Source organism: Dermacentor albipictus, chromosome 9, assembly GCF_038994185.2.
Source record: "Dermacentor albipictus isolate Rhodes 1998 colony chromosome 9, USDA_Dalb.pri_finalv2, whole genome shotgun sequence".
Lineage (NCBI taxonomy): Eukaryota > Metazoa > Arthropoda > Arachnida > Ixodida > Ixodidae > Dermacentor > Dermacentor albipictus.
This window is the reverse complement of record NC_091829.1, coordinates 88,265,134-88,409,312: the sequence shown is the minus strand read 5'-3', so window position 1 is coordinate 88,409,312 and position 144,179 is coordinate 88,265,134. Positions and strand designations below refer to the sequence as shown.

At 47.6% G+C, this 144,179-nt stretch overlaps 1 protein-coding gene and 2 long non-coding RNA genes across 5 annotated transcripts; 1 reads left to right on the top strand and 2 right to left on the bottom strand.

Annotated features, from left to right (window-relative positions):
• Window positions 1–58,102: 58,102 nt before the first annotated feature.
• LOC135908923 (vasculin-like) lies at window positions 58,103–125,639 on the bottom strand. Of its 3 annotated transcripts, none has more exons than XM_065440775.2 (13): window positions 125,500–125,639; window positions 119,761–120,443; window positions 112,778–112,885; window positions 96,624–96,747; window positions 88,878–89,068; window positions 85,565–85,690; window positions 79,623–79,689; window positions 77,994–78,122; window positions 72,322–72,467; window positions 70,839–71,018; window positions 69,696–69,820; window positions 64,668–64,770; window positions 58,103–59,757 (listed from the first exon to the last, which is right to left on the bottom strand). In XM_065440775.2, exons 3-13 carry the CDS (start codon window positions 112,850–112,852, stop codon window positions 59,560–59,562), a joined length of 1,464 nt encoding a protein of 487 aa, XP_065296847.1. In that variant the 5' UTR covers window positions 112,853–112,885; window positions 119,761–120,443; window positions 125,500–125,639; the 3' UTR covers window positions 58,103–59,559. The 3 variants fall into 3 exon arrangements, with proteins under 3 accessions (XP_065296847.1, XP_065296848.1, XP_065296846.1); XM_065440776.2 differs by having other exon boundaries at window positions 125,475–125,577; XM_065440774.1 differs by lacking the exon at window positions 125,500–125,639 and adding an exon at window positions 125,022–125,261.
• Window positions 125,640–125,774: 135 nt separating this feature from the next.
• Window positions 125,775–131,620, top strand: LOC135908925 (uncharacterized). The gene is made up of 2 exons (XR_010566495.2): window positions 125,775–125,903; window positions 131,444–131,620. It is a non-coding gene; the product is annotated as an uncharacterized lncRNA (long non-coding RNA).
• Window positions 129,330–130,994, bottom strand: LOC139049869 (uncharacterized). The gene is made up of 3 exons (XR_011508646.1): window positions 130,793–130,994; window positions 129,844–129,955; window positions 129,330–129,661 (listed from the first exon to the last, which is right to left on the bottom strand). It is a non-coding gene; the product is annotated as an uncharacterized lncRNA (long non-coding RNA).
• Window positions 131,621–144,179: the final 12,559 nt, after the last annotated feature.

Genomic DNA, 144,179 nt, shown 5'->3' with positions numbered 1-144,179 from the left:
CAGTATTGATCGGGGTTACTCATAGCGTGACAAAGTGGACCAACGGTTTTTTGTGAGTGATGCCAGCCCACGTGAGTGTGATGACACCAGCAAGGCGTCGACCATGTTGACTGCGATCGTATGACAGGAATGTCAAAATTTTTACTGTCGTCGTTGAAGCAAACATGTACATTTAATTGTTGGGTTTAACATGACTATTTAAAGAGCGTAAGCGAGGCAGGCACGCTTTACGACCTTATTTGCGAGCAAGTGTTGTACAAGCTTACATACCATGAATCTTCCATGTGGTTTGTTCTAAAGCGATGATGGCAGTTGTACTGCGGGGAAGGAGTGTTAAAACGTGATGAACCTTGGTATATCGTGATGGTTGTAAAACGGGGCTCGGTTTGCACGTAGTGTAATCTCCTACGATCGAGGAAAGTACTACGAAAGGTGGGTTGATCCCGTACACATCGCAGCCTAACCGAGCGCCTCAATTGGTGTGCTGTCATGAGTAATGAAGACGATCAACTAGGGCGGAAAGTGTGCGCGATATGTTTAGAACGAAGGAAGATTTGTGTGCGATCGTAACCTGATGGTTGGAACATCGGGCTGCAGGGCTCGATGACAAATGTTCAGTTCCACCATTGATAGCACAGTTTCATTTTGCAGCGAAGGTGTTAGCCTCTAGTTGGTCGCACAAAAATGTGGCCCGATTCCGAAGACAGTGCAAACAAGCGGCACCCGCACAGTATGCTGCTTCTCTAAGAGACAAAACATGATGTCATCAGGGGACATCATCACTCAACGAAGGCTTCATTACGTGACGTCACATTTTACCCAATGACGTCATCAGGTGACGCCATCAGGCGATATCGTCACGTGACGATCCTGTTATCACGCAGCTTAACGTTTGAGTTGATGTCATCACGCGACGATTAGTGTGCTGACGGCATCACACGACTTTTGAGGTGATGTAGTAATCACGTTTCCTCACGTCATCACTTGGTCACGTGGGTTTTGGTACTGCGCATGCTAACTTCGGGTTTATCGCTCCATTAGCCACATAATGATTTCGTATTTACCAAGAATACCCCTTTTAGCAGTTGTAGTGGTGCTTTTGCGCAGCTTCGCTGAACATCCACTTTCACAGAGACGGGAAGGCGAGTCATTTTTATTATGTCCGAAGCTGGTTTCATTCTGGAAGCATACTTTCATAGCCCGTCGTTTGATTTAATTCAGGCCGCGGCAGGCTTTCCAACATAGACGCATCCGCTGCCTCGAAAAGGTGATGTGAAGCAGTTGATTCCAGCTGTCCACATGCTTATGCGTGCGGCCCGGGCTGCAATTGTGTAGGTGGCCATTTTCACGTTTTTACAGAGGCTTTTAGGGATGGTAGAAAGAATTGTTAAGCCATCTTCATTTCTATAACGAATATTCTCTCCTTTCGCGGCGATCCCGTGGGCACTGCCATGTCTCGTAATTGTTTGCTTCAGCTGCCTCCGTTGCCTCTGTGTTTACAAGGGGCGCACTCTACGGCACGCCAGTGTGTCTCAGGAAACCTCTCTTATCGCGGATATCATGGACGGTGAGTGGCTGGAAGTGCGCCAAGCTTCGGCCACAGCTTCAAAGTACATATAAGTGCTTTCTGAGCTCATTACGCTTTGTTTAGAGTGCGTGGGCAGCGTATACGGTGCTTGTAATCAAAGCGGGGCTAAATATGTATTCCAAGCTATCCTTTCTTTCCGCTTATGAATTGAATCAGCGTCTGTGTGTTCAGCTCTTCGTTCTTTTAGCGAATACATTTAAACAGCGGCTTGTCACGCTTCCGACTCCGTAATGTTCTCAGTGCGGCCGCTGTTTTATTGTTTATTTTCTTGTGATCACTCGGGGAGGTGCTCAACTGCGATATATTTCTTCTTGATGGTAACAGAGCTCGTAACCTAGATATTCTGTACGTTGTAATTGCTTGTAGCAAATACGTATTATGGCTATTCGCTCGCTTACTGTTTGAATCGGTACGAAGCGTTAAGCTTCGAACATTAGTGGGCTACTGGTGTAGTTCGCGTGCTTCGGAGATTTGAATCGTATGCGCTCGCTCACTTATTCTTGATACCTTGGCGATATAGTGGGCTTAAGTTTGCGCGTGATTTGGGGCGGATGTGTGTAGATGCCGTACGAGAAAATTAGCGTATGTCAAGAAGTGGTGCTACTCCCTTTGTCAGAACATAACAAGCGGTACTCCCTCGTCCCGGCGTTCTGCGGTTGAAATCCTTTGCTTGAAGGTTAACGCTACAACGCTGGTGAATGAGTTCTTTTTTATCTTCGAGGAGAGCCGTGCATCGCGATGAGTCAGTAACGTAGGTAGTCCTTGTATAGCAGCGCTTCGTGAAATCGTGCACAGGTATTCATTCCATTCTTAATATGTAGGTCCCATTTTTTTGCAGCCAACTACTGCACACGTCTTTGCTACTGCGCCTAACATTTTGCAACATGAATAGAGACCATGTCATCAAACAGATTGCGAAAGCCAGCTGTATAGGAGGCGCTGGTTTAGCCCAATAGCTAAGGCACTCAGCTTTTGATCGTGGGGTCGTAGGATTGAATCTCATTACATTCAATAATTTTTCTTTCGAATTTATTCTGCTTTCAATGCAACATTTCTTTATAGCCATTACCCAGGCGAAGTTCGAACACATTCGAGAGATGGCGCTTCACATTCGAGAGAAGGCTTCCCAGCGTAAGAGTGACTGTGACGTGGCGTCGCGGCGAAGCCCTCCCCTCTCACGCAATACCTGGCGGGTCAGCGCTGCAGCAAGTCTTCTCTCTCGCCCGCTCTGCTCCGCCGCTGGCTGCACATGATGTGGCGTAGCAGCCAATAGGAATGTCGGTGCCGTTTCGCAGCTACACTAGCCGGCCTTTGCACTGAATGGGCAATTTCATGCACTCGCATCAATGATGACAGTGGCACTGTCAATTGTGCCTCGCCCGCCGGCTCCAGCAGATTGTTGGCGTGGCCGTGAAGTGCTGGCTTCTGCGCGACGCAGTCGAACCCGTTTTGACCGTAGCGGCGCTGCAATCGCTGTATGCGGCGCGAGTGGCGCGCGCAAAACAGTGGCGTAACTCTGAATCTCCAAATGGAGTCTATGCAGTAACTCTAAGCAGATTGTGCGTTCACTAAAATTCGCATATTCAAGTCTTGACGGCGCCACGGGTTTTTCGCGACACGAACCGGAAGGACGAACGGAACACAGACGAAAATGACCCCGGACACCTAGCCAAATAATGCTAGGCAATAAAAAGACGAAACCCGTCCCAACTGGATGCCTTATTACCTTATTGCCTTATGGAAAGTTATGGAACCTTTACTCCCTCTTATTTAATGTCTTATTGTGAACAGCATTAATATGTGCTCACAGGGCCGTGTACTCAAGTAATCCCATTCTGGCCTTCGTTTTCAGCGGGAACAGTGGTACAGCGTTTTTCAAAGACGTTTTTCAAACTATGAAGGTAGTTTCGAACATTTTTGTCAGATATGAAAACGTGATAGCAGACTCTACATTAAACAGCAAATCCGATTAGAACTTTAGGCGAAATTAAGCAAAGTTAATTTTTTAGTACAGTTTTCGCAGGCGTTTCTGCTAATTTTTACCTTTGGCACTGCACATCGAAGATGCTCATGAAAAACTTCAGTGTGTTTTCGGAATTGTAGGAGGCGGCGCTGCTGATTTTTTCTAGGGGATTTCGTGAAAACCTCGCAATACTATAGTAATTTTGACGTGTCAACGAATTTCGGGTTTTTAATAAATCGCGTGTTCCTAAACATTAAAAAATAGGAAGCGGACAAGAATGTTATAGTTGCAACGCACTACATGGAATAAGTCCGATACGGGTAATTCAAATAATTACAACTGAATACGAGATGAATATTTTTCATCGATTGGATAACCACATGTCGTAATGCAGTGCAAAGTTGATCTCCATGCATCGTACCATTTTCAAGCTAAAATGAAATGCAATCTCAGTTACATTACGACTAACAGCACAACTGAGAGTTGACGAAGTCGCTATTCGAAGGCTTACCTGGCGACTTAACCCCACTTTTCCATATTGGGCACGCGTGCTTCTGGCCCATCTACGATTAAGGTAGCTTAAATTAGACCTGGACGTAACGAATTACATGTAACAAATTACTTGCAATCAATTACGTTCTTTTGGTGAATGTGCAATTTAACAGGTATCTTTTGCAAGGTAATCTTCACAGGAAATCTGTTACCTATATTTCAGTCATTAATTACAAGTATGAAGTTTCATTTTGTGAGAAAGCAAGCCTAACAGGTGACGAAGCTGTCAGCACTTACATATGGCGAGAACTTCAGTGTCCCAATGGATAAAAACACGCCCATTCCGAGAAACAACATCCGGCAGCTTTCCTTTCATTTGATTTTAATTTCCAGATGTATCCATGCAGGTAGATCTGGATCACCTAAGCGTGACAGGGTTGCAGATGTGCTAACCCCTCTTCTGAGTCCGACCTCTGCTTTTCTAATATAGTAAATTAGTCTAATATAGTAAAAGGCTTTCATTGGTGGTAATTACAAGTCGCCCAGTGCACTCTGTGTTTACTCTGATATAGAGAGAGATCGTTAGCCTTTAAACTCATGCGTTTCTGTATGTCTGATACGTAACGTGACACATATACGTCTATTTTTGTGATTCTTTCACACATACAATTTTTTACTGCTGAATATTATGCAGTTTTAAAATAAGTTGCATTTCATATGTGCCCGTCTTATCACGTAACGTGAAGGTTTGCTGGCATCTCTTACTATTCCTTTAAGTCTAAATGGCGAAACCTGTAAAGGGCACCGGAAGGAGTTCCATCAGATGCTGGCCCACTAAGTCGAACGCTGCTTCTACATAGCGATTACTACTTGACACCTCCATCCCACGAAATCAGCTATGGGCGATTTTGCACTTTCTCGCTGGCATTATCGGGAGTGCCTTGTTTTAGCTCAAGCAACAATAAGACTGTGTTTGTTACATTGCCCTTATCTGAGCATCGTGGGCATTCAGTAACCACAATATGGCAACAAAGGTGTTCGTGCTTGGGAACAAAGCCGTTCGCTCCATCGCGCCTGCAGATCTTTTCAAGACAAATGAAAAAGAAACATTATCGAGGAAAATTTGAAATAAATTTCTATTTAAAGTTAACGTCCTGTCAAGAGTACCAGAAGCCGCATTGAAAAACCAGGCCAGGTCGTTTTATTACTGTTTCTGCAGTGAGAGATGAGAAAAGACAGCAGAAAGTAACAGCTCAATGATTTCTGAGGGGCAGTTATTCGTAACCACAATAAATAACATTTTTTTTAGGAAGCCACTCTGATCGCTTACCTAATGCCTGTAACGTGTGATAGTCTTGCTTGTGTTCTTCGCACACTTCAAATGCGCACAATTAATTTGTTCTAAAGAGTATACATTGATTAGGAATTTTGCATGTGATCGCTCATTTAGCGAACGCATGGTTTCTGCGCATGGCACCGCAGTGTATAGTGCCCCGTATTGCCGCTTGTCACTTTCTGGGTGTGTGCTCTAGTAAATAAAAAATGGTTGATTTTAATCCATATGGTCAAAACTCAACTACAGAAAATCCACCTTTTTTTTTCATCCTCGTAGCTTATGCTTCAGATCAGGTCTGCCTGACCTGAAGTAGTAGTAGTAGTGAAGTAGTAGTAGTAAGTAGTAGTAGTGAAGCAGTAGTGTAGTAGCAGTCATAGGCGCACAAACTCAGGGACTATGTTAGACCTAACCTCATCAGATTTATCGCCTCGAACTGTGTTTGCGGCTCGTGGAGACTGAAGTTTGTGCATCCAATAATTGATCACCATATTTCAACCCTCACGCGCCCGTTCGCAGGTAACGTAACCTTCCGCAATCACAGCATCTCACGCATACCGGTGCATCCCGGTTCTCCACTTCTCGAAACTGTCATCTGCCATTAATTCCCAGCATGCTCTGCTTACACCGGTATTTACCTCTAAACACAGTATGACAAATAACTGGCCTGATTAAGTTGAAGTGTACTTTCAGCCCTGCTGTTTTGATCCTTTGACCGACATGCATGGGAAAAGGAACGTGTCCGTCGAATTTCACTGACATCCGTCGAACTTGAAAAATCGGCGTAGTTGTCATTTAAATGTGGGCAGTTATCGCCAAAATAATCAATGAACTCCAGTAGTAAGCGGTAAAGGTATCTGCAGGACATAGTAACTATGGAAGCCTGGTGACGTCTTTTTCTTTTTAACCGTTATTACTTTCCATCAGCAATACCGATATTCTCCCAATATGCAAAACGCACACAGTTCACGGTGGGAGAGGAAAACATGCTGAGGCACAGCATATCATTTTTTTCTATAAAACGTACGTATGAAGGTGCGTGCGCCTTGTATATCCAATATGAAGAAATGTCTGGTAAGTACTGACTTATGTATTACCTGTGCACGCAAAGGTTTTCATACAATGAGGGCCCTTTGTCACGGCAATGACATCAAATCAGCAACTAGCTTTACTTACGCGGTTCCATGCAACAAACTTTCCTAAGAATTCACCTCCGTTGCACTTAAAAGTGCCTCGTAACCTAAATAAAGTGAAAAGGAACACCTATGTAGTTTGTGACAGATTTTGAGTTCGAATACACCAAAAGTAGTGCTAATCTCAAAGTTCCTCTGATGGAACTTGCACTGACGCTGACCACATATTTCTGTAAGCGAGGGACGAGCCCACGAGCGAATATGTATTATCTCATTACTGCATATTTGGTATTTCTCTAGCTAATAAAAAATTACTGGTAGGATGTTACGGCCACAAAAGATGTTTTCTCACAGGTCTTGTTTCAGAAACATTTTGTCCTTTCTGCTTTAATTATGCGGAATATGGAGGGACGATAACTTTGATTTAAAGCCCCCAAATAACGCCAGTGTTTTATCCATACTTTATTCACTTACGGCAGAAACAATAAATTGATCAATTTTGAGATTTTCAGCAAACGTGTTCATTTTCGAGCGTGAACGAATAGACCTGATTACTTTGACTTGGGATGTTATTTACTATATATTGCGAAATATCCTCACTAGATAACTCAAAAATGCATTATACTAATTCGATTTCAGCGGATGTGCAAACATACATATGTGTGTGCAAGCTTCGCTTTCTTCCACTAAGTGCTTGCAAAGATGATGCGCTGTGCACCCAAATGCTTTTTCCCTACAGGAAAAAAACTACATGTCACGCCCGGTGCGGTGCTAAGGCACAGCCATAGCACAGATAGTTGACGTCCTGTTCATTTAGGGATAACCTTGTGGCACTTATCTGTAATTGAATGGTTTGCTTTTGTTATTAGTGCGAGTGAAAGGGTATAAGCGTTATAAGCCGCAGCATCTACCTTCCCCTCCTGTTGCCTGACTTTCTGTACAAGTTTTTTATTTGAATCGAATGTGGCATTAAACACCTTATGGGCTCATTTATACCCATTGTCAAAGGTAATTCAAGAATCTATTATTGTAATTCGATTTCAGCGTGTGTATCCATGTTTGCGCAAGCTTTCCTCCAAAAGAAACACACTAAATGTCACGCCGGGTGTGGTGTTGAAGCACAGCCATAGCACAGATAGCACATCCGGTTCCTTTATGGATAACTTTCCGACACCTATATGTAATAGAATGGTTTGCTTTTGGAAGTAGTGCACGTGAAAGCGAGCAAGTGGTATAAGCCGCGGTATTGACCATGCCCTACTGTTCATTAAACTTCTATACATGTTTCTGCGTGGAACTAATGTGCTATTGAACACTCTGGCAAATAACGCATTGCCAATGGAACCATCAATGTAGCGTAAACGGCACTCTTGCTATGTCACAAATCCTTCGTGAATGGCCGGGGACATTTAGATAACTTTATTTTCATTTTTCAGAGATTGCTAGGCATATGCAATGGGCGATGAGAGAATACTTCCGTGAAACGTCAACCGCTCATGTCTTTATTCTCCAAAAAAACAGAATGGTGGTACTGTATTACTGAATGGTGCAATGCTAATTTTCTCATTCTAAACCCTACTAAAACGCAATTCATATTGACAAGTGTACTTATTTGTCTCTATCGGGTGAAACATGTCACCCGATAAACTTTATTGGGTGAGATGTTTCGCCTGATAAAGACAAATAATTAAGTACACGTGTCAATATTATTTAAGTCATTACAGAGACATTTACCTTGCTGTCCGACCATAACTCTCCATGGGCATGATATTCCTGCCTCCACTTGTGTTTGTTTCCTCGGGATCAAATTGGGTCCCCCACCTTATATTTACTAACCACATTCCACACATCAAACAAAAAACACCATTTGGCATTACAGCACTACTCAAATCACGTGCATTTTTTTTCCAAAGGAGCATTATGATCGTTATACTTCAATTTCAATTTATTCATATCATTTATGATATCCGTTCTCGGGGTAATACTTATCATTGTTATATTTCCTCTATTCAGCACATTCAAAATTTCGCTATCCGCATTATACGGAAAACAATTTTTTTCTCCAACCCCCTCTTCACAACTACGCACCAACCGCGCTATTCAAGTTACTGATTTGTTTCACTATCATTTAGCGATATTATTTTTCAAATTACTAAGTGAACAAGTTTCTTACAAGTTCGTTAGTTCTGATCTCCTTTTTAATTCTATTACCACAAAGTATGCAGCACAAGGAAATTTCCTGTTCCCTTTATGTCATACTAATTACGGAAAGATGGCTTCCTCTTCTTGCACGCTTAAACTTTGGAACAGTCTCGCATGTTTCACTAAGTTGTGATCTACCTTGCACTCTTTCAAACAAGAACTTAAGAATTATATACTGTCAGATAGTCTCCTATAAGGTTATTTTGCTAATTCGAAGCTGTGCAACTACCGTTGATTGTGCATCTTTCCTCTTCCTTTTGTGTTTTATGTATGTCATCACTCAGTTTCTTGGTTATATGTTGCTTATTTCCTATTTCGTTTCTCTGCTCCGTATCCCGCTTTATTTTTTATATAACTTCTAATCCAACGGTCTTGGTGCAGTCTCTGACTTTGTGACCTTTGTCTGTCCGCCATTTCTTAAAACAAATTGTTATGAACGAATAATAAACCAAAACTGAAACTGAAAATTTCAATGTGGCCATCGAGGAACGCCACGTTTCGCTTTTTTCTCTGCAATATTTATATGTTCTTACCCACTACGTAGCATGGGAGAGCAATGAGATATGACGCGGTAATGTTTTTTTTTTTTTTACCGCAATATACATGCAAGGAAAAGCTAGGCTCAGTAGTGACAACGCAAAAGTGCCGCCATGTTTTTGTGGCATTAGTTATAAATCTAGAAATGATCAAAATATTTTTTCATATGACCAAGCCTCCCCCCCCCCCGAAAAAAGGCGTAAGCGAAGCTTGTCCTGTGTGCACGTGACCTTCGCCACTGTCATGCAACCCACAAGTAATGGCGGCAGATTGTTTCGGCCTCCCACTCCCGCAGCTCGAGATCTTCGTCTCGTTGCTGTCGGATTTCCTATAGGCTCGGGTGGCCCTAACGACTGGGTCGGCGCGTCGGATCGGCGCCTCGATAAGCGATCAAAAGTGGCACGGCGAGTGGGTACAGCGTTTCTCCCACTTCGCTTCCACCACTCGTTAGGTCGTGTGCCCTGACGTTGCTGTCTAGTCTAAAAAGCTTCAGTGCAAGGTGCCTAAAGATGCGTTCCAGCAGCGGTAACACAGTTGAACGCTTCGACGGGGTCCTCTCTATTTTTTGTGCCCTGGTGTGTAGTATACGAGACAGTGAACGCTTTTATTATCCCGCAGGTGGTGGCAGGCATGTTTCATGCGATCCGCTAAGGTAGTCGTATAGGATCGGAAGTTCAGCTGCTTGAGGTCCTCTTGACGTTCAGTGTAGATGTGAACCGGGTCTTCTGTGTGCCCCTCCCAGAGTTGAGTGGCTTCTTGGAAGGTTTGTAGTTCAAGCTCGCTGGCTGTAGACTGAGCATAGCTGCTGTGGCTCACGTCTCGTGCCTACCCATTTACCGTGTAATAAGCGATATCCGAACCTTCACCATATTGTTACGCGAAGGATGAGTCAGTAAAACAAGCTACTTTTTACAGGTTATATTTACAACAGCGGTTGCAGCGCTGACTGGTTATATTGACAGCGCGAGCCCAGTTCGTTCTTCCTCCTCTTTTCACGAGTGGTGGCGCCCACGCGCCTCGTTCAAGCAATCAAATACCAGAGACGCGTACAGCAATATCGGAAAGCAACATCAGTGTATATTTATCGAATCTTTTCGGTTTCTTAGGGTATTGATTTGGTATCCTTCCTCGAAACACATTGACAACAGTCCTCGTACACTATAACTATGCCAGGCGGGAGAGATCACCTTGTGACCTCTTTCCGAGTACGCTCACGTAATTAGTACTTGGATATTGGTTGGGTAGCCTCCCAGTCGCTTCTTTAACGAGCCATAGTCCTCGAAACTGCTGCTTATTCTCCGTTCTCACTCTAGTGCGACGGAGAACCGACTCTACTAAGAAACACTGCTTGAGTCCACCAAAGCTTCCACTGAAGATTAGGCCCGTGGTGCTATCGCCCGTGCTGACCATGCTCATCACCTTGCTCGCCCTCCTCATCAAATGCCTCAAGACGAACAACGCACGGCTATGTCCTCCGTCAGCGCCACTAAATCGGGTTGTTGACCTTCGCGAAATGTCAATATCCTCGCTCACTTCACAGGGATATGGCGTTTTATGTGATTTGGATATTTTGTAACAGCTTCACACAACAAACAACACTGAGCGCTTCCAGAGTGCCGTACAGAGTCGTAAACGTTACGAAGATGTTGGTTTCAACGACAGAAAAGGTGCGAATTGTCATAGAGGGTGTAAAGGTAGCTGTGCGGGTGCAGTTAGAGCCAATGTAGCAAAAACATTTCGCTGAACGCCTGTAAAGGGTGCACCGCCACAAATATAGACAGATTGAGACAAAGCCACCCTTCTGTACACTCCTGCGAAATGAAATGAGTTCTCTTAGACTAAGCGTTGCTCGCACTAGGCAATGCTCTCTGGAACGTGGCTTCGCTGGTGCCCCGAAGAAGCGAGAATTAGGGGTGTGGGCGTATTTAGCACCAATGTAGTAAAAAAATTAGAGATGTTGCGCCATACGCTTCACTATCTATGGGATCGGCCCGCCTGTCCTTCATTCAAAAAGTAATAATAAGTAATAACGAACAAGTTAACCAAGTGTCGATGCTTTAGAATGCCAGGTCGTCGTAACTGCTCCTGAAATACGATTCGTTCCAAGTGAATACACCTTGCGAATTCACCGTCTACAATTAGCTGCTCGCAATGCGTCGGAAAGTAACTAATTAAAACGTTATTCACGTGGTTCCTCATAGTTATTTAAATACGCAATCTGGTTTGTGGTGCAAGTAATGTGCGCCTTCTCGATATTTCCAGCTCAAGAACAGCAATCGCTCAATCTGCAAGAGGGAATTTTTATAAATGCCATATTACCAAAAAAAAACATGCCGTCCATTCGGAGACACCGAATGCTGAACTTCGCAAAATTTGAGAACACTTACTGCGCCTCAGTGGTCCGAACATAACAAGTTACCTGAAAATTCATGACGTCACACTGACGTAACGGCGCTGTGGTTACAACCCGAAACTCTAAGAATGGGAGTTTAGCCTTCAATATATATTTAAGTGAACAACCTCTTACATCAAAATTGTCGATCACATAACTTAATTTATGTAGTGTTTCGGTTTAGTGTCTTTTTAACTTTATTTCCAGGTGTTGTATTACACATGCTGTACCAGGCCTTCGGGCGACGAAGTTACATGCGGTTCTTACCTGTTTATTTTACTGCTATTGATAGTGTAAGCCTCAGCTCTCACACTGGTTTGTTTCGTTTATTAGCAATATTTAGACATATTAGCACTTTTAAGAGAATATTCCAAATATTTCAGGCAAAGATTCTTGGTTGCCTTTGAAAAATGTGAAAGTTTGCATTTTTTAACTCACATTTGGCTTGGAGCACAACTGCCCACAGTCCTACGTGCGACCAGCATAGTGTTCCATTCACTTAGCCGGCCTGCTCGCCCACAAAAGCTCACGGGACACAGGAAATGCGAAAAACCTAATTCCCCGTGAGGTCCCGAGAAGGTAGCCTCTCATTTAAAAAATTCGAGGCCACGTTAATTTTGTTGGCAACTGTACGTGCTCGGTGCTTCATTTCAGTTCATTTGCTTGTCATAGTATTCTCCTCGTTTCAGTCGTCAAGTTCTCATTGACGAAAATGTTTTCCTTTATCAAGATTCTATGTTTGCAAAACAATGTGTGGAATTGTGTTCTGGAAGGAAATTTGATCATTATGGGTGGTATCTTTCTTTCCCTAGCCGGAAGCTTATGAGCTACATCAAGACAATAAGCAGTCAGCAATGTGATATCGAGTTTTTCTGCTAGTGATCTCAAAACTATGGTAATGTCTTTATTGACACTAGCTTTCCACCATGAATATTGATATTATTCCTTTTCGAAGTCAAATACAACATGGTCCGCTTGATTAGGCCACCGAGATGTGCGGTAACTCGTTTTTATTATCTTTTATGTAAATAGCATATTACCATACAAGTGGCATTTGCGTTGCAACGTTGAACGTGCGTGGACTTGACGCGCCTATAAGACAACGTCACCGCAAGTGTCTTCTTGTTGAAAGTAATATTGACGCATTGGCTGTTCAATGACCCAGAGCAAACGAAACATCACTTGGGCTAACTTGCCAATAAATGCTTAGCACATACCAAAAATGCTAGGTTTTCAATGCGTAAGGATGTAACTGTCTAATTTTCTGATTATCAAACTGCGCAGAGGAAGGACGAACGCATGACTCGTGTACCAGCTCTCATAGCGTAAGGCTGCACCACGTCGCAGCAGGGAAGTGGGACGCTGACCGGCCAGCTAGCACGAAGCGTGAAAGCTACACTTGACGCAACTGAACAAGCTACATGTTATGGGTATAGACACTCATGGTTGCCAGCCGCTTTCTCTGGATGCCTGTGCACACTAAAGCAGTGATAGCACACTTAAAACAAAGGTAAGTAGCATGCAGGGGTGATATTTCCGGATATTACCAAAGTCGAACTAGCCGGACTTAGTTATAGGACCCAGGGAATCACCACCTTGTATTTCGCTTGGCGAGATGCCTACACTGCACTGCAGTGCGATCAAATCCTGCTAGAAATGCTAACCTGAACTTAATTTCAGCTAACCGAACTAAAAACACGGGCCGTGACTTCAGTATTTTAGCCGTTTCGCTATCTTAGCTCGAAGCCTCCCCAGATTCGAACAAATCTCTTTATTTCCCAAAGGAAGGCTAAAGCTCTCTAGATCTAGAAAAATTTCCCTAGAGTTTGTAGCTCTGCATGTCCAATTTTTCCAACCGCTGCCACCACCTATAGTAAATGATGATGAGTAGCTGAAGCTCGGCAGGGCAAGGCTAGATGGATTAACCGTGTACTAGAATACTTTCCATAGTATTCAATACACTGTATAGGAGTCTACCTTCTCTCAATCCAGCGTTATGACCACAATTAATGTAATGAACCAACTAGCCTAAAAGTCTGTATTGCTGTCTACCTTCTGGCCGGGCCCAGTTTACCTGTGGCCGCCGCGCTATGTGCAAAAACACTCGCAGCCAGATAGGCCGCACTCCGGCCGTGGTTAAGCTACGCCCATTTGGCTCTGGCGGCATCGCATCCTGCATGGCTTGCCGCTGCATCGACACCGTGGCCTCCGCGTTGCGTTGTCGTCCCTGTAAGAGTGCTGTAACAGTCCTGTAAGAGTTCCTGTGAGAGTTCTTGTAAGAGTCTACCTAGTGGATTGTCCATTTAAACCACCACTAATTGGCTGGGGCCGCTCGTCTCCTCCTCGCTGGCCCGACTCCATCCAATCAGCGCATCAGCAGTGTCCGAAATGGACAGCCCTCTGGGTGGACTCTTACAGAATACCCCTCCTGGTAAGCACGAGGTCGGGGCATCAAATCCTTGCCGTGCCCGTGATCCATGCATGTCGGTAAAGTTAATGAACTCCACCTGGTCAAAATGATTCCGAAGTCTCCCACTACCGGGTACCTCAAAATCAGATCGTGGTTTTGGAAGGTGAAACACGAGAACCCAATTTTACTATAACTTCCCTCACATCCGCATCACTACTGGTCCCCGCCAGGTGCACACGTCGTCTGCTTAGGCTTTACTTGATGGCTGCTAAAAAGAAAACTACACAATTACGTAACCTGCGGCTGTTCAAAGATGACATTAATAGCATTTGGTCAGCACTGATAGGCAATTTAGGCCAACAGAAATTTCGTTGCAGTTTCCTTTTAACCATTTGCTCTATTTAGTAATAGCTGTAATTTTTTTCTATGAACGGCCAATACGTCAATATTGTTTCAAACAAGAACACGGTTAACCTAGCAAAAGTCATGTTTGATCGTGTGCCAAGGTGATGTAGCCATGTAAGATCTTTTGGGCTCCGTAAAGTTACTCTCGTAGCTTTTAGCACAAAATGACCATCCAGTTTCTGTTTCCTTTACTGGAAAATAAAGATTGATTTGATTTGATTTGAATTCATTATACGCGCGCCTAGTCCACGCACTTTCAATGTCACGCACTAATACCCCTTGAATGGTTACGTGCTGCTTAAAGAAAAGACAAGCGAAACCAGCGACCCCATATCGTCCCATTCACATCTCTTTCTTTGTTGACTCGGTGGCTAAGTCTGATGGATCTTGCTTTACTGGACTTCGACAATCAATAATATCAATAATCGTGGTGGGCAAGCAAGTGCCAGTAAAGAGATTGTTATCATTTTGAGATCACTCAAAGGAAAACTCAATACCACATCGCTGACGGCTGACTGCTTTGATGCAGCTCATAGGCTTCCAGCTAGGGAAGGAGAGAGACACCGCCCATAATCATCAAATTTAGTTCCTGAACGCCATTCGCCACATGGTTTTAACAGGAAGCTTTAGCTCCGGTGCTCCTATCTAAATACATGCAAAAGGAGAATTCGTTTTTCTCGGCAACTACTGCACCAAATTTGACGAGGTTTGTTGCATTTAAAAGAAAACCTTAAAATCTAGTGACTGTTGGTATCGAATTTTCGATTTACGGCTTCAATTTTTTATTAAAGATTGGCCAAGATAGCAAGTTTTCAGAAAACGAAACTATCAAGTTTACAACTCCGTAACTCAACAAGGAAAAATGATATCGCAATTCTGTGAATTGTGCCTAATACCACATCTAAAGCGGACTAATTTGGCATCTTACACATGAATCTAAAAAGATTTTATTAATATGTAACTCCAACTTTTGCAGAACCCTTGTAAACAACGTAACAAATTCACGTAAGATGTAAAATGACATATGAAATTTGTCCGCTTTGAATGACCTAATGGATCCGTGATATGTGTTCTTGATGCTGAGCTATTAGTTTGTAAACTTCGTGCGTCTATTTTTTTCAAACTTCTGAATTTTTGAAAATCTTTTTAACAGAATTCAAGCCCAAAGTCAACATTCCGCTTCCAACAGTCGCTAGAATTTTACTTTATCTCTCAAATGCAACAAATTTTATTAAAATCAGTCCAGGGTTTATCTCAGAAAAACGCTTTTGCGTTTTTACATGTATTTGAATAAGCCGCGTCGGAGCTGGGCCCGAGCTAAAGCTTCCTCTTAAAGCGTAGAGTTTTGATAAAGAAAACCATTTTGGTCGTTGAGAATTTTACGACTGAAACGAGGAGACCACTGAGGCACGCAAGGAACTTGCTGAGGCTAAAGCATTCAAGTTTTTATGGAACAATACTGTAATGGTCTTCGTGAGGAACCCAGAAGAATGTGGCGTGAAGAATACTGTTAGCAATGCTGATCTGTTAAGCCTGACTTAGGCTTGCCCACTGTGATAAATGCGTTCGTGGAATGAGTAGAAAGAAGGTTACACTTAACTCACACCTGTGCCATTGCATGTATAGACCTGGCGCACCATAATGTCGGTGGTACTAGAAAGCACTGAGTACATTATTGACGTATTGAAATACGTAGGCATCCTTCTAATCAAAGGGATAAGTATAGCATAGTCCAATTACGTATCGTATGTCCTCAAAGGTTTTCTGTCACATTCAATCTACTGTGACGTTGGTAAGGGCTTTGACATTTGGTTTTGTTACGAACGAGTAGATATTCTAATTATAACTAGTGAAATCACTTCATCGGAAATCATTGCCTTCATATTATTCAAGCTAAAAAGCTACTTTGCTGCAATTTGCAGTGTACAGGGCTCCTATTTCATATTTAAATTATTTTGATTGTCTCTATTCAACACCAGAGATGCTCGTGATAAAATAATTATTGCGGCAGAGATAAACATTCACATTAGTAGAAAACCTGGATGTAGAAGCGTTGATGATAGCCTTCAGAAGACATTTGCACCCGTAAATTCATTAGACATTGCTAACTTCTTTATGCATGGCTTTGAACAAAAACCAACAAAAATAAAACACGACTCTTCTGGGGCGGTGACTTCACCTTACCTAGCTGAAACGATTCAAAACACCTCTATTCTACCATCGCGGTTGTTGCAAGTGCGCTGTGGATATGGATTATCGCAAATCCACTCAACATACCCGCGAGTGATTACATAATATGAGCGCGAGAGAAAAGTCACATGTTGTTTGACCTGCAAAATGTCCTTTTTTTTTTGTTGAATAGATGTTCCCAAACATCGATAATGGCGTAGGGTTGAAATATCCTAGTAAGTAGGTCAATCTGCTAAACCAAAGTTAGGAATGTAAGAAAAATAAGGATAAACCAGTTGCATAATGAAAGTGTTCATCGAAATAGTACAGAAATTTCTTTGCACTGGCATGATGGTCTTATGCGGGAAATTTCGTATCATAAGACTTTCCCATTAAGGCATTAGCCGTAATGTACAGTAGGTCTACATGAAGAATGTAACTATTACGTATGCAGTAAACGTGTTCAGAATAATTGTGTGCTTGGCCCTTTCTTTTTTAAAGTTTGATTAGAACTTGGTTAGAAACTGGTTAGAAAGTATCGGTTTGCGAAGTATGTAATCGAAATTATTTTTTAATTAATTTTCATGCCGTTTTCAGTGGTCTTCATAGAGAATACATACATGTTTCTTCATCATTTAGATACTGTGTATTTTAAAGGTCGTTTCACGAAGCACTTTTATTTTCCATTTACGTCAATGGCATTGCCAACATGCAATTGACTGCTGTAATATTTGAATACGCCCTTTACGCTGCACTACCTAAGTCACATGAATCGTATTCATGAGCCGGAAAACCACATAAAAAATCAAAACGAGTGCTCGCTAGGTAAAATGTTAACCAGACATATTCAAGCCAAGCAAAAAACTGACGTGATATCTTTTAGAAATCCTCATATTGTTGTTAACCTAGAAATGACCTTTAAATTATATGGTTGTCAGTTCTTAGGGTGGCTTTGCATATCTCTACCGTTATTGCCTTCTGTTAGGTAACTCGGACATTATTTTGACAACCGTATAATGCGGAATGTCCACACTGACGTAGCTTTTATACCGCATCAGGACCGACTCCGCGTGCAGCCCAGCTTGGTTCTTCAAGACTGGGCTTCGCGCTTCCCCACTCTGTGTTTTCTGTGGTGACATTGGCGACGTGAACACTTCCTTTGGCTGTGCCCGCAGTTTGACACAAAAAGAAAAGCGATGGTCGACAACCTACATAAGAGCGGTCTTACGCACAGGTGCCGCACCAGACGTATTGTCCGCGCCAACCAATAAATGGTGAAAACACAAAGAGCTGCGCTCAGATTTCACACTAGGGAGAATCGTAATCGTCGGTAATCTTTCTTTCTTCCCCAGAGGTAAAAAGGAATCACCGCACTCTATAGTCACGCTCATGTTCGCTTAACAATGCATCATCGGCCGAACACAATTGCCCGTCAAGAAAATTTATAACAACTTGTTCACCTTCATTTGCGGTAATACAGGGTACATTTATACTTAAAAAAACCAATGAAATGGTATTTCAGTTCAGCTTCATTAGCATAGTAATTAGTAATTTCGTCACTGGCTTGCTCGAGTGTCTGTCAGTGAAAACGCTGAAGGTTATCAAAAGCGCCACTGTAGGCCACGCGGAAAGTTTCCCACCTTCGATTTATAAGTTAGACTATACATATCTTGTTTTTTATGCGAAGCATATTACTAGAGCTCAACCCAGCTCCTCAGGCGCGGCGGTGTCGCCTTCAATGACCTTTGACCCCATGCCATACCACGTGACACCGTGACGTCACGACAGAGGAGAAACGGGGCTCCAACTCGCGGCGTCGCCTTCAAGGCTGACCACGTGACACCGTGACGTCACGACAGAAAAGAAACGGGGCTCCAACTCGCGCCGTCGCCTTCAAGGCTGACCACGTGACATCGTGACGTCACGACAGAAGAGAAACGGGGCTCCAACTCGCGCCGTCGCTCGCGGCGTCGCGGCGGTATATAAAGCAGCTGCGCTTGTTTCAGGTGGCTTTGGCTCAACTCTTGCAAGATTGGCTGGGTGGGAATCGAACCAGGGTCTCCGTAGTGTGAGACGGAGACGCTACCACTGAGCCACGAGTACGATGCTTCAAAGCGGTACAAAAGCGCCTCTAGTGAATGCGGTGTTGCCTTAGAAACGAGCTGTTTCTAAGGCTCAGGCGTGCGTCGCTTGCTCAGGCGCACATTTCGTTGCCGCGCCGAACGCTGCGTTGCTCGACGCTCACCGCGTCCAATGCGGGGCGCGTAGTCGCTGTGCCGTAGCCCATTGTCTTACACCCCTTGGCGGGTCGACGGGAACGCTGTCGCGTTCCACTCTTGAAGGCGAACGCTTAAAGCGTCCTCCAATTTTTCTTAGGAAAATGAGGGTGCAAGAAAACGTGATTGACTCCACAATAAATTATGGGGATTTACGTGCCATAACCACGATCTAATTATGAGGCGTGCCGCAGCGGGGGGACTACGGAAACTTGCGCCACATGGTGTTCTTTAACGTCCACGAAAGTCTAAGTGCACCGGTGTTTTCGCAATTCGTTCCATCGAAATGCTGTCGCCGTGACCAAAATTCAGTCCCTCGACCTCGTGCTCACAGCCTAACACCACAGTTGCTAAGCTACTACGATTCTAATAAAAAACGAGGTAACCTTTTAAATTCCGCAACTTCTTTGCAAAAAGGCCACGTTCGGTACATCCACCGGCATTTCATAAAAAATGGCTGTGGCTTAGCTCAGGTTAAGCCCAGGATGCGAAGCATACTAGCCTTTATTTTAGTTGTTGAACCACTGTTTAGCCTGGTGAACTGCTGTTGCTTGGCTATATTTGGTTCGGCTAGACGAAGAAACAACTCATGCGTTACTCTGCTTCGCCTTTGACGCCCCGCATTGGACGCGGTGAGCGTCGAGCAACGCAGCGTTCGGCGCGGAAACGAAATGTGCGCCTGAGCAAGCGACGCACGCCTGAGCCTTAGAAACAGCTCGTTTCTAAGGCAACACCGCATTCACTAGAGGCGCTTTTGTACCGCTTTGAAGCATCGTACTCGTGGCTCAGTGGTAGCGTCTCCGTCTCACACTCCGGAGACCCTGGTTCGATTCCCACCCAGCCCATCTCGCAAGAGTTGAGCCAAAGCCACTTCTCCTCTGTCGTGACGTCACGGTGTCACGTGGTATTCAAGGCGACACCGCCGCGCCTGAGGAGCTGGCTTGAGCTCTCGTAATATGCTTCGCATAAAAAAAAAATTGTGCATTTCGACAAGAAAAGATATGAGTGTATCCAGGGTATGGTTTCGGAAATATTTCGTCCTTTCTGCATGAACCATTAGAAATATGGACAGACGATTTTCTTAATTTAAAGGCGCCAGACAACGCCTGTATTGTTTCCTTACTCTGTTCATTTGCGGAAGAAACAGTACATTGATGTATATGTAGTATTTAGCAACGTGTTCCTTTTGCGAGCGTGAGAGATTAGACCTCATTGTATCCCTTAGGATACTAATTGGGAAATATTTTCGCTAGATAACCCAAGAATCTATTAGTTTATGTAAATTTCCCTGGGTGTACACACATTCATATGTTTGCGCCAAGTTTGCTTTTGTTCACGAAGTGTCGGAAAAAACAATGCGCGGGCGCCTTAGCGCTTTTCCTTCATAAGAAACAAACTACAAGTCAGGCTGGGTTCGGTGTAAACAGAAAGCGATAGCACAAATAGTTGAAATCCTGTTCATTTATGAATAGCTTTGCGGCACCCATCAATCATGGAATGATTTGGTTTCGTAAGTGAAACTGACAGAGTATAACCGGCAGCATCTGACTTCCCGCACCGTTCTTTAGTTTCTTTATGTTTTCAGATGACACGAATGTTCTAATCGAAGGGCTATCTGTCACGTTGAACTGTCCATGGAGCCACCATCCCAATGGAAACTGCAGTCTTGCCATGTTAAAAAACCTGCGTAGATGCATTGGGATCTCTACATCAGTTTCACTACTTCTCCCAAAGGGTGCTAGGCGTATGCAAACAGCGATCAAATGATACTTACGTAAAATATCCGCAGCTCATGTCTTTATTCTGTCGTGCTCCATTCTGCCATTGAAAAGTGCTACTCTTCTTGTTTACGTATGCAAAATATATTTCCTTATCCACTACAATATTTGAGAGTACAGTAACGGAGGACGTCGTAATGAATTTTACCACTGAACCCATTAGAAGAAAATGTGGCTTCAAAAAGTCGCAATCGCAAAGGCGGCACCATCTTCTACGGCTCTTGTTTCATAAGGCTAAAATATTTAAAATATTATTAAAAACGATCACATACATGAGGTACGTACTTGCGGAAAACGATTAAAAATTTCGGCGACTTTTCGGAAAGTTCTAATGGTCATTTATCAATTTCTCATGCAGTATTTAAGATTGATTGATTGAGTGACTGATTCAAACATTTTTACAAAGGATAACCTGTAGTAGGAACACCTAAAATACAGTCTGTATAATTTATATATTCACAATAATAAAAACAGAAAAAAACTGTAAGCAACACGCACTTTAAACAAAAGAAGAATATCAGAACTAAGAATTATACTGCAATTCTTCATACAACTTGTATAGTAGACGTTTCTTGTGAAGGTGTAGAAACATCTGTACCGATGATGATGATTTAATTTTGTACTGTATAGAACATCAAAAGTGGTGCCCAGAGAAGACGGCGCTAAATTTTTGCAGTTTGTACGAACGTGGGCAAGCAGTAAAAATATTATTTGCAGAAAACCAGTAATGTCAGTATTGCTGAGGAATACAAGAGCGTGTTTCATTCATTGCATATACTGGGTGATGAAGTGCTCGAACTCATTTTACGGTATATATCAGCCACTTTGCCTGCATCTTCAGAAATTTCTATGTCACTCCAAGTGTACATGTCGCGAAAACGAGGCTCATCTTATTTTTGCTTCAATGGGAAAATTTACGCTGCGTAGCTGTTGTTACGCTTGCACAGAAAAGTGGGCCCACGTATTATCGATATTCTAATTCTTTGTGTACGGTTTGTACAATTGAATTTTTTTTTGGGGGGGGGGGGGGGAACTGAACATGGCCCTCAGGAAAGATTGCTTGAAAATAACGACTTATTGTGTTAATTGCGCAAAGTAATGTAAACTTGTCGATATGACTACAGCCTGAATAGCAAATTATGTATTACAGACCACAGGACTGTTTTGATTGTGTTTTGACAAGGGGGGAGCGATAATTTAATACGCTCTCCTGGAATATATACAATGCCACCGAAACATATTTAGCTGTAAAGAGGGTGAGTGTGCGTACCTAAATAGGGGCATTTGCAAAAATAAAGTCACAGTTTCGTCCAAAAGTCGAAGCACTTCATTGTGACAGCAAGGTATTAAACAATTACAGAAAGTATAGCTCGCGGTTATATTGGCTGCTTAAGTCGCACTAAACATTCGTTTACTAATTAAATGAGCAAATACAGTGTTACGCCCGCAAATGCAAGCGTGAATAAAGCTGGCATGATGGAAAACGTGGATATTAGGAAATGAACGTCGCGGTTGCCTCTTGTTTCAACGCGTGTCCGAAACGTAGAGTTGCGCAATTTGCCAGACTAGGTAACGATAACGCAGCGCACGCAATGGAGCAAGCCATCTCTGCTCGCCTACTACATGCACCCGCCACAGATTCCCTCCAAGATACAGAGCGCGGCCAGAGTGTGCGCTCAATCTCGCGAAGCATTTATTTATTAAATGTTGAACCCATTCGAACAAAACATGAAGAAAGTAGCAGAATCCTTGGACCAGCCAGCAGTGAATCGAGTGTTGCATATTACTTTAAATTCAAATTAAATGAATGTCCCTCGGTTAGACATCAGAAATCTAAGCCAGTACATGTGTCCACGGTGGTATTTCGAACGTCACAAGATGGCCTACCATGTCATATAAAAAGAAGTTTGGCTACAACATATATAAGACAATCACATCTCATTTATTGGTTCAAGAAATTGACTTCTATAATCTGGCAGAATTTACGGTTATCGCATACGTATATGGCGTCATTGAAAGCGTTTTCAAAATCTTAATTACTTCAATTTTTTACATTTTTGTGCGACCTGACACCTCCTGTCAATCAACCACTCAATACTGGTTCCTTGTAGATTTTCCGTAGTTGCTGAGAGTATAATTTCAGCAAATAGCAGGCAAACAAAAATGAAATGGCATCGGGAGAATGGCGCAGTTGCAATACATCAGCTCAGAGTGGAAGGAATCATACGATCAACTTTTATTTGACGTGTATATATGCGCGCCAACTTCCCTAAGCGGTCCCGCCACTGCACACGCATCCATATCAGTGTGCACATCACCTGCACCCTTACCGTCCTCTATTTTCACAAAATATAAACGAGGCGATTCATTCACATGACCGAGGACATCGCCTGATCGCCTCATTTAACCCATAATTGCATAGGAAATTCGAGGGTTTCGTAATCATTTGAAACCATCATAATTAAGCCAGAAACCATAGCCTTTTCTACTCATAAACAATGCTCCTATCTCTGCCTAATCTTAGATCGCTGTCATACATAGTTTTTTCAGCGATGCAGGGAAAGTTTGAAGAGAACAGCAGTAAAACAATTTAAAGTACTTTGCAAGCACTGTAAGTGCAGTAGTTTTTATACACGCAGGAAAATTGGGTTGCACAATAGAGACTCTATAGCATTTATTTTCATTATATTCGATCTCTGTGACTCTCCTTGTTTTCTCAGGAGACAGGGGCTAAATTCTCCGTAGTCCGCAAAACGAACCTGTAATTATCCGGAACGCTTCAAACACTTTAAACGCTTTTATTACGTCAAAACCTGAGGTTTTTCCCGCATATTATGGGTCATCATCACCATCAGCCTATTTTTATGTCCACGGTAGGTCGAAGGCCTCTCCCTGAAATCTCCAATTACACTCTCGTACCCCAACCGATACCAACTTGCGCCTGCGAATTACCAAATTTCATCACCCCACCTAGTCTTCTGTCGTCCTCGATTGCCCTTCCCTTCTCTTGGCACCCATTCCGTAACCCTAATGGTCCATTGGTTATTTCACCTACGCATGACAAGGCCTGCTCAGCTCCATTTTTCCTCTTAATGTGAATTAGAATATCGCCTATCCCCGTTTTGCCTCTGATCCACACCGATTTCTTCTTGCCAATTAACGTTATGCCTAACATTCTTCATCGCATCGCTCTTTGCAAGGTCCTTCACTTGTTTTGGAGCTTCTTTGTCAACCTCCAAATTTCTGCCCATATGTTAGCACCGGTAGACTGTTTTCATTTTAGACGTTTCCTCTTAATGATAGTGGTAAGCTTCCGCTCAGGATCTGGCAATGTCTGCCGTATACGCTCCAGCCCATTTTAACTTTTCTCTGTATTTTCTTCTCATGATCATGGTCCCTTGTGAGTAATTGAGCCAGGTAAGCGTACTCCCTCACAGACTCTAGAGGCTGACTGGCAATCCTGAACTCTTGCTTGCTAGCCAGCCTATTATCATTATCATTATCTTTGGATCAAGGATCAAGGATTATCTAAGGATGATTATCTTTGTCTTCTGCACATTAACCTTAAGCCCCGATCTCACACCCTCTCCGTTAAGGCCATCCATCCTTCGTTGTAATTCGTCCCCAGTGTTGCTGAACCGGAAAATGTTCTCTCCAAACGCAAGGTAGCTGAGATATATTCGCCGAAGAACCTCACTCCTAAGCCTTCATCGTTTAATACCTAGAATATTTCTTCCAAGCATGCAGTGAATATTATAGGAGAGACTGTGTTTTCCTGCCCCACTCTTTATTTATAGGGAGCTTTCTACATTTGTTGTGCAGAATCAAGTAAGCAATGGAATCTTTGTAGATATTGTCCGATATACTTACGTAAGCCTCCTGTACTTCTTTATTACGTAATACCTCTTGACTGCTGGTATCTCTACTGAATCAAATGCCTTTTCATGATCTATAAAACCATATTGAGAGGTTGATCGTATTCTGCAGGTTTCTCAATTACCTGACTGATGACATAGATGGGATCCATTGCAGAGTAAGCCTTCCGGAAGCCAGCCTGTTCTCTTCGTTAAGTGAAGTCAAGCTTTGTCTTTTGTCTTGCAACTTCCAAACTGTCATTTAAAGGCAATAAGACTCAACTTCCCACACGGTTGCACGCGTTGAAACACGCGGCGCGAAAGAACGCTCTGACCATCCGACAAAACCAAATATACAGGAAGCACAACTGTTAACACGAAATAATGAAAACTAGCCAATTTTTATTTAAAACCTAGAGATTAACAAATAAAAAACAGAAGTAAGCTTAAAGCATGCACAAAAAAAACTTACATTTTAATCGCCGGCCCGGGGCCCTAGACGAACACGTTCATCCGCCATGTGGTGCTCTTCATCGTGGTCTCATCATGGTGACGCACTGTTTCATGCATTTAGGAGCCACCAACGAAGTTTCAGCCAATGTCGATTGCACTGATCCGATTGCGTTATGCCTACCACAGTACCCGAATTTGTGCCCCAGCTACCACTGACAGACCTGATCTGAAGCTTAAGCCATGAGAATGAAAAAGCAAGGATATTATGTACTTGAGTTTGGGCCATGCGGATTTGAAATGAACCATTACGCATTCCTACAGCGTACACCCAAACACTGAGAAACAGAGGCACACTTCACTATATACTTCGGTGCTTTGTCGCTCTGGAAAGCTGTCGGTAGTACTCACCGGCATTTATCTTCTTAAATCTAACTACGTACATTGGTGCCTCTACTTGTATTGTTAAGACGGCTCATTATTTATTTCTGAGATACGCTGTTTGGCTGTGATATGAAACAGGCAACACGCTGTGGCCCCTTTAATAAATCAGCATGCAAGCGCCTCATTTAGTTGGCAACGGCTTCAGTATAGGTATGGGCGCGAGTTCCCTAGGGGAATGAGAATAAATGAGCCGTCACATTCCAAAAGCTTTAATCTATGCTAACTCTATAGGACAAGTGAATTGTGCGGATTGAAACTGCGTGAAGAAGATGAATAGGCAGCAGTACTTGTCTCCTGCTCTCTTTTTTCGAAGGTATCCGGTCGTCAGACTTGAACACGTTACAGAAATAAAGCAAACAATCAGAATGTATTCTTCAAAAAAAGATGTTTGATTAAAGTTACGAATAACTGACCCACAAAAATATTTGTGCAATTTCTTGCCACCATTTTTTTCTCCTGCCTCATTGACCATATACGTCAATAGAAGAAGCTGGCTTGATTTTTTCGATGCGGCTTCTGGAACCCTTGAAAGGTGGGTTTTTTTTATCAATATAAGTAGCTTTCAAATTTTCTTAGAAATATTTGCTCGCCTAAGTCTTTTCGTGAAGACATCTGCAGCGAGACGGATTACTCACACAATGTGCGCGATGGAGCAAAGGGCTGTGTTGTAAAGCACGAACACCGTGCTTTCAAGGTTACGGTTACTCAATGTGTACAATGCTCAGATATGGGTCATGTATGGAACGCAGTGTTTCGTTGTTTCTGGGGCTAAGACAAGGCGCTGCCGATGATGTCAGTGAGAAAGTGCAAAATCACTCGTAGCTGATTTCGTGGGACCGATATCTGAAGTGGTAGTCGCTATGTAGAACCACTGTTTGAGTTTCTTGGCCAACATCTCATGGACTAAATAGGCGAATCTACGGGGACGGGGGTGGCAATGTCGGCCATTTCCCCCTCCCCCAGATTTGAAAGCCGGGATTAAGTCGCCCGTGGTCCCGACCATGTTCACTCGAGTTTACAGAAAGCTAGTTGAAGCCCTGAATACGGGGTCGTTGCTCTCCACCAGTGGTAGGCGGGGTCTAGGCCGCATTCTTTCTTCAAGGTACTCATCACCGCTACGCACATAGCACAGTTCAACTCGCTGCCAGCTGGTAAATTTCCCGACCGCTATAAGCCTGCATCTCTTTTTCAAGGTTTCAATAAGGCACGGATTTGGGCTACTTGATCGGTCATAGTTTTAGCCTCAATAGTGCAATTGAGGTTCCAAATACTTTGAAGACTGCTTTCATTTATTTGTCCGTGAAATTTGTTCTCTTAATGAAGCCAGAGGAAGCATTAAGCGTTAGTCGCTTGCTGCCAACGATCTTAATAACGCCAGCGCTGTTAACAGGGAGTTCTTGTGGTCATCGATTGAGATCTGTTTATATTTGCATGTGCGTGCGTGACACCATGCTTGTCACAGGCGTATCTACTGGTGTGTGGGCGGGGGAGACATGCCCCTTTCCTGCCCCCTCTGCACGCGCGCACACACACACGCACTTGTGAAAGTGGGCACTGTCGGTTGTACACCGACAAATTCAACAAAACAACAGCGGATGCCAAGATTTCTCTCAGAATCGCAACCACATAGGTACTATTTATTTATTACGTATCACCTGCTAGGGCAGCTAGGATTGTTTTTCGGGTGTCGTCGCCGCGTGCTGTAGAAGCTGATGCTCGGCTGACCGTACAAAGCAGTTATACGTTAACGTGCTCCGCGGCATGAGACGCCTGATGGAAGTGCTCGACAAACGAGCAAGGCTAAGAAAGCTTTCGCTGCGCAGCCTAAGACAGGTTTAATCTTCCAGCACTATCATCTACTCGTGCTTTTTGCCACCGTCTAACCTAACCATTTTTGAAAACACAAAATCAGATTTCCGTGTTTATTTTACCAGTATCTATTCAGTGATGCCGTATTAGCGGTTTCGTCACTAAATTTAGTTACCTTCTAGCCTTTTTAAGGCACAGTTTTTTGTTTAGCAATCAGCGATATCTTTATTGACCTAAATGAGCAATTGACGATATTCTAACGGCTTGTGGTTTAGAAAGGTTGCTTGCAAAATCGCCTTCTAGAACGCAATATGATATTCAAAAGCTACACATAGGAAGTGGAACAAACTCGCTGTATGATGGCATAAAATCCGTGAGCACGATGAACAGATATTTGCCTTCTCATTGGTAGCCTTAATATGTTAATTGTATTTCGAAGCAGAGTGGTCATCATAGCCTTCACATGGTGCTCACACTGTAGAAATTCCTCTATGATTTACAAAACATATTTGAATGCGTTTGAAGGATGCGGATTCAGCGGTGTCAATAAATCAATTCGATTGGTAGAAGTCCGCAGTCGTGTCAGGGGTGTAATTTACCAAAACCATCTGGACTAAATTTTGTGTTCAAGTTTAGAACGCAACACGCGAGTAACACATATCGACTGCGTAAAAGCAAGGCGTAAGCATCGAAACGGCTGAGCTCAGCCTCGCCCGATTGAAGACATCGCTTTCGTTTCTGACGCCTTTCGAAACAGTCAGTAATGGTGGATCATGAACAGCAGGTTGCCATTATCCCTCAAGAGAAAAGTATATAATAGCTGTGTCTTACCAGTACTCACCTACGGGGCAGAAACCTGGAGGCTTACGAAAAGAGTTCTACTCAAATTGAGGACGACGCAACGAGCTATGGAAAGAAGAATGATAGGTGTAACGTTAAGGGATAAGAAAAGAGCAGATCGGGTGAGGGAACAAACGCGAGTTAATGACATCTTAGTTGAAATCAAGAAAAAGAAATGGGCATGGGCAGGACATGTAATGAGGAGGGAAGATAACCGATGGTCATTAAGGGTTACGGACTGGATCCTAAGGGAAGGGAAGCGTAGCAGGGGGCGGCTAAAAGTTAGTTGGGCGGATGAGATTAAGAAGTTTGCAGGGACGGCATGGCCACAATTAGTACATGACAGGGGTTGTTGGAGGAGTATGGGAGAGGCCTTTTCCCAGCAGTGGGCGTAACCAGGCTGATGATGATGACAATTAGATCAAAGGTGAAATTCTTGTATTTGGACCTGCACAAAGCTCCGCTAATTTTCATCACCATCTTAACAGCATACAACCAAGCGCATTCCACAGAATTTGAGGGTTAATACGTAGACAAAAAGCATTCTAGTGCTAGGAAAATACGTTAGTTGTGTCCTTTCCGATCGTGTTGTATTTCTATATATCGAATCTGACGGTAACGAAAACATTAGACGGTCATAATAGGTTATCTACATATTAGAGGTAGGCCATCGGATATAGATTTCTGGAATACGAATAGCAACTATGAAATATCATATCGAATAGAAAAAAAACGCAGAGATATATATTTACAGCGGAAATGTTTATTTCGATATAATTAGGAACACGATTGTACTTAATAGAGTGTTAACTATCACGGACAACTGGGATCGTTTTAAATGCAAGTCACTACAACCGTCATGAAAAGAACTCCACGAATATAGCCGCTCGCCAACTTCTGAGCCTGGGGGCACTGAAGCTTTCCAAGTATGACAGGATGTTGTATTACCAACTTTCCCAAAACGCAACATAATATTTGTTCCCATATTTGCATGTGTAAGAAGTTTCTGGAATGTTATCGATAGTTCTACCCGGAGGCTGTTGTCACGCGGGTATCAGTTATTACAATGGAACTTTCGATGAGTCATGCAGAAAAGCCGATGCGCTTGACCCGCAGATCATATTTTCGATGAACTCCGACTCGGCTTGCCTCTATCCTTTCGCTTGAGCATTACTTGTTTTGCAACGCTTCCCTCCGTTTGTGAGGTGCCGCACGAGACAGATTGTCCGCGCGAGCCAACAAATCGTGAAAGCACGTATAGAGCTGCGCCGAAGTTTCACACTAGGGTGTATAGTAAACCTCGGTAATTTTTTTCTGCCCCAGAAGTAAAAAGGAATCGCCACATTCCATAGACACGCTGACGTTCGCTTCGCACTGTATAATCGCCCGAACAGAATTAGAAGTCAATCGTAATTATCGTGTTCACCTTCATTTGGTGCCATACAGAGTACATTTAAAATGAAAAAAAAGAAATCTAATGAAATGGTATTTCACTTCAGCTTCATTAGCATAGTATTAGTCATATCGCAATTGGCTTACTCTGAAGTTACTCAAGTATCTGTCAACGAAACTCGCTCAAGATTATCAAAAATGCTGCTGTAGGCCACACGGTAAGTTTCATTCTTTCAAATTACAACTTTGCCTTATAGTGTATACATATCTGTTTTTTATAAAAAGCCCGGAGTGTAATGAACGTGGCGTTTTGCAGAGCGGTTTCAGAATTGAAGAAGTTGTTTATCAGGTTTTTTATTAGAGCCGTGGTTGCTACGCTGTGAGCAGGAGACTGCGGAATCGAATCCCGGTCACGGCGGCTGCATTTCCATTGACCAATTGCGGAGACACCTGTGAACATTGATTCAGGTGGACGTTAAAGAACCCCATCTGGTCCAAATTTCAGGAGTCCCCGACTGCTGTATGTCTCATAATCAGATGGTACTTTCGGCCACCTAAAACCCCGTAATTTAATACGGAGTCAAAGATGTTTTGGTGTACGCTCATTTTAATAATAAAATTTGAAAAAAAAATGGCGACAAATTGGGCAATATTGAAACAGACCGCTCCCCTCATCTACGCCACCGAGAAATACCTCGTGACGAGGTGTGTGACGAAGTTTGAAGGATAGCGTGTTGGCGTCAGGTGCTTGCTAGAGGAAACTCGCCGCGTCCGTGTCTGGCGCGCCTCGCAGAGACGTTCAGTTTTGAACTTCGTCGCACGCTTCGTAACATAGCGTTTCTATCTGGATTGGTGTTAAGAGGATCTTTCAATCAATCAAAGCAAATTTATTTCGCAACTTTACAAGGCGAAAAAGTTGGCCTAAGAAAAAGCTGCTACACTGCAGCTTCACTATGCTTCAGCCACCCATCAGCAATGGAGACGAAACACATTTAGAATTACTAAACCTTCATAGAAAGCACTGTACCAGACATACAATAAATCCAACATTACATTACAATGAAACACGCCTGCCCGAGGACATGTTGGAAGTAGGAATGAAATAGAAAGGCGAAGTACTCATAATATACATGCATAATAAAATGGCTAGAAACAACCAAAAAACATTTTTTTTCTATTGCGTGAATAAACTTCTTATGTCTTTCTTCACTAACGTTGTGATGTCAACATTTAGTGCCTCATCGGGATTTGATGTTGTCGGCAATGTATGCCGAATTCTCTGTCGGCCGTACTGTGTGTGCGAAAAACGAACGCGCCATGGAAGTTGATGCCGAAAAGGATATATTGTCGGGGTGTGCTCAAGTTGTGCAATATTGAGAAAAGCATCTAATATGCCCTGAACTGCTGTCTTATAGGAACACAGTAGAGTGTAAATGTACAAATCTCGAACAGTAAGTATTTTATGCTTTTTTTTTCAAGAAGAGGCGCGGTGTGCTCTAAATAATATCCCTGTCACACGGGAAGATTTAATGCCATTCGAATCGAATGGCATTTGCATATAGTCCCACTAATCAGGATTTACACGGCAAAATTTAATGTCATTCGAATGGAATGACATTTGCCGCTGAATAAGTTAGGGGAACTCATTCGTATTCGATTTCGAACCGAATGTATACTCTTGACACCAGAGAGACAACAGCGACACGTAACGCGAAAAATATAATGCGTGCATCAGCAAAGTCAAAAGATATTTTTTTAGACTTATAACAAGGAATAATTACTTTTGCCGCGATGATATTTGCACCACGGGCTGTGCTCAAGCGCTATTACTCTTTGCATCAGGAGTCTGTCACGGTGGTTGCCCATATTGGATGTGTTTGTTTAGCAACGGCGGCGGCGGCGTTGCGTACTCTCGTGGCGGTTCATCGGTGTTTGACGCACGTTGCCATGGCTATAGCTGGCTATGGCGCATTGCTAGTCTTGAGCTCCGTCACAAGTTCTTTCTCAGTACCCTTCGTCATGCGCCATACATCGTTCCTGCGGCACGCATCTCTCACCGCACCAGTCATTCGCAGCAAGTCGCACGCCCGCGTGCCCCAACCACTCATTTTTCCGCCTCGTTCATTCCTCGAGCAGCTAAAGACTGGAACGGCCTTCCTGCTGACATTAGACAGTTTTAGTATAGCGTACGCTATACCAATGCGTACGCTAAAGAATAGCGGGTCGTCACTGCGCATGCGCTGAACGCTAAACGAAATAGCCGGTATAGCGGGCGTACGCAACGCAAACGAGTTAGCGTTAGCGTTTTTGCGGGGTTTGCGGAGTTTGCGGGAAATATGGCGGCGGTCCCGGCTGCCCGCTTCGAATCGAATTTGGCGTTGCTTTTGTAAAATGCACTTCGTTCGTAGCAAATGACTGTGTAAACGGCTTTCGCTAAGTGTCAGGCCCCTTCGACGACAGAGTATTATGGATAACCTCGTGGTGTTTTCCAGATCGCTTCTCGTTTCGAACGAGTCGAAGCCTAACGAAAGAAACGTTCGAGATGTCAGCGCCACTTATCGCTACAGGCGCGAAATAGGCGCAACGACGGCATATGGCCTCTGAGATCCGAAGATATCACCGGCGAACTAAAACTGTAGAAAACGTGCGCTGCTTAGCGTACGCTATATCATAGCGTATAGCGTACGCTATAGTTACGTACTATCGGCGTCAAATGAAAGTTGAACAGCGGAGTGCGTGGCCCAAGCACAAGTTAAGATATAGTGCGCGCCGTCCAGTCATCACCATTGACAAGCGCGCACATCCGGCACAACGCGCTGGGCATGCCGGCCGCCGTCGCGGCTGCCAGCGATACCACGCAGCGCAAATTTGCCTATCGAAAGAACGAATGTGGCGCGCAAGCTGCAAACCGCGCGGGCGAATCTACCTTGCGATGACGGTGCAAACTGCACAACGCGCACCGCTATTCGCGCCGACAGCGCTTGTTGTTTCGGCGATCTGTGCGATAAGACTCGCCGTACACTGCAATATTCTAGCTTCATTTTTATTTTTCATTTTCTACCTTTCAAATATAAGTACCAGAACAGAAGCGACATTATCTCACGAGAGGGGGATCGCGCAGTGCGGCCAAACCGTATGTGCGCGCCTGTCAATGGTGATGACTGGACGGCGCGCACTATATCTTCACTTATGCTTGGTCCACGCGCTCCGCTGTTCAACTTTCATTTGACGCCGATAGTACGCTAAACTAAAACTGTCTATTGTTAGCATCAGATGCCTGTCTCAATTTCTACAGCGTGGGATTGATCACTTTGAATATAACTAATGAAGTGTACCAAATGTGGCACTTATGTTAAACCCACCCCTTATGTATACCCCCTCCGGGGGTCTTTAAGGACAATAAACTGAACTGAACTGAACTGAAGCGGCTGTGGACCCGAAAGAAAATTTCGTTCCAGATCGTCATCGCTATCATTTGCGAATGCCATTATATTTTACTGTGTAGCACCGCAAGAGACCGAATAGTATTCGATGCATCGAATGCCATTCAATTCGAAGGACATTAAATGTTCCGCTGTGACAGGGGTATAACAAGCACTTGATACTGCGCGGACTGCCTTTTTTGTACTAGAACGAGTTTGTGCAAGTTCTCAGCTGTAGTGTTACCCTACACTAGCACACAATAACACAAATAAGAACTAAACAGGGCATCATAAAGCAATCTTCTAATTGCCACCGGGATATGTTGTTGGAACCTATTCATTATGCCCACTGTTTTGCTTAATTTAAGCAATAATGATTGAATGTGCTGGTTCCAGGGAACAGGTTCATTAAATATAATGCCAATTGTTTTTACACATTTTTCAATCGAAACATTGAACGGACGAAACATAAGGGAATCGTGTACCTTAACCAATGTTCTTAACGCACTTTGTTTTCGATTCGTTCAGTGTCAAACAATTTTTCTTGCACCATTCGTTTGCTTTAGAACAAAACGCATCTGCATCGACAGTAACGTGCACTAGATATTTTCCTGCAAGAAACACGGAGCAATCATCTGCGTAGATAAAAAATTTGCAAGTTTTATTTATTTGTTCTATATTGTTGATATAAAATAGGAAAAGGATAGGCCACAAAGTACTTCCCTATGGCACCCCTGCTACCATCTTTATCATGCGCGAATTTTATCTGCGTATTTCAGTATATTGTGATCGACCTGCGAGGTATGAACGAAATAATTCCAGCAATACTCCTCTAAATTAATAGCTTTCCATTTTATCTAATAAAATGGTGTGATTTACGCGGGCAAAAGCTTTACTGAAATCCAAGTATCGTCCGAGTCTCATCAATTTATTAACGCGACAGCGTTAAGGAGCTCGTGTCACAGAAAAGCCGGTGTCGTCGGCGTCGGCGGCGTTGGCCGTGAGCGATAAATCCCAGAAGGCACTTTAAAAATGAAAAACGTCTTGCAAGATGGGCTGGCGGGAACGAACCAGGGTCTCCGGAGTGTGAGACGGAGACGCTGCCACTCAGGCACGAGTTCGTTCCTTCAAAACGGGACAAAATCGCCTTTATTGAATGCAGTGTTGCCTTAGAAACGTGCCATAGAAAGTTATACTGTGGTGTATATCGGTAATTATGACTATGTAACTTACAGAAGTCCCAGTTTGACGAGTAGCGAAGTACGTTTCCGCTAAATTTCTTCTGCGCTCTGCGCACACGCAGAGCCATCTTGCGGCAAACACAGAAGATCCCCTCCTCGCAATGTACGGCGCTGCCCCGACAAGTGGCGCGCCACTCACACCATGACCGCGTCCGCCTTCATGGCGCGTCGGGGCCCGGCTATCTCTGCCGATCGCGACGTTTGGCTGGCGTAGCGCGTTTGAGTAGGCGGTGCGAACGGGATGCGATAACGCTATCGCGTTCCACTCTTGAAGGCGAAGCTTAAGCGTCCTCCAATTTTTTTCCATGTACTGTAAAATAATTTCTTTTTGCAGCAAAAGAGCACTCAATGTGGAACAATGTTTCCTAAACCCAAATTGATGAATTGTCATAAGGTTATGTTTGCTACAGAAACTGTCGATTCCTGCATTATTCCCCTTTTCGTGCCCTTTCGAGAAAACAGGTAACATCGAGACACTGGACGATAGATAGAAAAATAGTTTTTATCCACACCTTTATGGATTACGGTTACCTTAGCTACCAGCATGTTATTTGCAAAAATGCCAGCAGAAATAGCAATATTAAAGATATGCGAAATGACAGGTGCGATCTCATTTACCTCATACTCTGTGGGCTTAATTTGTAAGTTATTGGCATGTCGACTATGGCTATTCTTAAGGCCTTCGAAAACCCTTATAACTTCTGCGATCGAATTAGGCTGAAAGAAGAGAGACCGCGCAGTTCTAGGGATACACGCAGCAGATATAGAAGTGTTCGCTGTGTTACTTATATGTGCAAAAAATTGATTAAAGCGTTTCGCAAGTTCCTTCCTTTCAAATATGGTATTATCAGCGACAAGGTGATCAATACGGTTAGACATAGGCTTTCGGTGTAAGATTGAATTTAATTTCTTCCAATGAACATCACTGTTATGCAGACAATCATTATCAAAAATCCGTCTGTAGTATTCTTCCTTCGAATTCCTAATTGCCTTGCTAAAATGATCTCTAAATGACTTAAGTTCTATGAACTTACCGTGGTAACGAGATTGAAGACACGTGTGAATCATTTTATCTTTGATTTTAATCATTTTCAGCAGGTGTCGAGTAACCCAAGGTTTCACCTGATTTTTTACTCTTACAAAAAACTTTCATCGGAAAAGAGCATAATAGGCCACTGTTTGAAAATATCTAGGAATTTATTATAAGACGCATTTGCATCTGTAATTGCCAGTACCTTGCTCCAGTCAACATGCCCGACGTTCTATAGGACATTTTCTAACGTGAATGTTGAAATATCGCGATACTCTATTTCTGCAGCTTCTCGTTTCTCATTTGGCTGCAGTCTTTTCATCATTAATACAATGGTCAAATGATGACTGAAATCATAGATATTTCGGCACGACAGTTGGTGATAAATATGTCGAGTAGAGATGAGCATGAAGTAGTAATTCGTGTAGGAGATTCTATTTCCTTCCGAAAACCATTGCATTGTAAAATAAGTAATATATCTATAGCAGGTCCGGAGTCACATAAGATAGCAATATTGAAATCACCACCTAGTGTTAGCGTGTATCCATTTTCATTTGCATCTGGAAACAAATTGCTAAAGAAAATAAGAAATGCTGGAATACTGTCATTTGGTGGTCTATACACAATGCCAAACGCATTTTTATCGTTCTTATAGCACAAAATTTTATAGCCTAATGTAGTAGTAAAATCATTCAATAATTGGAAAACTGGAAGATTCATCTGCAAGGACACACCACCACCACGTCTCTCCCGCCGATTCAAATAGAAATGGCTATAATCCGGGAGCACGAAATGCTCAGAATCCTCGCTGTACCATGTCTCGGTAAACATCAGCGCATGAAAATGAGTACCACCGGAATCGAAGAGAAGCAGTAGGTCATCCCGTTTTGGCAAGACAGACCTTGCACTTAAATGGAAAATGTTCATCCTTTCAGGATTGGGGGCTCAATCCCGTCGCTCGTGATCCGTTGTCAAGATTGGAGTCGGGCATGAATTAGAAGGTAGCTGGCCCATGCCGTCGTCCAACTTATCCAAGCTGAGGACGTTGATGAAGGGAAGGACTGCTTCTCATCGAGAACGAGGAATATGGGTTTATTTACAATATTTATATCAGTCTAACATGACTGTTTGGGAAAGTACATCAGTCTAACATGACTGCTTCAGAGAGAGTGTCAGTCCAACATGACTGCTCAAGAGAAGTGTGTCGAGCATCCGCACAACAGCAGTTTTTAAACACTCGGTCCGCTGGCGATACAAGGCAGCGAACGTTCGTTTCGTCATCGCAAAACTAGCCGCCTCCCGCAGGACGGCCTACGCACACAAAGGCACACACATTCCAATGTCCGGAGTCGACGTCAGAGGGGCCCCGTAGAACTCGGAGCCGTTCCGGGTAGCGCATTGGGGAGTTTGGGAACAATAGTTGGCCCGACGAACTCATTCCGTCACAAAGTCGATTTAGTCACGCTGTGGTTAGCGGCGAAGCTCCCGGTATGTTGGCCGTCATAGTCGTAAGCGGGTGGCAATCTTGCACTGCAGCTGGGCATTCTTAACAGCGCCGGGAGGTTGCCGTCATTGTCGTAAGTGGCTGGCAATCCTGCACGACAGCTGGCCATTCTTAACAGCGCCTCCATGGCCCGAAAAATCTAGACTGTCTAGCGCTGATAACCGCTAGGCAGGAAGAGAACGGCTGCTGGTCAGGGGGGGATTGATGTCTTGGCTCGCAGCGACCACTTGTGCCTTGATGTCACCGCCCCAAAACATCCAACAAGGACAGGCAACTGCAAAATGAACCCCACAACACGGCTCTGCACCGAGATGACGTACATTGGCTCTCACCTTAGACCCACTAGGCTTTAAAAAAAAAGCATAAGTGCAGAAACAAAAAAAATGCTGCATTTCGTTATGCCACTTTCTGAAGCAATTTCGTGCTGACAAATTCAACAATCACGGAGGGAATCCTGCTAAATGAGAGGAGATCTTCTTGGCTCAAAAAAATTAAAACTAATAACCCTAAAATTTAGGCGGGACCCTCAAACGCAGAATTCAAATTAGCCTGCTCAAACCATCCGCATTGCTATGCAACTTTCCCTTCTTATATCTAACGGAGAAGTTGTACTCTTGGAGAGTGAGGCTCCATCGGAGCAAGCGGCCATTTTTGTGTGACATTTGATTGAGCCACGTCAGAGGACAGTGGTCGGTCTCTAAGATGAACTTCGCTCCGTACAAGTAACACGACAACTTCTGGGCAGCCCAAACTAAACAAGCGCATTCCTTCTCTGAAGCGCTGTAGGCTTTCTATCTTACATTTAGTTTACGGCTGGCATAGAGGATAGGATGCTCCTCGTTATCGTCGCCGACCTGAGTAAGTACCACGCCCATACCTCTGTCGCTTGCGTCGCATTGAACTATGAATTCCTTTGTGTAGTCTGGCGCGCGAAGCACAGGGCGATAAACCAATAGCGTTTTCAAACTTTGGAAAGCGTTCTCTTTGTCGTTATCCCAGTGTACGTTACTCGGTGCTCCCTTTCGGAGGGCGTCTGTTAATGGACTTGCCCATTGCGAGTAATTCGGAATGTACCGTTGATAGTACCCCACAAGTCCCAAAAATGAACGAAGGTCTGTTTTCGTGCACGGCTGGGAAAATTCTCCAACCGTAGCTATTTTCAGCTCGGCCGGCCGTCTCATGCCCTGACCGACAACATGACCCAGATAAGTAACCTGCGAACAACCAAACCTACACTTTTCCGCTTTCATCGTTAAGCCGGTTTCCCTCAACCGTGAGAGCACCTGTTTGAGGTGCGATACGTGTTGTTCCCAGCTGTCCGAAAACATTGCTACATCATCAAGATAAGGCAAGGCAAACTCCTGCAAGTCTTTTAGGACAATATCCATTAATTTAGAGAAGCTAAACGGCGCGTTCTTCAGCCCGAAGCTGAGTGCGAGAGGGCGAAAAGTGCCTACAGGTGAGATGAATGCGGCATAGCGGCTGGCACTTTCTGAAAGGGGAACTTGCCAGTACGCCCGCACGAGATCTATAGTTGAAATGTATTTAGCAGCGCTAACTCTTTCAATTCGTTCCTCAATGTTGGGTATCGGGTACAGCTGATCCCTAGTGATGGCATTTAACTTCCTGTAGTCAACACACGGACGAGGGTCCTTGTTAGGGGTTTCTACGGGTATTAGTGGTGACGTGTAGTCACTCTCAGCGGGCTCAATAACTCCCAACTCTAGCATGCGCTGTATCTCTGCCTCCATAATCTCTCTCTGTCTTGGAGACACCCTGTAAGGCTTTGATCTTACTGGTTCGGTTAATGTCAGCTCAATTTCAGTCATTATTAGTTCGGTTCTACCCGGCCGATCGCTGAATCTGTCGAGATATTCCCCTAACACCTCTTTTAGCTCATCTAGCTGCTCGGGTCTTAGAGAGTGCGAGCTTACCGAGTCTTCTACTACTTCTTCTAGGCTGATTTCAGAGTTGGAGGTCGCCCTATACTCCTTAAACTTGGTACTAGTGCCATCCTGCTCTTTGATGGTATAGTTAACGACTCCGCTCCGCTCTATATACGGCTTCATCAAATTGCAGTGATATATCCTCACCTCCTTCCTGCGACCTGGAATTTTCAGAGCATAGTTAGTATCTGAAAGTTTGTGCAACACTTTAACGGGCCCGTCCCAGTGGACTTCAAGCTTGTTCTTTCTTGAAGGTTTGAGGATCATTACCTGGTCTCCGGCGTTAAACGTACGAAGCCTCGCATTCTTGTCGTAATAGAATTTGGCGTTCTTTTGAGCTACTGCCATGTTCTTTCCGACTAGTTCTTGGGTTGCGCTTAGCCGTTCCAGCAATTTTAGCACGTATTCAACCACTGTTGGACTCTCCCCTCTTTCCTCCCACATCTCTCTTAACATTCTTAGTGGAGAACGGAGTGTCCTCCCATACACTAGTTCTGCTGGCGAGAACCCTGTCGCTTCACGTGGAACCGTTCGCAAAGCGAACAAAGTTGCCAGCAGACAGTTCTCCCAGTCCTCCTTGTGCTCGTAACAGAGCGCACGCAAAACTCGCTTAAGCACCGAATGCCACCTCTCTACACTGTTTGACTGAGGGTGATAGACCGAACTGTGTATTAACCTTACTACGCACTTCTGCAAGAATGTGGAAGTCAGTGCGCTCGTGAATACTGACCCTTGATCTGCCTGAATTTCGGCTGGAAACCCAACTCGCGCAAACACTGTCAAAAGCGCGTCTACTACTTCGGTGGAACAGAGCTCTTTCAAAGGGATTGCTTCTGGAAACTTGGTAGCCGGACACAGCATGGTAAACAAGTACCTGTAGCCCGATTTTGTTTTTGAAAGAGGCCCTACCGTGTCTATTACAAGTCGTCTGAAAGGCTCTGTTATTAAGGGCACTACCTTCAGTAGAGCTTTCCATGTCTCTCCTGGTTTACCAGAACGCTGGCAGGCGTCGCATGATCTTACAAAGTTTTCTGCGTCTTTGAAACAGCCAGGCCAGTAGTATTCCATAAGCAATCTTTCCTTTGATTTGTTTATGCCTAGGTGGCCGGACCACCCATTTCCATGACAGAGACTCAAAAGCTCCTCCCTGTACTTAGTAGGTACGACTAACTGATCTAAAATCCTACCCTTTCGATCTCTGTAGTTCCGATACAACAATCCTCCTCGCTCATGTATCGTCACGTTGCGCCTAGCAATGCCTTCTTTAGCTGTGTCATGCAATTTAGCTAAGCTCTCATCATTATTTTGCTCGGCTGCCAGTGACTCTCTATCCACACGTAAGAGCTGATCAAAGTTCTTTGAGGCCGGTGATAATAACGACCCTGTCTCGCTTGTGAGTGCGTCAGCTTGCTCTTCCTGCAGGCTAGAACTTTGACACTCTAGTGCTACGCTCTCATTGAGCTGGTCAGCTGGCAGGCTCTCCTCAACTGTTCTTTTGTCCCTCGGGCCTAGCTCGGATTCAAGTATTACAGTTATTCCCTTTCCTGCTTCCGCTGGAGGAGCTTGTGCATTTTCAGCCGAAAGCGCCGCGATCTTACGAGCTTGGCCTCGGGTCAATGCTTGTACTATGCCCTCTCCCAGTTTGAGCCCTTTGTCACGCAGTAATTAACTGATTCGAACGATTCGAAAAGATGTAAGGATACTGCAGTGACAAAAATTTGGAAACTGTAAGGTCGCTCTGATTGTTCGTGTGCTTAAGTGTCACGAATCGGCCACGTGCTGTGTGTATAGAGAGGGGGTGCCCTTCCCCCCCCCCCCTCATGTCAGCGGGGCAACCATTTCTGTGTTATGTGGGGTCACGGACCGCGCTGTGTTGGGTGACGCATCGCGGCAGGCGCCAGGAGGGCGAGTGCCGATTCCGGGAAGTCGGTATTGTGCGCACGGTGTTGGCAGTCCGCCGACGGTCACACGAATCCGCACAGACCAGCCTTGAAAGGGACCGTTGTACGCGGTATGGCGGGTCTGGCGCCCGAGTACCTGACTAAGTGGAGGCGCCGCCGCGGTTAAGAAGGGCTTAGCAACCTTGACCCCGTGCCGCATATACGGAGCAGGGATCTATTCTGCTACGCGTCCGGAACGCAATCACCAGCCTTGTTGTTGGGTGCGACTGCCTGTTGTTAGATATGGAGCTGTTTCCTGCGATTACTTCGAGTTCCCCAAACCACTTCGAAACGCAGCACAGCTAATTGAGAAATGCAGAAGCAGGAAAAGCACATTCCAGAGGAGCGCCCAGGCAAACAAGTTGAAGGCCACAAGACAGGTGCAAACCAAGACGGCGGTAATGCGCCGTAACAGCCAGACGTGCCGGGAAGGCCCAAGCGTACCTCTCTTCGCCTTTGAAGAAGACATTTGCTACCGCTGTGGGGCCGTAGCGCCGGGAGCAGGTGGGCCTCGGACAATGGAGCATGAGCAGCCCTCCCCTTCTCCTCGTTGGAAGAAGTGCATTGCCAGTCTGCGAGGCAAGACCGCAGAGAGCCGCCAGGTGCGACACCGCGACACGGGCGCCTACCATTGGCTGAGAATGGCGTCATCTGAGCGGACTCTCCCATTGGTCAAACATGACGTGACTTACAGTGCTCGAAGGGTTGATAAGAAGCCTTCCAGAGAGACCAGGACATTCCCTGATTCACCTCTCTCGAACTTCTTGCCGCGGGCCGCAGCGTCCGAGTTGCTGCCGGCCCGTAATGACAGTACGGCTGGTACTTGACGTCTCACCTCCCTGTACATAATGTAGAATAAATCCTCCCAAGTTGTGTTTTTCATCCCGAAGCCCGTCCTTCAACCCCTACACTGTGTGGTGTCGAAGGCCAGCTTACAGTGCACGTTGTAGGGGTGCGGTGCACACGTGAAGAGTGCATTCGGACGGCGGCGTCTTGTAAACACGCACTCGGAGAACTTTGTCTTGTAGACAATAAGTTTGAAGGACAAGGAGGGCCATCCGTCTCCCACACGGCCAAACTTTGAGTACAGCGGCACTACGTGGTGTCGATGCCCCTGCTTCCGAGACATTTGCGGCCTAGACGCCGTTGGGATTTGAGGCGGTCTAGCGATAACTTGGTCGGGCCTGGCGGGTTTTGCTGAGCCCGTCACTAACTACGTAGAAATGAGAGGGCAACGGAGTTTTAGGAAAGAAGGAAAAGAGCTTTGTTTTCCAATATGTTTATTTTTGAGAGTAAGCCCATCCCTGTGGGTTGTGGCTTAACAAACGGTTGACTCTGATTGGCAACTGAACCTGTGGGACGCGCCAACAGCCCTACCGCCTTTTTTTTTCTTTGTATATTTGGGCTATAAAAATCGGGACGACATGCTGTCCCTCAGACTTGGCTGAAATCGGGATTGCTGATAGATTAGTGAGCCTCCGTACTATGTACGTTAAAACGAGTCTGGGCTCTAACAGTCATTGAGACAGTCGAAGAGTGAGACTTTGTTTCTCAATTGTTCAAGTTTGTAATGTATTTGTTTTACCTGCCATGTATATAGAAAAGTTTACCTATAAATATTTCTTGTACATCTGATCTCATCGCTTCCTGCCTGCGTTTGATCAACAACTGCCGATCGTCGTCCGAGAAGCTTCAGGTTCCAACAGTGAAGCGAGGACAGAGAACGAACGAAACTTTACTGAAACTGCAGCCTCAGTCTCTAGCTCCCCGAATGGTCCATTGATTTTGACTTTGGCCATGGGCAAACACACGCTGTGTTCTTCTACAACCTGTTTTATCCATGCTACTTCTCCGGTGAAGTCATCTACCATCACGTAAGACGGATGGACAATGTCCATCGTGGCGGCACTGTCTCTTAGCATTCGGCATGGTTTTCCATTAACTTGCAGGTCGTGGAGATACGGACTTAAAAGTTCCATATGCTCATCCTTTTCCTCCACGTAAGAGAAAACTACGCTAGGCTTCCCGCAGTTTACAGCTATATGTCCCAGTTTGTGGCATTTGTAACAGTGAATTGGTCTAAAAGATTCGAATTTTCTTTTCTGTTCTTTTTGTGCGGTTTCTCCGTTAAGTTTCTCCTCGCTCTTTTCTGCGGGCTTTTCCGCCATGTGTACAGGCTCCGATCGTCTAGTCTGCGCACCCTTTTTGAACGGAAATGGTTTCCGCGGTCCATTTCGACCGTGCAAGTTTCCGTCCTCGGCGTTCAACTTTCTACGGGTTGCGTACTCTTCGGCTAATTCGGCCGCCCTTTCCACAGTGTTTACATTCCCTCTGTCTTGCACCCACAGTTTCACAGCTTGGGGGATGGTTTTGTAAGTTTTGTAAAACTGCTCTAGACACATGCATTCAATGATCATGTCTCTGCTGTCGTACGCTTCCGCGCTTTTAAGCCACTCGACTAGGTTGGCCTTTAAGCTATATGCAAACTCTGGATAGCCCTCGCTATCTTTCTTCCCTGTGCTCCTAAACCTTTGCCGAAAAGCTTCGGCTGAAAGGCGGTATTTCTTCAGGAGACTAGCCTTAACTTTTGCATAATCATATGCATCCTGTGCACTCAATCTGGCGATTACTTCCGCCGCCTCACACGGCATTATAGACAGCAACCGCTGTGGCCATGTACTCGGGCCGAAGTTCATCTTTTCGAAAGTCCTTTCAAAATTGCATAGGAACAAGCCTATGTCGGTCCCGACCTCAAATGGCTTTAATAGTCTGTCCATGCGGTACGATTCTGCCTCACTTGATCGTCCCAGAGCGCCTTCACTTCCTTGAAACAACTCCAAACGGTTGCTTTCAAGTTCAAGTTGCATTTTTCTTAACTCGCGATCTTTATCCCCTTCCTCTCTCTCTTGTTCTTTTCTCTCTCGTTCTTTTTTCTTTTTCGGAAGTTCGAACCCCATTTCAATTTCTTCCTCAGTGGCCTTTTCGGAAATTAGCTCCAATAATTCCGATTTTAGCATTTTCTTGCGTACATCTAGGCCCAGTTCCTCACCAACAATAAACAACTCGTCTCTCAGCAGTGTCCTTAACTCCATGATTGCTGCTTTACTGCCTTGATTCTGCTCTCTAAATCTAGCTAGGAAAACACAAACTAGCTAACACTCAACAATCTAGCTTCCCTACAGTTCTAAACAGGACAACCACAAAATGAAGCCTAGAGAGTCAAAGCAAGAACCAAGCACTCACCGCAGATACAGCACCATGTCGCAAAGTCCATCTCACCGCTGTCAGCCAGTTGTCAGGATTGGGGGCTCAATCCCATCGCTCGTGATCCGTTGTCAAGATTGGATTCCGGCATGAATTCGAAGGTAGCTGGCCCATGCCGTCGTCCAACTTATACACGCTGAGTACGTTGATGAAGGGAAGGACTGCTTCTCATAGAGAACGAGGATTATGGGTTTATTTACAGTATTTATATCAGTCTAACATGACTGCTTGAGAAAGAGAGTGTCAGTCCAACATGACTGCACGAGAGAAGTGTATCAGTCTAACATGACTGCTCAAGAGAAGTGTGTCAGTCCAGCATTCGCACCACAGCAGTTTTTATGCACTCGGTCCTCCCGCGATACAAGGTGACGCGAACGTTCGTTTACTCATTGTCAACTTGCCGCCGCCCCGCAGAACAGTTTACGCACACATAGGCACACACATTCCGATGTCCGGCGCTGACGTCAGAGGGGCGCCGCCCCGCAGAACAGTTTACGCACACATAGGCACACACATTCCTATGTCCGGCGCTGACGTCAGAGGGGCGCCGTTCCGCAGAACAGTTTACGCACACATAGGCACAGACATTCCGATGTCCGGCGCTGACGTCAGAGGGGCGCCGTTCCGGGAAGCTCGGAGCCATGGTGGGTACCTCGTTGTCCTGCGTCCCGGAAGGCGCGTGGGAAGCAACAAAAAACGGCTTTCCCGCGGCAGCTCGTTCACGCGTAGCAGATCAGGTCCGCGCTGGAGAGCTCGGGCACAATAGTTCGCCCGCCGAACTCGTTTCGTCACAACGGCGATGGGGCTGGAGAAATGGCGGCGGTGTCAGCACAAAGCCCGCTTCATCGAACGCATCCTAGCTGAAGCGACGGAGAGTGGGGGATGCGTGTCTTGTTCCCCGGTCGTAACTGGGTGGCAATCTTGCAGTGTAGCTCGCCATTCTTGACAGCACATCTGAAACGACGTGTCGAAGAGAGCTCAGCGCCATAGAAACTTGTGTTACCCCTCACGAGAATGGGTCTGTCCTCCATCTCGCCAACTACGCGCCGTGAAACTATGGCTACGAGTTCAGCCAGCCGCAAAAACTGTGCAGAATCCCTCGACGATTATTGAGCGATTCGCTTTATTAAATGAATGAATATTATAAACAGATGAGAAGTGTCAATGGGAAAATTGTAGAACAACATAAAAAAATACAGTACTGCTTTCTGTTGCTCAATACGTGCTACACACAAAAGTGTTTCGAAGCATGAAAGAAGCCCGCGAACACACCCTAAATTGCCGCGCGACTGGCCGCTCTCTAAAGGCACTTTGTAGACCTGTCAGTTCAAAGCCAGCGTTTGTGTTGTCGGGCTCGTTCTACTTGTGCTCGTGTTCTACACACCACTGCTTTGACGTATCGCGAATCTGTACCAACTTTTTCAGGTTTCTCTGGTTCCGGTCGCGGAGAAAGCTCGTAACAGAGCGCAAAGGGTCAATTTACTCCCCAGAGAGCTGCGTTTAGCCGGAACTACAAAATGAACGCGTCTCCCCGCCGGCCGGGCAAGTGCCATCGCCTAAAACTATTATTACCTTACACCGTGGCCGGGAGAGGTACCGGCACAATTCAATGCCATAACCGACCCACAGGACACGCAAGTGTGTCTGAGACATAACTTTAGAGTAATTATTTTGGCACAGCTGTATATCGAACTAATTAGAGTGGCCCATTCAATCTGGTTTCCTTCCGTCTCCTTTTTATGCGAAGCATATTACGAGAGCTCAACCCAGCTCCTCAGGCGCGGCGGTGTCGCCTTCAATGACCTTTGATTCCATGCCATACCACGTAACACCGTGACGTCACGACAGAGGAGAAACGGGGCTCCAACTCGCGCCGTCGCTCGCGGCGTCGCTCAACTCTCGCAAGATGGGGGTCTCCCATCTTGCGAGAGTTGGTAGCGTCTCCGTCTCACACTCCGGAGACCAGGGTCTCCGGAGTGTGAGACGGAGACGCTACCACTGAGCCACGAGTACGATGCTTCAAAGCGGTAGTGGTAGTGGTAGCGTCTCCGTCTCACACTCCGGAGACCAGGGTCTCCGGAGTGTGAGACGGAGACGCTACCACTGAGCCACGAGTACGATGCTTCAAAGCGGTACAAAAGCGCCTCTAGTGAATGCGGTGTTGCCTTAGAAACGAGCTGTTTCTAATGGCGTTTTTCACTGGTCGATCTGGAGCAGCCGCCTGAATCCTCGAGCGAGCGCTCGGCTTTCACCAATCCGAGTCTGCCAGTGGAGCGCACGAACGCTCCGCGGGAGATCACACAGGAAGTCTGCGTGCACGTGACACAAACCGGTTCCGCAAACTATGTCCAACACAATGTTGTGCGTACCGACCGGGTACCGATTTCGCTTGAAGACGGAAGTGACGCCATGTGACGCGTTCTATTTCCGCCCGAATCCGCGTCTCGGCGGCGGAGCAAGTGAGAGCGATCCGGCGCGGAGCGACTTGATCCGAAACGACCAGTGGAACGCGCCAACCCGCTCCAGATCGACCAGTGAAATTCGGATTCGTTGCCGCGGAGCAAAAAATCCTGCTCCGAATCGACCAGTGAAAAACGCCATAAGGCTCGGGCGTGCGTCGCTTGCTCAGGCGCACATTTCGCTGCCGCGCCGAACGCTGCGTTGCTCGACGCTCACCGCGTCCAATGCGGGGCGCGTAGTCGCTGGCGGGTCGACGGGAACGCTGTCGCGTTCCACTCTTGAAGGCGAAGCAGAGTAATGCATGAGTTGTTTCTTCGTCTAGCCGAACCAAATATAGCCAAGCAACAGCAGTTCACCAGGCTAAACAGTGGTTCAACAACTAAAATAAAGGCTAGTATGCTTCGCATCCTGGGCTTAACCTTAGCTAAGCCACAGCCATTTTTTTTTCTGCGAAATGAGTAAGAATGATATAACTCACCCATGAGAGAAATTGTTGTTGTTGTTGTAGCCTGTGATGCGTGTGGCTCCTACCCACGATGGGGGATCGGCCAAGAAATGGGTGGATTATTCGAAATTATTATGGAACATAAGTTTCCTAATAGCTATTGAAATAGCATTGAATAGCGCAGAATTACCTGTTAAATAAAATCAGGAAGGTAATATTGAATGGGTAATAATTAATTTAAAAGTAAAAACAAAAAGAAAGGAATTTAGCAGGGCATTCGTTTAGATTCCGTAAGGAATGAAATTGCGAAATCAACGCGCTGAAGGAGAGCTTCTTCTTCTTCTCTTTCTCCCGTGTTGCATGGCGAGAGACCTCATTTGATCTCCGTCGAAAATATGGCGAACACCTACGCTATAGCGGATTGGCCAGGAATCATAATAGGAATGACACCAAGTTTCGTCTAGAAAGCAAAGACAGGGGAGTGAAAAGTTCAAAGGGAATAGGAAATACCACAATTTCAGTGGCGATTAAGCGGAAAATACGTAAGCTTTAAATACGTCGCTCAGTGGGCCAATCCGCCTTTTTCATTGTCCTGTGCTGCCCTCTGCCGCACGCCGCTGAAAACGTTTTGAAAGGGTCGCGGGTCTTTCGCCGGTTGATTTGCGCACCTGCGCGCACGTTGCGTGCGCGTCGGTTGTGCGTTTCGTGCATCGCGAATCACTATTAATGGCTTCTTTGGGGCAGCATGTCGTTCCTGGAAGCCATGTTGCGCTCACCGACTACTGGGTGAGCAGGCCTGAGTGCGCTGTTCCGCGAACAGTGCGGCCGATAAAGTCACGCCGAGTTCCGTTAGGCGACACGCGTCTGCTTTGGAATTTGTCACTGATTTCTGCAATTGGACGTCGCTTTTTGTATTCTTTTCACGCGTTATTTAGACATTTCGCATATTCAAGAAGTCTTCGAGCGCAGCCTTCTGCGTCGGATTTATTAAAGCGGTGCATTTGTTTACATCGACATCTGCATCCGCAGATCGGTGTTATCGTCAAATATTGTGTAACAGCTGCATCACTGATACGAAATAGTGTCAAAACGTAGCAAAACATGCATATCTGCGCATATGTGCCGTGTTGGAACACCCCGAGATGAGTCAGTATGAGCGGCCGAACTACTTAAACAACGGCGACTGTGATCGAGATACCTATGTTACGGCCTGTTAACTCATTCACGCTTTTCTTTCACTCCATCATACTTACAATTTCAGAGTGCCATAGAGCGTTATAGACGAGAAAACCATGGCCAGGCGGCGCTACTGCGCCTCCTGACAGCACCCCCAATGTGGAAACGTCAAGCAGCGCGGTCGCGCCGTGGCGCAGTCTCCGCTTTGTTTACATTGTTTCGTCCGCGCTTTTCTTCGCTGCTCGTTCTCACGGCGCTCCGTTTTCGACGGCGGCAGATCGCCTGCTTGCGCAACAGCGATGCAAAGATTGCAGTGCGGTTTCAAGAAGGTTGCCGAAGCCGACAGCTTTTTTTCGTGGCGGCAACCTCAAGAAAGGGGAGCGTCTGCTTCCGCACGTGTACGGCGTTGAACAAATTGTGGACGGTGATGTGGCAGTGAACGCCAAGTGCGTTTCACAGGTGTCCGACACGATCGTATACGACGTCGAGTAAGAGGTATGCACCAAGTTCAGAAATTTAGCCACTTTTATTCCAAGTACAACATAAGTCACTCTGGCAGCAGGAACTTCTGTTGTCATACTACTCGATGACTGCAGATTCAGTGGGCTGCTTGTTGACGGTTCTGTCACTTCAGAGAGGCACGTTCTGGAGTCTGCTGTGATTTTCATTGGTGCGTTAGAAGCCGCCCCCATCTACATCGCATAGAAATGAGACAATATGTGTGCGTATCTATTGTTGGAATTAAATTACTCTCTATAATATGTTTGCAAAGGTAACGTTCATGTGGTTGCGTGCATATATTATTCTACAAGAGTGCTACCACTACAAGTTATGATACTTGCACACTGCCAGCCATACCTTATCGCCCTGTCTCGATCTGGTGCTTTCTTTCTGCATGCAGGCAGGAAGATGGTAAGAATCTATGATGGGTGCTGACTTCGGTCACTCTTGCAGTTGCCGACGAAATCGATGCTGCAAATTCGCGTGCTTTTTGATGTCTCCCAGGGAGTGTCATCACCACTGCGAGCACAGAAAGAACACAAGGCACCAATAAGCATGGCACTATACTAACGAGAAAGACAGTCTTCCCATCTTCAGCAACGTGGCCTAGCTAATAGCTCCTTATGCCCCCTCTGCCTTAGGTTCAGGCAAATCACAAATTAAGATGTTTTTGGCAAACTGTACATGCCTTTAATATGTGGTGATTCGGAGATGCCTGTAACTTGTGCTGCCTATTTCTTGTCACATAACATCACTGCATGGCACGAAGAGAACTGCATTATTATAGGCTATAGTTAACGCAGCAATTCGAGTTAAATCAAGTTCACTGAAGTAAGCTCACGCCGATGGCCGGCTACTACAGGGAACGATTTTTGGCAAGAAGAGTAAATCAGGAAGAATGTGAAAGGTGGTAATTACCTTAAAGCATGCTTGGATATTGTGAACTTAAAAGGCATGGGCAAACAACAAACATAACGCGCACGTCTCGAGCGGCTGCTTTCCGATCTGCCGCTTACCGACGCACGCGACGACCGCAACTTCCTTAAATACGGTCGGCTACCACAGAAAAGTAGGGCGCGGCCCCTTTCGTTACCTGCACAACTAGTAACTTAAGTTGTAGCGTTTGGAAAAGGGAAATAATTCTCTTGAGCTCGTCCATGCCGATCGCGAGGGAAGGCACAGTGCATTCAAATAAATTCGGGGGTTTTAAGTGCCAAAACCATGTCAAAACCACGAAATCATTATGAGGCACGCCGTAATGGGGAGTCTCGGGAATAATTTTACCCTCCCAGGTTTCTTTAACGTGCACAAAAATCAAAGCACGCGGTAACAAGGTTGTTCTTGCATTTCGCCCCTATCGAAATGCGGCCGCCGTGGCCGGGAATCGAGCTCGCGTCGTCGAGTCAAGCGGCGCAACACGCATGATGCATTTACCGCTAACGAACGGCGTTTGTCACCACAATTCAACGACGCGACACGACTAAACAAACGGCCGTGCGCTAGAAATAGGCATATCACTATTAGCCCCGAGAACGAACACGAGCGGCGCTGCGAGCGCCGCTCGCGTGACGTCAGGGCACGGACTCGCGCCTGTCGTCTGCTACAGTTCGGGCGTTGTCCGGGCGCTTTGTGCGGTGTTTCCGTTTGTTCGCCCTCGTTCTCTCTGCTTGTATACTTATGGTGGTCGTCTCAAATATATTTTCACGACGTCTTCTTTTGCGAACATTTATTCAAAGAGCTAATTTCTTAGACAACAATGCAGCTCTCGAAGGCAACGCTACAGTGCCAGCCGAAGCGACGCAGACCAGCCCCATTGCGGGTTTTTCATGCGCGGATAGACAATCGCAAAAGCATAGCCTATAGGAATCCAGTTATGATACCATACCTGCCGCGGTGCAACAAGTATGTCACAAAGCTGGCTATATATGACTTCTACAGCAGTTACGTTGATTTTATTCCGCTAAAACAGGTTTGCTCACGACGAGTAGTTCATGGTATAATATCGAATTTTTGCATTTCCTCACAGAAACGCTCGGCAGTAGCACGGGGACTTAACTAATACTGGAGCTTAGATTCTACACGCCTCACTTGCTTCTTTAACTGCTTGTCAACATTAGGCGGTTCTTCACGTGTTCATGTTTTTAAGCGGCGGAAACTTGAAGTAAAGTTAATGAAGGCTTACAGCTATTTACAGAGTACAAATAGGAATGTACCAATATATATTCCCTTTTCCGTGCTACACGTTCAACTCACCTCTTAAGAGCGCGTTTGTTAATGATTAATAATGTATGTTATGTTCCTCTTTTTTTGTCTATGTTACCTAGTGTATATCATTTATTTATTTCAATGCCGCAGTGTGTTTTGCATTGTTATTGTGGAAATATTTCACTGTTCTTTCATATATTGTATAACTGCAATGTTTTATGGCCACTATATAAATGTAATTTATATGGCGCTTGATGTGTTACCCCATGCAGCCATATTGTACCTAAGGGTTACCTCAAGCCGCGTCTGTGCGACTTTTTTCCCTCATCCACCTCCACTTACCACTCCTCTGTACATGTGTGTGTGTAAATGGAAATTATTAAATCAAATCAAACTCACTTGAGAAATTTACTGGTGCTTGCTGCTTGAGGAATATACATGACGAATCTGTTTGGCGAACTGACACAGGCTGCTCGGCCCAATTTTTTTTAGTGAAGTATGCCTGCTGGACCACATAGCCGCAGCCAGAAAGAATTCGAAGCGTCAATGATTAGTAGTATGGGACATATTGAAGATATCGAAATTCCCCCGGTGGAGGGTCAGAAATCAAGTGAAAGTATATGCAAGGCTTGTGGTGCTTTCTTTATGAATGTTTGCGATTGGATTGGAGCAGACGTAATTTGCCTGCAAGGTTCTCTCTTATGTACCGACGAAGCGAATAGTTATCCGTTTGTATAATTGAATAACGCTGGATCGAGACATGGTGAGACAGAAGGTGCTTCAATTTTCCTTTTGTATACAGGAAATCTAAGCTGCGGTGTAGTAGCTCGAGAAAACTTTAGCCATTCCAGTTGGCGCTGTAAAAAATATGCTTTATGGTTTTAATTCGAAGTTGTAGTGAACTGATGGGTTTCGCGAACATAGCGTGCCTCGCCATACGGACAGTCGATTGCTACCTTTACGTGATCAGGGGTGTGCCATACTGTCGATAAAGGCTACTGAGGGCCACTATGAAACATTTCATCGCTTTCAATTGAGTGGCTCTCGATCTTAACAACGAAACTTTTCTCTCAAGTCATTGCTACTATGGTGTTTGTGAAAAACTATGTAAATACTCTACATGACGCGCCGTCGTGTTAGCAGCCATTAGCAATTCGTTTTTTGGAGGCCTGTTTCAGAGGGGGATGAAAGTAGCAGCAAACTTTTTCATAAGAAATGCGCGCCTAACTATTTTTTTTACGCATTAATGAATGGCCATATTTGAATAGAACAACACACCAGAGTAATAGGAATCATGATGAGAGCTTCGCTGGGCAGTGTCTTTCTAAAATCAGATAACATGTTGACGCCAATTACCAAATTTTTCTTCCACGTAAAATGCAATGCCTCTCATAGCTAAATACTAAAGGAATGTTAAATGTTTAGCGAAGCATCATACACAACTTCGCGCGTTGAATTTGCAGATATTCTTTTTTTAGTCAAAATTTACCGATAGACACAGCGCATATATGCATTGCAAAACCTAGTAGACCCCTTTAACGCTACTTAGCTTGCGATATCCAAGCCGCAAAGTTTCTCGACTCACACGCTTTTGAAGAAGAAACTGTGGTTAAGGTATGGCAGCTGAAAGAAGCCGACGTATTCTTCAATACGTACGGTTCGGGCCACCCATACCCCAAGCATACACGAAGGGAACGAGCGCGCGCGGCAGCCGAGCGAGCCGGAGCGAGCGGCGTCCTGGCCGTGACGTCACTCGCGAGAGGGCGCCACTCCTAATTCTCGGGGCTAATACCGTTTTCATCGAGCGGCCGTGATATTGCACGCGAATGCGAAAGTATGAGCCTTACTTGACTCGGCGCACTGCAGGTAGCCATGATTGTCGTCTGTCCTTCTCGTACCACTTTCCCGGAAAACTAGAACTTCACGGGCGGCGTTCGACCTTTCTTGTTTTCGAGGCTGCGGTGGCAACCGACAACATCGCAGTATTACGTGCCACCTTGCTTCCCTCGGTCCGCTAGGGGAGTATTCGGCGCTGGTGCCGCGCGGGCAAACTTTTACGTTGTTTCGTCTATTAGAGAAAACTGTGCTCGCGTAAGTGCTCATTTGTAGGCCGTGCTGTTCTCACGAAAACGCGCGGATGCCATCGCTCACACGGCGTTGGTATAACCGAGCGAAACGGTTGTTTATGCTGCTGTATGCCGAATACACAGTCTCTTGTTTGCCGCTAGACGCAGAGGCAAACAGTGCATCTCTGAAATTGAGAAATGTGTTAGCAAAGCAACACGTACATACAGGCCCACCCATATACGTGGCGAATGCGACCGACAGCCTGCAGGTACGGTGACGTACAGATGTTGGCACAGCGCTGTGTCGCCACTTACCGCTTATTGTGTGCGCACCGTGCGAAGTGAAGTGTGGTTGATTTCAAATCGCTACGGCCAGAACTGAACTATAAAAGCAGTTTCGTTCGACCTAACTGCTCACAGTTCAGTTCAGGTCCACCGGTAGCGGTTGCACGAACTCCACGGCGTCAGGCTTAGCCTTCGCTGAACAGGATCGACATTGGCTCAAACTTCATGGGTACGGCTTGAGAGGGTTAAAGCTTGTGCATTTCAACTTGGCAGGCGTGTTTGACTCATTTTGAGCACGGTTAATTATATATATACAAGCGAAGACGCTGTCGCTGTTGTGTTGTCGGTTTGACGGTCGATCGCGCTGGGTTCCGTCGAATTAACGATGGTCGGCACGCCGATTTTGCCGGTGCCGTTGGCAAGAAAGCCCGTCGCAGTGAAACTCGCGCTCGTCGGTTGTGTCGTTGTCGACCTGCTACGATCAAATGGTTTCAGTGACGCACAATAGTCGGTCGATCGTTGGAGTGAGCGTCTTGTTGGTCTCGTATCGTCCCAGTGTTGCCGTGCCTTACGAGTACGTGCAGTCAGGCACGCGCTGCCATCGCCAGCAAGCGAGGGCCGACGCTGCAAGAAGACTTCGTCAGCATCGTGATGTACTTAAATGTCGCCCAAGTGAATGCACGGGTTTTGGGTTAAATTTGCTAGACATCAGTTACCTGACTCACGGTGCAGTCCGGACGACACGGACGATGCCCTGGCCGCTTTCTCTTATAAAGTGGGGTTCCAGTCTTACGCTACGCACGTTTTCGGCACCGTACCAACGTCGAGCTACCAGTACAGTTTGGCGCGCGTCCCAGCGTTTTTCTTTTTGTGGAGGGAGGGAGGTGTCTTGCTTCGGGTGCCTCCATGTTTACGAGTGTGCATGAGGCCGGTGCGGCTCGGTGGATATCGCAGGCGCGTTGGCTGGGTTTACGACACGAAGCTTTGGCCGCAGGTTCCTAGTGCATGTAAGCGTCCTCGGAGCTCATTACGTCTTCTCCAAACGGAGCGAGCAACGTGTACGGTGCTCGTACTACGGAAGCTGGGTCGGAATTGCATTCCGCGCGGTCCAAGCTCTACCCGCCATTGTGGCGCTGTGCTGCGAAGCCAGAGCGAACGGAATCAAGTGCCCGCCCGCATTTCGATTGGGGAGAAATGCAAAAACGCCCGTGCACCGTGCATTGGATGCACGACGGCGTTCCTAATAATCACATCGTGGTTTTGGCACACGAAAACTACCCGCCGTGGTTGCTTAGTGGTTACGGTGCTGGGCTGCTGAGCACGAGTTCGCGGGATCGAATCCTGGCCACGGCGGCCGCATTTCGATGGGGGCGAAATGCGAAAACACCCGTGTACTTAGATTTAGGTGCACGTTAAAGAACCCCAGGTGGTCGAAATTTCCGGAGTCCCCCACTACGGCGTGCCTCATAGTCAGAAAGTGGTTTTAGCACGTAAAATCCCATAATTTTGGCACATGAAACCGCAGAATTCTTTTTGGCCGTACTTTCCACTTCTTTATTTATTCAAAGCAATTTAAGCTCTATTTAGAGCATTTAGTTATTTGCTAATCACTTGGAATAGCTTGTCGTGCTTCTGACTCAATGACGTTCCTCAGTACGGTCACTATCTGATCGTTCACTTTCTGTCCAATCGCTGGCAGGTGGGCTCAGTTGCGGAAAATTCATTTTTGTCGTGTACATGCAATGCTTGTAACTAAAGCTTCTGTACTTTGTCATACATTGCGCATAGCAAAAACGCATCATAGCCAGTCACTCGCTTGCTCCCCATGGTCCGCCACGGAACACTCAGCTTTGAACATTCATGTGCTGTCGGCGTAGTACGTCGGCCAAGCCTCGGTGCATTGACTCAAGAGTACGCCCATTCACTCACTATAGATACCTGGGCGATAGAGTAGGCGTAAGTTATTTCAGTGAGTTGCAGTAGATGTGTATAGGTAACGTGCGAGTAACTTGCTATGCCAGGAAGCGGCGTTACTCCCTTGGCCACTAGACGTGCGGTACTAACCCTTGCTAACACTCCGGGGTTGAAGTCCTTTCTTTGGAGGTTAGCGATATCACACTGTCGCCTGAGCGAATTCTTTCATCCTCGAGGAAAGCCGTGCATAGCGAAGGGACAGAAACACAAGAAGTCCTGTAGTGCATCCGTGAATGTAGTGCATCCGTGGTCCATGAATACAGCCACACCGAAACATTCAATTCCTTGATATGCCAGTCACTATTCTTGCAGCAAACTACTACACACGTCTTCGCTCTACCATAACGCATTTTGCAGCATGAACGTAGCGTTACCGAGTACTCAGTCACATTTCAGACAGCCGATCGCACAGTATTAGGGCAGAAGCCGTATTTATTTCGCATTCGTCTGCTTTCGACTGAGGCAACGTACGGAGCGCCGCCGAAAGCGCCATCTCGTTCCTCTAGAGCGAATTACACCGCGAAATCGGGCGAGGAGGAAAGGGCGCGCAACATGTTACTCTTGCCTGGCTTGTGCGAGCAGGCGGGGCGCTGCGAAACGATTTGGAGATGCTTTAGCTCGTTCTCCGTGAAATTTACACGATGGTCTATTCTGTGATGTCATCGAAGAACCACTTTGTGGCCTTTCGGTGCAGCGGTAACTGCAGCACGCAGAAACTTCCCTTGGCTGTGCAAACATGCGATGTGCATCATCAGTCGCCGCGTGTGTGCGAGTTGTGAACTATTTTGGCTGTATCGGTTTTCATGCAACGAAGAGCAGAGGCAACTCTGAAATGTCAGCGTGAATTGGAAAACCTCACTATTTGATCACTTGGCGTAACAAAACATGAGTGACTGTACGGCCAACCTAATGCAACTCCAAAACATCTAGGCGGCAATCGTTACAAAAAAAATCTCCGCCCAAGCACTCTGTACAGATGATTAACCAGCGAAGCTGAAACGTGTGGCCCCGGTGTTTGTCACTGGGTTAATCCTGACGGTTCATTAAACGACGGCTTGGTAGGCTGCCAAATCCTCGGTACGCAGTTGCTGCTTGCACTCAGCTGCACGAGCCTGTTCTTGTTCCCAGACTGCAGCATCGACACACCGTAGAAAAGCTCATTCCCGGTCCTGCTCTCAGTGCTGCTGATCGAAAGCTGCCTGCTCCTCAGGAGCATGTATGAAGTGTGGCCTACCCATTTCGTAGCCTGAGAGAAACTGCTACGTCTACGTTAGCCTCGTGTATGACGCCGATGGCGTTAATTGCTCAACAGAGCGATCCCTGCGGTTGGTAAACCAGCGAGATACATACGTTTCCTGCTTCGGCATGGCCATGCCAACTTAAATTACTTCACTACGTCTCACAGAACCATTTCCCACTAAGACGCCATGTCATATTAAACAGATCGCGTAGGTGTGAAAACCACCACCAGAAACTGCCGCCGAGCGTATACCTGGCACACAACACTGAGTACTCATCAAAACCAGCATGCTGACTGCTCATAGATGTCACCACTGTCTGCGCAATATGGCGGCACCCATGGGGAAAGAAAAGTTTATAGGACAGCACCGTTATCTCTTGCTGTAGTGTGAAAACAAGCGGGACAACTATCATCCCACTGATCCGCCACAGTGGCTTAGGTGCTATGGTGTTGTGTTGTGAAGCACGAAGTAATGGGATGAAATCCCGGCCGTGGCGGCCACATTTCGATGGGGAGCGACATGCAAAAACGCCTGCGTCACGTGCAGTGAGGCCACGTTAAAGATCGCCTTGTGGTCAAAATTAATACGAAGTCCCCCACTATGGCGTGCCTCAATCAAACTTGGTTTTGGCACATAAAAACCCAGAATTCAACTATCATCCCAATAAGGTCCCACATGTAGCGACTTTCAGACGTCTCGGGAAGGTCTCTTTTTGCCTCACTTGGGCAGTTTCTGAGATTAATCTAGGGCATCCTTAGGATGTCCGCAACATACCATATGGAACATCCCTAGGATGCCAGTGTGTTGTTGGAGATTGTAACGAGTAACAAGACATTCATGACAAAAAAAAGCCGCAGAACACTCTTTTGCCTAGTAGCTGTTTCAACAAAGTTAGAAGTTGCTAGTTTCATAACACTGCAGAAGCGTGCTTACCTCTCGTTCTCCGACAAGTGGGAAAAATATGACCCGCTGTCCTGACGTTGCCGCAACACTGGCCAGTATAAAAACCATCTTGCAAAAGACAGTAGATGCAAAAAGCACGCATGTGCACAGTGCATAGCAAAAGCAAACTGAATGGCAACCAGAGTGATAACAGCGATAGTGCCGCCTGGCACTGGCAAGCTAATGCCACTGGTGGGCCAACGCTACTGGCGGGTTGCTAAATGTGGAGAAAAGACGCTGCATGCACTCCGTGTTACAATTTCATCCCTCAATCACATTTTTTCATTTAATTTTTGTGTGTCGCAAGAGACTGAGAAATGTACAATGGAAGAGCTAGGAAGGACTTAATGGGTGAGCAACAAATTTTTCCACACCCATGAGATTTTAGTCCATGCCACGTTGAGCACTAGCCAAACGTCCTATATCCCAGTCTTCCTACAGTGTCACGGTGCCATTAAACATGCTTGCATGTACGGTGGCACTAGACTTCCCTCTAGGTTGTAAAGCTAGAGTCATACAAAGCCAAGTCAACCTGCAGTGAACTGACACGTACGCGCACGGACCTTGGCAGCACGACACCACTGGATTCAGGTACTCTACGACTGAAGGGCACTCGCCATTTAACATTCGTCGGACACTGTACAGATGTACCAGCACCGATGATGGGTGGGATATGCCACACATTCATAATTTGTCTAGAAGATGGAGTTATTTACTGTGCATAGAATTGTTGACTTAGCGCTCTGCTTTCCTTTTTTTTTTTTCCTTCCCCCATTCTCCCACTATTACAAATACTTTATCAAGGTATGCCGAGAATCACTCCACATGTACTGCTACTAGGTAGTTGCTCCCCATTTGAAATTTGAGAAACCCTGTGTGCTTGTTTACACAACTGCAATCGAATTACCCGCCTAACTGCGTCGTTAAGAGCACACAACAAGCATGAAATATCTCAGAGCCTTCGGGAAAAGGCAGACGAATGAAAAACACCCGTTTCTTTCGAAGTTCACATTTTTTATTCAATCTTCTCAACAAGAGCGTGCTCAGTCGAATCACTTTAGAAGGGATGTCATTTACAAGAAGAAATAAAAAGTCACTGTACAAAAGAGAGGTGGGACATCTCTCGGGAGAAGCGTCGCATCCGTCACGATTTCCCTTACGCCACTGCAAGCTTCGTTGCACGCTCAGAAGGGGGAAAGGGCACCCCTCGAAGACAAATCCCGTTCCTCACAGGAAGAGACCTGGCAATAGTCTATTTACAAAATCACGCCACGCCAAGCAACGAAGCTTGGCGCCAAAGCGATGCGCCAGCGGGCGAAGTTCACAGAACTGTGGCCTCATCACCTGCACAATGACACTGCTCTCCCTCACTGCGGTGGTTTCCTCAGAGAGAGCGAGACGAGGAAAAAAAAAATTGAGGAAAACACTGACAAAATGTGGCTGCACGCTCAGCCGATGCTGAACCGCAGTTGAGTAAACTAGCAAGTGCACAATTAATTTCAAGGTAACAGCACCCTCGTGCAAAAGAAGTATGTCCAACACACCTAAAAATTACCAAATTTACGTCGAGAAGAGTTAAGAGCTGTACCGATACCCACTCGGGGCCGAGGCGACGCCAAAGGGCCTGCCGCAAAACCGATTCAATTCCCACCTTTTTCTTTGAACTTCAAGCTGGCGGAACATGGCAGTAGCAAAACTTGCATACCTGTACAGTACTTGCATCACACACAATTTCCAATCTGCCTCGCCAAGGGTTGCAATTCAAGAAATATTCCCCATGCCCACGATAACCCTTCACGTGGTAGCTACCTGCAGGTCAACGCAATGAAGACACAAGGAGAAAAAAAAATAATAGTGAAACGGATGAACATGGCACATTGTAGCGCATGAAAGACAAGAGAGAGACTCACAAAGCTGGGCCGATGTCACACAAGGCAGCACGAGCGTTGCGGTCGTCAAGGCAGCCGACGCTGGGGTACGAGCGAGACAAGGGAATAAATTCGTTTCGGCCGAGCCATGGAGTGGCATGTGCACACGGCAAGCACATCACCCCCCACGAACAGTCACAAAGATCCATCACGCCAAAAGGCCTCGACGTACTGCTGTCCTTCATGCGGGTAAATCTCTCTCACGCCGGCAGTCACACAATGACAGGCTCACACTTTCAGCGCACTAGCAGGGACAGTAAGGGGACAGGCCGCCGCAGCTGTCCCAAAGTCACGACTAAAAAACGGGGAGGCATAAGCTCCCTGTTGGCTATTCTCACAGGTGTGAGCAGTGAATAAGAAACTCTTACCACCATCGGACAGTGTTTGGAAAGAACGCAAAGAAAGCAGGTGGGAGGGGGGGGGGGGAGGCAGAGTCTCTCTCCGAGAACACAGTCCACAAGTAAAGAAAGGGGGGCAGGCAAAACTGGCAGAAGCAAGGAAACGCATCGAAGTGGTGCCCTGTCAGTTGCTGTCGGATTCCGTGTCGGATGAAGATGACGAAGAGCTCCAACCATTGCCCAGCGGGGCCACCGCGTTGGTGAAGGCCTGGCCGCATGCACGGCGCGGGCTCCAGAGGGCAGCACGGTCGGGCAGAGCTGCTGCAGTGCGCTGGATGCCATTGCGCTGTGGCTGCTGTTGCTGCTGCTGCTTCTCCTGGCGCTGCGTGGGAGAGACACACTTCTATAGCAGCAAAGGTCGGCAAGAAAAAGTCTTCGCAAGATAAACACAAAGGAAACAATATGGCGGCACCTTTTGCAACAATTTGTGGCACTTTCACGCTACACGTGGCACCAACCTCGCGCACCGGGCTCCTCAATTTTGACCGTACCAGAGCACGCTCTGTGCGAGTATTCCAGTACTTTCCACTTTGAAAAAACAGACTAGGCAGGCGTTGTGCAAGCTCTCTGCGGTTGGCGACACGGCACCATGCTTGCCCGGTGGCGTATGGACACAAGCGGCTCTTGCCTTTCGATGGAAACGTTCACGGTAGCAATTTGACGATGAATGGATGCAGATCCATTCACAGCAGCTGCACGCTCAATGCAGTTCTTGGAAAGCGCAAAAGCCACCCTGCCAACAAAAGCAATATTCCAGGGGAGAAATTGAATGGTGCCATTTTCCGATATCGTAAGCGCTAATGATTCCAAAAAATCAACCAAGACATTGTACAGCATCAAAAAAAGAATCAGTTGGCATGTAAATTTGAATTTCTGGCTTGTTTTGGCTACAGTCACTGACCAATTTTTCCACACCTCTCGGGGAGCAAAATATTGTCTGAAAAATTGAACAGTCCAAAAAATTAGTTCAGCCAGAGAAATATTTATTAAGCTTCAAATGACTTAAAAAATATCTAATAATGCCCTGCCTCATACTGCGATTGGATGGGATTGGATGTGCTTGCATATGGGCAAGAGTGACGTCTCCATATACATTCGACAAGAGCTTCACCGAATTGGCCATCTTCGTCAACAGACGTCACCATGGAGACTGAAGATAGGAGCCACATTTCTTCACATCACATGGCTCTCTCAAAGGCACATGAAGTGGCATCGAGCACACAGATGCAAAGCTGCGCACAAACACACAACGATGTGGCAAAATCTCCTAGACACACTTGCCCCGTGGACAAACTACGTGCAGAGTGACAATCAAAACTACAACGAAAAGAACCATACCGGCTCCCGCACCTAGTGACTACAACGATAGTGCTGACTGAAAAAGAAAAAAAAATTGCCGTCCCCTGGAGCATTTTGTCAGCCAAGAAAGTGCGGGCATGGCCTCCGAGACAAGGGGATGACGCATGCTCTCTCTTGATAGCATTTACCTCACAATCTTGAAGGCTATGGACAAGAACGGCACCGAGAGTGGCACTGCTACGCCGGCGTTGAGAGCGCCGCATGCGAAGCAAAATTCTATTAGCGGGTGGTACCCCTCTCCCGCCTCTCCTTCGCACCGCCTTGACTGCCTCCTGCACTGCGCGTGTTTGGGCACGTTTCATGCTGCGCGCGCGGTGTATGCCTACGTGTGTGCGCGTGGACATTTCATTCGAAGGGTGATGTACCGTCTGTTTCACATTTAGGGGAAAACTCGGAGCGCATTGCATCGCGATGCGGCGAGCGCTTGAGTCAGGCGGCGGCAGCAGCTCGCGCAGGTGCTCGAGGGGCGGGATCTTGAACGGCGTCGTCTGCTACGGCGGCGCACGCTGGCCGCATTGTCAGGAAACGTTCTACTGTCAGTTGCAGGGCGCCGATCTCATTGTTACTGCGTGAAATGAGCCGGTATTCTTTACTAAGCATTGTGCGACGCCCACTGATACGCCTCGAAGGTAAGTTCATCGCTGCAGGGCAGTCATAGACGACCTGCTGATTCCATACATTTTTGACGGCCCGTTTTTGGAAGGCGACTATATATTATAACGCGATAGGTTGCCGATCCACACTGCTCGTGTTGTGCGAGAACTGCTGGATGAGCGCGCAGTCGCCTCAATCCCCGGGCGCCAACATTATTTAAAATGTCTGGGGCTCGTTGAAAGTATCGCTGCCGCACCATTACCTCTATCAGTCGCCCAAGGATAGGCTTCGATCCCCCATCGTCAGCAATTGAGACGTGCTGCGAACAAACACATCCCTGATCAAGTCGCTCTACACTTCACTGCCTTCCAGGATGAGCGCTGTCATCGCTGCCGCTGGGGACATGACGAGATACTAACTGAAGTTCCGAGCGTGACGTGTCCAATTCTTTGCCGGCAGGCAGGGTCTGTCTGGTGTAGTGAATGATTGTCGAGAAAAATTACTTCCAGCTCATTGTATTAACCTAAAAAATTCCTTTAATCGTATCCAATTGTTTCATCGTGTTCGACCCCCATAGTTATCATTGTTGAGTGCGTTGTTTTCCTTTCGAGTCAAACAAAGACTGAGCACGGTGCGTGCACATCTTGGTGCGTTTTGTCGCTGCATATTACGGTAGCACACACAGTGAAGAAATATACGTGCACGTGCTCAGTACCCTGGCCTTTCGAAAGAACAAACGAAGCATGCTGCCAAAAGAAGTTTGTGGAACTCCATTATCGCCAATGAAGGCTCAGAGTTTGGCGTCGCACAACGTTTGGTAAATAATATCAGCTCAGTTCCCGCAGTACCGATGAAATCGGTGCACTGCCCCCGACAGTAGCACGCTTCCCGACAATGCGGCCAGCGCGCGCCGCCGTAGCAGACGACGCAGATCACGACTCCGGCCCTTGAGCGTCTGCGCCTGCTCGAGCTGCTGCTGCCGCACGACTCCATTGCTTGCCGCATCGCGATGCAATACGTTCCGAGTTTTCCCCTAAGTGTGAAACAGATTGTACACACTTCTATTTGCCTTTAAGAAGATCGGTACGCTTGACGATTATTTTTATGGCTGCGATGCGGCGAAAGGGCAGTGTCTGCTTAACCATGTAAGGGACGCTGAGCAGGTAATTGGAAACGACATCGTATGTGCCGCCGGAAAAATTGTCAGCACATATGATGCGGCACATACATACGGCACATATGAGCTAAAGTGATTTTTGCAGTTTCTCACAATATGTTTGCTACAAATCCGTGTTTTCCATCGACACTGTGTGGAAATGAACAAAATATATCGCTGCATAGCACAAGTACGACAAGTGCACACAACTTTAACTAGTACGTCCCCTACAATATGGAATAGAGGCAGCAATGTAGACAGCTTGGCCATTTTTTAAGTGCTCAAGAGACGGAAGTTGAAAGTATCAGCAATGATTCCTGCTTCAGCAATGCCGGCGCGACCAAGACGCGGGTGTGTATCGTCCAGTAACCCGATCGATCGGTGCAGTGGTGAAGCGGGAATGAACTCCGGTCATGTTCAATGCATCATGCACATGTTCAATTTCTTGGCACGCGTGAACTTCGGCCACTGCTAGTGCATACAACAGAAGTGGTTTCCATTCTTGGGCAGCGCACACACAAACAAAACACGAGAAAGAAGACAGGACAAGCGCTCGTCGAACAACTTAAAGCTTTTATATGAATAAAAGGATTATGTACGAGTAATTATTAAATTCATGTGGGTTACACATAAAAACCGTCATACAGTCAGGAGTGATCAATGAACGAGCTCGCTTCGTTTGCCATTTGTTTGCTTCGCTCGGCGCACCGCAGTAATCCATGTCTGCCGTCTGCTTTTTTCGTACCATTTTCTTGTGAATCGGCAGAATACCACTGGTGGCATCAACCCTTTCGTGTTTACATTGCTGTCGTGACAGTTAACAACACAATAATAATTTCCGGTCATCCGAAGAGGCGCCGTCGCAAACAAGAGACGTTTCGCGCGCAGCGCGAACTGAACGCGGGCGCGACCGCTAAGGGAAGCAGCGGTGGAAACCTACACCCGTTGGAGATGAAATCGTTCCGCCAGGGGAGAAACGAGCGCTGGTGTCTAAGATGAAACTTGGCGTGCAGTCGTCCACAGAGCATAGCCACTGGAAGCCAAGCCTGGCCAAGCCAGCAGCAAATCCAACATGGCGGTGTCTAAGATCGGGTAACACGGATCATAACGAGTGATGTAGTCTGAAGAATCTACCTTTCGAGCCTAAATTCATCCAAAATAACGGTCGCGAAAATGCATTAGCTCTATGCAAACCCTGACGGTGCATTTATGAAGTCTGGAATACCCATCAAGTCCACATTTATGGAGTCGAAAAATCCATTGAAGACTGCACGAGCCTTGTCAACGGGAACAAGAACATTGCTCTTGCTTGCTGATTGAAGGGGCAAAATTAACATGCAATCACGCAGGCAGAGTCGGAATTATTGAGCGTCGAGCTGCAAGGAGCGAGAAATTTTGGTGATCCTTATGCATTGCACCAATGAATAATCACTACCACAGTGAGCAATCACAGGTCTGAACGTCGTTTACCACCGAATGAGCAGAGTGGAACATTTCTGCGACAAGTGGTCGCAGCGCACCCTTTGTACGAGCAACCAAGACACAGTACATCACATGACACAGGAAGTGCCAAGCTGCACAAATAATACAGGACTTGGCCGAGCCTTACACGTAGCAGTTATCCCGTAGAAGGCATCGCAGACCTAAAACGAGTGTTCTGCGAAACACACAGTGAGGCTTGTATATCATCACACTAAATGCATAGCTTTTGCAGTGTTACGTGCTATGTACAAAACGCATCACAGAGTCACAATCGCCCTCGCATGACAACTGCTGCACAATAGGCATGTACACACTCCAGGCCCGAATTTATTCCCGGACAATCGCTTTCCAAGATGGTTCCACTCTCGCGAGATTCTACGTTGAAAAGCATACGAGCACAAGGGTCGGGCAAACGCCAGAAAGAAGCTAACGGTACTCGTGGGACAAGTTTCGCGAAATCTCGCGAAAGTACAGCCATCGTTGAAAGCGATCGGCCAAGAATACCGGCCCCAGGCTGGAGGACCTAAAACAATGGTACTGCAAAACATGCAGAGTGCACTTCCGCAGCGCTGTCTGTTAATAGAGCAATGGAGCAGGGAGTCACGCGTGACTCCGTGCTTCAACACACAGCCAGTACCCACCATCTTGGTCAGGTACTGGAACTCCCGGAGCTCATCCTCGGTGAGCGGTGCGTAGGCGTCGTCATCCGAGGCCTCCTCCTTCCAGCCCATTTCCCGCAGCAGCCTGCAAAAGTGCACGCAGGGGACGGCAGCTATGGGACACAGTGTTGCCACAGGCCATAAGAAAGAAAATGTCATATTTCTGCTTATGACATCCGATTCTATATAATGCTGGAGACGGGCACGTTAAACTGTATTTAACCCAAGCGTGCAGGGTGGCTTGAAAGACCAAACAGCGCACAGGGAATGAAAGAAAAATTAATTGCAGTAGAAATCAGTCATTTCGACTCAGATTATTTCGATTTTTCGCTTAGTTGGACACCGGCCAAGGTCCCTCCCGGCAAGTGCCCAAACTTTGGCTATTTCAACCCTAAAATCGGCCTTTGCACATAATTTGCACTTGACGAGTCAGTACACGTGCACCTGACCCCTATGGTGACCAACATAGCGACTTCCTTTAGTGGCAGTGTCCATCTCAGCAGAGCTTATGGGACAGTGAATACGTTGAACACACGTCTCTCTCCCATCAAAAACATATATTTTAGGGAATCCCTAGGAAGATTTTCAAGCTATAACGGTAGCTGAAAATGTCTGATTATATTATTTATTCTATTCTATCAAGCACTCTTTCGTGTAATAAAAAAAAAATTGGACCGATAATCGTTTGTGTGATGCAATCTAACGCGATACCAAAACCATCTTCGCGGTATACATGTTCTTTACCACCTAACAAGGATGTATTGCAGCAAAGCTCACTTTTGGAAACTGGCCAATGAGCGTATAGCGGATGATGCCCAAGCGACGCGAAATGCATATTGTTGTTTTCCTATTGTGTAGTGTTTTAATATCGCTCCCGGAAACCCAAATGAAACCTAGCTGGTGGGCAATGCTGGAATATGACACCGTCAAAGCAGAACATGACACTTGTTTCAGGTCACCTGAAGTACGGAAAGGTGGCACATTTGGGGTTATTGCGCATAAAAGTGTGCAGTACACCCAATGGCGCTAATCTCCACGCACTGAAAAACAGATAGGTGAAGATGCTCATCGCAATAGGGTTGGTAGCTACAGCTTTGAATGCGACGTGCAACGAACCGGGAGCAGATTTGCTGGTACCGGAATGGGAAACAGTGCACGCCGGCATTTTAAAGTGAGACGGGCAGGCACGTATTGCAGGGAAGCTACTCCGGTAGGCGGCTACTGCATTAGATCATGTGTGCCTCGCGTCTTCTCCTGCTTGCATGGATCTAGAGGCCGGAAAACATATCATACGACTGCAGCATGGCGATGTACTGAATGTTAGGTGCTGTAAGATCGTTTTCCGGAAACATATGAACCTCTAAAGAAGAAGCATAACTTCTTTTGTTCCCAAACGCAAATGTTGGCACTGGGAAATAGTACATAACAGAAATGTGTCAACGAGGTTCTAATGTATATTAAAATATTTCACATGGTGTCTTGGGCAAGGCCTATAGATATTGCAAAATGTGCTGGCCCCGTGAAATTCATTATGATGGTTCCTGTACAGGTACCTCAGGGCAAGACAGCCCTTTTCTTAAATTTGTTTGTGCCACAGCACTGAATTTAGTGTTGTTCATCAGACTTGCAATTGTCAAATTTTAAATGTTTAACACAAACTCCTAACCCAATGTAGTGAAAAAAAGCAGGCTTCCCTTGCCCACAAAAATTTATTCACGTACAGGATAAAAGAAACCTGAGAGAGATCTGATAAGCAGTTCCCAAGATATTGCTGGTGCGAACAGCCACATAAATAAAAAAAATTCATTTTGAGAAAACAGCCTTTAGAAGTTGTGTGCATATTTCTAGGCCTACAATGGCCTTAAAGATTAGCTAGAGGTGTGTGCACACTTCTTTCCTCTGCTGCGTTTTCTCCGGGCTTTGTTTCCTCACGTAGTCCATGTGTAGGCTGCAATCGCCGAGTTAGAAGTGCTTAAGGCACCAGGCACGCTTGCAACGATGCACTCTTGTACTGATGGTGCCTAGATATGTCCCTGGCAGCATCGACACGATCGTTATCTTATACCGATACAACAGAAGCCAAACCGCCAGAAGAGTCGACGTAGTTGTTATTGGTGGCCTGCCTTGCCATGTCGACAAACTTCATGGAACATACACAATGTTCATAAAACACTTTATCGCACACTAAACCACTGATCAAATGCACGTAGCTTCGTTTCACGCATAGTGTTCGCCCAGGCAACAATCGGGCAGGCTGCATGAAACTGTTCCAAGTAGAAGTAATGGCAAGAGATCGTAAAGACGCCGAAGACTAGAGAGAGTGTGGTGAGCTATCGCAAAGCTAGAGAACAGCGGTGGGAGTAGACAAAGACGAGCAGTATTGAACAAGCAAACAGCCATGGCAGACAATGCCTGGGGCGACTGTCATAAGAGACCACCGTGCCATCGCACACAGCAGCCAAGAGCAATCACACATTCCCCCTCTTGCTCGCTTTGTCTGATTGAAGTCTTTCCATCCGAGATGCGGAAAACCCAAACGCTTCCACAAGCCCCCCAATCACAAGTGAATCTTTCTTTACCCACGCCTCCGTCACTGCCGCTAAGGGTGTAAAAACGAATGTGCAAGAATTCAACAATAAAACGAAACCAAGATGGCACCTGTTGGTTAGACGATGTGGGAGTGGCGTTTGCTCCAAGCTCGCAATGTCCCAGCACTATTTTGCCACTGCCGCTGCTCATTATATATTTGACTTGAGCAGCTTCATGATGGATTAGGTGCTGATAATTACACAAGAAGTAGTTTATGACGTGTAGTCCATACACAGTGGAACCCGTTGATACATTCCTCGTAGTTGGATTTTCCTGGCTGCTATGTCGCGCTTTTGCGGCCCCGACCTAAATACCGTTGACTACAATGTATTACGTTCCCCATGACACATCAACAGCATGCAACACTCCCGCATCTTGGGTTGTGCTTCGATGCAGCAGTCACATATATTTAGCGGTGCAGCCAGCCGGCTAGTCAACAATGAGCGACCAAAACTTTCAATAAGCAGCCAAAATTGCACAAGCGAGGTGTGCATAATGATATCAGAAAAAGAAGTGCACAGTGCAACTGGCTATGCATACTTCATGTGGATAGGTTAAAATCAGATTACAGTCGCCGACTGATTTTCCGGACTCCAAAATTCAGACATGCTCGATTATTGTCTGTTTCGCGGCACCACCATTCTCTCCATAGACCATAATGTATAACAACTGCCGAAAGTTCGGACACCTTGCAACCTCTCGTCCAATTTTTCGGACGCTCCTTCAGCCAACTCGATCGAGAGCACCATGCACCGACTCTGACCAGTGCATGGTTCGACTTGCTGGACGCCATTTTTGTTTTGAACGAAGCCTCCTTACTGGCCCACAAAGTGGTGCTACTAGAAATCACCGCTCATCATCATCATTTCTGCCTGATTCGATAGAGTTGCTACAACAGTTCCGGTCTCGGCTTAGTAAGCCATGTCAAGACAATCCAGCAGCTGATTTTTTTGTTTCTTTGTGTCAACGCTGCGAGTAGGCTACGTTTTTCGTTTGTGCAACTGGTGTCGGCGGGGTGGTGTTTGCTTTGTGTGCTGTGTCGAGGTTGCGGTGACCCAACGCGGCATACAGAAACATCACGTCAAGTGTCTAATGGCGCCAACAGTGCCCTCGCAGACTGCGCTGGAGCATGCCGGCAAGCGGGTGCTGGGAGGCCTAGGATTTGTCACCTTCTGATGTGCTCCCTACTGACGCCAAAAACGTTCTGCCGGGACCTGCGCAGTGGTTGCATTGCGATTCCGGACACCGTCTCATTTGACAGTTTCAAAGGCGCTGACACTGCTGTACTGACATGTGCAGAACTCGACGACGGCGAGATCACTCGTCAGGTTTCTTCTGCACCGCCGGACGATGACTCCGAGTCAAAAGATGACACACCATGTGCTACACTGCCGTCACATGCAGAGCTAGTACAAGCAGTGACTGTGCTTTCAGCCGCCTATAGTGACCGTACGACCCTCTCCGAGATTCAGGCTTATCTGATTGCGCGTAAACGAAACAGCGTGCAACGGCGCACTCACGATTTCTTCAAGCCTACTGCCGAGCCCGAATAAGTGCGTGGAAATAAAGGATTTCATTTGTTTTTTTCTTAATCTGCTTTTTCGGACACCTGTTAATTTGGACATTTCCGCAATCCCCGTGAGGTCCAAATAAACAGTCGGCGACTGTATGCATTACATAATCGCCGAGTCTCTTTCATCAGCTTCGCCACAATGAAGCTGTGTTATGCGGTGAAGCAGTATTATGCAGTGGCCGCAAACATTGTATGTGTATGCAGGCCTAATAACTGTACTGACACCATTCAGAACTTTTTCTGATGTTGCTGTGGCGATTTGCAGCCTTCCTCATGGTAATGCTTTCCTGGCTGTTATTTTTCACACAGTCCCTTGAAAAATGTAAAGGGGTTCTACTGCAAGGGGTTTTTCAAAAATCAGAAGTTTCTCATAATTTCTTGGCTTTGAAAAGCTGCACACCCCTTTAAATGCAGTATCACACGAGAACATACTAGCCCAGTAGCCCAGAAGAACAGTAGCCCAGTAACAAGCAAGAAATGGAGCTGCTGCGCAAGGGTGGAACTTTGTGCCTATGCTGTCACAAAGTTGTGTTGCGATCAAGTTTCACTAAGCCAAATCAATTCACCCAAATGACTGCTCTGGTGAACTGGCACAAATTTGTCAGCAAAAAGCAAGGGAGCCTGGCATGAGATGGTTTTCTCTCGCACCTGATTCACTCGCTTCCAATGACAAAATGTCTCCCACTCCCTCGCTGTTATGCATGCGTAGCATATCCTGCAATGACCTGTCATTCAGTAATTGTTATTTTGTACTGCCCTCATATCTGTGTCACTTCTTAGACTGTTTGTTAAGGAGCTTGTGGCCAGCTGGCCAGAACTCTCTGCCATTTCTGCGAAGTGATGCTCACCTCTGCTCTGCCTCCAACGAGCTAGACAGTGGCGGATGTTCGGGCGTCTCGAGTGACAGCTTTCCCACGTCGCACGTTGAAGGCTCCAAGTCGCCGCCCTCGTCGTCCCTCGGGCCGTTGTCCTCCTGCACATAATCGGCATTAGGTTCACAGCAGAAAAGAGCATGCAAATAAACATGCAAGAGGAGGCCCGAGAGCGTTAGGCAGTACAGGGACCTCCTGTCAACGGTTACAAGTAGGGTAAATGCTAAAAGAGCACATTCTTCACCTCTCCTGCATGGGACTCTCACATTCATCTGAAGAGCGACTTCAGCTAGAAGCCTTAGAGTTTGCTTCGGCATTCTGCGAGCAACCTCGAGCTACGTAGTAAGTGCAGAAGCACACCACCCTCCACTTCCTAGTACGAGGACAGCTGAAACCCCCCGACACTTCTGACGTTTCTGTGCAGTACAAAAGGCACCCACTGGCAACCGGACTAGTTGGTACAGACAGGGGGCTTGCATCAACATGGCGATTAAGGTGCAAAAAAAGCCTGCCACAACACGAGTTTTCGATCTCTGATGTCTTTTACCCTCCATGGTGACTCGTCGCCCCGAAAATTGAACTGCCAGAGCACAATGCCGCCATCCCTCCCTCCCCTCCTCCAAGGGCCTTTTACGCAACGAAAGACGGCGCACGACGTTGAGCCGCCATCGTCGACTTCCCTCACGCTCTTTCACTCACACCTAAACCATGCGGCGCTCGGCAACGACAACAATGTGCCTGGAGCATCGATATGACCGCTGTCGCAATAAAACTCGGAGACACAGTACGATTCGGCGCCCGACAAGGCGTCGGACACAATCGCACCCGCCGAACGCCATATCAGATGTCAAATCGTACTGTATGGTCTCCTGCTTCACTGCAGCAAGTTCAAGGTGCGATCATTATGCGAGAAAAAGGAAAAAAAAACACTTCTTGATTGGAGAAACGGGGGCTGCGTTCATTACGCGAGGGTGTTCATTATGCGAGTAAATACAGTATATTGGGGCTTGACTGTATAACGAAATTTCACTGCCACCACAAAGGAATACCGAGAGAACGTACAACTGCTATCACAAATAAATGTCTGAAAGAGGGGGAGAGGGGGGAGGAAGCAGTTACCTCAGCGTGACCGTTGGTGCGGTCATGCAGGTCCATGGTGTCACCACCCGCCCCCTTGGCCGCCACCGGCTCATCGTCCTTGCCATCAGCAGAGCGCAGTGCCTTGAGGAAGTCGCCCTTGTTGCCCTTGGTCTTGGGGTGCTTCACCAGGATCTCCATGGCGTGTGCCAGCTGGCCCTTCTGCACATCCATCACCGTCAGCCCATTTTTACGTCCACTGCAGGACGAATTACCGCCGTCTTGCGCTAGCCGATTCCAACTCGCACCTGCAGATTTCCCAATTTCGTCGTCCCACCCAATTGCCCACCATGCTCGACTGCGCTGCCCTTCTCTTGGCACCCATTCTGCAATTTTAATGGCCCACTGCGTGTCTACCCCTACACATTACATGGCCTGCCCCGCTCCATCTTCTTTTTCTCTTAATCTCGGCTAGAATATTGGCTATCTCCATTTGCTCTCTGATCCACACCGCTCACTTCCTGTCTCTTAACATTACGCCCAACACTTTTCGCTTCACCACTGTTACGTCCATACACACACCCCCAATGCTCAGAGCAGCTGGCTTTCTAATAGAACGCACTTGCCAACCCGTGAACATTAGAATGCAGAATATTATGCGGATACAAGAGGAAGAAGAGAGGGGTAAAAATGGGATAGCACACATTTTCTTAAAGCATTCCCTGAGCAAACAACCTCCTCTCAGATACATACACACATCAATAACAATTACCCCTTAGACGCCTTTTTTTAGATCACAGGAACCTGTTCAGCGACTATGGTGTCATTTTCACCTCGTTCAGGGACATCTGTAGAACCTTGCATGAAGCGAATACCCCTCTCTGCGTCCTTTCACCATCAGAAGAATAACAACGAATTTTTTGAAAGGCCAATGGGCAAAACATTTTCGCGACCACTTTCATTCTTCGTAAATACTGATGCAACTTTGGTAAAATTGTAGAACCATACCAAATTAGTGAACTTTTATTAAAAATTCAGAACAGTTGCAGGTTACAAAAATACGAAAGCACCCGCCAGCTCATACTTCCTGACGAGCCAACACAAATACCCAAGCTACACCAAGGAACTAGAGCTGCTATAACCTACCGACACCAGAAGGCGTCTCAAGGGCATAATCGCTTTGCAAGTTGGTTCTCGTTATTGAGTGGCATGTCAGGAGCACAAAAAAAAACACAATTATTTGTTTTATACCCTGGTAACTGCGTTAACCTCAATGTAACGGGACTTTCCGGCTTTCCCCCCCGAAATTTCCTACCTCAAAACGCACCTGGTTATCGGGTCCATGACGTGAATATATATACACATATGCTTTTCCTTTTATGTTCACATTTACACACAGAGGGAGGCAGGCGAGCGTGCTAGCACGGCCGTTGCTGCGCGCGATGCAGCGAAGAGTAGCCGCGCGCTCCCCTTCTATTTTGGAGGTAATCTGCAACCATTCCAGAAGGTGATGCCCACACCTCACCTTGTTTGACGGCAGCAGAGCCTTGTAAAGGGAGTTCTGCGATGCCGACACGCTCTTGATGGCTGGCGAAGGGCCAGTCAAGCTGGCGGGGCGGCCCAGCTTGGGGCTGAGGGCACTGGCCGCTGACACAGCAGAAGGTGATGGGCCTGCATGAGACCAAATCCTTTACTAAGCTCTGCAGCTACAACATTCAAAGATAAGTTTGGGGCTTATCTCGCCCCACACAATAATCACGATCTGCCTTGCTTTGCATGCCTTTGCTTTAACGATATGTGCCCAGTACTTCCAGGCCACGAATGACATGCACATAGTCAGCTAGACGTAGCACTCTTGACCAGAAAGTAGTGAAGCACAGTTTTCAAGACAGGGAATGCATACTAGACCGATGACAATTATTGTTTGGTGACAAGATGCAGCCCAAAGGGTGTAGACATTCTTTCTTTAGACTGAACACCCACAGATGCAAAGAGGACCAACAGAATCCGTACGGAATATACGGCACATACGGAATCCAGCACAATCACAACCAACTGGAGAGTTTTCTGGCTTTGAAGGGCAGCACCAGCATATCGTGGGGAAAATGCTGCCGACTTGGCAGAGCTCCGCGCGCACAATCCAAGCCAAGCAGCATTGGAACAAAAATGGTGGCTGAGCAGGTGTTTGCTGGACCCTAATAAGTAATTAGGCGAGAGTGGTCTTCGGCTTTTAAATGCGGTAATAGCTTGAGGCTTTACACACAGCCACCTGATCACACTGTGCTGTACTGAAGTTTTGGACACGGTGGGCAATGACGCAGAGGTTACGCAAAACAGCCAGTCGCACAAGCCTTGCAGTGCAGTTGACTGTTCCCTGCAACACATTCTACACAATACTAGCACACTGCTTCACGTACGAAGCGCAATATGTGAACTTGACAAAATGCTACATCAAATCACTTGACCTTCTTCGCAGCCTCCAAAATCCATGCGCAGCAGTCGCTCGCCCATCTCGAAGGCTGTGTCATCGTCAGGATTTGACTGGAGCGGAGCGCACCCTGCCATGCAACCAGTTTAGTGACGCTTCCCCGCTTTCGTAGTTTACGTGTGCTTTCTTTTTACTGTGACCGGGTTTGAAGCGCTCATTGTAACAGTGCAGCAATTTAAAGAATGTTCGTTACTACTGCAGGCAGTTTCAATAGGCAGGGTCAGAAAATTGGGGTGAAATGAAAACTGGAACAGGGTCGTTATAACTGATAGATCATTCTATCTGGGATCGTTAGAAGTGGGTTCGAGTGCAGCCCCTCTTATGTGACCAGTTCAAAGCACACATATCAAGTGCAGCATGGCTTAGGACGCTAAAAAAAAAAATTATTCAAGTCATCGAAAGTGGAGAGGGTGGTCATGTGGTATCCCAAACAACTCAAGAGTGCGCCAGTCAGCCCAATGCAGTGGTTGAAGGCCATACAGAGACCCATGTCATCCAAAGCTGTCAAATTAGTGCCCTTCTCTCAGAAACGCAGGGGAACCCGCTCTATCCTCTCGTCCCATCAAGTGCTGAATGGGCTCAAGCTTTTGGCAGCACAATCATAGTGCGGGTATGCGTCGGCACTGTCTCGTGCCACGAGACCACGACCACCACGTCAAGTTTCAGTGACATGAATAGTTCCCTCTTTCCCATCTGAAGCCAGGCTGCACTTGGCAGGCATTTTGATCTACCGTATTTACACAATTGTAAGTCGACCACTTTTCTAAAATTTGAAAATATGAGGTTGGGGGGGGGGGGGGGGAGGGGTCGACTTACAATCAAAACCAAAACATAGCACCGCCAAGAAAGCGAGACCAACGGGAGCCACAACATAGTTACAATTTTGTTTGCTCTATGGCCCTACTCGTAGCTTTTCGCTATCCCGCATGTTTGTTCGCTTTTCGGAACCGTTTTTCAACATTTTGAGAGTTCTACAGTGCACGGATGAGTGCACGCAACAGTTATGGGGGGGTGTCGATAGTTGATGGAAGCACCGCTGTCCCCATTCGCGGCAGCACCCTCAGAACGACGGCGCTTGTGGAGAGTACTGGTAGTTCATAGAAGAGTAGACACCGCTCTCAGGTTTCCCTTTCCCTGTTGTGATTAGCTTTCTCTATAGTTTAATGAAAGGCATTGGTTTGATGCGTCTCACTTGACTGCCGGCTACGTGCTACTTCTATGCTTCCCCAGTCGTCATGAGTGCTCCAGGCCCACTAATCATTCGGCATTCGTTCACAGCAGCGTTCAAGAGGGCTGCCATCCTTTACACCGAAGAAGCAAATCACTGCGCAGCGGACCCCAAGTTCAATGTTTCTGAACAGGTGGTGCAAGAGTGGCGACTGCAACGAAGCGAAATTTTCACCTGGGACGGCAAGTGAAAAATTTCCCACATGCAGAAGTCTGGATGCTTTCCGGAGCTGTAGGCTAAGCTTGTGGCGTACGTCGCTGAAATGCACGATCGGTCCCTGTCAGTGAAGTGCGACATGGTCATGAAAGAAGCCCGGAACTTCGCCTTTTAAGGACCTGCTCCGCCGTGAGTACGAGTGGCTGGCGGCAGAAGACCGCGAAATTACGCCAACCGGACCTGTCAAAAGAGCTTCCCTGACGGCTGCATGTGGTTCGGTGCATTCGGCGTGGGCTGCTGTTCCACAGGATGTCGTGATGCAGTCGTTTGCCAAATGTGAAATTTCGCTGGACGACGACGCACTGTGGGACCATAGCAACGATGACGATGGCAGTACTAGTGAAGACGTGTAGCCTAGTGACTATGTCAGCTACTAATAAATTTCCGTTATGGAATGCGCCCTCGGGTATGCTCTTTCTTTCTTTCTTCTTTTTTTTTCCTGTTACGCGATATGGGGGGGTCGACTTACATTCGAGTCGACTTACATTCGAGTCGACTTACAATCATGTAAGTACAGTAGTTGCATTAACGGGAACAGTAATTAATTATTTGTCGAGAAACTGAGGCTCGACAGCATAACTACTGGGTTGGAAGCTATCCAATAAAGAAACAAAAGCACCTGCCACATTAGCTTGGCAGCTATGGTGTTGCACTGCTAAGCTCAGCGTCATGGGTTCAACCTTGGCAGCGGCCACCACATTTCGATGGTGGCGAAATGCAGGATTGCTTGGGTACTTATTTTTGGGTGTACACTAAAGAACCACAGGTGGTCAAGATTAAATAATGTCCCCTAGCTATGGCATGCTTCACAATCATGGTTCTGGCACATAAAACCCCTAAAGAACCACAGGTGGTCAAGATTAAATAATGTCCCCTAGCTATGGCATGCTTCATAATCATGGTTCTGGCACATAAAACCCCGGAATTTGATTACAGTCAATGTTCATTATAATGAACTGTGATAACCCAGCAAAAAAGGTATTTTACATCTGAAGTACAGTCTATCCAAAATTAGTGATACGGCATGTTGTGAAATGAAAAAAAATTTCATATACCGCTGACTAACCCGCAAGCGATTGCAGCAATGATAAAAACATTGAATCTAAAATAAACGACCATAGATAAATAGGTTCATGTGGTAATCGTACAACCACGCACAATGACGTCTTTCTGTCCACCGTGTTGCGCATGCTACAGTCAAACCTCGATATATTGAACACAGATATATCGAATTATTGCGTATATCGAACACTTTCTATATCACGTGGAAAATCGCATGCATTTTTAATTTTTTATTTCGAACGGGGCCGGATGTAAAATGGATATATCGAACTCCGACGCCCCAGACCAAGTGCGCTCTGTTGACAGGAGGCGAGCTTTCCCGCAACACTCTCGAAGATAGCGGTGGCGCGATGGGCGTTCCAGACTGCTGCGTACGACAGCTCCCACATCGGTTGCGCCGAGGGCGCCATTTGAACGTAGCGGCGTACACACGCGGCGGCTTGGAGCCAGCCACGGCCGGTCTGGGCCGGTCTCGAGGGGGGCGCTTGAGGAGCGCGCGCTCCCCGGCCGTGAGCCAGCCCGGCCGCCTCAATCACGCGCGCCCGCGCTCCGCCGTGCGCGCGTGATCGAGGCGGCCGCAAAGCCAGTTGGAGCGCTTTGTCGGTGCTGAGCCACACAGCATGTGCATTGAGGACTTCGTTGGCAGGGACGACAGCACCGGAACAGTGGCGGAGTTAACAGACGTGGAGATCGCGGCAGAAGTGACTGCTGAGCGGCCCAACGAAGACGCTGCCGAGGCTGATCCAGCAAGCGCTGATGTTGCCCCGCTCCCGACTGCAACTAAGGCTGTAGCTGCTTTGGCCGTTGTACGCCGCTACTGCAGCGCAACAGAAGGCACTGGACCGTCTCTTGTGGACCGTTTGGTCTATGTTGAGGACGCCGTAGTCAAGCATGCGGTTGCCAATATGAAGCAGGCTACGCTGCTTCAGTACTTTCAGCGAACGAAATAAATACTTTGTTTGAAGCTTCATGTGAGTATATTGCGCCACGATTGGTTCACCGATTGATTTGTGCTAGTTTTTGACGCGTTTTCTACGTGATTTTATATATCGAATTCAAGCTATATCGAACTATTTTGCGATCACCGCGCTGTTCGATATATCGAGGTTAGACTGTAATTGCTGACAAATGGTGGTTTCCTCATAGTGGAGCATATATACACCTGCAATGTGGCAAAACTAATGGCTGGCACAATGGCAGAAAGCCAGCTGGCCAAGCGCTGCCATGCCTGCCGCCTGGCCCGAGCACGTCACTATCGTCAAAGACACACATCAGCTACGCCTTTGTTCTTTACACAGAAGAGTAACCAGTTGTACAAACCGACGTCTTAATTTTACCTTTTGCGACGAGTGACGTCCACTGTCAACTCTGTCGCACGGATGAGAGCCGCAGTACGAGGCAAGTTCGAAGCGGCGCTCCCATCTCGACCACATCACACGCCTCGCAGTGTAAACGCTGCGAACAGCAGCAGATCTTTTTTTTTTTTGCAAATTGATTCAATTAGAAGTAAATTGGTTTCAAAACAATTTGCAATCATCAGCAGTTGATATTGAAGTGCGATACGCTACCTACGAGTTCGTTTCAAAGTTGACTAAGCCTGGTGGCAACCTCCGCACTTCCTCTGCGATGGGTCGACAGCGGTGTGCGGCAATGGTTCGCTTACGCGGTCAGCATGCAGACACTCCCGCCACTGGGGCATTTCACAGCATGCCATTACAGAAGGCTTACCGCAGGTGCATTCGTTCCTTAAGAAAACGTCCATTTTCGCAAATTCCACAAGTGCCCAGAAATATTACTGTGCACCGCCGCAGAAAGGTACACTACTCTTTTACTCTTTTACACTGTATTTGTACCATCCAGACAAAATTTGTCGTAGCCGCGAAGTCCGTTATAGCTAGGTCAATTAAATGCGAAACTGGTTGCACTGATAATATAGGCAGAACAAACTAAGTAACAATACTCTGGCATATAAGAAAGTATGTTGCATGCAGATCCATTGTAACGGATGGAGACGGTACTTAGACACAAAAACGAGACAAAAACATTCAGTGCTCTTAAGCCTGCCATGAAATTCGAGGGTATTCAAGAACTGCCACCGCACCTTGGAAAGACGCAAGCGGGAGGGCACAAGGTGAGTGAACGCACCGGTGTGCTAGTGACAGGTGCGTCACCAGCCACCTGCCGCAACAAAGCTAGCGCTCACCCGAGGTGGAGTTGGGGCTTTTGGAGCGCACTTCGAGCAGACTGGCAGGCTCCGCCCGGGGCGAGGGTCGCTGCACCAGGTGCACCTTCTTCAGCACCGTCCCGTGCACCTTAGAGTTGCGTGGGTTCTCTGAAAACACACAGCAGTGGCAGGCTTACGGGCGAGGCAAAGCACGACATGTTGTCATCCATCAGGTTCTGAGTGGCGGTGTTTGAAAAATTTCTAGTGTTAGCCAGCCTTCCTTACTGTCACACTGCCGCAACTGTGATGAAGAAGGCGCTGCCAAAGGTGTGAGGTAAAAAGTTTAATCTTTATTGGCGGGCTTGCAATCGTGGCGTATGTTGCACGTGTTGAAGCTGTTGTACATTTTTATTCAGAATAAAGTAGAAATGGACACAGCACGGAGGCAAAGCAGCCTGTACGGACATGCCCCATGCCACCATCGGAGCCTTTGTACTGCAAATCGTGCGTCAACATGCCCGGCCACGTGTCCCTCACAATACGCAATTTAAACACCCGATCGTCATAAGTCAGCAACGAGTCGACCACGCGCTGCGAAGACTTGAAAGTGACTTCCACACTTTCCAGTGGAATGTTCGTATCGGACCAGCAGGCCTTCTGCGCTTTTGAAGGTGCATGGCGATCCTCTTTCCGACAACGAATCACCGTAGGAATGGTGCTTCACTGCACGACAGTTGGTTCTTCTGGCCATCAGTAAGCTTCACCGCATCACACTGCTGTGCTGTGGTGAAGCATACTAAAGCAAACCCATCATTATGAATACAAGAGACTTGCTGCGCGAGCCAGCCATGTTCTTGGGAACAGCACAGCGTTCGACATATCGAATGCAACGGTGAACAGGAGTTCGTTATATGCATAGTAGTGCTATACTTCTGCATGTGATTTCTAAGGGGATGTCACAAATGTTCGATATAGACAATAATTGTGTGTTCGAGTTTGATATATCCAGGATCGAATGCATTACGCTTGACGTTATAATTCAATGTCTATAGACCGTTTTACTAAAATAATTTTTTCAACGTGGCTCATGATTAGAGAAGATAAGAGAAATTGAAATGTTGCTATGCCAAGCTACCAAGAGGCAAGCTTCACTGCCAACATTCACACGCTCTTCTTCCGACTCTACTAGTGCCCGAAAGTTACTTTTGTTCCATGTCTTCTCCCATAAAGGAGTCAAGTGACAATGTTATGTTTATGTAACGAGCCCTGCATTATCTTTTCTCCTCTGCCTTTTTCTTGCATCGTGGCACACTTCCAGTGACAGTTTTGCCCATTCTGTATTAGACGATTTGCCGATGTCGCATGCCATAATCGGTGATGCTGCACGAAGCGCATTTAACGTAAAGGCGTTCATGCGCATCACCTTGACTTTCCTGCAGAAAACGGGGCTCCCTCGAGGGGAAGGGCACGCAGGCTTTCATTTGACATTTCAGCTGTTTGCGTGCTGTGCAGCGATTTGATACTTTGCGGACACAATCGTCAGCGTGTGCTCTACACGTTGCGCTTATCTAATGGAATGCCCAAAACTGGTGAGGGGCCCCCAAATGCACATGCGATTCTACAGAGAAATACCAACAAAATCTCAGTTCTAGCACAAACAGCACTCACCCCAGACACTGCCGTTGACCACTGGTGGCTGTTGAACAGGAGCTTCCTCAGCGCCCAGCAATGTGGGCTGCAAGAAAAGAAGGCACAGCGTGACTTCACTCCGAAAATTGAGACAAAAATTAGTGACACATAAATAAATCTTACGTCCTGTGCTCAAGTATGCTTCTGTGGTTTGGTGCCCCTACAAGCAATGCGTTGTTAATAAAATTGAATTAGTGCTAAAGAAGAATGCACATGTTGTTTTGCACTTTTACGATTGCAACCTCTCACCGTCCTTTGCGCTATCTTTATGTGTAACACCACTCTTTTCTCATCATGTTAAATCACTGAAATACAGTGAAACCTTGTTAAACCGTAGTTGGCCAGAGCTCGGAAAAATTACGTACTAAACGGTAGTACTGCTTAACCCCTTGGCTTCCGTGCCCTCCACAGCCGTTCCTGCCTGGTACTCGGCGCCAAAATTTTGCCGCCGGTGGACCGTGTGCGGCGCCAATAAAAATTGCGATAAATTCCGCTAAGCACGTGGGACACCAACAAACATTGATTTATTGGATGCTCAATTTCTCAGTGCACCAACACACTCAAAATGACTTCCGTGTGTGAAATGCCTTGAAACACACAGGCATGTGAAGTGCAACTTCGCACTTTTCGCACTCCCATCTGCTCTCAGACTTTTTCCCTTGCGCTTTGCAGACGAAGCACAGCCTGGATGGATTTTGCTTCACCTTGTTTGGTGGCATCGGGCGAGGGAAATGGGCCCACTCGGCTGCCTGCAGCCGCATCGGTGATGCGGCGACAAGTGGTTTTCTTCGAACAACGATGCTCTAAATCTCATCTCCGAGGAGGGCATTGAACATACCAAGAGCACTGGGACGTGCACCTATTTGCAGTTGGATGCCTCTCTTGATGCCTGGTTGACCCCTTAACGGGTGCTTGACCACGTTTTCAGCACTGTTGTCTTCTTCCCATTCCCACTCTTCCAAGTTCTTGCACATTCGGAGACGGTGGAGAAGAGTCCATAGGATCTTCATCTAAACACAGATGCCCTTCATCATCGCTGACTTCGCTCTCGGCCTCACTGTTGAACAAAAGCTGAAGAATTTCCTCTTGTGTCAAAGAATGTTTTTTTCCGCGACGCCATGTTTAGCACGACACTGGGACGCGAGTCTCTTGCCTTCCAAAAAACAAAAATCAACCTCAAACATTGGACAACTAGGTCCATCTAGTGAAATATGTATCAAGCAAAACAAGAATACCTTGTTTTGTGCTGTCTTTTACTGAATAAAGTCACAAGCAACCATTTCCCAAGAGGCCGGCAAATCACCGGCCATAGCGACTTTGGCCTTTCGTGTCGCGGCAATGGGTTAACTGAAATAGCACGCGATCTCCCGCTTGCCTGTCAAAAACGGAACTGCGTGAGAGTTCGAAAAAGGTCAAAAACATTCAGTTCAGTACAAACAGGTTCAAACATTCAGTATGAGCAGTTCCGGGCAGTCGTAAAACACAAGTGAACTTGGCATGTGCTGCAAAAGACATTAGTTTTGAGCTCGATTTTCTTCTGCTCATAGCACAGCTTGCAGTTTCTGCGTTTTGCCACTTTTTCCGGCTTGTGGAGTGCATGTTTTGCGACGGGTGGTGGAGGCGTGTGTGCTTGCTTGGCACCGTCAAGATTCAGAAGCTGCCGAATGAGCTCTTCTCTAAAAGCTAGGTGGTCAAACCCGGCAGTGCGTGCCAGCTCAGGAATCTCTGGGTGCAATGTGCGGTGAGCTTGGAAGAGTACGAAACTGTTCACACATGCAATATCGATGCAGTGGAAGAACAGAGTCTTCCACCACCGTACGCTTCTCATGAGAACATTATAATATCCAATCATTTGATCCGATTTATCTACGCCTAGCATGCCAGCATTATAATCATGGATCAGCAGAGGCTTTGTTATAGATATCTGAGTCCAGGAGTTTTGCCTTCTTTCCCTTCTTTTTGCGGTGACCGTGTCATTTGCAGTATGAACCGTGCTCATCATGTTGACAACACGCCGGTCTTTCCACTGAAGGTACAGGATGTTCTGATCGCGCAACCATCGAATGTCGCCACGTCGAGCTTTTTTTTCCCACCGTGCATCCTTCAGTTCGGCAGGAAATCCTCGGCGATCCTTGCGTGTGGTTCCGCAAGCCAATGTTTTTCGGCTGAGAAGATGACTGAACAGGCTAGTAGAAGTGTAAAAATTGTCCATAAAGATCCTGTAGCCCTGATCAAGATATCTGTGACACAGCTGGCAAACTACGTCGAAAGCTAAGCCATGGGGCCCTGGCTGCTCACACTTACCGGTATACAGTAAAACCTCGTTAAACCGTACCCGCTTAAACAGTAGTTTCGGTTTAAAAGTAGTAAAGTCAATTCCCCGACTCAGCGGCCATTGAACATAATGTATTTTGTATCCGCATAAACCGCACCAGCCTATTGCGTACGCATCGGTTAAAACGTAGCGTTTCCACTTTTCGTCGCGCGAACACGGCGGTGCGTCGTCTCCATCGGGCGGCCCGGCAGAACAACAAGCCTCAGAGATCGGTACAACGGCCTCCAAGCGCCCTGTGCGTTTGCACGTGAAGCCGCATCAACATCAACATCATTTCGACGCCGCATGGACGCTGTGCCAGAGAGCGTTGCGGCGTCGTGCAAGCGAGGACTCGCGTCATGCCGAAGCTAGGATAAAAAAGACACCGGGTGCTCAGCATAGAAGAAAAATTAGACATCGTCCGTGCTACCGAACGTGACACGAAGAAGTCGGCGCTGGCCCGCGACATGGATCTGCTGTTGACTACAGTGTGTGGCATTTGGAATGCGAAGTTGCTCGGCAGCGCTGCTGCGACCGCGAAGAGATGTCGGCTACGAGGTTCGACTTTTCACCATCGTTGCCGCTGTTGTTGCCGAAGTGTCAACTAGCGACAGTGATGAGGACGACACGGAAAGCGACAGCACGGGCTATTCAGGCCCAACAGTGGCAGAAGCTGCGTGTTACGTCAGCCTCATGAATGCGATCGTCGCAAGGAGAACAGGGGCGCGATAACGTAACTATTCCAAATGAAAAGTTTTCCGAACTCCGGCACCCGGCAATGAAAAAGGCGCCCCGGGACTTATGCAGCACTACTGCGCGCGTGCACGGACGTAACGCCAACGAGGAATCTGCCGTGCGAGTGTTTGCCGAGAGGAGGGGGGTATGGGGGCTGGCTGAGAAGCTGGCACGCAGCTTCAGAAAGTTTGAGGCCGCTGTCGTCGTGCTAGGCCATCGCGACATCAAACGAAAATAACACTTACGTCCCGCGAAGTGAATAAATACTGCATGTTTTTTTCCCTTTCATCGCACTCTCTCCGAGTTCCGTTTTCGACAGGTAAGTAGGCGATCTCATGCTATTTCGCTTAAACAGTACTACCGTTTAGTACGTACTTTTTCCCAGCTCCGGCCGACTACGGTTTAACGAGGTTTCACTGTACACACTAAACTGCACAGTATATCCGGTGCCAGGGTCAGCTAGGACCCACAGCTTGTAGCCCCATTTTGTTACTTTATCTTTGATATACTGTCGGATGCCTGACCGCCCTTTCGATTTCACCATGCGCTCATCCACGGAAAGATCGCGATGTGGCTGGAAAAGATTCGCTGACACTTCGTTCATGTGTTGCAGGAGCCACCACATGTATCGGAGCTTTCCTCTTGAACTTTGAGTGACATCGTCCAAGTCTGCAACTTGCAACATTGCGAGTAGAGCTATGAACCGGCGTCGCCGCATGATCCGTGGTGGGAGCAGACCGCTGTACAGATCTCCTACGTTCCAATACAGCTTCAGCCGAGGAACCTTCACAACGCCCATGTAAATTACGAGTCCGATAAACTTTAGCATTTCACTTGGGGTGACCTCTTCCCAAGATCCATCGGAACAAGCATGCGTTGGTTTTTCCAAAATGTGAGTCCAAGCATACTTGTTCGTGTTGTCACAAATTGTTTCGATCACATTCATCGAGAAAAACAGAAGAAATAAGTCCAGAGCAGTCAAGAATTTCTTTGATCCACTTCTGAGCGCTACGCCCACTTCTGCGTCCAAGTACACGCCAGGTTCCCGTCGCGGCGAAAACTGAATCCGCTTCTGCGCTGGCGGCAGCAGATCATTGCCGTAGCTTGTTGAGACCCTATCAAGTAAAGATAAAATAATGAGAACATATAGCGAGCCCGTTCACCTACTCCAGAAAGAAATGAATGTGGAACTATGCTCACCTTCGGCTACTAGATGAAGTCCGTGGCTCATCATCATCCGAATCGGAGTCCGAAATAAAATCGGAGCTGCCGAAGTCGTCTTCAGACTCTTCGCTGCTCGGTTCATCAAAAAAATCCGTTGCCGAAGCAGCGGAATCGCACGATTGACGGCGTTCTTTTCGAGTGACCGGACGCGAGCACGACGCCATTTTCCACTGCGTCCGCCGCCGCCGCAATCGAGAAAATTCTCTCTCGCGTATCGCCACCTGCTGGAAATGAAAGAAACTATGCCGAAACCGAGAGTCTAGTTCCTGACGACCTCCTAGATGGAGCTACATGTCCAAGCGCGCGGAAATTTGAACGGGGCAGTGCGCGCAAAACCGTCGATCATATATGATCGATGGCCTATGGGCCGGTCCCGAAAGTGTTAAATTGTGCTAATCAAACAGACTCAACAATATTGTCAAGGACTTCGTAAAATGTTGTCGTGACTATTAACACCGCAAATCACCGCCACCGAAGCCCGCGGGGCTGCTGCAACCGATCTCACCACCTAGGGCACCGTTTGATCAAATAGGAATGGATTTACTCAGGCGTTTTCAATTGTCACCCGCCGAGAACAAATGGATCCTAGTAGCCACAGACTACTTAACGAGATACGCCGAGACAAGGGCTTTACAATGCGGAAAAAAAGAAAAAAAAAATACCATGATTACCACCCGCATAAGTGATGCAGGACTCTGAAAATGCAGCTCCTTAGCATGAGCTCCAAGATCGGTGGCTGTCCATAGTTGCCTGCAATGCGCTTACAAATCCGTAAATCAATGGGCTGGGACTTGTGTAATATCCCCTAACCAGCAAGTGCATGCGTTGTTTACTGAGGTGTTATTTTATGACTGTCAATCAAGACATAAAGACATTTACCAACCCTGTAACTTCACCATAGTTGCTTCAGCAGTCAAGCGAAACTTCGTTGCAGTTTCCCTCTAACTTTTCTTTCCCAAGAACTATTGAACAACGGAATTGTTCAACAGGTGTCACCTGTGGTTTACAGCTAAACTGGTTTTTGATATGCTACCAGAAATGCTACTTGCTGAACGAGTGATTTCTCTTTCTCAGATTTTGTTGTACTTTATTCCTGTCTTTCGATCTTGTTGTACTATCAACATAATTTCTGCCAGCACCCACTTTAAGATGCTGTATGTCAAGCAAAAAAAAAACATGTTAAATAAAAATAATGCGGGAAAACAGTATTCAGGGCTGCCGAAGCAAGGAAGCTACACAATATCACACACAATAAGTCTGAATAACATAAATCACATGAGTCCACCCTTTCCTCATAGTTTCACCTCTGCCCACGCTTTCAAAACAAAGTGAGCCACAAGCCAAACTTTTGCTTCTTCGTCCACCGTTTCCACTCTAAAACCCAACAAGTGACACTAGCTGCAAATCACTCAGTGTTGGCCGAAGACATTTAGCCAAAAACTCCTTACTCAGAGCCAGAACTCAAGAAAAAGTTTTGTTCGTTTATTGCCTGTAGGCAACACTTGTCCATAAAGGCTTAAATGTGCACCTAAATCTAAGTAAGCACACGAGCATTTTGGCCTTTCACCCCTGTCGAAACGTGGCTTCCACAGACAGAAATCAAACCCGGAACCTCGGAAACAAAGAAAGTGCGCAGAGCCGCACTCACAAATTCCTGGTTGAAGTTGTTGCCAGGGGGGTCCTTCTTGCTGCGCTGGGAGACGGCAGCAGGCCCCACCTGGGTGCCCACGACGTTGGCACAGTTGTCACTGCTCTGCACAGCGTTGGGACTCATCTGCACAAAGCAGCAAGGAGCAAGTTAGCGCACGCACTTGACCACCATGACGGCTCGCGTTCCTGCACACATGCACGAATACCCAAGTCGACAGGAGGAAAGCCGTCATGGTCGTAGAGTTTCATACAATAATTACTAAAGGGAGAAATCTGGCACTAGCGTCTACGAGAACTTCTCAATGGGAGCGGTTGTGCCAGCAGGGCAATTATGGGAAGTACATGGATTTGCCTAAACTTCGTCATTCCGGCTTCAAGCGGCTTTGTGACTTTGTAAACTCGTCATTTTCAACAATGTACTGTGTAATAAATATTCAAATAAGCATTATTCAAGTTGTCCGACGGCAGGATTCGAACACAGGGCCTCTAGCACGATATTGAAACCATTAAGCCACGGACGCATGCATCGACAAGTGATGTGAAACGCCTTTATGAATTGATCGCGGGCATGCCAGTCCCTTGAGACGTTTGGCACGTTTTTATTTGGCCACCTCGACAAGCTCAATCGTTGCAATTAGTAGCCATTGTGCGTGTTCGCAGTGTCTTCCGCACTTCGAAAAGTATAGATTGCTCTGAAGGTTGCGACAATGAAGGCATATAAAGCCGAACATATACAAAGCCACAAGAACGTCTGAATCCACAAGCACAAAGATCAGAAATCCATGTACTTCTCATCATTCCCCTGGTGGGTTAACGATTGCAACGCCACAGAGTTCCCTCTAGTATATTGTAGGAAACTCTATGATCATGGTAAATAATGTGGGGGTACACTCTGCGCAATGGTAGGGCTGAAGGCAAGCTCTGGATCTAGCCACACACAGTCATTCCACAGTACTTCCCAAACCGTAGCGTCTGTAATCGCCGCTACGGTGGGTTCTGACAAATAAGGGAACCAGCGGTGTCGACTTCGACATCGATGAGAAAAACGTCCATCGTTAAAGGGGGCAACAGGAGACACCTTTTTCGTGTGCTGCAACGAGGGGATGACAGTGATAAGGAAGAAGTAACGAGGCTCGCAACGATGATGACGTAGAGTGAGCAAGGCATGATCATACTGAATATATGCTGTGTTCGTTTTGTGAATGCTGTCCTTGCATTTTTTTTGTTCAGCCTATATTCAAGGTCTCTCTCTCTCTCTCTCTCTCTCTCTCTCTCTCTCTCTCTCTCTCTCTCTCTCTCTCTCTTGGGCATTCGGGGGTCGGCTTAGAATCGGGGCCGGCCCTATTCGAGCAAATACGGTATGCACTGCGCTAAGTATGGGAAAACCGTTGTTACGGCCGTGCCATATGAAACGGGTGATCAACAAGCAAGATGGTGGCCATGACATGTTTCTGTAGCCAGTGATAACTTCCGGTGCTTTGCTGTTTTTGTAAACAAAAATGGTGGCAGTCTCGCAAGTGCACTAAAACAACATTTTATACAACTTAAGTGAGGAGAAAAATGCATTTGACCATTTGTGCTCTGTTAGCATTGCATGGGAAGATATTATGGGGTCTAATGCTCTGGCAGATTTCGTTGATGCTGTGACATTTCGTTGTCAAGAGGCACGAAATGCATTGAATCTTATGGGTGTTCAATGGGGATACAAAAATATTGCATTGTGGCAAGAATTTTGTTGTATCTGGCTTTCGGTAACGTGGGGTTCGATTGAATTCATACCTGCCAACTCTCTTGAATTTGTCGTAAATTTCACAAATTGGGATACTTTTACGATATTATGAATGTCTCATCAAATTTTACGAAAAATAAGTTATTTCGCAAGCGAGTTTCGCACATGGTTCTTCAAACCTTCCGTTGGAAGTATTTTGATGGTGACAGGATGAAAGATTATAAAGAAAAGCAGGGTGTCAGAACGAGATTTTTTTTTTTTAGTTTCACTCCACTTAAAAAAGTTCCGCTCCGGTTCCGCTCCAGAACAAAAGAATATTACCTATAACAATTCCTAATGGTTTTGGTTCATATGCAAAAATTTTTCACGCAATGCAACAGTAAAGACATAGTATTTATTATTTTCTATAAGTGAATTATAAATACTGAAATCATGCTTAGTGCCTTCAGTCACGACACTGAGCATGATCTCAGACACAGCACATCATTAAGTATACTCGCTAAAGTGAGAGCCTGCTGTTCCAATAAAATTAACTTAAACGAACATAAATTAATGACAAAGTTAATAATGACACAAATGTCATAAATTAATGACAAATTAATGACAAAGCATTGTAAACGTAGAAAACAAAACAATAAGCTCTTCAGTGCACAAGCCCTGGGTTTTGCTACGATGCCGATCTTCTAGTGCCGCGAAGCGGCAGGCTTAGATTAATGGAGAGCTCGACCGGCCACTGCTCGTATTATCCCTGCCTGAGATATGTGCTAATGCTGACGTTACCTGAAGCCAGTTGTTTCAGAATGCCAACTTTCCCCTTGAACCGAAAACAGGTGAAAAATATTTTGCTGTCGCTCCAAAACAAAGGAAACTATGTTTCGGTAATGTTTTTGTTTTCATTCTGCTCCGACACTGCAGAAAAAGTTCCTGAAGCAGGCGACATCGGCAACAGCAAAGCCACTAGACAATATGCTGCTTGTCAGTGCCAGCTGCTTCGGTGTTTCGTCTGAAAATAAACCATCGCTAATAAGTGCATGTACCCCTCAAAAGGCTCAGGGCAAACTTTGAAGTAATGAGTGCCGATTTTTTTTCTTCCCCCCCCCCCCACCATCCATCCCATTTCTCACCCCTTTTAACACCAGCCTTGCGTATACATGGTATTTTACGAATTTTACTGGTCATAGGTTGGCAGTTATGCAAATTGCAGCATGAAACATCCGTTTTAAGTAACCATAAGAAACTTAAGAATCAGACTGTATGTTCAATGTAAATGCATAACCAAAATACCACTGTGCAGATTATTCAGAATACAGCATGGAATACTACAAGTATAGACTTAAGTCTCGAAACGATGCGAGATTATATGGTGCTACTTACAAATTATCAGCTGCAGAGAAAGAAACATATGGCAGAGTTTAAGCGATGGCAATTTAACGGTCACACTTTGAGTCAATATTTGCCGTTTTAGCGTCCCTTTCAGGTGCAGTTTGAAAACACCAGAGTCCCGAGTGACCTTTCTCATCACTGAGCGGGAAGGTCAAGCTACTACAGCCAGTGCAGACAGCAGAGGTGCCTGGCCTCTCACCTTGTGGTACGCAGGCTGGAGGAAATCGCGGAAATCGTGCCGACTGTGCGGGCGACGCGGTGGCTGCGTCCCCTTGTGGGCACCGCTGGTTGGCACCGAGTGGTGGAACAGCCGGTCCTCGGCATCCGCCGAAGCGTGCCGCAACGAGAACGACAGGCCCCGACCGTCACCCAGCGGGGACTGGCGACCACCTGTCCTCGTTACGGGTTTGGGTGAAAAAAAAAAAAGAAGAGAGAGAGAGAGAAAGAAAGAGTGTGAGGTGGCTGCAGCTGCGTGGGGCATACACATACACAAAGCAGAGTACAAAACGGGTGGGCACTTGCGGAATTTAGTCGGGGTCAACAGGCACAGCTGCTTTAGGAACATTGGACAGTGAACTGCTGTCTCAATTCAGGATGTGGACAATCTGTTTACACCATTTAGGCCTTTCCAGAGCACCTCCTCTTTGTAATGCTGCGCGGAGCCCCCCTCAAAAGCACCGTAGAAGCTGCAGCTTCTACTGTGATTTTGAGGGGAACCTCGTGCATGCCTGCAACAGTAGAGTCCATTACAGTAGAACCCGTTACAGCTGATATGCTTGTTATTCATACATTTTCCAGGGTAGGACACTGTTAAAGCCTGGTCCCAGCAAACAGACTGACGGCACCTATGTACAGTCAAATCTCATTACTACGAACCCCACATTAACAAATTTCTCAAATTTACGAATATTTAAAAAATTCCCGCCAAATTGTCTAATTTCCAATGTAAAAATATTTCAGAACTATGAATTTCGGTACAGCGCATATTTCAGAATAACGCACGTCATTTATTTCCCATTTATAACCGAGGAACATCAGTATTACGAATTCAGCTAAAAGTAACAGCGGCACATCTCTCACGTGAAACAGAAACCACGAGGGCAGTAGCTATCATCATCACCATGTCGAGTGCCAACTGCTTCACCATAGACTTCACCAAGAACTTCACAACAAAGGTTTGGCAATGTTCGCTTGAGATCCAATGATGAATGCAGCTAGCAACGACGCCAAGAAGTGAAAGCAGCTTTTGCTGCAGGACAAATACGACGCATTGCAGGAAATTGACGCAGGGAAAAGACAAATCGACGTGTGCAGACAACATGGCATTGCCCCATCGACCGTCGCGACCATTTCTAAAGGCCAAGACAGATTGTCAAGCTTCACCAGGAATCGCAACTCGCTCCTACAAGGAAACGGCTGCGACTGGGAAACTTTCAAGATATGGACCAAGCTGTTCTCACGTGGTTCAAAGATGCCAGACTACAAACCATTCCCATGTTTTGCCCAACTCTCTAAGAAAAAGCATGCGAATTTGCCGGTGCAATTGAAATAACTGGGTTTGACGCCAGTGCGGGTTGGCTTTTTTGTTTCCGCCAAAGGAATGGAATAACTAGGCAGGTGGTCTCGGGCGAGGAAAAGGCTGCTGACAAAGAAGGCACGGATTCCTGGCGCAAGGATCGTTTTCAAGAGGTGGCTTAATCGTACTCTGAAGACGATGCATTCAACGCAGATGAGACCGCATGTTTTTATCAGCTGCTGCTAGACCGGACGATGCACTTCAAAGGGCAGCAGTGCAAAGGAGGGAAGAAGCCGCATCTTCGTGTGAAAGTCCTGCTCTGCTGCAACGCAAAAGGCATGAAGAAAATTAAGCCGCTTGTCATCGGCAAGTATGCGAAGCCTCGCTGCATGAAAAACGTCATGTCAGTACCATATGACTACCGCACCAATAAACAAGCCTAGATGACCAGAGAACTCTTTTCCGAGTGGCTCATCAAACTCAACGACCAAAGGAGGAGGAATGACCGAAGAATTCTACTGGTTGTTGAGAACTGTTCTGCTCACATTGTGTATGTTCGCTTGGAGTTTCTGCCACCCAATATGTCCTTGCTGCAACCCCTAGACCAGGGCATTACAAAGAGTGTGAAAACAGAATTTCGTAAGCACCTTGTGCAGCGGTTGATTGTCAACGCCCACCTAAAGCAGCCGACTGCAATCCATATTCGTCAGGCAGCAGAAGTGCTCACAGGAGCTTGGTGGAACTTGAAAGCGTCCACTATCAGGAACTTCTGACGAAAAGCAGGGCTTGTCCAAGCGCCTGTGCAGCTTGAAGATGACCTGGAGGTGACTGACAACAACCCAGGAGACCTGTGGACCCGCCGTCTCTTCCTTCGACAACTACATGGAGAGCAACAGCGCAGCACTAACGGCAGTGGACCTGACAACCGAAGAGATTGTTAACTGCGTTCGCGACGTCTCCAGTGACAATGACGACCCGAAGGAAGACGACTGTGGGTCACCAAACACAGAAGATGAGGTAGTGTCAAACATTCATGTTTTAGTACACATGAACAAAGTTTGCACTTTCATCGCTCGGTACAATACCCAATGAGGTATTGCGCAATGTGGAAGATGCAGACGCATTCCTAATCGGTCCTGCGTGCTGCACACACCGGTGGAAAATCACTTATTCCTTCATGTAAAGCAGCTCTGAAGTGAGTTAAACATTTTTATTTGAAAGTATGCTTGTCTGCACACGCGTCTACTGCTAAGGTATGTCATTTTCATTCCTAGGTTTGTCCACTGGCTTGTAACCACAAGTTTTTCATTACAACACTGTTTCGAAATAACGAACGATTTTCGGCGGACCCGCATGATTCTTTATATCGAGACTTGACTGTATTAGAATCCTTTTTCATTTGTTGCATTCCCACAACCACGGTCCTTCAATACTTTTCATGTGGTTATGAAACCTCCCCGCAAATTTTATATAGGGCCAGAAGGTGGCACCAGAGGTGCTGGCATAAGTAGAAGGTGAACAATCTGCCGCGCCAGATGGCCGAGCTGTACGATCAAGCATATCTTTCATGAGAAAAGGTGCCTCACCCACATTTATTTCAGCATGTCAGTAGAGCGAACATGCAACAAGAACTTTTGGCAAAATAATTTGATGTGCATTGCGTTTGTGTTTAAATTATACACGGCACCGTTTTATGATTGATGTCGCCCCCCTCCACCCTAGTAGCCACCCTTGCACAAACTGTTTTCATTTGGCAGCCTCTATTTGCACTTTGTCTAGTTAGTGAGATAAGTACGGGATAAGACAGACGGCAGTACAGTGTTTTGCACAAAGCACACATGTGTGGCCATGGAGAAGCCGAGTCAAGACAGAGCGGTGGATTCGCCGCTACAGTTCTTTTAGTCGAGTGGTGTGGACCGTTCGGGCATCTCGCAACCACACATGAAGGTAGAATTCTCTGCCACATGCAGTTTGTGCAAGTTTAGCGAGCCAGCAAAACCAACACAGCAATGTGTGATAACTATTGAAGCGCGAAAGCATGGGCGGTGCAGATTCAAGTGAAAACTAAACCTCTCGACCGCCCACATCGTTGTCAAGGGTAAAGTCAATGAGTTCTTTCTAAAGATGAGATAGAATTGGGCAAGTAGAATTCTATTTCGTCTTATAATGCAATGTAATGATGTTTTTATGATGAGTGGTTGAGTACTAGTGACAGAATATAAATGAGGAGTGCCTTCGTCATCGGGAGAGTACTTGAATGTCCCGAGGGAACCTCTAACCGTGTCCTGCATTTACCTCAATTTCTCAATTACCAAGGCTCTGTTCACGATAATATTGATGTCTTGAGAGATTCTCGAGCTATAACCTATTACTTTAGCTTGACTTGCTATTCACGTTTGTGTCCCTTTAACTGCTTCCTGGGTGCTTTGATCACATGTAACAAGCCGCGGCTGTCAGCATTAAAGAATGGCACTGCTATAACTGTAAAAGGGGTCTAAGGCAGCAAGTGATATGCGAGGTCCACCGAGGCATCGGTTTAGTGGCCCTAAAAGGGGCCTTTTAAAAAAATTTGAGAAGGTTGCCACAGCAGCCTGTCAGCTCAAGGAATCCAGAAGAAAAACTGAGGCAACCACAAGCATCTCGCCACGTACTTCTCACTGGCTTGCACACGAAAACCCTATGAACGTCAGTTTTGCATGTTTTACGCGAAGCTTGCCGACATCCTTCTCCAAGGCATCCAAGCGCTCCAAGTTGTGCAGCAGAAGGTTCCTCATGAAAACGAAGCTCCGGAGGGACTGAATCATCTGGCAGGCCTCCTCTGAGGACAACGTTGAGGCCACCTACTTTACCGCGTCATCGCTGCCATCGTCGCCATCGCTATCCGATACAAGCAAGTTCGCGACGATCGCCTATCAGAAGCACTTAGTTTGCAAATCTATAGCCATACACTTTCTTTTCTCTGGCAACGTCATGTATTGCAGATGATCAGCGGGCAGATCATTCATCTTCCGTTTCAGCGATGAGTCAAACGAGGCTGAGAAGCCACGTGGCCAGGAACAATTTCAACACAACCAACAAAGACGAACACAAGCGATTAAGTTGTTTGCAGAACTGCACTTAATGAGGAGCCAGCAAGCAATCTGGGAGCAGTGCAGTAGGTGCGGTCCATACGCGTTTCGGAGGGTGGAGTGGCATAGAGCTATAGGCACAGCCCATTCGTGTTTGGAAAGGTGGAAGGGCGACGGGAGAGAGCCTTGCGGAGAAGGCTGGAAAATGAACACGCGGCGGCTGTTGGGGCAGCGGGCCATTGCGCAGCGGCTCAAATTTCTCCTTTTCTTCTTTTTTCCCCCGAGGATTTCGCATTTTACTACCTTTCAGCACGGGCAACCGGCAGCCAGACTTCATCATAACTGATAATGTGGCACCAGGGCACTGTACTAAGTGGGTTACTTCACCATGGAGATCACACTAAAGTTGACGGCACACTTCTCATTGTTATGATTGATATAATGTTAAAACCGGTATTGTTATAAGTGGGTTCGACTGTATAAGAATATTCTCGGTATTGCCAAGTATTTAACGTGTTATAACTTGTCCATAGAATAGCATTTATTCAGAAGATCAATACAGTTAAACCTCACCATAACGAAGCTGGTAAAATTGGCCATTTCCTTCGTTATATCAAAATTTCATTATATTGTGCGGGGATGCGAGACTTTCACGCGTCCCCCGATTTGTTGTTTTTCCGCATAGCTCCCATCTCCTGTAATCCGGCTTCACCACGTGGCCTGGTGCCCGCGGCAGACGGTGTGGTTGAAGCGCATTGCGAGAGATGGCGCGAGTGTGGCTCTGCTAACGCCACCTAACAGCGGGGTTACTAGGGCGAGGAAAGGAGAAGGCCTCTTTGGCTCCGGGGTCGGCCAGTGGTGCGGATGTTCCGCGCCTGTGCCAATCCATGCTTCTGCGAGACCGTCTCGCGAGGCCTCATTCGAACGCGCCACCGTTCGCGTGACCATACACGCGAATGAGCAGGCGTTGGTGCACAGTATGGGGCGAACATATTCACTCGCTATCCGGTCGCGGTGAGTCGAACTTCCGCGATTTGTCGCGTGCCCATCAGCAGGGTTTTGTGGATAGCAACTTGGCTAGCAGGCATTAGTCTATGAAAGGTGCAATAAATGATCTTGTGATTGTTTGCACTACTGTGTTGTCATTCCTTTGTCCCAACAGCATGGGTGAGAACCACACAATTGAAATTTGACCTCTTGTGCAAATAAGTAGTCTTCAATGTTTCTTACACGAAAGGGGCCACCAAATTTTATCAATTTTCATGCAATTGGACAAAGCAAACTTGAACGAGGAAAATATCCACCTAGTTGAATCTGAGAGCCAGTGATGAAAGATGGCTACATTCGACGATATCTTCCCATTGGTGGTACAAAGCAAAGCCAGTCACGCTTTCATGTCCACTTTGCCCCTGGCGCTGATGGTGTCACCCGCAGCCTGACAACACTATCAGGAGAAGTGCCGACAGTTGTGGCGAGCGAATGCTTCGTGTGCCTCATTCTCCAACGAGTCTCCAAAACTCGAGATTACAGAACTTACAGTACCAAACACACGGGATAGTACACATGATGCCATGCCATTTCGGCACGCCCACTTTTTGAACACGCAGATGATTACCTCTAAAACAGGGCGTGCAGGCTAAGTATGTGCTCGGCTGCGCTCGAAAAGGAGACCCGGGACAACCTGCCATCCCCTCCGATGCGCACTTGAACAGATTACCGCAAGCTCGCTCCCCTCCTCCATCTCCCCTTGATTCCGCGGGAAGACTGCACTCATCAATGCACCATCCTTCTCAGTTTAGCCTAGCAGGTTTTCACTTGCACCCAAAGAACACAGCGTTCAGGACGTGATACAATTTTATCACACTTAAACCTTATACAGAACATGACGCTGCTCCGATTAGGTGGCCATTCTCAGTACTGCGGGGCGTGGTTCGAGAGGTGTTTGCAAGCAGCCGCATGTAATTAAACCATTTGGCCATCTGCGTCTGCAAAATTTACCATTTACTGCCTCAGTATTCCTTTGTGCCTGAAGTGAAATTGTGTATAAACTGACTTCGTTATAGCGAGGTTCTAAATACATGGCATTCTATGAACAAGAAATTATAAAAAAGGCAAATACTTGTTTCTATAAAGAATTTCGTTGTATTGAAGTTCATTATATCAAGGTTTCACTGTACACTAAAGTGTGTCCATTCACTATATGAATTAAATGAAACTTCACTGCTGCCGTGGAGGAATACTGATGCACTAAATGGAAACTGCCACTGGCGCAGACAGTCAAATGGACGAATTACATGCGGCTGCTTGCAAACGCACCTCTCGAATTGCAGGACACACAATAGGGAACAGCCGCCGGAGCATGGAGCATAGCTGCAAGGCCTTCTCGTAGTCATGTCCCACAGAAGGTTCAAGAGCTATAAGATCCTATCGCGACATGTGCTGCAAGTTGGAAGGAAGGCACGAGACGGTAAGCCGAAGAGGATGGCGGCTTGGTGTGTGCTATGTTCCTGCCAAGCTGGGGAAAGGGGGGAGGGAGCGTGCGGCAACATGATCAAGGCGCATCCAAGTCTCGTCCTCAAGCCCCGCCTGGCTGCGCATGGCTGCCGGCACAGCTGGGCACATATGCGGCCCACGCACGCCATATTGAAGGTAGTCTGCAGCGGATGCAAAAGGTGGCCAATCCAAGATGACGATTAGTTTGTGCGCACAGTCTTCGCAAGCATTTAGTGCTGGAAGTCACGCAATCTTGAGCTTGAGAGAAGCCTTAGCACTCCCTCTCATATGTCATTGTTTTTGTAATGTTCCTGCACGATATATTGAGACATTAGCATATACTCTTTCTTTTGCGGGGGGGGGGGGGGGGGGGGTCGACAGCAGCATTTGAGAAATACAATAGGTGACAATCACAAAGGGCAGATGCCAACAAATCTGCCTCTCGCTGTTTATTATAGCTCCAAAAAGAGAGCAAACAATGGAAAGCACATTAGTATGAGTATTACAAGTAATACAAAAATGGTGAAACTTTCTTAACTTTTTTTTTTTTTTCTGGGATGCTCCACGTTAGAGCCACCAACTCGACCTGATGAGTGCTCAGGCCGCAGCTCCCATATTGCAGCTCCTACCAAATGCAATAGCACATACGAGGCCCATCCAAAACTTTTCGCAGGAAAGGTTTACGAAGAGGCAGGCTTTCAGTATCGAGCACATACTCCACATTCCACAGAAGGTTTACAAGGCCCCTCTAAATTGCTACAAAACTCTCGTCTCCACTAATGCAACATCCATTACTCACTCACCTGGGTCTCTCTCCCGGTTTTGCTACAAAACTCTTGTCTCCACTAATGCAACATCCATTACTCACCTGGATCTCTCTCCCGGTAGCCATCACTGTGGAAACCAGACCGCAAGCTTCCTCCTGATCGGCGATGGAAGCCAAGCCGATGTTCGTCAGACCGAGCGTTGTGGTGGGGGGCATCCGAGTTCTTCTGCAAGGTTCATTAGCAAAAATTTTAATTAGTAAATAAGCATTAAAAGATGGAAATTTTCTCTCATAACCCCTTTGACACCTGCCAACACACTTTCCCCCTTTTCCACCCTCCACCCCCCCATTATGGAAGGTATGGCAAAGGGCACAATTCCAGCCCTGGCTACGATAGAACACGAAGAATAGTCCAAGCAGAAAAATACTAAGTTTTCGTGAAATATTCTAAAACTGTTTGGTTGCTCAACATGTTGATGGTTTCTCGAAAATTCAGATTTTTTATCAGTAAGGACCTATGAATAGGCATTCTGCTCTGCGGGAATGTATTCAGTGATAAACATCGTGCACACTCCAGCATGTTCTGACGTTTCAAGATAAGGTGTTGTAGGGCCGCTTTGACAAAGCTCGTTCAATTTGGACATTCTGTTCACTTATATACCTGCCAGCGTGCGAAAGTTAGAAATCATAAAAATCCTGTGAGCATGACAGATAGCATGCACTTAAGACTGCTCTTTTGTTGTTCCATGCTCGCTTTATTGACGACAATTTGCCTTTGGATGCGGCACACAAGTAGCCGCAAACATAGAGCAGTAAAGAATGACAACGCTGTCTCCAGATCAATGACTTCATCAGCAACACTGCTGCTGATACTGTCTGCTTCAGGAACATGACTGGATAAATTTGCTCGACGCAGGTATTCCCTCGGACATCAAACGTCATGCACTACCACACAGGACCCTGTGCAGACACCATCACGCACCATTTGCAGGGGAGTAGTACGGGTACCATTGCAATTTCCTTTTTCTTTATAAATTTCTTTGCAATTTCGTACCACTTCACATCTTTCAACAGCATCAAACCTTTTTCGCAGAACAGAATTTACTTATCACAAGGCTTGATGCAACAATCGTGAAATCGGAGAACCAGCCCAAATTCGTAAAAATGAGAAAAAAATTTGGGGTGTTGGCAGGTATGCACATAGGAATCCCTTCGTGACCTCGACACAAGGTAGCCATTCATTTGATAACTGTCAGCAGAAGGATGACCGTGGAGACAAAAAGCAAGCCAGTACAGCGCAAAGCACATAAGGCCTTGCTGGCATGCAGCTTGTCCTTCGCAATCCCCACCGCTTCTGCTGTATCAGCCAATCGGACCACTCTTCTTGCCGATTGCCTCCAAGAGGCCAAGAATTATTTTTTTCTTGGGGGGCGGGCGATACTACCAACTTTTGGATAACAGATTCGATATTGCCCTATTCGATTTTGTCTTCAAAGTGTATAGTCACCATTTGTCACATATTATTCACTGTACATCGTGTCACTATTAGAAACATATAATCACTATTCACAAATACAAATATCGCTTAATAGTTTTAACCCCTTTCAGTGCCACAAACGTAGACACACAGCACCACATACAAGTCCCAAATGGATGGAGCCACATATTTATGCCGTCACCTGTGCGTCTGAAAAACACAAATTTTTCGACAATTGCACAGCAAGTGCTGCCACCCTGTTCGATTTTTCTTTTTTTGCATTCCGTAGCCTCTTGGGTTAAATTCCATGGCACCTCTACATCATTTCGTCAACAATCGTTTGTGCATCTACCCGTGCTGCAGTTGATTTTTGTTTCATCTCACAGGCTGTTCCCGTTTGTCGTGCTCACAGACCAACGTCTATCTGGTTTCTAGTTTTTCAAAGGGTCACCATTAGATGCTAGTTTTTTAATTGCTCACAGAGGTGCGATTACATCTGTTCACAGGCGAGCGCTGGTATATACAGACAATGCCGCCCTATACGAACTATGCTGCCATGCCTGCATTCCTTTTCTTGAGGCTCACGAAAACTGAACGCCCCCGCGTTGGAGATGGGACGAAAGATTATTGCCGAGTTCTGACTCGTTTGGCTTATCTGATGGGCGCACAACCATGGAGTTTTGTGTGCGCTCACATACACAGTTTGATTATGCTATGAATGTGTGTACCGGTTGCTCTCCTGCGAGTCGAGCGGCGATTCATTTATAGCAGACTACTGCCCAAGTGCCAAACTGGAACATACATATCTCAGTGCATCTACTTTTTTTATTTTTATAAGTATTTATGCCAGCACATCTGTGTTCATAAATAAACAACCTATGTTTACCCACAGAAAATACTTTTTTGTAGCTTTATGATCACTCAAAAATTGTGGTAAATGTTTTCTTCAGAATAGGTCACTCTGAAGATTTTAAATCCACAATAAAAGAAATCGACCATGGTGGTGGGGGGAGGGGGAGTCGTTTTAGAAAAAATTGACCTTGAAAGGGTTAAAATATTCAGGCTACGGTGGCTGTGAGCGAAATGCAAAAATGCTCGAGTACTTATATTTAGGCGCACTTTAGGGAACCCCACAGAGGTGGTCAAAATTAAACCCGAGCCCTCCATAATGGCATTCCTCACCATCCACTGCACAGGTTCGAGACGTAACGCTCCGCAACTAAATTTTATTTATATCACGCATAAAAGTGGAGCAAAAGAGCAATAAATTTTATCCTGGTGGCCTAACAGACATAAGAACTGGGTAGTTGAGTACGCTATGTTGCTCAATGGTAATGGTATGGCAAAACTTTAATGAAGTCCTGCAGATCGTGAGTCTTCACAAAACAGGCCGCTCCCACTAGGAACCAGGGCCGCTATTTTTAGCGATGCCTTATGCCTTATTCTATGCTATTCTTATCCACCACACACGGCCGCCTGATCCCATTGATAATGTGGGCAGACCGTCACTCTGACCACTGGCCAAGCATGAAAAGCCAGAAAAAGCATAGAATCGAAAAAAGGCATCGCTATAAAATACCGGCCCAGAAGGCCGAGCCTCTCGGGCGCATCGTGGGCCTGCTGGACAGCCCAGAGGTGGTCAGCCAGAAGAGGGCTGCGGAGAACCACCTCCCATCTGGTCGAGCTGTTATCGATGATAGAGAGTGACCGGGCACACCGCCAGAGCATGTGGTCTAACGTGGCTAGTTCTCCACAATCGTGGCAGGTAGCATTGGTGTAAGTATCCGGATAGATTTTATGTAAGAGGATGGATTGGGATACGTATTTGTTTGTAGTAGACGGAGCGTTAATGCTTGAGCTCTATTGAGCTGCGGATGAGGAACAAAGCAGGTTCTACAGCTGAGATAGTAGTTTTTAGTAATCTTGTAAGTGGAGGGCGTGTGCCTGTTCTCTGGGGAGTTGGCTTCCGATTGGTCGAGGGTAGCGTGGTGGGCAAGTTACACGCAACCCCGTGACCCGACTCGTTGAGGTTGGGAGGAGCACCCTTTATCTGACCATGATGTGCAGGAAACCAATAAATGAAGTGGTGCGCGGTTTCCTTGCCCCCATGAAGTCTGAGGGCCTGTTTGGAAACAGTGACTTCCTTAAAATGCTTTGACTGCAGACACTGAATCACTATAGATGACATCCTGTGAGCTACCCAACAGGGCTAGTGCAATAGCCATTTGTTCAGCAATTTCGGAGTCCCTCGTTCAAATCGAGACAGCATTGGCGATTCCTTGCCGACCATCGACAGTGACGATGGTGAACACCTGACGTCCCTTACAAGAAGTGGCATCCACAAAGCTGACCTGTCGCTGATCACGGTGTATTTGCCTAAGGAGGTCGGCCCCCCTTGCCCTCCTCCTAGCGCGATTATGATCGCGGTGCATGTTCCTAGGTATGGGCGCGACCGTAATGTTCTCACGAATCGTCGGAGGCACGTCAGAAAACTCCTCCGCTACTCTATCGGGGTGATATCCGAGTTCCTGCAAGATGGATCTACCTGCCCTCGTTGTAGTGAGGCGAGTCTGATGTGCGTGCTCCTGGGCCTTTGCAATCTCTTCCAGAGTATTACGAATGCCAAGCTGCATTAAGCATTCTGTATAAGTATATATGGGAAACCCAAGAACTTGCTTAGTAATCTTCCTAAGCTGTGCATCCAATTTATCCCGCTCTGCCCATTTCCATCGATGCATGGCTGCCACGTATGTAAAGTGGCACAGAACGAAGGCATGCATTGGTCGAATGAGGTTATCCTCCTTGAGTCCACGATGCCGATTTGACACCCTCCTAACTAAATGAACAACACTTTCAGTTTTAGCAACTAGCTTGTGTATAGTCTTGCCATTTGTACCCCCTGACTCAACGATCATGCCCAAGACCTTAATTTAATCGACTCTGGGTATGCGGAAACCGTTTCTTGTATACAGTAAAACCTCGTTAAACCGTACCCGCTTAAACAGTAGTTTCGGTTTAAAAGTAGTAAAGTCAATTCCCCGACTCAGCGGCCATTGAACATAATGTATTTTGTATCCGCATAAACCGTAGCAGCCTATTGCGTACGCATCGGTTAAAACGTAGCGTTTCCACTTTTCGTCGCGGAAACACGGCGGCGCGTCGTCTCCATCGGGCGGCCCGGCAGAACAACAAGCCTCAGAGATCGGTACCACGGCCTCCAAGCGCCCTGTGCGTTTGCACGTGAAGCCGCATCAACATCAACATCATTTCAACGCCGCATGGACGCCGTGCCAGAGAGCGTTGTGGCGTCGTGCAAGCGAGGACTCGCGTCATGCCGAAGCTAGGATAAAAAAAGACGCCGAGTGATCAGCATAGAAGAAAAATTAGACATCGTCCGTGCTACCGAACGTGACACGAAGAAGTTGGCGCTGGCCCGCGACATGGATCTGCTGTTGACTACAGTGTGTGGCATTTGGAATGCGAAGTTGCTCGGCAGCGCTGCTGCGACCGCGAAGAGATGTCGGCTACGAGGTTCGACTTTTCACCATCGTTGCCGCTGTTGCCGAAGTGTCAACTAGCGACAGTGATGAGGACGACACGGAAAGCGACAGCACGGGCTATTCAGGCCCGACAGTGGCAGAAGCTGCGCGTTACGTCAGCCTCATGAATGCGATCGTCGCAAGGAGAACAGGGGCGCGATAACGCAACTATTCCAAACGAAAAGTTTTCCGAACTCCGGCACGCGGCAATGAAAAAGGCGCCCTGGGACTTATGCAGCACTACTGCGCGCGTGCACGGAGAATACGTAACGCCAACGAGGAATCTGCCGTGCGAGTGTTTGCCGAGAGGAGGGGGGCTGGTTGAGAAGCTGGCACGCAGCTTCAGTAAGTTTGAGTCCGCTGTCGTGCTAGGCCTCCGCGACATCAAACGAAAATAACACTTACGTCCCGCAAAGTGAATAAATACTGCATGTTTTTTCCCCTTTCATTGCACTCTCTCTGAGTTCCGTTTTCGACAGGTAAGTGGGCGATCTCATGCTATTTCGCTTAAACAGTACTACCGTTTAGTACGTACTTTTTCCGAGCTCCGGCCGACTACGGTTTAACGAGGTTTCACTGTATAGGTTAATGTCTCTGTCTTCTAACAATGTCCACCCCTTGGGCCTTGGACTGCATTTCTTGGGACTATACAGTAAGAGTTCCGACTTCAAGGGGAAGCATCTGAGACCGGTGGGTTCGAGATAGGTGAACTGCACCTCTACCGTGGGCCGGGCCAGCATTGCGCTATCTTTGTGATCAGCTCACATATAGGGCGTGCTTAACGCCTGCGTCACTTCCGCTGCGAGTCGGCCCGGCATTGCAGTATATTCAAGTTTTCTACCCGTGGACACAATAGTGGGGAAAGTGGCCCTTAACAGCTTCGCTGTAAAAATGCTTCATAATGTGCAATGTAATGACAGGAACTCGCTAAAGTTGTGAATATACTAGACTGTGAAATCAATGTATGCTAAAGGGGGCATGACACCCAGTTTTAAATCATAATCTGTATTGTGTGAGGCAATCCTCGTGCGTTCAAGAACACGGCGAAATTTTTTCGCCCTTGAGCCAGCACATACTTTGTAATTGAATTTTTTTATGATACTCGAATGGCATAACACTCAAGCAACACTGGCATGCCCGCAAGCTTTGACATAACAGGTTGCATGCTCGCCGAGCGAGCATCTATGTTCCTTCGAAGAATCTGCGTTTCAGCTGTGCACGCATGCGGGAAACTTCTGCTTTGTTCAGCTTGCCATTGAAATTTTTCAACTTGCAGTGGCTGAAACAATGCTGCCACAGTGCACGCCTCTGTAGTGCTGTGGGGTGCCAGAGCGAATGGAGCCCCGAGTGCTCCGTGTCGACTTTGGGTTTCCCAAGGAGCCTGTCAAGCATAAGGCTTGGGAGATGAATGCGGGCAGGAAGAACTGGCGCTCATCTGACGTTTTTGTTTTGTTCTTGCAACACTTCATGCCAGACAGCTTCAGTGACGATTTGCACCTGCTCGCTGAGTTTGGGATACTCGTGAAAAAGCCAAGGCTGCAGCCAGGCTCGACGCCGACCATGTTCGCGCACCAACCCATCCGGCTGCTTGTGCCCCAGCCAAGCATTGGCCTTACTATTGTTTTTTTATTGATATCGGGTGCAATAAAGTAAGTTCAAGTAAAGGTTCAGCCAAAGCGTACATCGCACTAAATGCTTGCACCACGAACACATGTATGCAGGCATTTGTTTACATATGCTGCACGCAACTACAGAGGTTAAAAAGAACTGGTGGGAACGCGTAGCAGCTTAACAAAATCAGTTTTTTTTAGTATGGATCCGAGAGACATGCATGCATGGAATGTGTGCCAGCAAACAACCTACACACGTAATATTTGCATTGTGCAAAGTAGCACCAGACTTCGTTTTCCATGAACAGCTGCCTAAGCAGTGCTGGGCGTATGAAATAGCAGTGTGGAAAAGAATCAGCAGCATTTTACGCAACACTAATGTAGCCATCTTATGTTGACCATGTTTACTATGCTGTCTGCGTACATGGCCTCCAAGAAACGTGCGTGCCGGCTTTGTCCATAGCTGGCGCGTGCATATCTCCAAGGCCACGTTTCATCACATAGCTGGTGGGGATTAGATCGAAGTCAAAATGCGTAGCACCATTGCTGCTTCTGCTACTCAATCATTCGTCGCTTGGTTCATCACACGAAGTTGGCATTGTAGCAGACAGGGCAAGCAATATCTGGAGCAAATACAGCAACAAACGGCAGTTATGCTCCAACCTCGTGTGGTGCGGTGGCCAATGTTGTAGCAGACTATGGCTTGGTTGCATGCAGCGCGTGCTGTCGCACATGGCTTGGCAATATGGTGGTGGGTGCCAGATGGCGGGGCTGAGAGCCGGCGAGTTCTAGCTCACATTTTGGACAGAAATTTGCTTTTACCACCTAGTTTTTACACGTGTATAGCCATAATAGAACCTCTACTTCAATTTCTCGTGGAAAACCGCAAAATGATGGGTGATCGTGTCATGCCCCATTTAAGGTCAAAACGGCTGTTTATTATTCTGAAATTATTTAAACAGTATTGAATTTATGGTTCAGTTTGTTTCAAGCACTATTTAATACACACTCAACTCTGTCTTCAGAATTGCTATTTGCACACCTCTAGAACTTTACATAAGCAGCTGCCCTTATTTGTTTCATTCTTCTTTTCAATGGATCACTGGAGCTCGCAATTCTATGCATTGCAAGCCCCAATTCTATGCCCTTTTTTTGCTTGCTGTGGGTTTCTCTCTTTTCGCCAATGCTAAAGATTTTGAGGCTCTATTTAAAGTTTGTGTCACTGTGCCTGTCATTACTTCAATTGCCATTTGTATGTTGTTCCGCAGTTGCTTACTGTGTTCGTGGTGCTTAAAGCCCGGTGAGACAATATTTTGCTTTTTCCACCAGTGCTACAAGCGTAGAGCATGCAGACAGACGCGCCCCTAGTGGCGGCCTTACTAAGTGTGCTTGAGAAGGAGGCAGCCATCCATCATAAATCTGAATGAATGCATCGCTGGTCTTGCATGTCTGATTCAAGTTTACGGAGTGAAATAACCAACACCCGTCATGTGTGCGGTGGCAGAATCTTAAAGGCATGTCAAAAAACAATTCTTGTGTGGTGGCATGCTCAAATACCTACAATATCCCGCTGGCGACGTGTTATACACATTCCCGGCAAGGCCTCCCGAGCAGGAAGAACCAAAGCAGCGGCGTTCTGTGATCCATTGCACGGCATTCCTTGCGCTTGATGTTTACAAGCGCAAGCGACAAAGTCGATCACGATGTACCTATGTTTTGGTTCTGTTTGCCCGCCATGTAGCGTACAGGTCAAAGGCATTCCGCTTAGGTTCCAAATGCCACTTGCCGCTTCTACCGTTTGCCGCTTCTTTGCCATGCTGTGTGCTGTGCAACATGTTGATGCAACCATCTAATGGGCCACATAAAACCAACAAAAGCAGTGTTTGCAAGCACTTCTTTTGTTGGTTTTATGTGGCCCCTTAAATAGTTGCACCAGCTGATTCGCAGTTCATGTCTTTGTATTTTGTGCGTGGTTTCGCGCATGGTGAGCTGTTGCTAGTTGCTTCGTGCAGAATTGCCGATTTTTTTAAGTACCGTATAAACCGAAATATAGGTCGATATCCCAAACTTTAATTATAAGAACATAAAAACCAAACAGTATAAACCAGTAAACAATTACCAGTATGCAAGACGAGGATCAACTTTCTGCCGCATTTTTTTTAAAAGTTCAACATTGTCACGATTCACAAGCAGCAGGAACTGATAAAAAAGGGCAGAACACTTTAATTACAGGCCAACAGAAAAACGATCGCGCAGGGACCTCATCCGCAATGCGCAAATCTTCGTCTTCCTCCACATGCCGCGTACTGGATGTGGCATTTGCCTCCCTCCAGAGAGAGCATCGTCCCGATGCTCACCTAGCAGCAGGAAGATGTGTCAGACGAGGTGTGGGCACTTCATTCCGAACAACAGGGCTTCATGCACGCAATATGCACAACTTCTGGTGCACGCTGCCTCGCCCTGGAGGAAGCGGGACTGTCAGGGATAACCTCATATTTCAGGTCGCTGAGGCGCCGTAAAAACTTGTAGGGACCAAAGTACCGCCTGAGTAGCTTTTCTGAAAGCCCTCGCCAACGGATGGGACTCCAAACCCACACTTTGTCACCTGGCTGATACGTGATGTAGCGGCGCCGTAGATTGTAGCATCGAGCGTCGTAGTCCTGTTGTCGGACGATTCTGATGCGGGCGAGTTGTCTCACTTCTTCAGAACGTTGAGCGAAAGCTTCAGCATCTGTGCCTGTATCACCGCAGTCATGTGGCAACATCGCATCGATCATCGTCGTCACTTCAGGGCCATGAAGAAGGTTAAATGGTGTCTTTCGCGTTGTTTCCTGTTGAGTACTGTGTTAAGTAGTGTTAAGCCGGCGGATCGGATCGTTTGTAGAACCACTAGCAGCCGTCTCATGTGTTCCTCGAACGTTTCCGAAAAAACTATGACATCGTCGAGGTATACTAGGCATGTCGGCCACTTCAGGCCTGCCAGAACCATATCCATGAGTCGCCAAAAAGTTGCTGGTGCTGAGCATAAACCGAAAGGCAGGAAGCCCATCAGGGATTACGAAAGCAGTCTTTTCTCTGTCTCTCTCGTCAACCTTGATTTGCCAATAGCCACTTTTGAGGACCATCGACGAGTAGTGGGCATGCCTCAGCCTGTCGAGAAAATCGTCGATACACGGTAATGGGTATACATCTTTCTTTGTCACCCGGTTCAGCTTACGGTAGTCGACACAAAAACGTAGATTGCCGTCTCCTTTTGACCATCACTACCGGCAATGCCCACAGGCTCTTTGATGGTTGGATAACGTCACCATCGAGCATTTTCTTCACTTGCTCTCGGATCGCTTCGCGCTTTTTTGGTGCTACACGGTATGAGTTTTGTCGGATTGGTGTCGCTGTCTCCTCCGTGATAATCTGGTGCTTCGTCAGTGGCGTCTGACCAACTCTGGATGTCGACGAGAAGCAATCGCGACACTGGTGAAGCAGGTCCACAAGGCGCTGCCTTTCTGCTGGTGATAAGCTCGCGCTCACGTCAAGAACAGGTAATGGCGCCGAAGCGTCTTGCTCTCCTTGTTGTAATGCCAAGCATTAACTGAATTCTGCAATCTCGTCAAGGTAAGCAGCTGCTGTACCTTTTGCAATGTGTCATCGTTGCTTGCTGAAGTTTGTCAGCAGTAGTTCTATTTCCCCATGCATTACTTTGACGAGACTTCTGGGCGTGGCAATACCTTGAGTGAGCAAAAGCGTAATTATCTGCTCAGCAGTACTTTCCCCATCGTACTCTGTGTCGCACCTGACGGAAACAAGACGGCAAGATAACGGTGGTGGGGTCATGTCATCTATGTGCACAAAGACTTGCGTTGTAGTTCCGCACTTTCATCTCCATAAAAGGTTACCATACCTCCTGGTATGTTGACGGCGCCGTACTCGCGTAAGTAGTCCATACCTAAGATTACATCTTTGCAGCAGTTGGGGAGAATAACAAAATTTATGACGAATTACGAATCCCCTATGTTAACCCTTGCAGTACACTTGCCAGTCGGTGTGAGTAGCTGGCCTCCAGCACCTCTAATGTGCGGCCCTGACCATTCCATTTTCACTTTGCGAAGTCTATCCACCAGTCTTTCCGTTACGATTGAAAGTCCGTGCCAGTGTCTACTGGCGCCGTCACGTCGTGGCCATCAATTGATACAGTAACACCGGCGCTAATAATCTCGACTGTAATCAAATTATCTGGCTGTGTCGGCTTCTCGTTCGACGGCAATCGGGGATTTTTGGCACTTCGATGTGTAACAACCTTCCCCCCCCCAGGTAGCGGCCTTCAGTTTCCACGGCATGGGCTGGGATATCGCCCTCGGGCGACGTCGGTGGAACTGTGTCTTGCAGCTGGAAAATGATGTCCCGGAGAAGGGGAGCGCGACCAATAACAGGGAGAATCAGCTTGCCAGCTCGTCGAGTTTGCGTCGATGTTCACTCGGCTGCCGTCAAAAGCATGATGAGAAGCAGTGGATGGGAACGCTTGGTACCCTTTGACGCGATAAGAGAAATGACGGCAGATGTGGCCCGCTTTCCCACAGGGGAAGCACAAGGCCATGTAGTTAGCTGTGTGCCGAATGTCGGTTCAGCGAAGCGGTGCTCGCGTTGGTTGTTCCCTGTGGTACCAAGGTGATGCCGGTGCTGACTGCTGGTGATACTGCGGCGTCGGCATTGGAGGTGGTGGTCAACGGACATCTGCATAGCTGGGCTACCACATCTAGGAATGTGACTGCGGTGTCAGCATTGGAGGTGGCGGTTGACGGACATCTGCGTAGCTGGGCTGCCACGTCTGGGAATTTGGCGCGGGAGCCGCAAACGCTTGCTTTATTTCTTGGCGCACAACTTCAGCCACCGACGCAACTGTGCATTCATTTGGCGTGGCAGTGAGCTTCTTAATTTCTTCCTGAACAATCTCGCGTATCAACCGGCACAAGAAACCCTCGTCTGTGACCGTCACTGCTGCGGCGCTTGCCGGCCCAGGGCTGGTCAGGTGATCATACTGGTGGCTGCATAGGTGTAACGCGTGCTCTATGGTCGTCGATTCTTTAATAAATTCATTGATGCTCATCAGTGGGTTCCGCAGAAGACCGGCAAACAGCTGCTCCTTTATGCTGCGCATGAGGTGGTTGAGCCTTTTTGCCTCGGGCATATCAGTCTGCACGACGACAAAGACGAGCCATGTCCTCAGCGAACATGGCAACAGTTTCATCTGCTTTTGAATCCGTGATCCGAGAAGACGCCACACGCGGTCTCGCCTTTCAGTGCTCCCGAACGTATGGAGGAATTGGCAGCGGAACTCATCCCAGCTTGGCCAGATTCCCTCGCGATTTACGAACCACGTGCGGGCTCCGACTTCAAGGGAAAAATAGACATAGGATAGCTTCTGTCCAGGATGTCACTCATTATGCTTGGCTATGCGCTCGTACTCCTCGAGCCAGTCTTCTGCGTCCTTGTAGGCATTGCCATGGAAGCTCACGGGAGATCGAGGAGTCAAAAGAGTCACCTGTGCAGGGCCTGGGTCTGCCATGGCTTGGGCACTCATGGTAACAGGCAGCCTTCCTGGTAGGGGACCAAATTCTGGGCTTAGGCGTAGTAGGCGACAGCTGGCGCGGTGAACGGGTGTTTCGACGGGCGGGAAATGTTCTGGGCTTGATGTGGGGCTGTTGACAGGCGTCCCAAACATTTACCCCGCGCCTCCACCAGTGTCACGATTCACAAGCAGCAAGGACTGATAAAAAGGGCAGGACACTTCAATTGTAGGCCAATTGAAAAACAACCGGGTAGGGACCTCTTCTTCTCTTCTGCAATGCGCGAGAGCTTGGCCTTCCTCTACGTGCCGCGTACTGGATGCAGCAATAAAACAATCGGGTAGGGACCTCTTCTTCTCTTCTGCAATGCGCGAGAGCTTCGTCTTCCTCTACGTGCCGCGTACTGGATGCAGCAATAAAACAATCGGGTAGGGACCTCTTCTGCAATGTGCGAGTGCTTCGTCTTCCTCTACGTGCCGCGTACTGGATGCAGCAATATATTGTCTCGGCACACAGGCCCGTATCGAGTGCTGCGTGGCACGACTCCAGTTAGGTACGAAATCGCCCCAGTGAGTACCAGTGCCTCATCTGCCCCGAATTCCACTGACGTTGTGCATGACACACACCTCAAACCGTATTACTCTCCTGTTATCACCGTTATTTAGACACCCCAAGACGGCGCTTCTGCCGTCGGGGGTAATGATACATGCATATTGCATGTTTCTTGTGGACGATGCACGTGGGCGCCCCAACAAAGACGACGAACACACTCTGGCTCTCGAGCTGTCGGCTGGCCAGCGCTGCAGTTATCCTTTGTAAATATGCCGTGTAACTAGACCGCCTTTCTTAATCCTTCGTTCACGTAATATTCTCCAGTTTTTAAGGTACAAGGTTTTTGCCTCATTTCGTGTGCAGTTGGGTTAAATCACACCGTTTTCTGAGAATTATAACAGACAAGTGCTTTTTTAGGAGCTTGATTCTGTTCATCTGAGAACATCTTCCATATTGTTGTTACTTCGAAAATGTTTCAAAAAAGACATAGCTCAAGATGGGGATTGCAGTTAGCTGCAGCATAAAGCATTGCTGTTCATTTTTTGCAGAAAAGTTTGAGTCATGTTTGTGAAGTCAATAAAGCTTGCTGTCGTCTAAGCAGACTTGCCACATAGAGTGGTTTGTCTGTTTCACAGCTTTGTGCCTCTTTCTATGCAATTTGTATTCATCTTAATTTTTTCTTATTATCTTTTGCAGGGTGGGAGTGCAATATTTATGCCAAAAAGGACTAAACCCGGTGTGCTTATTACTGAGGTACAGAAACCGTAATGTGGCGAGGGTAGAACTTAAAAGAAAGATATACAGTGAAAGCTCGTTAATTCGAACTTCAATAATTCGAATTTATGGATAATTCGAACTGTACGATTTGGTCCGGCCAAGCTCCACAGAAGCCTATGTATAAAAAAGTCCATTAATTCGAACGCGAGAAGGTTCCCTCACGGATAATTCGAACTACGCTCGCCTGGCACACGGCCAGAGAAACGCGCCTACTGCCTACACACAAGGCTGTATTGCCTCCTAAACGGAGAGAACGACGAGAGAAGGCAAAATCGGAAAAAAATCTAACCGACGCGGGGTCAGCCAGAAGGCAGCGGCGGCTGCCGCCTCTCCGTTCTACGTAACCTCCGAGACTTCTTGCCCGTCGCGAATCTCGGAGGCTTTGCAAATCTTGTACAGCTGCTAATGTTGTGCGGAGATGGCACGGCAAGTGCCAAAACACAGCGAATCAAGTACGTCGCAGCTGCGCTTGCAATCAAGAACCAACAAATCAGGGCCTTCGCCACCTTCACATGTTCGGCGTCTGTCTCGGCAGTCTTCATCGGTTGTGTACCTCTGTTTTCAGCTTAGGAGGTATCAGCCGTCGCGATTCATTGTGATGGTGTTAAGCCTCGGCTAACGTTCGTTTCGGTGGACATCGGTGGTGTGGCATAGTCAGACCCAGAGCTTCGACTTGAAAGTGGCGTGAGCCCGCGGCACACGCCATCACTTTCCGACACGCCAAATTTCTGACATTCCCTACTGCTTCCAAATCGCAGTGTACTGTTGCTCTCCTTCACTTTCGTTAGTTCGAACTTTCGTTAATTCGAACTGAAGCGGCTTCCCCTTGCGGTTCGAATTAACGAGCTTTTACTGTACTAACGAGACATAGTCAACAAAATGAAACGGCTACTTAACACGAGCTCCACTTCGTAACTCAGCTTCGCTGCGCTTTTTCTGCGGAACGCACCTGGCACGTGTGCCAACTGGGTTGTCCCAAACTCCAATGACATCGTGTTCATGTCCACTCTCGTGGAGGCCCACGCCTTTCCTGTAGCTGTCACCGCAGAGCAAGCAGTCTGGCACACATACCAAGGCGAAATCGCATCCGCGAACTTCAGCCATCCTTGCTGAATTTCAAACTACCGCTCTCAAGCGTGCTTTCGAAAGCGCCCGCCAGGTGGCCATCAGTGATGCCTCTACAGGCAGTGAACTACGCATATTACAATCATGCTTTGTCATGTATTGCCATAACTGTAAATAAGTTTCACAGTTTAAGCACAGTTTTAGCACCTGCCATGCAACATTCCCCCAGCTTTCCTTTCCCTCTCAAAGTAAAGCATCCATGCAAGAAAAAATTGTGCAGAATCCATTGACAACTATTGTCAATGTAAGCACATAGCCGAATGCTTTTAAATGCTATTTGTTTTATTAAAGGAGTGGTGCGCTTTATGACATATAGTTGTTGCAGTCAGAAATATCTAGGTGGCGTTTGTCGTTTCATTGCCTACTTTCACAGACAACAGAGCCGTTAGCACATCTGAAGCCCCAGTATATTTGGTGTTAGGAATGGCCGGACGGGGTGGCAACGTGCTAGCTATTTCAGCCCGCTGCACGTGTTCCAATCCAACCGGACGGGGTGCACTTCAGAGAACTGCGGATAACCAGCAGCCATGTGGCGCGGGGTCAGCTCAGGGGAGTTCTCGAGGGAAGGTAATTGGCGGAACCTCCCCATGAGCTTTTCGAGGCACCAGACAATGCGGTAGCCGGCCGCGCCACCCGGGATGGAGCAGAGTTCGACGAAGCCCCTCTGATGTCGGCTCCAGACCTTTACACCAGTGTGTGTGTACGGCATGTGTATGTTAGCCCTCATCCTCCTCCAATAGGGCGGGTCATCTTGAATGACGTCGAACTATGACGTCGAGTGGAGAGCTTATAAGCAGCGATTGCCGGCTGCTAGTGCGTGCTCGTTGTCGTGCTCGAGATGTACTAGTGAGCTGAGTGCTCGTTGTCGTGCTAGAAATGTACTAGTGAGCTGCGTGCTCGTTGTCATGCTCGAAATGTACTCGTGAGCTGTGTGCTCGTAAGCTGTTTGCTGTATGTTAGTCTTGCGGGCTCCATATGGGAGTCACGCTAGACTGTTGATATATGTCTTGTCTAAGATGTAAATAATGTAAATAAATCCTGCTCGCCTTGTCCTGTCGCTCCAAGGTCCTCCCTACAACTCCGACCGCTCCAACTCTGACAGTGGCTATGCATATCAGCCGATTCGTCATGTGCGTATTTCTAGTGGCATGAACGCTGCCAAAGCTCCCACAGAGAGTCACCAAAGGGAGAGAGGGCAGCAAAAGGGGAGGGCCATCCTTCACAAGCACTCCATCAAGGCATCTAAGCCTTCAGATGCCCCAGAGCTCTCTTGCAACAGCACGTGTCTCTTAAACAGCTGTAATAGTTTAATAGTTAACATTCAGTGACAAGCACGTCACACAACTTGGTTACCCAAGAGCATGTGCTTTTTGCATTGGCACCTTTGTATCGGCGACAAGAGTCCGACCACCACAATATGAACAAAAGAGCCAAACAAACCTATTCGCTTTAAAACAGCTCAACAAACATCAAAACTCATGAAATAATTGATGCCAAGAAAATCACAGTGCGGAATCTGAAGGGCTGGCATTCTGTGATAAAAATGGTCAAACTTGGCAGCTCCATGACATAACACAGAAGATCAACTGCACTGTCTTTCCAAGGCCTCACTCACCGCAGTGTCATAGGTGGGTATCTTGAGCCAGGAAGGTGCAAAGTCATGCGCTGGCTGTTGCTGGTGGTTCGCCATTAGATGCACCCCCTTCCAGAGACCATGACAGGCCTGCAAATCAGAGGACAAGGAAAGTCAGGATAACCGGCAGTCACAGCACAAAAACAAAACGCTTTTCAAATGATGGGGATTAAGAAGAATATAAAACTGGGCAAGTTGCTATCAACTCATGTTTACAATCCAAAAACCTACACAGGACGAGAAGTGCACAGCACGCTATCCAATTGTTCTGTGTCTCTCTTTAGTTCTGTGTAGGTTTTCTCGCTACCCTTCAAACATGGTGGGCATGGCACACCAGGAAATCCACATAAAGACTTGGCACTTACAAACGTCTAAGTCACGAAGGCTGCGCAGGTATATCTTCTGAGCTTGTGGGGATTGTGGCATACCCTTACACCTTTTTGCAGTTCCATCCCTGTTCCTCCTCTCTTTTTCCCCCTGTAGCGTGACAGAGCAGCGGCCCAGCGACTACTCATCGGTCATTCCACCCAAGAAGGTCCAGTAGGCAGTTTCCCCCCAAACTTTTGTAGGTGGTCATCCCACTCTCAATCTCCTGGCCACGTGCCATTATGAAGGCAAGGGCAGGAGCGGAGAAGACTTTTCCCGAGACTGCACAAGGTGCATACATGCTTCTTTTGTTCAATGGCCTTATTGGGAAACACTCAGACTTTGGCTCGTCGCACCTATGATGAGTGCATATCCCAGTTTCACTCCTTTTCCCAATTTGCGTGGTCCTACTGCGCCAGGCTGCACTCATTGGAGGCTAGAGACCGCCCTACTCTCTCGTAACCAGGCCCTACGGTCAGTGAGACTACACAGCACAGTTGCAGGAAGCATCCCTTCATAGCATGTCACAGGGAGCCTTCCCACCACAGCAGCATGCTGGTGGCGCCCATTCTGTCTTGTAGCCCTTGCCGCAGGACCCCTCATATCAAAATGCGTTGTTGGGCTAGTTGGTTTACCATGGCTGTAAACGATGCCAGAGGACATAAAGGACAAGCAAGGAGGCCACGATGATTACTAGGCATACCGTGCTGCCTGGGACCAGGCACTTGTACAGTGCTGGGTGACCTCAGAGGCAAATCTTCAAATCTGGACATGTTTTGCTGTGCAGCGCTCAGTGCCCTATGGGTAAGCACATTTTGTATCTTTTTGTCATGTGGCGAGGATAAAGCTGAGAATGACGAGGTGGCCTGACAACAACATCATTTGACAACAGTAGCATGACGGAAGGGATGGAAGGACATATAGACAAGGCAAACCAAAATTTTAAATGCATAAGCATTTCTATGCCTGCCCAACTAAAAAAACAGTTTGTCCGTCCCTTCGCTTTCAAGATAGTGCCTGCAGCAGTGAGCAAATTCACCTTCATGCTGTCTTCACGAATTCTGCAGCCTTCACATCCACAACGCAAGCCACGTGGTGACAACACAGAGCACACGAAACTGTTGGCAGTTGCCGCACTGAGCCCCCATCACAGATCACTTTCAAGATTGGGGCCCACTCGTCTCTCTTTAACGCGAACTCAGCAGCAAAAAAAGAAAGAGTACATGCGGCTGTCAGCGGTCTGCGCTCTCTGTCGGCATCATAGATCGCTTTCAAGATATGGCCGTTGCGGCCGACCAGATGCAGCCACTCCGGAGTAGTTAATCACGGTTCATAATGATTCGGCGCGGATGGATAAGGAACAAAAGTGCAATAACAGCTTATAATTATTATTATTATTTATCACAAGTACCACACAGCAGCTGAACCAAGCTACAGGAATGACTTGGCTATCATGGGCCACGTAGCAGAAACTTGGATTGCAAATGTGTGGTTACATGTCTGCCAGGCCTTACTTTTTTTACCATGTCAGCAATGTGCTTGCTTAGAATACCTACTTGCGTGAGATACACAGAAGTGAAGAGATTTCAGTAAACATCAAAAGAAGCTTTGCTCATAACCAATTCCCCACATATGTGAGATCTGCCAATTTTTCTCCTCTTTCTGAAGTGTCGTACTCCTTGGGAGCCGACCACGTGGCCTAGGAACTTGAGTTCCTGGATGCCAAAGTAACATTTTTCAGGCTTGATGGTAAGGTTGGCCTTGCGTATTGCGGTAAGCACACTTCGTAGCCGGGCAAGATGTTCATCGAACGTGCTGGAAAACACAACGTCGTCTAGGTACACTAGACACGTCTGCCACTTTAGTCCAACGAGTACAGTGTTCATCATTCGTTGGAACGAAGCAGGAGCAGAACAGAAACCGAAGGGCAGCACTTTAAATTCGTACAGCCCATGGGGAGTCACTAAGACGGTTTTTTCACGGTCACGCTCATCCGCTTCGATTTGCCAGTAGCCTTACTTTAGGTCTAACGAAGTAAAGAACTGAGCATGACGCAGACGGTCCAAAGCATCATCAATCTGTGGCCATAAACATCGCGTTTGGTGACTCGGTTAAGCCATCTGTAGTCAACGCAGAAGCAGAGTGTGTTGTCTTTCTTTTTTACTAGTATGACAGGTGATGCCCACAGACTTGTCGACAGCTGGATGGTGTCATTTAGCATTTCTTGAGGTTGACGCTTAATCGCCTCCCGCTCCATAGGTGACACGCAATACGGACGCTGACGAACAGGCCGCGCCGACTCCTCTGTAATGATCCGGTGTTGCGTAACGGAAGTGCGCTGGACTTTGGATTCCGTGGAAAAACAGCCGGAGAATTCTGTCAGTAGGCCCAGCACCTGATCCTTCTGTACATCTGCTAAGTCAGCATTAATGTGGACGCGGGTATTCAGGCTGGCGTGAGTTGTTGCATCCGGTGAAATCACTTGTAACGTGCCGATGTCGGAGAAGTCAGCAATGTCGTTCAGGAATGCCACAGCTGTACCTTGAGGCACGTGCTGATACTCGTGGCTGAAGTTAGTCAACAAAACTTGCGAGCACTTATGCTGTGTACGAACAAGGCCCCGGGCGATGCAGATGTGTCTGTCGAGCAGCAGCACAATATTTGCCTCGGCAATACCCTCATAGCCGTCGAATGCGTTGCAGGTGATGAGGGTCACTATGCTGCTCCTTGGCGGCACCCTGATGTTCTCGTCAACAATCCCCAAGGCGTTGACATACGTGCCGTCAGTGCAGCTCCCTGCTAAGGCCTGCGCCGTCGAAAACGTAACCCGCGATTTTTGTAAATTAATCACAGCTCCATTAGCCTGCAGAAAATCCATTCCATGAATTAAGTCCCTCGAACAGCTTGGGAGGATAATGAAATCTCCAAGATATGTAAACCCACAAATGCTCACTTGCGCTGTGCATCTTCCTACCGGGGTTAGCAGATGGCCTCCTGTAGTGCGAATCTGCGACCCAGTCCACTCGGTAGAAACTTCAGCTTGCAAGCAAGGTCCATGCTCATAACCGAGGTGTCCGCTCCAGTGTCGATTAACGCCGTTATTTCTTCGTAGTCTATGGTGACGGGAATGTTCAGCGTTACTACCTCTCGTAAGGTGTTTGACTCCGTCTGTACATCTGCGTCGTTCTGTTTTCGTCGTTGTCGTTGTAGTTGAGGATCTTGCGTACAGTCGTCAGCAGCCTCACCTCCGGAGGTCGCTGAACTGAGTTTTCCCGACCCGCTGGGCTAGGCGAGCGGCGTCTCAGGAGACGACGAACGGGGCTCCTGCCATCGCTGATCAACACTGCGACGACTCACAATGAAACTCTCTATTTCCGAGGCGGCCGCTCACCAGGTCGTGGACGAGGTGCATTCAGCGAGAATCCCCAGAGCCCCACATGACGATAAGGACACATTCTGTAGACGTGCCCAGCTTCGCCACAATGAAAAAGAAGGGGCTTGTAGTCTGTGGTGCACCAGACATCGCTCTTCCTAGTCCTTGCTTCAGCGATGTGCGGTAGGCTGCGAGGCAGCCTGAAGCTAGCGTCCATTTGTTGAGTGGGGTGTACCATGCTGCACGCACTTGAGGGTGGCGGACGGCGTACTGCTTCAGCGTAACTCATTTCGGCGTGCGGTCCCTGCTGTGGTGCCTCGTACTGTCCAGGAATAGGGATGGCCTGTCGGACCTCGGCACGCACCATTTCAGCAATGGAAAGTTGTCCCACAGGGGCAGTGGTCGTCTGCATCTTCTGCAGTTCCTCCTTGACGACAGCCCTGATGAATTCTCGCAAGGTGCCAACGTCGTTACCAAGGGGTAACGGCAGAGAGCTCCCTTGAAATCATGGCGTCGCGGTTGTTTTGCCTGGCCCACTGTTGAAGGGCCTTTTCCATAGTGGTGGCTTCGTCATGGAACTCTGCAAGTGTCGTCGTCGGATTTCGAATGAGGCCAGCAAAAATTTCCTCTTTGACGCCGCACATGAGATGGCGCACCTTCTTTGCTTCAGTCACAGAAGGGTCCGCACGTCTGAAAAGCCGATTCATGTCTTCTACGTACGCCGTCACTCGCTCATTCGGGCCTTGAATTCTTGCCTCCAACGCTAACTCCACCCTCTCCTTCCTGTCCGCCCTGGCGAAGGCATTGAGGAACTGCCTACGAAATTCTTCCCATGACGTCAGTGTCGCCTCGTGGTTCTCAAACCATGTTTTTGCGGAATCCTCAAGAGCGAAGTACGCGTAGCGCGGCTTACGCTCGTGGTTCCAGTCGTTGAGGTTGGCAACCCGGTCAAACTGGTCAAGCCAGTCGTCGGCGTCCTCTGAAGTACTTCCGTGGAACAGATTCGGCGTCTGGATGTGATTGACAACAATGTGCGATGCTGCAGGAGTGGCAGGAGGTGGTTGGGTCGTCATTCTAGTTCGTTCGGGTAGCAGACCGTGCTGCAGCTGGAGTCCCTGGAGACGTCGGCTGGCACGTACGTGCACAGGGGTTAGCTCGGCTGAACTACTCGCCGGGCTTAGGTCTGGGGTATGCTCTGGAGATCTTAACATCGACCGTACCCCGCACCTCCACCAGAAATGTCACCCAGCTATTACAACTAAAACAGTTTACCACTGACAGATTAACAAAAAATGTCTGCCTTTAGCGATTGCTGGTCCTCAGAGAGCGTGCGCGCAACCACGAACTTCGTCGTTCTCGCCTTAAGGGTCCCGTGTCATCACGTGCAAACTTATTTCACGTCATTATGTATAAAGTATACGTCACGAGGAATGCAATACGCAAGTTTCACATTCCAAAGTGCTCTTGTTATTTTCTAGAAATAATTAAAACACTCATCACAGCAAGAAACGAGATTTAGGTGAGAGGTGTGTGGCCTAGGGGTCAAATAGGGGCAAAAGGCATGCTATGTTCACACGCTCGCACGGTCCCCTGGGGGGCCTGTGCCTTCTTATTTTCAAAGTCATATTGGCGTAACAGTCTTGAAAGCAGCAGGTAGTGGCGTTACACACGCACAAGCAGTATCACGTGATGGGTGCAGTGCCATGCATTGTGTGGAAGTAGTTTGTGCAGAGAGAAAAGTGGCGCAGCCAAGGGGAGTGAGTGTTACGCCCAAGCTGCTCAGTAAAGCAACTTGCAACGAATGGCAGTATGCTAGTCGGACCAATGAGCATAAGCTTCACAAATTAACAATAATTCCCGTTAGGGAGTTACAGCCGTACTTTTTCTTACCCCCCCCCCCCTCCCCATCAAGTGCGGCACGACGACGGAACCACTGACATGCCACGATGATGTTGACCGAACCCTCGTAATGGTCAGACAGCATGAAAACTGCAGTGTCGTACATGGGCTCGTAGAGCAGCAATGTGTTCTTCTGTCTGATCATGTTGACCTGAGCGGCTGAACCACTGACATACCACGCGGATATTGACCTAATGCTTGTAATGAGGGGGGGGGGGGCAGACAGTATGGAAACTGCGGTGTAATATACAGGTCTGCCGAGCAGTGCGCTTATTCTTCCATCACCTCATCATGTTTAGCACAATGACTAAACCGCTGACGTGCCACAGTGATGTTGACCGCACCCTTGTAATGGTCGGTCAGCATGGATATTGTATCGCATAATGAAGCGGTGTAACCTCTGGTTAGCCTCCATCTTTGCTTTTATCTCTCTTTTTATTTTACAATTCCCTATCAGTCAGGCATTTACAAATTCCTTTTGCAAATTATCATGACAAAGTTGCGTGCTTATATTTTCAAACAGATCATTTATTAGTGCTGTTGAACACTTAGCAGTGTTCCCCTAAAGACTTTTATATGACAACTTGGCATGCCAGTTATACAATATCCTGACACAGTTGTCACAAATCTAATGAGTGCATCATCTGCTGCTGCGTTACTTGTGCGCTGCTCTGTGCAGAGGTTGCCCATAATGAGCATGAAGCATTCTGGGTAACGCAAGCATCCGAGTGAAGCGCTAGGTACAACACGTTCTATGTCAAGATCAGCAGCATGGCATGTGCTAACAGATGCCGGACTATAATGTGCTTACATCTGCCCAAAGTAATGTCAGACTATGACTCTTGAATGGAAAGCAAAACACCCAAAATTTGGAAACAGACACAGTGAACAGACGAGGATGAATGCTTCCAACACCGCTCAGGAGGTTTTCTTTATTTACAAGCATTCCATTACCTGTACGAGCGAGATGTCAACTATGTTGGGCAGGGCCAAGCTTGAGTTTTTGAATGCTTTGACTTTTTGAATGATAATATGCCTTTGCGCTTGCATGTGAGGTAGCAGCTTGATGCATGGGCTCAAAGAAAATTATGAATCGGTTGTGCGTTTATATAAATAAACAGTTGGTAATAGTATTCGTTCTTACCTGCCCCCAGTGTCTGTGTTCAAATTTTTCACACTAAGTTTTCCAATCAACATGACAGACCAACTAGCCCAACAGTCAGTCAGTCCTTCTGGGCTATGAACTAGCCTTAGGAATAAAGATACTGAAGTGCTCCGACAATTTATGCTGAACAAGTGTGCAACCACGTACCCCACCCCAACTCACCTCCGGGATCCACGACGTTCAGGCGTTGTAGACCCAGCCTTCGCCAGAGACCCAGCAGCAGAGACAGCCGTCACTGTTTCGCCGTCCTTGCAGAGTATCCAGTGGACAGAGGCAGGGCAGGCAGGCAGAAGCAAGGCAGAAGCTCCCACAGCAGCAGCCGAGCGCACACCGTCGCAGCAACGCTTGCACCACACAGAACACAGTGGCAGGCACGGCCAGTCATCACAACGTCACCTTTCAAGTCTTGCCATTGCTGCACCTCGCATAATGAAGGCAGGCCTACAGCTCAGGCACGCACGACGAAGGCACACGGCCACGACACACACTGCTGCTTCAATGCTGGAATGCGGAAGGAAGAGCTGGCAGCTCGAGCATCGGCGCACGTTCTGGAACCCACGAAAACACCTACATGATGTCAAAGCACTAACGAGATCACATAAAGGAGAACGAGCATCGACGGTCAAAGGCAGTGACTGTTGTGGCAAGGAAAGGTGGGCAACCACCACTTGCTGCTTGCGGTATAGGTTCCGTCGCCTCTGCCAAGCGCACGCTGCCGTCAGGCTCCCACTGCTACCTTAACATCTTGGTTCCTTGCGTCAAGGTCACGTGTGCAGGCATTTCTCCATGTTCTCTTGAACTCAATAGGGTCCCAGTAAGTCACAGCCGCCGCAACTCCAACACAACTGCACACACACAGAAAAAGATGGTCACTCAATGAGCACGAGAGTGCGAAATTGGGCTAGTTGATTTGTGAATAGCATGGCGAAGATCGCAGACATGATAAGTAAGAAGACATGCACTTAGACTGCCTTTGCAAAGGATATTGGATTTTATTTTTTTGTCATTGTTCTAGTTTTACCTATTCACAATGACGCGCTTACAAAGCTTTTCTGTCGAGCACTAGTAATAAATAGTGTGGGTGTTCCCTGCTTAAGTGCCCCTGGAGACCAATGACCATGCTTTGCCGTTAACTGCTTTATAGGCGAGCAGCTGTGGAGATGTGGATCATGCCCGTCAAGTAACGTTATGCCTTTTCACCATCAACTACCGCCATGCACTTAATACTTTTTTCTTGTGCCCTGTTCTTTCAGATAACTCAACAAGTGTTCAGCCTTTCTTCCTTGTCCAGTTGTCTGCGCTGTTCACCATGCCACTGAATGAGGAACAGACTGCGCAAAACATGCAGGCAGAGGTGCAGACAGCACAGCAGTGACACTACTGCAGCAGTTCTTTAAGCCCCTGCCATCTCTGGCAGCATTTGCATTGCCTTTTTGGCTGCCAAACTTCAGATTGTGCCAATGAGGGGGATGCAAGGAACAGATATGAACGAAAGTGCTTTTGTCCAAAGTTTATAGTATATAACATTTTGAGAGCAGGCAAATGTGTTCACGTCAACTGAATTTGACGGCAATTGTATCTACAGCACACAGGCGCAATGGGCTCGGGACCAAACGTGTTCAGCATGACCACAGGATTGCAAAAAGCACAGTGGCCGAAACAGAAACTGGCACTTGAGAAGCAGACGGTAATGCCCAACACCACTCACTTGGTCGTCTGCTAAATTGCTACATTAAGACACTTTAAGGACACTTAAAGAAAGTGTCCTTTTTTCTTAACTCTTTCTCGTCAGAAGTTCCTTTCTGAAGTTAACTTACATTCTGTGCAACTTAACAGGAAAATAAAGTTAAAAGCAATAAAATTCCCAAAGCGGCTTTTCGTGATATGCGAGAGCTGCCTGTCACAAAGACAGTATGCTGCGGGGAGCTTATAACTTCCAACTTTAAACAACCTTTATACGTGGAATAAGCACAAGTTATTCAGTTTTATTTTTTTCACCAAGAATAAGACCACATTCTGTAGGCAGCAGGCTCCAAAGATGCAGCCCAGTACACCTTATCTCAGCATGCAGTAACATGTGGACGTTTTCTTTCTTAGAAATTCTAGAGAAAAACCCTCTGCAGCACTAAGTCTACCTAAACTGTGTAATTAGAGTTGCTAGCACTCCAATTTCTCGGGGCAGTTTCGGTCTCTGTTCTTTTACATGTCAGATATTCCTTGTAAAGCACTACTGTTGCAACTGAACCAGAAGGAGTTAATATCACCACATATTGTGCTTCATGAATACCCAAACAGCAATTACCTTTTAATAAAAGTTTCGGAGCGAAATATTGAGAGCCCGGCAAATAAAAGCGAGGGGGAGCCTGCTGCAGAGTATTAGTGTGTAAGACGTTCTACTGAACACCAAGTCTCAGGTTCAGATCCCGGCAATCACCGTTTGCATTTTTATGGGCCCCGAATGAAGGAACGCTCGTGCACTTAAATTTCAGAGTATGTGAAAGGAACCCCAGGTGGGAAAAGTTAATCCACAGCTTCCCAGTATGGCACCATGCCTTTCCCCAACGAGCATAAATAGTATGTTATCAGGGGGCATGTCCTGCTTGCAAGAAACCCAATCCATTACAACCTCGAATTCACCTTTACAGCTCAACGGTAGTGCCTAGAATTTGTGCTCTTGACACAAGATTGAAGCATGTGCTGCTTTTAAAAGGTTAGGTACCTCAAGCAGGACCATGTTTCTAACAGTCGTGGCTTATGTAGAAACAGGGATATTTGCATCAACCCAGGAAGTATTGCTGCATATCTCCGACTCATAAGATGACCCATATAAGAAAAAGTTCCCACTTCTTGCTAGCTGCAGAAGCATGGTCATCCTAAGGGCATCTTTCACCCAAGTATTCCAAGCCGGTTTGAGAGTCAGACCTGTCATGTGTCCTTAAGCAATATTTATGGCTGTAAATTACTCAACAACTGTGGCGAGCACGTAATATTAAACAACTCATGCTCGCAGCTTCCATGCATGCTAAAAAACAAATGAAAGCCCCGATTTACTCGAAATTGCTGCCACTTATGAAACATGCATCAAACAGCTTACTTCTTGGGAAGCAGTTCACAGGGTAAGTACTTGCGCTGTCCAGAGTTACCAAATGGGTTTAACCGGGACAACTTATGGAAGCGATGTCATGCACTTGCAAGAAAACAGAACAGTGCTATCGGGAAAAGAAAAGTAATCGGTAGCAGTAATTTGGATTCTACAGCCTCCTAATATGGGTGACTGTCAGATATACGGCAGTGTTTGCAAGTGCGCATTATTTGTTTTGGCAGCTATGCATACTACGAAGAACCGGCGACGTGTCAGTGTTCCACACAGGCAGTTAAGCTTGTTGACGATTCTTCTTTCTTAAAAAGGAACCCCCGTTTCCATTCTTGTTCCCTTGTTCTCAAGAGCATGGAAAATATTTTTTAGAAAGGCATCAGGCTGCCGATGCATCTTAGCATTCTGGCAGAACCACTTATAACAGCTACTCGTAGCCAAACTAACTATTTCTAGTGGATTAGGATCACGCTGTACATATCGGGGCAAGTATTCTGTAAGGGCCCACTTCAGCAGCATACGAAATGGACATGTCCACTAGGTGAACTCTTACAGCATACCTCCCCGGATCGTACCGGATATGTAGGAGCATGCTGTACATGATCGGATGTGGTACCACAGGGTACCACGCACGATATTCAAAGGGTACGCAAATCAACGGCCAGACGAGTGATGACGATGCGCATCCTTTCGTCTCGCGTGCTCTATTTGGCAGCCCGCATGAAACGTGACTCCCACGCGATGCCGGCAGGCGCGGGGCGAAATAACAGCGGCAAGCGTAACTTCACCCGGGGAGACCCAATTTCGCGCCGAGTACGCAAGTTCGCCTCCCTTCTCTCAGCACTGCACGAGCGCCGCTGGTCATTTTCAAATTTTTTTATTTATTTTTCTCCAAGTTGCGGCTTTAGCAGCCCTACGTGATCAGCGTTCCGCCAGCAGGAGGCAACAGGAACCAAAAAAGAAGAGAAAAGAAACGAAGGAAAGCACCAGTGCAGATTATCGCCAAAAGAAAGCGCTTACGAAAGCGAGCCAACCCCCCCACCCCCTCTTCCACGTCTGCCGCATCCTTGGTTGCGCATTTCCTACCGCAAATCCAGCAGAGACGAGCTACGCTAAGCTCGCACGTCGACTCGTAAGACACGCGCCTGGCAAGGAGACGGCGCGATAACAGAACTACGCGCGCATGCATTTGTTGCAAGGCACGCCTGTCCGAACGAATCCGAAAAAAAAAATAACACTAAACAAAAAATTAAACGGAGGCGGGGGTTAGGCTACACGTATCAACACCCTCCCTCTGCAGTTTACGACGGAAAGCGCTCGACATCGCACAATCGTTCAGATGCAACTGCGCCGCCAACCAAGCAGTTGGTCAGCGTGACGTGGAAACGGACTTGGTTCGGTTACGCCAAAGTATCGACACGATCGATGCCAAACTGACGAACGGAAGAATCCGCACGTTTTTTCGTTTTCGCGATTTCAACGAGAGTGGCGGGCGGGGGAAAAGAAAAGAAGGGACTGGCAGAAGTGGCCGAGACCATTCTGGTACACATTCGAGGTCCCAAGCTCAAAAAAAGAAAGGGGGGGGGGGGGGGGGGGGGGGGGGGCCTGTGTTGAGACCGCCTGCTCAACTGCCGAGAGGTGTCGGCAGCTGCATCCGACCCGATTACGGCATGCGATCCCGATCGTCGAGAACGAAAGTCGAACAACCAGACAGTGCGAGAAAGAAAAAAAAAAAACTGCGCGCGGAACGAGCCAAACAAGGCGACGGACGACACTTTTGGCTGACGCGGGAAAACGTCGCCGAAAAAAAGAGACGCCACGCACAAATGCGTCCACGGCAACTAAACAAACAAAGAAGAAATCCCTTCAATCGCCGCGGCGCCGCTCGAGCCACTGCCGCCACTGTTTTTTTCCACAAAAAAAGTGGCCCGCGTCGAAACGCGCACTGCCATATCAGAACCGGGGCAGCGCGCCGCTACAACAAACAACAAACAACAAAAACGGTCGCGAGAGCAGCGCTCGGGGCAGCAACAATAACGGATGCTCAAAAACTGCAGCTAAGCTAGCATCTGCATGCGGCTTCCGCGAAAAAAAAAAAAAACGCCCAGCGCGGCCGTTCTCGTGAATTTCCCGGAGTCGAACGACTGCGACAGTTCTTTTTCTCAAGCACTTGTCGACACTGCACCAATGCCAGCCGGTCGCGCTGACAGGGCCGCCGGAAGACGGGAAAGAACACACGGGAGAGCATGGCTGTGTTTTCGTCTCGGCGTGCTAGGCCGTGCGTCGGGAGACACGGCGCGCGGCACCAACGTAGTGGACGCTTACGCACCTTCGTCGGACGACGCAGTCGAACGGGCAGATTTAAGGCACACTACTGTCGGCGATAACATCCCAATTCCGGGCGCGAATCGAGGCACACACACACCGCACGCAAAGCCCACATTGCCACACGCCGAGTTGAAAATAGTGTTCACGAAAACATGGCGGCTCCTACACTCGCGCTGATCAACTCGCGCGCGAGATCCCACGCGAAACACGACCGACGGCGAGAGACGCCTCGGCTGCACTTGGAAACGAGCCGTTATTTTGAAATTGTGACTAAATCAGCGTAATTCGTGCGCTCATTGTTGAGCACAAAATTACTCTGCACCGAGGCCCAGGACGGTCGTTCGCCCAACGACCGACAGGGAGACCCTCGGAGGACGTAGCCTGTGACGGCGGTCTGTTTGAAACTTGGAATCAAGCTCCTTCTTGAAGTACCGGTAGAAAATTATTCGCGTACCAGTGGAAGCTAAATTGCTGCTTACTTTGGCGCCTTCCGTTGCCGCTCGCACTCTTGAACACAAACAATCGTTCACAGTCATCATTATATTACACTGCCACTCGTCTGGTCACATATCGCCATAGAATAAAGAACAACTTTAGAGAAGGGAAACTGTACCTTTGGCAGTGGTTCGAAAATAAGCAGCGGCAGCGCATGGAACTAACTTTCGGGGACGCCAGATGACGTTGCTCAATCCGGAAGCGGAAGTGCAAACTTTTTTTTTTAGCGCAAAATTCAATATGGCCGTTTTTTGCCGGTCGCGTACGCTGGTACGTGCCGTGCTTGCCCTGCAGGCTATGCGGCATGCCTCAATGCCTTCGCTGCCGCTTAGCTGGTGCGTTCTAATTGCCAAGAGCCTCTACTGACGCCCATACAAACAAGCCACAAGTGAGTGAACAGAACGCGCGACTTTATTGGCAGAAGACAAGCAGTGTACATCCTCGTGCAATAGCAGAAATAAAACTTGCATGTCGAGATACGCTGGAATCATTGACGCGAGCTCGTAAACGGCTCACCGTCGTCGTCGCACGTGGTGGTCAGGTTAACGAGCAAGAACCAGCAGCGGAAACATATTGGACAGAGTGTGCCACTTATTTGCAGCGACAGTCGCCGTTAAAAATGCCCAAATTGCATTGCGAAGCAATCGGGAGACGCAGGCATCTGCTGCCGCAGCCTACACAGCGACATGGGCTACCCCAGATTTTAGCCGTTCACTCCTTTCCAACCTGCACGTTTCTTTTCTTTCGGGGGCCGCTAATGTGTGGCTCACACTTGGTGTCTCACATTGTCTCGCTATGGACAAGTCGCTTTCGTGGGCATCGCCTCCATCAGCTACTTTTGCGGGCCTTTCCACCCATGTAGCTATCAACTTCATACGCATCGGACTATGTAAGCACGTATGCTGGTCTCCGTTCATGCCTAATCGCGGCCTAGAAAGGCCAGAGGCACAATATGCCCATTGCTGCAGCAGGAAAGCGCGAACGGGGAGCACGAATCACGGTGCATGAAAATTGGGAGTCTATGTCGCTGTGCAGGCTGCAGGAGCGAATGCTTACTTCGAGAGACTGCTTCCCAGTGCAACCGACCAGGCCGCAATATTCTAAAAACATAACACTGCGACCATAACCAAGTGACATAACAGCAAAATTAAACAGCAATCAGTCACCGCATGAGGTTCAGACAATACGTTATACATTGGCGACGAACTATATGGCAACAGTGAGCATTCACATACACGGGTCTCTTAGGGTACATTGAGCTGCCTACCTACAGGCGTAGTGCCCGACTTCGTCGCACGTGGTGGTCTACTAACGAGCAACAACCAGCAGCAGAAACAGATTGGACAGAGTGTCCCACCTGTTTGCGGCGACAGTCGCTGTTAAAGATGAGCAACTTGCAGTGCAAAGCAGTCGGGTGACGCAGGCATCTGCTGCCGCAGCCTACACAGTGACATGGACTACCCATCATTTTACCATTGACACCTTTCCAGCCTGCATGTTTCTTTCTTTTGGAGGCCGCTAATGTGTGGCTCACACTTGGTGTCCCACATTGTCTCAACATGGACAAGTCGCTTTCGTGGGCATCACCTTCATCAGCCACTTTTGCGGGCCTTTCCACCCAACTTCATACAGGTCCAACCATGTAAGCACTTATGCTGGTCTCCGTTCATGCCTAATCGCGGCCGAGAAAGGCCAGAGGCACAATTTGCCCATGGCTGCAGCAGGAAAGGGTGAATGGGGAGCACGAATCACGGTGTGCGTAAATTGGGAGTCTATGTCGCTGTGCAGACTGCAGGATCAAATTCTTACTTCGAGAGGCTGCTTCCCAGTTCAACCGACCAGGCCGCAATATTCGAAAAACATAACACTGCGACCATAACCAAGTGACATAACAGCAAAATTAAACAGCAATCAGTCACCGCATGAGGTTCAGACAATACATCATACATTGGTGACGAACCATATGGCAACAGTGAGCATTCACATACACGGGTCTCTTAGGGTACATTGAGCTGCCTACCTACAGGCGTAGTGCCCGACTTCGTCGCACGTGGTGGTCTACTAACGAGCAACAACCAGCAGCAGAAACAGATTGGACAGAGTGTCCCACCTGTTTGCGGCGACAGTCGCTGTTAAAGATGAGCAACTTGCAGTGCAAAGCAGTCGGGTGACGCAGGCATCTGCTGCCGCAGCCTACACAGCGACATGGACTACCCATCATTTTAGCATTGACTCCTTTCCAGCCTGCATGTTTCTTTTCTTTTGGAGGCCGCTAATGTGTGGCTCACACTTGGTGTCCCACATTGTCTCAATATGGACAAGTCGCTTTCGTGGGCATCACCTTCATCGGCCACTTTTGCGGGCCTTTCCACCCAACTTCATACACGTCCGACCATGTAAGCACTTATGCTGGTCTCCGTTCATGCCTAATCGCGGCCAAGAAAGGCCAGAGGCACAATTTGCCCATGGCTGCAGCAGGAAAGGGTGAACGGGGAGCACGAATCACGGTGTGCGTAAATTGGGAGTCTATGTCGCTGTGCAGACTGCAGGACCAAATTCTTACTTCGAGAGGCTGCTTCCCAGTGCAACCGACCAGGCAGCAATATTCGAAAAACATAAAACTGCGACCGTAACCAAGTGACATAACAGCAAAATTAAACGGCAATCAGTCACCGCTTGAGGTTGACAATACATTATACATTGGCTACGAACCATCTTACAGGCATAATGCTTGCCTTTGTCACATGTGGTGGTCTGGTAACGAGCGACAACCTGCGGTACAAACAGATTGGACAGAGCCTTGCACCTGTTTGAACCAACAGTTGCCGTTGAAGATGAGCAACTTCCATTGCGAAGCAATCAGGTGACGCAGGCATCTGCTGCCGCAACCAACACAGCGACATGGACTACCCGGCATTTTAGCGTTAACTCCTTTCCAACCTGCACATTTATTTTCTTTCGGGGGCCGCTATGTGTGGCTCACACTTTGTGTCCCACTTTGTCGCAATGTGGACAAGTCGCTTTTGTGGGCATCACCTTCGGCAGCCATTCTTGCGGGCCTTTCCACCCATACGGCTATCAACTTCATACACTTCGAACCATGTAAGCACATATGCTGGTCTCCGTTTTGAGCAAATCATGGCCGAGGTAGGCCACAAGCACAATTTGCCCATGGCTGCAGCAGGCCAGAACGAACGGGGCGCACCAGTTACGGTGTGTGTATACTGGGAGTCTATGTCGCTTTGCGGACTGCAGGAGCAAATGCTTACCTCGAGGGACTGCTTACCAATGCAACTGACCAGGCCCCCACATCTGTAACACAGTTACCACAACCAAGTGTGGCAGCAAAACCAGATTCTGCAATCAATCACTTCACTGTAGCTTGCACAAAGACCCAGGCTATCAAGGAAGAGGAGCAATCATCAACGAGACTAGGAATATGGAAAATGAGAAAGCTTGCATTCAAGAGAGAAGCCACTCTGCTCTGCAAGCATTGAAGGCTAAAAACACCAAGAAAAGTAAAATGGTGCATAGCACATGTGCATAGGTTAATGCAAGACGCATGCCGATGCTGCATCAGCTATTTCAGGAGAGTAATTGCGCATGACAACATACACTAGAAGATACTGCTACAGATATGTTAGGCTGCTAGACAGTGACTGGTATTAAGTATCAGCGAAATATCCAAATATAAAGGTTGACCTTTATATTTGGATGAGGATGAATAACCTCTAACAAAAATGGGCAATGAGAAAGCTTGCATTTATAGAAGAAAAATTACACTTCGCACAAACGGAATTAACATGGCTTGGAAGCTGATTAAGGACGAACTGATGAAACTCAATCTTTTGGCCAGCGTCGTCCGTGCTTGGTCAGATGTTGCAGGTGCATCTGAAGACGAAGAATTTCTAGAAAGTCCTTTTTGAGTTACTTGGATGACTCAGCCAAATGTCCGTGCTGGTGGAATGGTGGCTGAAGCTCTTTGCAGTCTTAACACAGTCCTTTGCAGACTTGATATCTCATCCATATTCTTGTGCATGTTCTTCTTTGTTCTTGGTGTAAAAGCCTTGCAAATTCGGCTCCAGCCCCTTCCTGTTGGTGCAGATAGGAGCTCCTGTGATGACCAAGATGTGCTTGGCATAGACTCTGTTGGGGCAAAACGGTGACACGTGAGATATAGCACAGATTAGCCAAATTTATGTGGGTTTTATATGTTCGAACCAATTATACTGAACCATATATATGAACAAACATTCATATCTGCTGCAAACGGCAAGCCAATACAGCATAGATCAAACATATTTATTTCTGAACCATATGTTGTTTACCTTGTAGTAGTAGCCAATGTCCACACAATGACCTTGTCGTAGCAGGCAGCAGCTTCTGTTTAGTGCGTGGAGTGTGTTGCTTTATACTGGTGCCGTCGTCATTACTGCATGTCTGGAACAGAAATTTTGACTGAATCAGAAATTGAAAAAGCAAAGTTTTGCAATATGAAATGAAAAAAGGTGTGACATATATGTTGTAATGATTTGCGACTACAGAACACATGCAAATGTACACTGTCTATTCTAGGGTGCTTAAGCAGCATGTTAAATAAATATTGCTATTGCCCATAAAATTGATGTCTGCCTAACTACAATGCATGTCAACAGCGCAAGTACTATTAAGATCACAAATGAGAACATTTGTGGGTTCATTTATGCTCTAGAAGTGATCACACTGCTAGTTACTCAAGCAAATGCATGAAAGTCATGAAGCTATTAGAACTGATGCATTATTTTTCTCCACGAACGTGATGCACCGCTTCACTACTGCAAAAATAAATGCCCTACGGTAAACCAATCTGAACAGCAAGAACATTTGGAACCAACAAGTACGAAATATGGGTATCATGCTTGCAACTGCTTAATACATTAAATTCTGTACTTTCACTTCATTTTACCAAAGGATTATTCGGTTTTGTGGACGAAAGACGTTGCCGGCCGACTCGAAAAAAAGTTTAATCTGTATATTGATAAGGCTACTCAGTCACCTACAACCACGGCTACAATAACATGAAAAATGAGACGCGCGTTCCGATATCGCTCTTTCTTTCCTGGTTGTGTGTGTAAACCAAACGACAGCCTCGCAAGTAAAGGTTTATTTAGGAAACAGCAACTGAGATCCTCACTGCCCATATGTAATGCAGGATCTAGTTCGTTAACTTGTGCCCGCCTGGAAGGTAATGAGACAGATATTATATAACGATTGAAGCAGCGGTGTTAAACGACTCACCGTTATTGCCGTTGTCAGCCGCAGCAAAATCCAGCTCCCGTTTCGATGCAGACCTGTTCCGAATGGCTCACGACCGAAAACCAACTGCCGGGCTTACATGTCCGCTTGCAAACACGTAACTTCACCCCAAGTTACATAGAAGCGCAAGAAACTAGTTTTAGAAACAAAGAAGCAACCAGTCTTGAGTGTACGAACGAATGAATCCGTGCCGCCGTGCACTCGGAAATACCGGTAAAAATTTTAAATCCAGGCCAGAGGTCACGTGAAAGATCGATGATGCTGAACGCTATTTGCGTTCATAATGGCGAAGAAACAATAAACTTACTAACAAAGAGTACAATATCTAATTAGCAATGATAATTTTGCCCTGTTTTTATGTAAAAGAAAATGCTTCGGTAATTGTAAGAGAAAGTTTGTAAGATAAAATTGCGCTTATTACGACGCCTCTACCGGGAAATGTTGGAACTAACGAACGAATCCCGAGGTGATGCTACTAGGTCGGCTTTGTTAGCAGCGGCGCGCGGTCGATTTTTTCGCCCTCTGTGGCCATTAGTTGAACTTGAGAGTGTACGGGGCCTGATATCGCACTTGCGTATAATCTGGCCACACATCAACGAATTTTCGACCTAACACACGCTTTAAACTTTTCAGGGTTGCCTCGTGCCACCAAACTGCGGAAAAGCCTCCCGGAAAACATGGTTATCATTCGCCATCTGCAAACCTTCAGAGCACCCAAAACTAGCGTTCTCTAACAATTCCTAAAAAGTTGTATTAGTAGTTTGCCTTAATTGTTCTCGCAAAGAAATTCGATGAAATATGTCTTATTCCTTTGCATCTGTTTTTTACATACATGCCTTGTTACTTATACAGATCGAATTGTTTCTCAGACACTCATTAAGATTTTATATACCAGAAAAATCACGTGACATTTGCTAGTGTTTTACAAGGTCTTCTAATGCTGCGATTTATACTTGTTTTCGTCGTTGTGTGCTGTATAACGATTGTCTTGCCAGTTCTCTAGTTGCTTTTTCTTAATTATCAGTGCACCAAAAAGAACTCTGAATACTTATTTTCGTCGTTGTGTGCTGTATATCGATTGTCTTGCCAGTTCTCTAGTTGCTTTTTCTTAATTATCACTGCACCAAAAAGAAATCTGAATATTTCTGAATTATGACCCGCCAACAAGCTCAAACCAAGGTTCTACTACAATACGAGGAGCGGGGAAAAGCAGTGACGTTATGTAGCGACGTCTACAATAAGTGTTTTCTTCTCGTCTTTGGACGACATGCATTTTTTCGTCGGGTTGACTTTGGATTTCACCAATATGCGAAATGTGTACGTACGACCGGTGGTCAACCTGGTACGTCAGTGCGTGTTTTTGGCCGAGCGTCTGCGTTCGACAGCCACCTCCCGTTTAGTATGACCTGTAGAAAAAGAGCTGCTGGTTAAAATTTAATTATGGGGTTTATTAGTGCCAAAACCACTTTCTGGTTATGAGGCACGCCGTAGTGGAGGACTCCGGAAATTTCGACCACCTGGGGTTCCTTCACGTGCACCTAAATCTAAGTACACGGGTGTTTTCGCCCCCATCGAAATGCGGCCGGGATTCGATCCCACGACCTCGTGCTCAGCAGCCCAACACCATAGCCACTGAGCAACCATGGCGGGTAGTTGCTGGTCCCCCGCTGACTACAGCTCAACAGAACAGCGCCTACAAGGTATTGTACCAGCAACATTTCAAGGAGGTGCTCAATGACTGCTACATCAAACGCGAATAATGGGCTTCAAGGTCAAGATTAAAACCCTGGAGAACGAAGCCATTTTTGCTGAATCCTTCTTTGCAGTTAGAACGGTTAGCATTCTTTAATTCTAATCACCACCAGCAAATTTTTCTTATAAAAATTAATTAATCAATTAAGCAAATTAATCTTATAAAAAACGTTTATTAGGAGTAAAATGGAGTACGCCTCATCCATCTGCGACCCGCACCTCGAAGCCCATAATTCAATCACTTGAACTAATCCAAAACAATGCCGCGCGTTTCATTTATAGCAATTATAGCCGCACATCAAGCGTGACTACCATGAAAAACTCTTCGCTACTAGCTCCTCCCTCAGCCCGACGTAAGTGCTTTCGCCTTGCTTTATTTCATAAACTATATTTCCACAATTCCTATCTACGCGATAATGTTATATCGTCTCCTACCTACATTTCCTCTCGCATTGATCATAGCCATAAAGCTGAAATAATTCAACGCCACACCAGAACCTGTAACGAATCAATTATTCCTAGGACCTCTCAGGTATGGAACCACCTTCCCGGTGCAGCTGTCGCAATCAAGGACAACTCGAAGTTTCGTTCGGCCTTATCAGACATCATCACTCATGGACACAAATAACTAATCACTTTTCCTGTATTAACTAACCACCTTTTGCTGCTTTGTTACTTAGTTATGTTTATGTTTCTTACCCACTCCCCTCTGTAATACTTCGGTCTTGAGAGTACAATAAAATAAACAAAAATAACAAAGAGCTTCCTCTAGAATTATCGCAGATGTTTTCTTCGGCAATTTCCTGCTTGCAAGTTCTGTATGTTTCCAGTGACGATTTCGTCTGCATCTCTATTTTCCCCAGATCCCCCTGTTTCTTTAACCTCTTTCTTAACCGGTAATTCTTGTTTTGCTCCCCCACCCCCAACAGCTGTTCAAATACTTCCTTGACAGTTTCCTGCTTCGCTTCTTTTATTTTGTGTCAAGATTTCTCATGTACAAGGAACTGAAAACTTTCCTAGCTTTTCCCACATTTCTCGCAATCGGTCCTGGAATTCTATTTTGGTGCTCGCTTCCCTGCCCTCGAATGATGTCTATCCCATGTCATCCTGTGCTCCATGATTTGGTGTATTTCCGTGTGCTCCCAAAGCAGGCCGACCTAACCCATGCTGCTTAATTTCCAACACTGCTCGAACCTCTGATCTCATGCACAGGACAGCATTGCCGAAAGTAAGACTAGGAACCATCACCCCTTTCCAAATTCATCTCACCCCTTCGTACCTATCCACGGTGCCCTATTTTTCATCACAGCTGGATTCCAGATATCTAGACTCGCTATGTTTCGTGGTACTCAGCCCCACTGTTTATCCACACGCCAAGAAATTTTACTTATCCACTGCCTACATCGTAACCTCCTCTATCCTATGCTCGCCGCGCTGATTATCATTAAAACTCATGGCTGCAGATTTTCCGTTACTAAACTTCAAACCTAATCTACCTCGCTCTTTATCGCAGATGTCCATCAATCTCTGCAAATCTTCCTTATTATCAGCCACTAGTGCTACATCATCCGCGTACATCAGCCCTGTAATGACTGTTCAATCCACGCTCCTTGATTGAAAAAAGAAACGTTGAAGCCAAGTGCGCTCCTCTCTAATTTGGTCTCTAATCCTTGTAGGTACAACATGAATACCATAGGTGACAGAGGGCACTGTTAGGCAAGGATGCCCTCTGCCACCTTTGGTGTTCATGTTGTACCGACAAGGATTTGTACAATGTTGTACAAAGTATGTAGTACCTACCCCCTCTGTGTCTACATAGTCTCAGACACCGTTTTTTTTGTTCATTTTATAACCACCTCGTTACTTTTAAAGATATCTTTTAAAGGATTGGTTACTTCATGCACGTGCGCTACTCTGGCGCCATCTCGTAGCCATCGTCGCCGCCCCACACTTTTCTTCTCACGCTTTCGCCCTATACCCTCGTCCTCGTTCCGCATCATGGTGCCGCTGCACCCTCCACTCCGCTTTCATGTTCGCGTCTTTCATTCCTCTCCGCGCTCCGTGTTCGTTTTCATCTTTGGCTGTGCTCGTTCGCTCGATTTTACGCCGCCGCCGACGCAGGAACCGGCGCCAAGAGCTGCGCTCTCAAAATCTCAAGTAAGCAAAGAATGGTAATCGCAATTAAACACTAAGCTACATGATAGCATGCTTTTGTAAACCTCTTAAGAAACTAACCCTGGAAAGGTCGGATCCCTCCTTTTTACATTATTCCAGTTGTACCCTGCCTGCACTGAGCTCCTGTCCCGTCCTCAAAAAACAGTCGCGTATTTGGCAATTCCCTACGACTGTCACTTGAGGTGGAACAATAAAGCTCCTCGCGCGACACACTTGAGCGGGCTAACCAGCCTTTCTTAAAGAAGTTAGCGCCTGTCTTGTTGCAAGTTAGCGCCTGTGTGTGTCACGTCTTCCTTTCGTCCTTGTCTTTTTCACGCGCTATAAGCCTCACGCTGTCTTAAGGGTCTGGTAACACGGTCGACGCGCACCTGCACACCAGATTTAGAGGACGTCGACGAGGGGTTGCGCCCGAAGAACTTGACCGATGCTGAGAAATGGGTCGCGTCTAACAGCTCCTCCTCGCCCCGGAAGTTCGGAATGGCCGGAGAGCTCAATTCGGTGGCCATGTAGAACAGTGATGACGCTTGTAGTGCTGTGGCGACGAGCTTCGTGTGACGAATTCACGATCCTGTGCACTGGAGAACGTACGTCAAAGGAAACAGCATAACGCTGCCCCACTTGCAAGCGCAGGCTTTTGACCTTTGACACGCCAGGCTCTTACTATATCAAACTCAACCCTGTGATTTCTTTTTTCTTTGTCAATTTTAATAAAGGAGATCCAGCCACCTTTCTAAACAGCTTTCCATATCTCCACGAATGCCGACAAGGCCAGAGTGATATTGCCCTTGCAATAGAGTCTTCGATCTGCGGATGAGGCTTCTTCTGGCTTCCCACAGGTGCAGGAGATGACCGTCCACTTCCGGGAGTTGAGATGTTCTCTTAAGACAGAGAGAGAATGAGAGAGAAAGAGAGAGAGAGAGAAACTTTATAGAAAAGAGCACACGAGCGTAGCTAGCTCTTCCGATGTGCAGTGGGTGATCCCCTCAGTCCCGGAGTCCAGCGGCCTTAGCTGCCCTTGTCGCTCGATTGACCAGGTTGAGCTGGTCCGTCGAGTCGGAGCTGGACAGCGCTGCCTCCCATAGCCATGTGGTGGGCTGCGTCATGGGTGGTGAGCTGTGGTGCGCTTGCGCAAGCCCATTTCATGTGGTAAAGCGTTGCGCAATGATGGCAGTGTGGGCATTTATAGGAATATAGCGCAGAGTGTATTGGTGCAATGGTCCCGAATCGCTTTAAGTTGGTCGCACCAGTCGGTGAGGTTTGTGAGGTTGCCGATTGAATTCTCTGTCTCGCGGCGGAAGGCATCCCAATTTGTGATGCAGGCTTGTCTAATGGAGCGACGCAGCGCACTCTCCGTAATTTGTGTACGAAGAATGCAGTGGTCGCTACCCAAGGGTTCCGCGAGTTGTCCCAGTTATAATTTGCACTGCCACGGGCAAAGGTGAGATAAGGGCAAGTGTCCCTGCATACACTGTTGCCGGTCCGGGTAGGAGTTTCCCGGTCTGTAAGCATTTCGAATTGCAATTTTTCGGCGGCAGTCGCAAGTTGTTTGCCTTTCACATCCGAGCGGTTGTATCCCCAGCGTTCGTCGAGAGCGCTGAAACCCCCAAGGAGTACGAGTTCCTTTCCGTGGGCCAACTTACAGGCACCCTGAACGAGAGCGTGGAAGTCGGTGACTTTTTGCTTCGAGGGGCTATATACATTGACGATGATGATGCTTCGCTTCTCGGTTTTCTTTTGGCGCCTGAGAAGTAGCTCCACCATCACATGGTCGATGTTGGTGTCTGGGATGTTGTCGAGGCCAATTACGGTTCGCGCTTTGTTAATCAGGATGACCGCTCTGCCTTTTGTTGGGTTATCGTGTAGGATCGACTCATAGCCTGGGAGTGTGGGTGAGGTGCCAGGTTCCTGTAGCGCTATGACAGCTGGTTGAGCAAGGTGTGTGCTAATGTATTTGTTGGAGGAGGCTCCGCTTTATGCGGAAGCCGCGGCAGTTCCATTGCCAGATTTCTGAAGGTTCGCCAATGGCTGGGCGGGTTGCGCTGCCCATGGTTAACTCGTGGTGTGGGGAAGCGGGGGTGTCAAGGTGTCGATTTGCGAGGCTGATGTGGCAGTGAGGATGAGGTAGCTGCGGGTGTCGACGCCGCTGTGGATTAGAGTTTGGCGGAAAGCGATTCCAAGGGACTTGATCTGCCGTGGTGCGGGAACTGAGGGTGGCCCTCTTCCTTCGTATATTGACGCCTTTTTCGGCAATTTGGGCCTCGAGGCGTGTGTCGAGGGAGTCGAGGCGGACTCCCAACTGTGCGAGGTGTTGTGTGAAGACGACACAGAGCCGTCGGGAGTGCACAGAGAGCATCTCGCGCATCTCCTCGCGCGTGACCGCGGAGTCCTCCGGGGTGGGAATCGCGGGCGGCATCTCAGGGGTTGCTTGTCTGCTGGGGGGGTGCTTTGGGAGCGGTGCTCGGTGGAGTTTGGTGGCGATCTGAAACGCGCCATTAAGACGTGGGGTTAAGCGCTGTCCTTATCCTGTCGCGCCCTGACGACCCCGAGCTCCTGTTTGAGTTTTAAATTTTCCGCGAGAAGGTGTTCGTACGCGGGGGACTGAGTGTTGGGCAGAGCGATGGGTGTCGCCCTTACTGCTGGCCAGCTCACCTTGGTACCGGTGCCGGCTGACGGGGTGGAATTGTGCTTCTCGGCAGACTTGCCGGAGGCCTGCTGGGACTGTTGGCGGGTGAGTTGTTGCTGCTGGCCCTCGGTCTCCCGATCCTGGTTCGGCGTTTGTTGCTGCTGGCCAGGTCCTGCGGGGGGCAGGGGAGGGAAAGACTGCGACCGTGAGCGAGAGTGGCTGTGCGAAGTCTCCCCTTCCTTGCTGAGCCACCTGCGTTCGGGACTGGGTGGATTGCGCCCTCGGGGCTGGCTGGGTGCGCCCCTGGAGCTGGCTGGGTGCTGCGAGGCGGGAGGGCTGCCGTGGCCGCAGGGGCCTTCAGTCTCTGTGAGCACTCTTTGGCGCCCGTCAGGTGGCCATCCCTACACACTTTGCATTTGGGAGCACAGGGTTCACCGTCCACGGAGTCCAGGGTGCCGCACTGCCAACACACTCGAGCGTTCGGCGTGGGGCAGACGTACGATAGGTGCCCCGTTTGTAAGCAGGCTTGGCAGGATCGCCGCGTCGGCTTGTATGGCTGGCAGGCTACCATCCTCCTCCCCCATCCCCATAATGCGGTACATAGCGGGGAATGAGGGGGCCCTCGAAGCTGATCACAGCAGATGCAGTAGCACCAAGCATCCGCGCATTGTGAACTGTCCCCCCCCCCCCCACCTGCGTACGTGTGCCCGCGGAGGTTGGCAGCCAGTTCCTCCAAGGTGGTGCCGAGGTCTATCCCACAGGTGACTCCACGCAGTGTGTCTTCGGGGGCCGCCACGTAAATGTGGAACTCGTGGGTCATCCCTCCCAGCGTGAGGGTGGTACGTGATCCGGCGAAGAATTTGGGCTGCGTCAACATGTGGCGTGCCACCAATAATAATGTTCGGCCCGAGGCGGGTGCGGGTGATGAAGCGGTCGCCCGTGCAATGTTGATAAATGCCCGCCACCACAATGACACGGGAGATTCGGCGCGTCGTGAAGTTTCGAACGGCCAGACCCTTTTCCGGCAGCATGATGAAGTTTAGGCCTGTGCGTGGGAACGGCGGCAACTTCCGTCGTACCAGGCGCGGCTCCTTCTCACGTGGCGTTATTCGCGCCGGCGCAACGCCTGTCGCGTCTGCCGACGCAGCGGGAGCGTTGTTCGCCTATCGAGGGAACCCCGGCGGTGCCAATTGGCTGCAGGCGGAATGCTTGCAGGCAGTGGCGTAGCAACAGGGGGGGGGGGGTGTCATATACGTCTGAAGACCCCTCTCTCCGCCGGCTACACCCGGGAAGGGGGGGGGGGCGTTGACAGAAGACCTAAGGGCCCCGGGTGCCAGACGACCTAGCTACGCCACTGCTTGCAGGTCCGGCTGTCTGCGCGCTGTTACCGTCCGAGCTTGGTCGTGCTTTTTCTGGCGTTGGCACGGACCACGGGAAATCGCCAGTTTCCAATTCGCATCGGTGTCAGTCGCCGGCCCCGGCGGTGCAAATGACGTGGCGTGAAGTTCTGGGGCCTCGCCTTCGCTCGCCGATGTGAGCTCGTCGAGGTCGTGGGCTTCCACGGGGTCCGGAGGTCGTGGGGGCCCCTGACCGCAGGTTGCAGGCAATTGGTCGTGGTCGTGCCGGCAATTCGCGCGATGGGAGCGTTCATATCGGCGGTGGAGAGGGCCGCGTCGCCAAGCCCGGTGGCCCGCACACTCGCCGCCGCGAGCTGTAGCCTAGCGTGTCATGCGCCCGCTTCGGATCTTCTCGAGCCGATGAAGAATGAACGAAATGTCGTATCGGCTCGGGAAAGGTGTTAGGGTGTTGAGGATCGTGATTTCTCGGCGGTCTGACGCAATGCCGGCGACCACGTGGAAGTAATCCGGTCGGGGAGAGTCCACGTTCGGCGGAGCTCAAGCGACGCACATCCGCTCGTTCCGAACGCTCACGCTGGACCTCCAGGCCTATAGAGCACTAATGCGTGTGCGCGCAACTCTCGTGCCCACAGTCGAAGCCAGAACGCTGCGCCGTAGCTATACGGCATCGCGGAACGCGCGCGCGTCCACTTGGCATCGTTGCTTTTTGCAGCCAGACGCACTTCGAGCCACCTGGAGGCCTTCTAGTCTGCCACTTGCGTGGCCGGGCATGCGTCGAGAGAGAGAGAGAGAGAAGGAGATTCTTGTTGATGGGAAGGAAGGGTTGGGGTAAAGTGCAGCGCAGTAACTGTCTCTCAGCAGAGGACACCTCAACCGCGCTGCACAGGCGGTAGGGAATGCGTGACGGTAGCGGGACAGGACAGCACGACGGCGCAAGCGCGCCGCGAGCATGGAGGAGGGGAACAATAGGATGGAGCATGCCGCAACGCGGTTGAAGCCGAGATCTGATGGGCCAGTGGTTACCCAACGTGTGGTCGCACGTCAAAGTGCACGGTTGGTTTTAGCGTTCCCGTTTTGCAGGCAGAGCCGCGGCAGGGCAGCTGAATAAGCAGGCACCGAACGAAAACTACTGGCACAGCTACTGGGAACCGAACGTCTCAGGAAATCTCAATTCTCGCTCCGTGATCTTGACGCAAGAGGTCACGTGCTGGGCCACCACACTGTGGCTTCGCGGATTGTTGGCTCGCCAAGACTGGCTGCGTGGCATATGCTCCCTCCTATACTTTCCTTCCTCCATGGCCGCGAGCTTCCGTAAAATTGCTACGTCCATAATAATGCACGTCCACAACTGCTTAGCTATTGCGCCTTCAATGTCAAAGCTCGTTCCTTCACTTGAAACACGACTTTCCTATCAACCGGCTTCGATGCTCTCTAGACAGAATTCATTTCAACGTAGGAACTATAGCATATATACAAGACATAAATTGCAACAATGGAGCAGTACGGACAAGAAAGAAAAGCGGTACAGCATGAACATACTCCATAACAGAAAAAAAATGGCTGTGGCTTAGCTAACGTTAAGCCCAGGATGCGAAGCATACTAGCCTTTATTTTAACGCGACAGCGTTAAGGAGCTCGTGGTGTCGTCGGCGTCGGCTCAGGCGTGCGTCGCTTGCTCAGGCGCACATTTCGTTGCCGCGCCGTACGCTGCGTTGCTCGACGCTCACCGCGTCCGATGCGGGGCGCGTAGTCGCTGCGCCGTAGCCCATTGTCTTACACCCCTTGGCGGGTCGACGGTAACGCTGTCGCGTTCCACTCTTGAAGGCGAAGCTTAAGCGTCCGCTTTGCAGCTGTTATGACGTCATATGGTAGCTACGCGGCCGCGCGCGGCGCAGCAAGGAAGAGCGTGGTTGTGCGGCTAGTATGCTTCGCATAAAAATTTAAAAATGGCCGACGATTACGCTTCTTGGTAATGCGATCTTTGAGCGTAGCTGCTGCCTTACTTCAACAACAGGCAACCGCATACAGAACACGCAGTGCCGAACGGAGGCGGTTCTGCGTTTCGGATTGGGCAGCACACACCGCGATCCGCCGCTATCGAGCCGGCGCTCCGGCGACGCGCCATCTTATAGTGGGTCACCGTCGTAGAGAAGGGAGGAGATTAGCAATTATTATATATCTAATGTTTCTTCTGAGGTGGGATGAGGAAACTGGTGAAGGACAGGGGCATTGAGTAGAAGTCACAATCTCATTCACTCACAGACAGACCTCAATGTGGCCGCACAAGGTTGGGGTGGGAAGCAGAAGTAAACGGACGAAGCGCTATAACTCTTTCGAGCCACCGCAACGGCACTGAGCCAGGTAAAAGGAGCTATAGGGCAAGAGTGGAGGCGGGAGGACAGTCAGGCGCAAGCACTGCCAGAGGCGACAAATGCCCCTGAGGAAGGCCTTGCCCCGTAAACGGGGAAGCGGGAGACACTGCTGAGAGCCGTACAGCCACGCGACGCGGAGGAGCGGAGAGCCGTGGATCACGCGCGAGGCGGCAAGAGGCGCCCGCCGCCGGCACCGCGGCAGTGCCGCGACAGCGGGAGAAGGAAGGGCGATCGCGGAATGGACGGTAGCGGCGAGAGACACCGCAAAGGCGCTGCGCAGAGGAAAGGGGCGAGAGGATAGGCGAGAACACGTGATCCGGCTTTGGAGGACAAGGGGAGAGCAAGACTGGCGCCGCGCGCGAGATATGGCAGCAGGAGCGCGAGCAGCTAGAGCAGCACGCGGGTGATGACCTCGGTTACGGCGAGGCTGACGGCGACGCGAAATGCGGGAACGGGCGCCAGAGAGCTGCGCTCTAAAACTATCCCGCAATACTTAAAACTGAATGCATTGAGCACAATTATTGCTATTGACGCATCGCAGTGTCCTCTCTAAATTGCCAAAAACTCAGCGGCTCAAAGTCAATAGATAAAAGAAGTACTGATATAGCCTTATCTCAGTAAAGAAGAGGTCTCAAGTTGTGGGAATCCTCGGGTCCCCTGACCGTCGCACGCGCGCCAAGCAGATTGGGGAGAGGGTAAACCTTCCTTTCGCGGGCGGCGCACGGGAGTCGCAAGCGCTAAGCAAAAGCGCTATCAGCGCCACCGGGTCTGTTACGTGAGATCCCTCTGGCATAGCTCCGAGTATCTTTGGTCACCAGCAAACGGCGTTTGTGGAGGTATCCGCCGCCGCTCCCGTTTTCCCGCACGTGGTTGGTCAACCGCGTCTTTGCCCCGGAAATCGCCGCGGCCGCCCGCGTATCCCCATCTGATAAGTCGTAGGCCCGTCTTGTATTATTCTCTTCGAGGTAGCCCACAGTGATCTCCCCTATAGCTAAATGGCCTGCTTGAAGTGTTAGTTGCAAACGTAATAAACGCTTTCCGAGCTTACGCGTGCACGGTCGTCGTCGTCGTCTACCGTTTCCTTGAGCTTGTTTCCCGGACCGCGGTTGATGTGCAAGCGCGAGCCAACAGCGGGGCTGCGAGTGCCGAGGCATAGCGCCGTTGGCATCTCCCGCTTATCCCTACGAAGTGCACCTCTCCGTGCAACACAGTCAAGAATTTCGTTGATCACCGACGTTGGGAAAGTTCCTTAATTACCATCAACAACCAACTGGAATTGTAAGTAACTACAGATTTGAATTTTGGTGCGTCCTGTGAGGATAACTTGCTCGCTGATGGCAGCGAAGGCACTGCGCCGCTGCAAAGCAGACGTTGCGGCTGCAAGCACTAATCTGTCAAACGACCTAGCGATTCCTCCCTCTGTGTGCATATGTACATACACGCGCACGCTGAACATACGATAGATACGTGCTCGAATTTTACGTTTGCGCAGAGCGTGCCATTGTGCCCTTGGTAACCGACAAATGGGGCAACGTTTAAGAGGGCACAACACGTAGCCCATCTTGCTAATCTCTCTTTATTTAGTTGGCAGCACGCGTCACCTCCGCCGCCACTAAAAATTATTTAGCTCGCATGGTTAAGGGCCTTTTATCCATTTAATTGCGATTGACACTCCAGGCAAAGCTTTGCCTTCACCGTCGCCATAACCTTCAGTATAGATTAGCACGAAAGCTGTACTACACCATGTCTCTCAAGGTCATTCATCGCGCCGCAATGAACTTGAGCCGCCGGAGCGCAAGTGTAGCAGGTGTGACCTCACGCCACGTGATCCGCCGAGCAGAGGCGACGCAGCGGCGGCCGCTCGACGCCTCGCCACCTCGCCGCTGCAGCACCACGTGACCAGGCGAGGCTGCTTCGCCGGCGCTTGGTCGCTACTCTCGCCATGGATGGTGCGGCGGCTGGGCCGTTTGCGCGTGCGCTTCAGCACAAGCGACTGGCTTAATCCATTCATCCAGTAGATACAGCTAGAAGGCAGGCTGCGAAATGTCAAAGCAAAGGCAAAGTTGTCTGCTGAAACCCCGGAGCAAAGGGAGGCCACATAAGCGCGTTATATAGAAGCTTACCAAACGCGGAAGCGCGATAAGATCGAAGCTACTGCAACCGCCGCCGTTGTTCAGCAACACGAACAACAACAAGAAGAGGGAGACGAAGATGTGGATACAAGCAGCGGTACCCAGAACGAACGTTTGACGGAGCACACCCGTGGGCTGGCGGCAAGCTCGACTGCGACGGCCAGGTGTCACCGCTACTTCACGGACAGCGTTCGGCAGCGTGTGTAACGTGTGTGAAAGACTGTGGCCTGACTCTAATGGTGCATAGTCTTTGGAAAACCAAGCCAAACAGACCTTTCGCTCGTGTTAGCTAGGCTTACAATAGATAAACCTCAGCCAACTTTTTAAATGTATATGCGCGTTTAGAAAAAGTTTATTTCAACAAGAAACGATACGAACATTGAGTGACAATCACGGTACGATTCCACCAGGACAATGATGATGACCTCTAATGGTGCATAGTCTTTGGAAAACGAAGCCAAACAGACATTTCGCTCATCTTAGCTAGGCTTACAATAGATAAACCTCAGCCAACTTTTTTAATGCATATGCGCGTTTAGAAAAAGTTTATTTCAACAAGAAACGATACAAACACTGAGTCACAATCACGGTACGATTCCACCAGGACAATGATGATGACTTCAAATGGTGCATAGTCTTTGGAAAACGAAGCCAAACAGACCTTTCGCTCATGTTAGCTGGGCTTAGAATAGATAAACCTCAGCCAACTTTCTTTATGTATATGTGCGTTTAGAAATAGTTTATTTCGACAAGAAACGATACGAACACTGAGTCACAATCACGGTACAATTCCACCAGGACGATGATGATGACAAGATGCACTTATTAAGGGATGGCTCGAAGGCCATCCCTTAATTGGGAATAGGAAGAGGAAGGGGGAGGCGTATTCAGAGCCCTCCTAGGAGCTGCGCGTCCTTGGCGAAAGCCAAGAGCGAGTCGAGAATGACCCTGTCGGAA

Coding starts and splice junctions, on each gene's coding strand:
- LOC135908923 (XM_065440775.2), bottom strand. CDS start 112,852: ATGGCGAACCACCAGCAACAGCCAGCGCATGACTTTGCACCTTCCTGG. Junction 96,748..112,777: donor TACCCACCTATGACACTGCG/GTGAGTGAGGCC, acceptor TGAACCTTGCAG/AAGAACTCGGATGCCCCCCA. Junction 78,123..79,622: donor GGTCAACGGCAGTGTCTGGG/GTGAGTGCTGTT, acceptor GTGTGTTTTCAG/AGAACCCACGCAACTCTAAG.